The 118,748-nt window shown below is 46.0% G+C and overlaps 1 protein-coding gene and 1 pseudogene across 2 annotated transcripts; both read right to left on the bottom strand.

Moving 5' to 3' along the window:
- Positions 1 to 27,704: 27,704 nt before the first annotated feature.
- On the bottom strand, positions 27,705 to 91,976 carry LOC136631320 (tumor necrosis factor receptor superfamily member 5-like). Of its 2 annotated transcripts, XM_066605580.1 has the most exons (7): positions 91,855 to 91,976; positions 83,568 to 83,649; positions 66,964 to 67,092; positions 41,037 to 41,183; positions 35,696 to 35,786; positions 33,071 to 33,225; positions 27,705 to 28,113 (listed from the first exon to the last, which is right to left on the bottom strand). In XM_066605580.1, the coding sequence occupies exons 1-7, from the start codon at positions 91,885 to 91,887 to the stop codon at positions 28,022 to 28,024; spliced, it is 729 nt and encodes a 242-aa protein (XP_066461677.1). In that variant the 5' UTR covers positions 91,888 to 91,976; the 3' UTR covers positions 27,705 to 28,021. The 2 variants fall into 2 exon arrangements, with proteins under 2 accessions (XP_066461677.1, XP_066461678.1); XM_066605581.1 differs by lacking the exon at positions 66,964 to 67,092.
- A 5,212-nt stretch (positions 91,977 to 97,188) lies between these two features.
- Positions 97,189 to 98,536, bottom strand: LOC136633584 (kinesin-like protein KIF2A pseudogene; annotated as a pseudogene).
- Between the last annotated feature and the right edge of the window lie 20,212 nt (positions 98,537 to 118,748).

Below are 118,748 nucleotides of genomic sequence, written 5' to 3'. Positions count from 1 at the left end.
GAGATCAGTAAACTCTCCCAGGTCCAGCGTAGAACTTACTTCATTGTAGAAGCTGATCAGATTGGTCTAACATGATCGACCCCTCATGAACCCATGCTGGTGAGGAGTTATTCCGTTGTTCTCCTTGAGGTATTCTACGATGGTGTCTCCTCGAATATTTTTCCAGTTACTGAAGTGAGATTTACTGACCTGTAGTTACCAGGCTCTTTTGGACCCCTTTTTCATATTGGAACCACATTGGCAATGCGCCAACCAGTGGTACCACCCCGGTCTGGATAGTATCCATAAATATTAGAAATAGCGGCCTAGCTATCACATCACTTAGTTCCCTCAGAACCCTTGGGTTTATTCCATCTGGGCCTGGCGATTTATCGATTTTAATCCTCTTTAACTGGTTCCGCACTTCCTCCTGTGTTAGGTATGTAATATTTTGCCAAGAGTTCATTTTATTTCCCTGCATCTCATGTCGCATTTCCTTTTCGCTCATAAATACACTTGAAAAGAAATTATTTAATAGGTTTGCCTTCCCCCCCCCCCCCCATTATTTTTTAAAGGGCCAGTGTCTCAGTACAATTCCTTTTACTGTTAATATAATTGAAGAATAGTTTAGGGTTGCCCCTCTTACCGTCTTATCGAGCCACAATAGTTTACTTTTACTTGAAGTTCTTTTATTTTTATAGGGAATGAGCTGCTCACATGAGGTGATTAGGATCCTTTTAAATTTCTCCCATTTGTCGTCTGTACTGATATTTTTAAGGATGTTGTCCCAATTAATGTTACCGATAGCGGTTCTGAGCTGATCAAATTTTGCTTTACTAAGGTTTATTTTACTTGTCACTCCCTGCTAAGGCTTCTTATTGAATGACAGCTGGAAGTTAATTATTTTGTGGTCACTGTTCCCCAAGTGCCCCTCAACATGAACCGCCATTATTCGGTCCGGGTTGTTAGTTAGTACTAAGTCCAGAATGGCCCTCCCTCTAGTAGGCTCCTGTACCAGTTGGGTAAGGTAGTTATCTTTAATTGTTCTCAAGAACTTATCACCCCTGTAAGATTTGCAGGTCTCGTTATCCCATATTCTATCTGGATAATTAAAATCCCCCATGATAATTACTTTGTTGTGGTTTGACCCCTTTTCTATCTGCCTTAATAGTAAGGTTTCAGTTACTTCTGTTGCTTTTGGTGGCCTATAGGAAACTCCTATCAGGATTTTGTTATTTTTTTCTCCCTGTAGTTTTACCCATAGAGATTCCACCTGTTCTTCTCCTGCCCCTATTTTCTCCCGTAGCCGCGGCATTAAGTAGGCTTTAACGTACAGACATACCCCTCCCCTTTTCTGTTCCCCACGGTCTTTTTTAAAGAGTTGTAACCTTGTAAATTCACCGCCCAATTGCACTTATCATCAAGCCATGTTTCCGTTATTCCAACTATATCATAGTTTTCATCAGTCATTCTCGCTTCAAGCTCACCCACTTTGCCGATCAAACTTCTTGCATTCGTAACCATACAATTTATACAGTTGTTTTTGTTCTTTAACTTCATTTTGCTACTACTGGTACTAATGGCTGTTCTGTCAGTTCTAACTGTACTAACCCCACCCCCTGCTCAACCACCATTCCCATTACTTAGACCCAGGTCGCTAGCTACACTGACTACCCCCTTGTTTCTCTTTTTGCCCTCCCCCCCAGTCCCTAGTTTAAACACTCCTCCAGCTTTCTAGCCATCTTCTCTCCCAGCACAGCTGCACCCTCCCCATTGAGATGCAGCCCGTCCCTACGCTAGAGCCTGTAGCCGACAGCAAAGTCTGCCCAGTTCTCCAGGATCTCAAATCCCTCCTTCTTACACCAACTCCAGAGCCACTTGTTTACTTCCCTAAGATCCTGCTGCCTTTCTAGTGTGGCTTTAGGTGCAGGTAGTAGGAAGGGACCTCCAGGGTCATCTGGTCTAACCCCCTGCTGAGTGCAGGATTCCCTAAATCATACCAGACAGATAGTTGTCCAGCCTTTGTTTGAACACTTCTATTGAAGGAGAACTCACCACCTCCTGTGGTAACCTGTTCCACTCAATGATCACTCTCACTGTCAGAAAGTTTTTTTCTAATATCTAATTTGTGTCTCCTCCCTTCAGGTTTCATCCCATTGCTTCTAGTCTTTCCTTGTACAAATGAGAATAGGGCTGATCCCTCTGCACTGTGACAGCCCTTCAGATATTTGTAGACAGCTATTAAGTCTCTTCTCACCCTTCTTTTTTGCAAGCTAAACATTCCCAGATCCTTTAACCGTTCCTCATAGGACATGAATTGCAGACTGCTTGCCATCTTGGTAACTCTTCTCTGAACTTGCTCCAGTTTGTCTATGGCTTTTTTAAAGTGGGATGCCCAGAACTGGACACAGTATTCCAGATGAGGTCTGACTAAGGAAGAGTAGAGGGGGATAATTACCTCACGTGATCTAGATTCTATGCTTCTCTTAATACATCCCAGAATTGTGTTTGCCTTTTGGGCTGCTGCATCACATTGTTGACTCATGTTCAGTCTATGATCTATTAGTATACCAAAGTCTTTTTCACATGTGCTGCTGCTTAGCCCAATTCCTCCCATTCTGTATGTGCTTTTTTCATTTTGCTTGCCCAGATTTTGCATTTCTGCTTGTTAAATACCATACTGTTAGTCACCACCCTCTGTTCAAGCTTTTCTAGATCTTTTTGGGTGGACTACAATACCCAGAAAGGTTATCAATTTGGGTTGTTGAGCTGAACTGGATGGACATAGGTCTTTTTTCAGCTTAACATCGTATCTTACCAGAATAGAATAATCACTATCCATAGGATTAGTGATAGAACTCTGATCAGTGGAGTTTCGCCACTGAGTCCTCCATCAATCCCAAAAATGGGGTTCCTTTCTCCTCTCCTCCTCACTGTGGGCTCACTGCACCCATGCAGTGAGGAGATTGAATTGAGCGACAGTCGTGTATGTACGGGTCCACTCCATTATTCTCCAATGGCACTTCGAGAGATAGCCAACTGCTCGTACTCTGCTATCTCTGTCAGGCCTATTGAAATTAATGGAGTGGTGGCATGCATGCTTGACCACCTCTCCATTCAAGCTCCTCACTCCAGGGGCTTTAGAGAACCCACAGTGACAAGAAAAAAGGGACACCAGACACCTGTTTTCGGGATCATGATCAGAGAACTATGAAAGTTAATTCTGGGATACCCTTGTAACAGATTAGGCAGAGAATTTGGAGCACTGCATAAGAAACACTGAGCTCCACTCTATTAAAGGGGTTTTCCAGGCAGCAACCACTGTGAGTGTTGGGACACATGGGTCGGAGTGTAATCAGCTACTTCGACCGATGTAGTGGCAGCTGCTTGTAATTGCAGGTGCAGCTCCCATTGTTTTCAATGAGAGCTGCTGTGCCTGCAATTATGAGCACTGGTCACTGCATAGGAGTCGGAACAATGACTTCTGCTCCGAGCTTGATGTATACCGGCACTGACAGCAGGTGCTGCATGGAAAACCCCTTATGAAATAAGGAGAATGTTGGACATTCTCACTTTACAGTGCATGTTGAAGGCTGTAAGTGATCCAATTTTTACACTCTTTTGCCCACTGGAGTTTTGTCTTTCTCTTCAATAGCAATGACACTCAAACTCTTTGTCTGCTGTTTTAGCCCATCCGTGCTAAGGAACGAGTCGCGCATGTGGTTTTGTTAGTTCGAGCACCAGTGTTGTATGTGTCTGCAATTTGCTTTGCTGTTCATCAGAACCATTCTTGACTTTCTTTCATTATTAAGTTGTTTGTGCCGTTTCATTGGATGTTTTTCCTCAGTCACCCTATCCTCGGTATACCTTCCACACCGCTGCATAAGAAAAGGCACAAGGTTGTTAGTGTATGAAGTCCTGGCCCTGGCTAGTCTAGCCCCGATGACCAGGCCTCATAAGAAGTCCCTCAGAATGCTGGATTTTCCTATTTAATGTAGATTCAAACTGAAACTGATCCACAGAAACTTGTCACTTGATTTAATGCTGCACTTGGTGGTTACAGGAATCATTTCGATACAGGGAAGCTCCAATCATAAGGCCGGTGTCTAAAGTGGCCAGTGTATCTATCTGTAAAGTTTAGTATCGGTCATAACTACATTGAATTACTTCGCAAACTGATCAAACATTAAAGCCCATATTGCAACTAGAGCAGTATTCACTTGCATGAGAGCTAAACTCCCCCCAGCAATCCTTGCAGCCTCCCTGTCTGTACAAAGCTTGCTCTGGAGATTTCTATGCTGAAAGTGCACTGTACAGTAATCTGATGTCCCACTGTGTTATAGGGTCTTGGTTAAAGGGTCAGGAATGTGTTTGTAAGTAAACTTGTTGACTGTTACCAATGACAACCAGGTGAAGTATGAAGGGACATGATAAAATGAGGGTGTTGTAGACTTATCTATTTGCGTTGATTTTTGACCCCTCCCTGGTCCGTATATTGTCTAAGATTCAAACAGCTTAAGAACATAGCCTATAATTCTTAATTTTAAGGGATTCTCCAGGTAAAATACTATTGATGACTTGTCTTCAGGATAGTTCATCAATAGCTTGATTGGCCAGGGTCCACTGCTTGATAGCCTAGCCGATCAGGTGCCCGCTGTCAGTGCAGCAAATACACATGGATCACAGTAGAAGCTGTTGCTTTGACAGCTGTGTAGTGGCCGGCGCTTGGAATTGCAGACACAACTCTCATTGAAATCAATTGTTTTTTTTCTAGCTTGTAAAAAAAACGCTGGGAAATTAATGCATTTTTTACAAGTGATGTTTTTTTTTTTTTTTTTTTATAAATTCTTTATTTATTGCATTTACATATACATTTACAGTTGTGTTATTCTTTTCGGTATACAAGTGATGTTTTTGTGGTTTTTTTTTAGGCTCCATTTTTTTTTTCACTTATAGAAAAGTCTACGGGGAATGCCAGAAAAACTGTCATACTTACAGCATGCTGTGATTTTTGATAAACCATCATGGACCCAACCCCTCAACCCCCCCCCCCCACCTCCCTACAAAAACCCACTATTTATACTGCTTTGCATGATTTTCTATTGACCAACTAACGTCTGGACATGGGTTTTTTTGCCGGGGAAAAAAAAAAGAACAGCAAAAACAGTTGGCATTACAGCCAAACAAAAAACAAGGACACAGTATTTTTGATTTAAGAAAAAAAACGAGCTTAAGGGCGCATTCAGACGACCGTATATCGGTCGCCGGCCGATATACAGCATCTCTCTCTGCAGGGGATGGAGGCTGGAAGAGTCGGGAGCAGTGATCTGAGCTCCCGCCCCCTCTCTGCCTCCTCTCCGCCCCTCTGCACTATTTGAAATGAGAGGAGGCGAGACGGGGCGGGGCTAAGTGTCGGGAATTAGCTCTGCCTCTCCTCATACTTTCACCAGGTCACATCATTTTAATTTTGGACTAAATTTAAGACAGAGTCAGCAGGCGTAGCCTTCCGGAACACATTTATAATGTGCGACTTTTGTAAAAAGAGGCAAGAAACGTTGCATCCAGGGGGTGATGCCACGAAACAATGTATCGCTTGTTCACTTTCGCTTGAACCAACGACTGAACGACTAACAATAATCATTCGCTTTTTGCTTGTCATTGATTCCATGCAGGTATAAAAATCATTGTTGGCGCATTCACTTCTCATTCAGTTTAAACAGTGAATGAGGCTGAACAATTTCTTTTTTGAGTGAGCCAATGATGTATCTGCCTGTCTAAACAAGGTGCACAAATGATCGAACTAATGTTGACGTAATTTGCTCGTTCAAGCGATAAATCGGCTTGTCTAAAAGCACCTTTACTGGTGCAGCCCATTTGTTCTACACTGCACACTGCGGCTGGAAGAGGGAATGATTGAGAAAGCTTCAGGGATACATTGCCTCTTCTAAACATCGTTCTGACGTCACACTTGTTCTAAATGTAGTCTCAGGATGTGTTTGCACACGTAGTGGAACTTTTTGATAAAGTTCAGTTTTTTTGTTAAAAAGTTGTATGGAAAAAAAAAACACATAAATGCCTGCCTAGGTTTTTAATTAATAAATAAAACTTGTTGAAAAAAGTTTTCACACACAGGTTAAACTTGGTATTTCATTTGGTAAGTGGGACGCAAAAGTGAACCTATATACTATTTTTGGCCTGTTCTTTCCTCTATAGGCTCTTTCACACAAACGCATAAACGGCGACGGCGTTTTTACATTTTCACGCCTTCTCCGTAGAAGCCTGAATGGGCATTTTTCTGCAATCACGGCCAGTGTTTCCTCGACCATTCACATGACTGCGAGTGTTGTTTTTAGTGAAAAAAATACGTAGCACCCTAGAAAACCCTCGCTCTGCCAAAAACCTCGGGATACCTTCCAATCCCTATATAGAGGCACCTGTAAGCTTTTTGCAGCATTGGATGCTGCAAAAATGCTTCCCCCTCCCTTCTCTTTTCCTGCTCCCATAGGAGTCTATAGGACCCACCGTTGTATATTGGCCAAAAAATAGTTCAAGAACTATCTTTTGGCTGAGCGTATATGCGCCGGCCGCGTATATGTTCTATTTTTCACACTGCCGGTGTATTTACATGCCACATATTCGCCCGTGTGAACGGCTGCATTGGAAACTAATGCTTCATTTGGGTACTGTATATGCGCCCGGGCGTGAAAACACAGCGTATAGGCGCTTGTGGGAATGAAGCCTTGGGCTGCTGTTTGACTTTTTGTGGACTTATTTTACTCTTAATGCAACACTGCCCTCTAGTGATCTCATGAGACAAACACCTTCAAGTTTGTTAATTGAAGGTAGCAAGACCCAAAGGGTACAGTCCCACAAAGTGTTCACCGTGCAGCTAAGATGTGACCATTATGTAAACAACAGCTACAGCTCAATCATGAATTAAAGGCTATGTACACCTTTGCACTCATTTTTTTTAAATCAATGAGTCTTTGGAAATTAAGACATTTTGCAATTGGTCTTCATTAAAAATTTCTTATTGCTGTTTCTTTGCTTGTATTTTTCTTCAAGACATTGCGGATTGGAGGACTGACAGATTTACAAAATCCACCAGTGAGAGTAAAGAGAGGGCTTCTTCTGTGCCCTTCCCTAGCCTGCTCTGCAGAGAGAACCAGTGCTATAGGGGAACATTACACAGCAAGGGATTTGTGAGACACGACCACTCAGGGGGCTATCTGCATTGACAGAAAGAATCAGCACACAGTTATTTGTAAGTGTACTCTCTGGAAAGCTTACGAGTCATTCATTATTATAGTCACTCCAAGTCATAGGTAGAAAAAAAACACAATTGATAAAAAATCCCATGTGATATGTCTGGAGGGACAAGAAGAGTATTGTTTTTCCTTAAGGAGAGCACCTAGAAGATGTGTGAAGAGACTTATAAGGCCACCCATGCTCCTCTAGGAAATTTGCAAATGAAAAGATGGAATAATACCTCTACAGCACCACCTATTAAATGGTAGCATTTCTGCAAGTCAATGTTAGATTTTTTTTTTTAGACAAGACTTTTTAGACGTTAGTTCGGAAGAGCAGGACAAGCTAGTGGCAGTTTGAAGGGGTAGAGGGAAGAGAACCAGGGAGGCTAGTCCTAAACTGGCACACCCCAACAAGTTTGCCAGTTGGCAGATGAGGGGGTTGCCATTGCAGAGCCAGCAGCACTGCAACACGACATGCCCTCTGAACACCAGGGAGGTGACTGCTCCAGTAAGAAAGCGAAGCAGAGCGCAGGGCAGGCTATACAGGTCCTCATAGTGGGAGACTCCGTTATTAGAGGGACAGACAGGGCAATCTGCCACAAAGACCGGGATCGTTGAACGGTGTGTTGCCTTCCTGGCACTCGAGTTTGACACATTGCAGATTGAGTTGACAGATTACTGGGAGGAGCTAGTGAGTATTCATCAGTCATGGTACACAACGGCACCAATGACAAAGTTAGGGGTCAATGCAGGACCCTCAAAAACGATTTCAGAGGCATATGATCTAAGCGTTGGGTGTGGACCTCCAAGGTAGTTTTCTTAGAAATACTATCTGTACCACGAGCCACACCAGAAAGGCAGCGGTAGCTTAGGGAGGTAAACAAGTGGCTCCAAAGTTGGTGTAGGAGGGAGGGCTTCGGGTTCCTGGAGAACTGGGCTGACTTTGCTGTCAGCTACAGGCTGTACAGTAGGGATGGGCTGCATCTCAATGGGGAGGGTTCAGCTGTGCTGGGGGAGAAGATGGCTAGAAGGTTGGAGAAGTGTTTAAACTAGGGACTGGGGGAGGGCAAAAAGAGTAATAGGTGGGAAGATACTGTAGACAGGGACCAAGTATTGGGAATAGGGGTAAAGTGAGGGGGTAGGATTAGTGCAGATGGAACTGAAAGAACAACTAATAAGACCATAAGTAGCATAATGAATATAAAGAACAACAACAACCGTATAAATTGTATGGCAACGAATGCAAGAATTCTGATCAGTAAAGTGGGTGAGCCTTAAGTGAGAATGTGAAGAAAATTACCATATAGTAGGAATAACGGAAACATGGCTTGATAATAAGTGTGATAGGGCGGTGAATTTACAGGGTTACAATCTCTTCAGAGGAGACCATCGGAACCAGAAAGGGAGAAGGGAATGTCTGTATGTTTTACTCTACTTAATGCTGAGGCTACAAGAAGATATAGGTGTAGGTGATGAACAAGTGGAATCTCTGTGGGTAGAAATTCAGGGAGCGAAAAATAACAAAATCCTGATAGGGGTTTTCTATAGACCACCAAAAATAAAAGAAGCTGAAAACTTATTAATAAGGCAAATAGAAGAGGTGTCAAACTGCAATGAAGTAATTATTATGGGAGATTTTAATTATTCGGATATAATATCAGAGGACGAAACCTGTGAATCTCACAAGGGTGATAAGTTCTCGAGAACAATTAAAGATAACTACCTTACCCAACTTGTGTGGGAGCCAACTAGAGGGAGGGCCACTCCGGACTTATTATTAACTAACAAACCAGACAGAATAAAGGGGGTGCAGGTGCAGGGACACTTGGGAAATAGTGACCACAATATATCATTAATTTCCAGCTCTCATTCAATAAGAAGCCTTATCAGAGAGCGACAAAAAAATCTAAACTTTAGTAAAGCAAAATGTGATCAGCTTGGAACTACAATCGACAACATTAACTGGGACAACATCCTCAAAAATATCAGTATAGACCAAAATGGGAAAAGTTTAAAAACATCCTAATTACCTTCTGTGAGCAGTTCATACCCTTTAAAAATAAAAGAACTACAAGTAGAAGGAAACCAATGTGGCTCCACAAGATGGTAAGGGGGGCAATAAATGAAAAAAAAGAAAGCGTTTAACTTATTAAAACAAGAAGGCAGCGAAGAAGCGCTAAAATCATACAGGGAAAAAAACAAATTATCTAATTTGTGCAGCTGACCTTAGGCTAATTTTACACGGGTGAGTCTGATATCGGGCCGTGAAACTGTGCCCCATATCACGCTCGCCAACGTGTGCTGTTCCCATGGATGTGAGGGCTTTTTGTGTTAAAACAAGATCACATCATATCATTATATTTGTGTGCAGGGGGGGAAAAAAAAAACGCTCACGTGTATGATTGCACTCAAAAGAATGGGTTTCATATTCAGGCGCAATTTGTGCGTCTCGCAATGCACAAATCTTGCGTTATTTTCACGGCCTAGTAAAGGCAGCCTAAGACGGTTACCAATAGATTTTTACGTAGACAAGGAAATGAGTCATATTGAGAAAGTTTATGCCAAGGGGCTAGATCATGTATGTAAATTAGCACGGTTTTGGTATAGGTATGGGTACAGATGGAGGGGGGTGCCCAGATGAACTTTTGCACCCAGGCCCCTGAGCCTTTAGGGCAACTAAATTAATAAATGGAATGGGAGCACTGGAATATCCACAGAGGCTATCAAAATTGGGATTATTTGAGTTGCCGGTGTGAGGCTAGCAGCGGGCAGGAAGTGAGAAAGTCCCAGGAGTGTCGGCAGTTTAGAGGACACAGAGTGTGGGAGGACTGGCTGCAGCTGCTCAGGTGCTCAGAGGCACCGCTTCTCCTCACTACTGGAGGCTAGTAAGAGGGAACAGGAGGTTGTCGCCATGGAGCTGGAGGGACGTGGGAGGAAGAGGACACCTGTTTGGGCTGGGAGGCATAGAGAAGCAGAGAGTCTCTGGGAGGCACCATAGGAATCCTCCCCTGCTTCTGGCTGACAGCCCAAAGGGGGTCAATACAATAAGTGGACAGAGGCTGCTGTGGGATAGCAGAAGTCAGCACACAAAACCCCATTAACTGAATGCTTCTAAACAGCCTGCTGGACTGTAAGCAAATTGTCAGTTGACAGAGCTATGCAAAGTCTCCTTGTTCTCTAAGGAGCCTTGCTGCTACCTACTGTCCACTCTAGGTATGGCAAGCCTATGGCTCCACTGTTAATACAATGGACATTATAAAGGCATTTGAGCGGAATAGCATAGATTGGAGAATGTATCCCTAACTTCCGCTCCATCCACATACGAGCACTTTGATATGCGATAAAAGCCAAGTCAACACATACGAGCACCCTTTGGCATATTTTTCTAAAGCAAATATAACAATGGTTAAAAACAAAGGCAAAAGATCTCACAAACCCTATCTATGGCCACCTTGCCCAGAATGTTTGCCTCTCAGTCTCAGTCAGACCCACCCTCTCTGGCGCTTGCCCAGGGCTCACTAGAATCTGAGGCCTTTACATGAAGCTTTCAAAAGAGAAATCTGTTATGCCATCCATGACCAATCCACTATGTTAGACCAGATGAAGGCGATCTTTAAGTCTGAACTCTCAGCTGCGGTAAAGGAATTTATGGAGCAGATGCGAGATCTGTGACAGAGGACAGACGAGATAGAAAGAAGGGCTGATGAGATTATCTACACCAATGGCTAGCGACCCATTTTTCCACACACTTCAGTTCCTCGATACTTCCATCAGCATTATTCTAGATACTTTATGGCCACTGCCGCTAAAAAGCATAGAGGAGTACTTACCATATTACATAACTCATTTCCCTTCCAAGTCAAGCAGACCGAGATGGATCAGGAGGGGAGATTTTGTATCCTTCTAGGTAAACTACATAATCGGCCATTGGCAATAATTAATATTTATGCTCCCTTGGAGAATCACTGGCCCACCATTAGACTGATTGCTAACAGGCTTCTCACATATTCCTACTATTAAATATTATGGCGGGAGATTTTAATTTTTCTTTCTCCTCGACCTTGGATAGCTCAAATAACAACCTGGATAGATTCTCAGCTCGTCAACGGAAGGATTGGGAGAGCAAGCTGGCCTTATTGGCACTAGCTGATAGCTGGAGGGAGGTTCATGTGAATGATAGGGGGTATACCTTATTCTCATCAGCAAGCCAGACTTATTCTAGGTTGGACTATATTCTGTTGTCCACATCTCTCCTGCCGTTTCTTACAACTATAAGGCATTACCCATGTGTGTGGTCAGACCACGACCTAGTCCTCTCAGTAATTCAATGTGATAAGACTCCTACACCCATATTTAAATGGCTGTTGAACGAGGCCCTGGTTCGGGACCCTAATATTTCAGTACAGATATCCAGTCAATTATCAGAGTTATTCGATCATAATTCTAATCAGGAATCACACCCTAATTGGATATGGCTTTCCCATAAAGCTTATATCCGAGGCCAGCTGATTCGTTTGTCCTCTCAAAAAAAAAAAGAGAAGTCGCAAGCCTTTTTGGCCCAGGAGAGAAGGCCATTTTTATTGGAAACCTATAACCAGCGTCTTCCCTCAAGAGCCGCAACCAAGGAAATCAGAGACCTTAAACTGCAGCTTAATACCCTTTTCCCCATGACATCATGACAGCATACGCTGGAGGTTGCTCACCTGCTGACCTGAAGGGACAGGAAGAGGCAGAGTATAAAAAGCACCTCCCCTCCACCAACACCAGTGTTTTTCCTGTCCCTTCAGGACAGCAACGGCAGAGCTCCAGCAACGCTGTCCCATGCCAGAGGAACACGATTAGTGGCGAAACATGTGAGGATCTTCTCAGACAATATGACAACAGTATCACTCATTCGCCACCAGGGTACCACCAGGAATCCTCCACTACAACGACTGGCGGGGCGGATCCTTCAATGGGCGGAAGGCACAACAAAGTCCCTATCGGCCTTTCATATAAGAGGAGCCGAGAACTCAGCCGCGGACTTTTTAAGCAGAAGGAAAGTGGACCCAGGAGAGTGGGAACTCCATCCAGAGGTGTTCAGCCTTCTTGTGGAGAAGTGGGGGGTACCAGAAGTAGACCTCTTTGCGTCAAGCGCAAACACCAAATGCCGGCTTTTCTTTTCCAGAGGCGCAGAGAAACAGGCCTTGGGCACGGACGCTCTCTCACCCCTGGGATTGGGACCTAGCGTATGCCTTTCCCCCTCTACCACTAATCCCGCTTCTGCTAAGGAAATTACTGCAGTCAACCCTAACAGTAATTTTTGTAGCACCATATTGGCCCAAAAGACCGTGGTTCCCCCTCCTGAGATCCCTGTCAGTGGGAGAGCCCTTCCACCTTCCAACAAGACCGGACCTACTGTCGCAGGGCCCTCTTCTTTACCCGGAAGTTCACAAGTTCAGGCTTACGGCCTGGAGCTTGAGCGGGTAAAGTTCCTAGGAAAGGGTCTTTCCCCTAAGGTTATTTCCACCATTAGCGAGAGCCTTAAACCCTCGACACACAAAATCTACTCCAAAGTCTGGAAAAAATTTTCGGAGTGGTTAGGCCAGGACATCCAGCAGCTGGATCAGCCAGACGTCCGGAAAATCTTAGATTTTCTCCAGGCGGGCCTGGATAAAGGTTTGAGTCCGAATACACTCAAAGTCCAAATTGCGGCCTTGGGGGCATTCTTCGATCTCGCGCTGGCGGAGCACAGGTGGATTAGGAGATTTCTTAGAGGGGCGAGCAGATTACATCCATTCACACGGGCCACGGCACCACCCTGGGATCTAACCATAGTCCTTCAGGCCTTATGCGACCCCCCATTTGAACCGATTACGGATCTATCCATCGCCTGGCTGACATACAAGGTAGCCCTGCTTGTGGCAGTTACGTCAGCCAGACGCGTGGGGGAAATCCAGGCCCTCTCACGAAGGGCCCCATATATGACTATCCACCCGGACAAAATAGTTTTTTCTTTAGACCCATCCTTCCAGCCTAAAGTATTGTCAGATTTCCACAGGGGCCAACCAATAGTTATTCCAGCCTTTTGCCAAAATGTCAAAAATGCAAAAGAACAAAAGCTCCATAATATAGACGTCAAAAGAGCGGTACTAGCGTACCTCGAGGCAACAGAAAGTTTCAGGAAGTCTGACAAACTTTTCGTTCAATTTCAGGGGCAGGCCAAAGGAAAGGCCGCTTCTAAAGATGCGATCGCCAGGTGGCTCAGGAGAGCCATCCAGGAGGCTTACAAGGCCAAGGGCATCCCCCCTCCAGAAGGATTGAAGGCCCACTCAACGAGAGCGGTGGCATCCTCTTGGGCGGAGAGAGCGCACGCGTCGATTGAGCAAATCTGTAACGCAGCCACATGGACTTCAGGCCATACTTTCATCAAACATTATAGGCTGGACTTTAAATATAGTCAGGACGCATCCTTCGGTAGGAAGGTGCTCCAAGCCGTAATCCCTCCCTAAAAAGCCCATGCCACTTATTTGGTATTCCTCCAGCGTATGCTGTCATGATGTCATGGGGAAAACGGGAATTTTTTCTTACCGATAATTCCCTTTCTGGAAGACATCATGACAGCATACGGGCTTTTTTCCCCCCCTTACCAACATGGTTACCCTAGTTTGTCCAACACATGAGGTAATGTGTATGCTTTAACTTTGTTTTCTGAGGTGTGTGATGTCAATAAAAACACACCTTCTGGTTAAATAACTGGTCACTGTGGTCATTTGGAACGCACTGGTGTTGGTGGAGGGGAGGTGCTTTTTATACTCTGCCTCTTCCTGTCCCTTCAGGTCAGCAGGTGAGCAACCTCCAGCGTATGCTGTCATGATGTCTTCCAGAAAGGGAATTATCGGTAAGAAAAAATTCCCGTTTTATCAGAAAAGGTAGAGAGGGCATTTCAATGGACAGGGTATAGGTACTATAAATTTGCCAATATACCAAACAAGCTATTGGCATCAACATTGCAAGAGAGACAAAGGATGAATTCGGTCTTCAAACTTTATACCCCTCATAACACAACCACCACTAATCCAGACAAAATCTGATACTTTTGCTCAATATTACGCATCACTATATAAACAACATAAGGGTAATATAGAGAGTCTGGGGCAGGGTTTCATGGAAAACCTTCCACTACCCACTCTTTTTCTCAAGATCAACGAGAGAATTTTAACATGGATATAACCCCTGAGGAAATAGTCGAGGCAATTGATAACTTGAAACTACGAAAGGCTCCGGGCAAGAGATATCTTGACTGGCCTTTGCAGAATTTGTTCCAAACTTTGCTGAAGGGGGACATCCCGCCCCAATAATTCTTAAATTCCAACCTAACAGAGATTCCTAAGGCTAATAAAGACCCCCTCAATCCCAAGAATTATAGGCCCATTTCCTTATTGAATATTGCTTACAAAATTTTTACATCCATATTAGTGACCCGCCTTAATCAGTTTCTGCCGGACCTAATCCATAAGGATTAGGTGGGGTTCATCCCAGCTAGACTGGCCCGGACAACATACGAAAAGGCATCAATGTCCCGGTAACGCTTTTGGCTCTAGATATTGAAAAAACCTTTGACTCCCTGTCATGAGATTACTTGTTTTATATCTTGAAGCAAATGGGGTTTGACAGGGGTCTTCCCACATGCCATTAGGTCTCTTTACTCTACCCCCTGTACTTTGTTAAAACTCCCCACAAATAAGAAATCCCCCATTTCAATTAACCCCTTTAGTGGCACGCCCGGAAAATCTCAGGGGTTTGCTGCACTGACCATGCAGTTAAACCCTGGAAGATTTCTGTGGACAGCTCTAGTGCTGAAATGTGCAGAGCACTGAGCTGTCATCTGAAATCTTCTGGGGTTTCCACTGCATACTCAGCGCAGCAAGCCCCGGAGATTTCCCTGTCATAATACCAACTGTGAAAGTAGTGCAGTGGCACAGTCACTGTGTGTCCTGGCTGCGGGAGAACTGTGTAATAGCTTTATCAGTTGACAGACAGCGCAGTGCTGAAATGTGCGGGGCACTAGTGCTGTCAGTCAATTAATAAAGTTATTATATGTTTTCCTGTTGGCCAGGACACACAGCCACTGTACACCTTTGTCACTTGGAATTACCTCAGGGAAATCTCGGGGGCTTGCTGCGCTGAGTATGAAGTAAAAACCCCAGATGATTTCAGTGGATAGCTCAGTGCTGAAGACTACCGCTGTCTGTTCAACATAATAAAGTTATTACACAGTCTTCCTGACGGCCAGGACACACCATTATTGTGCCACTGTACATGTTTGCCACTTCGAATTACCTTAGGAAAATCTCCAGGGCTTGCTGTGCTGACATGGTAATAATAAACCTGCCACTGAAGGGGTTAAAAAAGGCACTGGCCAAGGTTCTCTTCTTTCACTACATTGGCAATTGAGCCCCTCGCAATAGCAATTAGACAAAAATTGCAACATAACAGGAGTGAATATAGGGGGAGTGGAATACAAACGGAGTTTGTTTGTGGACGATCTATTACTTAAGTTGACCCAGCCGTTAGCATCCCTGCCTAACTTCATGGGGCTACTGGATAAGTGGGCACAGCATACAGGGCTTAGAATAAACCCCGATAAATACAATATTGCCTATTTAAACTCCCTACCGCCCTGATAATCAACTCCATTGATTTGAATTTTGGTTTCCAGTATCCATCCCAGTATATCCTCTATCTAAGCATAAGCCTGACCACTTGTCTGTCCACCCTATATAAATGGAATTATCCCTCTATGATACAGAAACTCTCAGAACTGACTAAATGGGATGATCCACTACTATCATGGGTAGGAATGATTTATGTTGTAAAAATGAACTTATTACCTCACATACTATAACTGTTTCGGACGCTGTCTATCACAATCCCTTACGCAGTATTAGCGAATTTTCAGCGACTTATCTTTAGATTCATTTGGGCTAATATGTGTCCTAGGATTAAGAGTACTATTATACATTATCATAAAAACAGGGTGTCTCTCTATCTATAATGTAAAAAAATATTAGACTGCGGCACAAACAGCCCAATGGATAGAGACCCTAGGAGACACTAAGGCCCAGTTATGGGTGGACATAGAGGCGTCCAGGATAACCCCTATTACATTTCCAAACCTGATGTGGTCGGATAGCCCAATGGTCCCTAATTTATGTGACACTAGCCCGCCTATTTGTAATTCAATGCCAATTTGGAGAAACGTCCGCTTCAGATACAATCTATCTACAAAACCCTCACGGATGCTTCCTAGAAGTTCAAACGTAAAAATCACCACCTTTAGGGAGGTGCTGAAGAGGGTTTCATAAATTGGCCTATTTGAAAGGCTACACACTATACAATCTGACACACTAGAAAGGTTTGGCGTAATATGGAGACCATGGATTGAGCTGGTAGATATTCCAGGACTTAGACAGGACTTCAACCTAGAGTGATTCCATTGTCTATATATTGTTGAATCTATATCTTCAAATTTGCTGCAATTGTGTAGCAAATGAGAAACAAAATGACCTAACGTTAGAAGTTGAATAAGTTTTATGGTTCTAGTTCAAAAGTCTGATGCAAATTAGCAAAATGTATAATTTTTGATAAATTGTGAAAAAATGTATGTCAAGATTTTTACCGTAAGTAGAAAAAATGTTATTTGTTTGCTTTTATCTTTCCTTTGCTTTGTAAGCCCCCTGCGTGAGGAAAATTGCTGCATGAATGGCATCCGCTTCAGTTTTTGCTATCTCAATAAAAAAAATTGAAACTAAAATTGGGATTCTTCACTCTGGAAAAAAGATGGGTAAGGGGCGATCAAATAACTATGTATAAATACATAAGGGGACAATACAAGGATCTCTCCCATGATCTGTTTATACCCAGGACTGTGACAAGAGGGCATCCTCTACATCTTGAAGAAAGTAGGTTTCATCACCAACAGAGAAGGGGGTTCTTTACTGTAAGAGCAGTGAGATTGTGGAACTCTGCCTGAGGACGTGGTGATGGCAAAATCCATAGTGGAGTTTGAGAAGGGACTAGACGTCTTTCTAGAGCGCTACGCAGGATATAGACATTAAATAACCAGCGGGGTTGTTGATCCGGGTGTTGGAGTCAGGTAAGAACCTTCAAACATGGGTCCAGGGATTATTCTGACTGCCATTATAGAGTCAGTAAGAAATTTTTTCCCCCAAATGGTCTAATTAGCTTCTGCCTCATTGGTGATACGTTCATGTGGGCAACTAAGCACCAGGCCCACACGAACGTGACCCAGAAACCGCAACGGGGACACAGGATACAGGCATGTGGACACAGTGTATTGCTACGCAAAAGAAATAAATTGCAGCATGATCTATTTCTCTGAGTACATACGCAGTGTGAGCCCTATACACTTGTATGGGCTACGTATAATACACTGTCCATACGCAATGTATTTTCACATTCACATTATGTATTTTTGTTAGCCATTAAGGGGTGTAATAGCTACAAGATTATTTGGTTTCTCTTGCTGAGAACAAACACATTGTGCATGCAAAGACACAAGGAATTTGCGCTCACAAATTTACGCTTGAGCAAGTGGAATACACCGGTCTAAGTGCATTTTGATCGCACAAACATGTCGTGTAATTGCACTAAAAAATGCTTACAGCCACGTGAACTCGGCCTTCCACAGCACATTTTCCACTCAGAATAAAAGCTGCAAGATACACAACAAAACTGCAACAGTAGCCAATTTTAACTACAGAAATACTGCAGATTTTTCACGCTGGCCTAAGGCCTCATGTCCACGGGCCCGCATAGTTTCCCACTGCAGAATCCCGCAACAGATTCCACCTGGCCCGCAGACATGAGGCCAGAAAATACATTATACTCACCTGCCCGGACGCTGCAGAGCTTTCCTCCGTGGCGGACAGATTTTCTTTCTTCTGCACATCGGATGCGCTCGGGACGCTAGCGCCGCTTCGTCTTTTTTTAAGCTCCTGCTTTCCCGTGGCCCGCACGCAGTGACAGCTACGTCTGTGCTGTGGATCCGGATGGCTTCCACTGGCTTCAAAGGAAGCCGCAGGAGCCACCCGCACGGGAAAACCGCACAAAAATGGAGTATGCTGTGGTTGCTTTCCCACTGTGGTTGCCCAATGATTTCCTATGGGTGCAGATCGCACGCGCAGTAGACCTGCACGGATTTTGTAAATCAATTTATGCAGTGGACATGAGGCCTACAGGTGAGGGCTCCATTTGTCAACCAGTTTGTGGTCCTCAGGTCTGTCACCAGCAAGTCACTTTTGATAAGAAAGGGTTTCATTAAAACAATTTTTATTGGAAAAAAAGTGGTCATATAGAAAAATGTACACCTATTAGGTATTGGTAAATATAAATAAAATAAAGGCATAATAGTTCATATTTCCTATCTTGAAGATGTATTTTGTTTGATTCCAAATTCACAGCCCTCTTGGGCATTGCCGTAATAATAATATAGGAAATATAAAGCAAAGTTAGCTGAAACGAAAAAAAAAACAAAAAAAAAAAAAACACAAAACAAAACTATAAAACTACTCATACCTTAAAAAAAGTCATTGTACAGTTATGTTAACGGAAATAAAAAGTTGGCTGTTGCAGGTAAGGCTTCTGTCAGGGCATTAAACCTGGTACCTCCTGTGCTACAGCCAGTTTCTCTTATAGTGAGCTATCCAGGTTGCTTGACAAGCTCCTCTGCTGATCCTAGCATTGTAATGGCTCCTAATCTAGTTCTTGCCTCTCTGTCCTGTCCCGCCCTGCTGCTAATTAGCACTTCCTATATAAGCCTGGCCCTTCCACCCACTCCTTGCGTGATTATCCTGTTACACAGCATGGAACAGCTCCACTTCTGCCTGCTGCTCTGCCATTTTGACAAGACCTCCTGATACAGACTTCTGGTTTTCCATCTGACTACATTACCCGACTCATTCTTCTGTACTGAATACAGAGGCCACCTGTTGCTGACTCCTGGCTCATTGCTGATTACCTCTCCAGACCTGCACTGCTACTACACCCGTGGCTCCTACACAGTGCCGGTTAAATAGGAAAGGACATCCAACACATTACCCAGGACATAGGATATGAAGATTTATTCAATGTCGACATTAATGAGTCTAGGAGACATAAAGGTTCTCAAATCCAGACTCTCTTGTGACATCACAACAGATTCTTATATACTATGTAGGCAGTCTTATTAGAAGCTAATAGTTATTAGTTCATCTTAACTCTTATACTAGTTACATGTACAGAAAGTAGTGGTAGGCAAAGCTAAGGGGGGCAGCAGGGGGGATCATCGCTGCATCCCATCATCCAGTTTACACTCCGCTCTTCAGCTTTCCATACGTACAAAGTTGTGAATTCCTGTACCTGCTCCTAGTACAGTGTTGCATGGTCTCCCTGACTACCACTTACGTCACACAGCAAAAGTTTACATTCTTAAGAAAAGGAGATTGCATACATATGTTTATGGTTAGGGAACTGTAAGAAAAGGTGGTTAGTATACAGTAGCTATATTTCATTTGTTAGATACTTATAATTATGTTTATACTTATGTGTAACAGAACAATCTATATATTTAATATGCTACAGCCTTCAAGAAAACACTGTGTGAAGAAAACACTGTCTGTGTGAAGAAAACACTGTCTCTGTGAAGAAAACACTGTCTCTATGAAGAAAACACTGTCTCTATGAAGAAAACACTGTCTCTATGAAGAAAACACTGTCTCTATGAAGAAAACACTGTCTCTTGTGCCTCCTGGGCTTCCAGGAGGGGGCAAGGTCCTTGTCTGTTCTAAGGCACTTCTGGAGGTTTTTAAGGTGAGCTTCAGGGGATCTGTCAGGTGTGATAAGCAGGCACGGTCAGTGTAGGCCACATTGACCCTGGTCTGGTGGATTCAAGGTCCCATCTCGGCAACTTTAGCAACAGTTGGGGTAGACGGGATAACTGTGTATGGACCCTTCCACCAAGGTTTTCGAGGCCTCTTGTGCCAGTCTGTCACCCAGACTTTTTTGCCTGGAAGAAAAAAAGAAGTGCACAGCAGTATCCAGACATATAGGTAACTTTTGCACAGCAATATTCAAACAAGTAGGTAACCTTTCTCCTGCTCTTTTGGGGATGGTTACCATGATCTTACCAAGGGCAAGGATCTGTTGGTGATTAGTCTGCTCTCCCACTAGTTTGTTGTCTGCTCTAATCCCCAACACTACTTGGCTAGGCCTCCCCTACATTATCTTAAAGGGAAACAACCAGTTATTTTGGTGGGGGCAGATCTGTTTCTGAGCAGAGCAATGGGTAGGTCTTGTGGCCATTTTAGGTGAGTCTCCTGACAGAGCGTCTCTTAGGCAAGTTTTAAAAAGTCCAGTTCATGCACTCAGTCTTCCCTGAGCTCTGAGGTCTGTAGGCAATGTGCAGTTTCCATCTGATCTTGAAGCAGTTGGCTAACTCTTGTTTGTTCTCCGCAGCAAACGCTGGTCCATTATCTGACCCAATCTGTATCGGTAGGCTATGTCTTTGAATTATGTCTCTCAGTAGTGTTCTGGCCACTTAAATTGATTTTCTCAGTCCTAGTGTGGTAGGCCTCTACCCACTCCGTGTAAGTGCAGACCACGACCAGGAGATACTTCCATCCATCAGCTGCAGGCATTCGATTAAAGTCCACTAGTACATCTTGGAAGAGAGCAGCTCCATAAGATTGTATCCCTGGAGTCTTTAGAGGTCCTTGTCTGGGACCATTTTCAGCGTAAATGACATTTTCTGGTGCTCGCCTGGTAAGTTTTAGGATGTATAGCACATCTTGGATTAGCTCTTCCATAGTGGTGGACCCATAGCGTGTCCTCATGCACTTTCTTTACGATGGCGTGTGTATTTCCCATCTTCTGTCTTCAGCCATTCCTGTTCACTTTGATTGTAGCAGTGGTTCCAGTTGCTGAGGGGAAACAGGAAAAAGGCTTGTAGTTTGACAGAACTTTCGGCGTTTCAGGAGAGTGACAGATTGCTTGGCATCAGCATTTCCCTGTGCAACGAGTGAGTCTCCCTTCTGTTTTCCTTTACAGTGAATGACCCACACCTCTTACAGTTCCGGAATGAGAGGAGCGTGCTTCACTTCTTTACCCACTGAAGGGACCAGACTCTCTTCTCGGGGCCTCATGAACATAGTGTAAGGAAGGCCTACTTTGAGTCAGTGAAGATATTGACTTTCACCCCAGCTGCCAGCTATAGGGTTCTGATAAGTGCAATAAGTTCTGCCTTTTGAGCTGAAGTTCATTTGGGCAGTGGTTCTGCTTTTGTAGTAGTCTGTAGGGTGACCACCGCATATTCAACATAGCATATGCCTTCATCCATAAGGCTGCTACCATCTGTGTACTATTCAACATCAGGAGCTTTGAGGGGTGTTTCCCGTAGATCAGGATAGCTGCTAAAGACTTCATCCATCACCTCACAGCAGTTATAGTCAGGGGTTCCAGTTCTGGTCGGCAACAGAGCTGCTGGATTTATAGTACACACTTCCAACATCACTCTTGGGTTTTCACATAGGAGGCCTTGATACTTGATCATGCGAGCCTTTGTCAGCCAGTCTTTGTCTGGTGACCTTGGCATTCAGAGTTAGGACAGAAGGTGGCACTCATACTGTAAGATCTTGACCCAGGGTTAGCTTGTCAGCTTCTGTAACCAAGGCCACTGTTGCTGTCAGTCTTCTCAAGCAGGGAGGTCATCCCATGGCTGCATTATCAAGTTGCTTGGAGAGATAGGCAACAGGTTGATGCCATGATCCCATCATCTGGGCGAGAACGCCGATCACCAGTCTCTTCTTCTTATGAACATACAGAATAAGTGGTTTCTCCAGATTAGGCAAGGCCAGTGCGGGTGCTTTTAGAAGAGCTCGCCTGATGTTGTCATAGGCCCTTGTATGTTCCTGCTTCCAGCAGTAGGGGGCATCTTCACCTCCCTTTGTGACTTCATAGAGGGGGTTGACTATTTTAGCAAAACTGGGTATCCATATTCTGCAGAATCTGGCAACTCCAAGGAACTCTCTGACTTTTTCTCCTGGTTGTTGGTACAAAGATATTGCAGACAACCTACTTTCTTTCAACCTCCAGTTGTACCTTTCCTTGTGAGATATGAAATCCCAGGTATTTGACAGTTGCTTGACATATCTACAGCTTCTTTTCTTGAGACTTTGTATCCGGCTTCATACAGAAGACGAAGCCCTGTCTAAGTGTTCTGCAGACTTTGTTCAGAAGTAGATCCGATTATGAGGAGGTCATCCATATGCTGTAGCAATACAGTGCCTGGCTGGGAAGGGAGAGAGAGTTTCCTTAGGTCAGTAGCAAGAGCTTCTCTGAAGAGTGCGGGTGAGTTCTTGAGCTCTCGGGGCAAGCGGCACGTTTCTCTAGTTCTTGGGTCTTCCCATTGGAAGGCAAAGATAAGCTGACTGTCCTCTATCAGTCTGATGGTGCAGAAAGCGTCTTTCAAATGCAGCACAGTAAAGTGAGTTGCTCCCCCAAGTATTAGTTCAAGCAAAGTGTATGGGTCGGGTACTGTCTGATGCAAAATAACCACAGCTTATTTACTGCTCTGAGATTCAGGACTGGGCGATACTCTGTTATTGCAGGTTTTTTTTTTTTTTTACAGGCCAGAGGGGTGTTCCAGGGTATTGGCATCTCATCAGGATACTGTACTTCAGAAACTTTTCCAGATGCAGTGTGATGCCATGGCAGGCAGCAGATGGTAGTCGGTGTTGCTTGATGGACACGGGTTGTGCCCCTGGCTCCAGCTGTACTGCGAGTGGAGGTATATTCTTGTTACGTATTAGAGTGTAGAACCACTGTGTTGTCCTTCTGGGCAGGAAAACCACTTGGTGAAACGGACAGCTGACCCAGAGACTGGATACTCACTCCTCAGAGCGTGGCTTGGTACAAGGTGGAAACTAGGACTGAGCTAGCCCTGCATTGGCGAGAAACATGAAATCCCTGCCTAACAGAGAGCAGGGTTATCGTCCTGACAAGAATGGCCCTGAGCTGGAACCTGGGCGCTGACTAACCCTGTCACGACCCTAACACCAGAACGGGTCATACCAAGCAGGAACAGAGGTCGAGAGTAAGACTGGGTAACAGACAACCTGGATGGTACACAAGTTGCAAATAGCTACAGCAGACTGCAAATCAGCAGTAACAGAGATCACTGTAGAAGCAGCAGCCACAAGCTGTCATATAATTCTGAGCTAGTCCTGGTGGATAGTCTTCAGCCCATACTCCTAGCAGTTTCGTTACTAGGTCCAGGGTGGTTCTTGAGTGATCTGGCTCATGAATGACAGCAAACAATCTCCATTCCTCCTCCTGAGGCACTGTGAGTAAGAGGATGTGGGCGGGAGTTGAAACATCTTTCTCAAGTTGTAAAGGCATTTGTCCTTCCGGTTCAAAGGACACTTGGGCCTGTAATTTTCTCATCGTATCCTGTCCCAATTTTTGTATTAGACAGTCCGGTGGATACAGGAATTGATGAGGGAATTCTTTATCTTCCAAGGTGCATTGCTGTGGTACAATAAAGTGATGCTTCCTGCCTTGTCCAGTAGCTCCCACAATCTGGGCTATTCTGTGTTAAAGAGGTCCTAGTTGTTAGGTTATAACTGAATATTCCGCTCTGGTATCAACCATAAAATTCACAAAATGACCCTATACATTTATTCTGACCATAGGTTCCTGGGGGCCCAGCAGGTAGGAACCTGGTCATCCTCATTCAGCATTATCTTCATACAGCAGAACAATAGGAGCTAAACAAGATGGAGGTTGTGGGCAGGCCTAAATGGCTCTGCCATGTGCTCGTCTCTGGTAGTGGCCATTTTCGGCCTTGCCCCTTCCTCTTTCTCTTCTTGTATGAGCAGAGGAAGTGAGAGGGCAGTCTCTACTCCAGTGACCATGCTTCCTGCACCTTCTGCATTAGTCTCCAGCAAGGGGGCGGTGTTGGAACCCACCCTTCTGTACATATGAAGGAGGTGGGTTGTTTCGAGTGTTGTTCGGCGGTGGGGGCTGTCTCGATTGGATTTCTGCAGCCCATCCACCATCTTTTTCATTGTTTAACAGTCCTTTGTCCCCCACCATTGTGTGACTGTAACTTTCTTCTAATGTCACTAGCTGCCTGTGCCACAGACGATGAGTTAACCAGCTTGGGAGGGGTCAAAGGGGATATACATTCTATGCACGTCACACAATCTTTAAAAATAAGTGGAAGAAATTTCATCTGTGCCTTGTGTTACCTCTGCTACTTCAGACAAATTTATAGGTTTCTTCCCAGCTTTTCAAGCAACCTGTTAGTTTTCCTGTGCATATGCAGACCATTTCTTGCACCGTCACTGTTAGCATTCTAGTTCGGGTCGACATCAAGATATATGACAACTGGCTGCATTTGCTATATGATGTGGTATTTTTTTTTTTCTGTCAGAAACTCCACAAAACTTGGGATATAATGGGATACACAGCACACAATGGAATGCATAACATAGTACATTGCTTATTCATACCACATATGTCCGGTCATCTGCCCAGACCTCCAGAATAAATCACTATTTTCTCTACTGGCTAACATGGTACCAAACCTGACTAGATCACATACCAGGATGTCAGGTTACAAGAATCCTTTTGCTAGAGGCACAGATATACCACACTTGTGGCATTCATAGAACTACAAGTCCCAGCCCACAATCTAACCACTCCCCCTTCTTTGTTCTACCTATGGCCATAGAGGCTACCGTAAGAAGGAGACGCCATATGTTGGGTGCTGCTTTTTCACTATTCGTAATCATCTTTATGCAACATTTCTTTGCATATCTTAATACATTTATTCAATGTTGACATTAATGAGTCTAGGAGACATAAATGTTCTCAAATCCAGAGTCACTTGTGACATCACAACAGATTCTTAAATGCTACGTAGGCAGTCTTACTAGAAGCTAATACTTATTGGTTCATCCTATCTCTTATACTAGTTACATGTACAGAAAGTAGTGGTAGGCAGAGCTAAGGAGGGGGGGGGGGGGGGATCATCGCTGCACCCCAACATCCAGTTTACACTCCGCTCTTCAGCTTTCCATACATACAAAGTTGTGAATTCCTGTGCCTGCTCCTAGTACAGCGTTGCATGGTCTCCCTGACTACCACTTCCGTCACACAGCAAAAGTTTACATTCTTAAGAAAAGGAGATTGCATACATATGTTTATAGTTAGGGAACTGTAAGCTGGTGAAGTTAGTATACAGTAGCTATATTTCATTTGTTAGATACTTATAATTACGTTTATACTTATGTGTAACAGAACAATATATATATTTAATATGCTTCAGCCTTTGAGCTGGTAACAGAAAAACAATAGCTTATGTCTTCGCACCACACCGGTAAGATGCTACAGCTTCTTTCACATCACAATTTTACCTCCAATCTTCATCTCAGATTTCTAGCTTCAATGCAGAGAGTTACACATATATGGAAACAAGGATAGAATAGTTGTGTTTAAAGGGGTTTTCCAGGCAGCGCCGCTGTCACAGCCAGGATACGCTGGAGTCAGAGCTGAAGAACCCGCCACTCCGATCCCTGTGTAATGGCTGGCGCTCATAATTGCAGGTGCAGCTCTCAATGAAATCAATGGGAACTGCACTTATAATTGTAGGCTGTGGTCCCACTGACTTTAATGAGAACTGTGCCTGCAGTTACAAGCGCCAGCCACTATAAAGGGGTTGAAACAGCGGCTTCTCCTCCGACCCCAGTGTATCCCAGCTGTGACAGCGGGTGTTGCCTAGAAAATCCCTTTTAGGCCGCCTGCAGACGAGCGGGTCGGATCCGGCAGCGAGAAATCTCGCCGCGCGATCCGACCCCAGAGCCTGCAGGGACGAGCGCGTACTCACCCGCGCCTGGCGGCCCCGGCTCTTTGATGTGCCGGCTGCCGCGCAGCCGGCGCATGCGCAGACCGGAGCCGGCGGCCAGGTGAGTGCGTGCTCCGCACAAAATTAGAACATGCCGCGGTTTGTTTGCCGCGCGAGATTTCGCGCGGCCAAACCGCGGCCGTCTGCATAGGAGTGCGTATTGTAATGCACTCCTATGCAGACTTTCAGCGGCGGAAATCCCGCGGGAAATCCCGCGGCGGGATTTCCGCTCGTCTGCAGGCGGCCTAATGTTTGTCCGTCTGTCTTTGTAAGTGGATAGAAAAGAGCCATCCTTGCACAAAAAAACATGACCAAAGAGGTCTCTGTTTCGCACATTAGATGCTATGGTTTCTGTCCCCATGCAACTTTCTGTATAGACAGAAACACAACAGAATCGGCGCTGGAGGTGAAATTGTGGCATGAAAAAAGCCTCAGTGACCTTTCACACAAAACGGAATAGGCAGCACTGCGAGCCGTGGTAAATTCTGCACCAAAATCTGCCGGCTACCTGTGGATTTTGATGCAGAAATGAAAATGGCTTACAACATGCCTGCAATTCCGCATCAAAATCCGCAGATAGACCTGCGGATTTGGCTGCGGCCTGCAGCGTAATTTCAACATTTGTGAAAGGTCCCTTAAAATGAGAATAGACGAGTCCCGAAAGGCCTCTTTATTGCTTTGGTAGCCTTTAAATAATTAAAATTAAATAATAAATTATTTTTTTTAAAAATGCAGAATTTATTTTTTTTATTACACTGACCACAGAGCCTTATAATAGGCTGACAGTGTCTGTTCTCTAGAGAAAACTTGGCAGCAGTCATCTCACCGAGGGTTCCTTCAGGTTTGCGAGCACAATATTGATGTGAGAAAATCGCGGCAATATTGCATATGTGTTCAGTCCTTGTCTGAGTGTCACAATGCTTTCTCCGTAAGAATAATCTCGCATTGCATCGCTGCCACTTGCGATATTTTTGCACGATAGACGGCAATAGGAGTTTCTAATGTTAAAAACGCATCAAACGAAAATCGCAAGTTCATACTTTGCGATAAATTGGAGGCTCCATAGAGAAACATGGATAAGGGAAAAAATATATATAAATAAAATAGCAAAGCGCAGAAAGATAAGAAATGTAATGATTACCGAATATTGCGACATTGCAGGGCAGGAAACATTGTAAATGGGATTGAAGCCATCGAAAAACATTGGTTTCATAATTCTGTGGTTTTTTCCACTCTTTTTTGCACAGAAAAATCGCACGAGATTTGTGCATTGTGACTCTCACAAATAGCAGCAGCAATGGGAGAACTCTGCTGTCACAGGCACAGCAGGGAACACCCTTCATCACCCTCATCCCCGCAAGGATGTGAGGCTGTTTTCACATAAAAATGCCTTGCATCCTTGAGGCTTGCACATGTTAGCAAGTGCGATATCGGGCCGTGATTCAGCTGTATAATATATAACAACCAATCACAGCACAGCTTTCATGTTACCTCAATCACTTCAGTGGGTTACGTCACCTGTCCCATGACTCGCTGAGAAACAGGTGAAAAGTACCATCTAGCACAATGTTTCTCAACTCCAGTCCCCATGAACCCCAACAGGTTATGTCTTCTGGATTTCCTCAGTATTGCACAGGTAATGTAATTATTGTCAGTGTCCCAGACATTGCCACCAGTGTTCACTCTCTAGAATATCCTAAAAACATCTCCTGTTGGGGGTCCCAGAGAACTGGGGTGCAAAAACACTCTAAAGTGTACGGCCATCTTAAATTGGAATAAATAAATAAAATTAAAAAACGATCACCAAAAAGATGTGTAAACATAAAATCTTGATGCAAACAAAAGGTCACGTTCCCTTCAAGTGTCTTTCAATGCCAGCTTCTCTTATTCCTTGTTCTTCCTCTGAGAAAGAATATTCATCCTCCTTTTGAATTTTCACTAAATAAAAACAGAGAAAGTAGATTTGTAATTCCAGACAAAACACACATCAGATAGTTCACTGGACCATTCATACCCGTCAACATTGGTAAATAAAAGTAACAAGTGTTATATATAAATGTGCAATTAACTTAACCCAAAAGCAGTAAAGTATTGCAGCATTCCCAACAGTGAGCCAATTGCTGGGGGTGAAGGGTGGTACTATATACATTCATTTTAATGATAATTTTGCCTGCAATACCAAGCCTGGCCACCACAGTAGGTACAGAGCTGTCTGCTTTCTGCAGCAATCAGCTCAATGCATCGGCCCAGTGAACAGATCGGTGGGGATCCCAGGCAGTAGACACCTGTGGATCTACTATTAATGACCAATCCTGTCGAACGGCTAGCAGTAGTTTATAACTGGACAATCCCTTCAAAGAGGTCTGTTGAAGATTAGAAAAAAGGTTCTGCTGCGCTTCAGAAACTGCACCACATCTGCCCATGGGCAATTTCTTGTCTTACAGTGCAACTCTAAACCCTTTAAGATTGTCAGAAGAAACGGGTCCATGCAAACAATGTGATAGGATGCATCCAGCTAGTGAGTCTTTCTGACCAGGTATAAAAGGACAAGCAGCGCCATCATAAAATGTGAAAATATTAAGATGATGCCAGACCACACAGTCATCACATGTGCAGTTACAAGGCATCAGATCTGCTCACATTCTGCCGTTGACTGATCTAATAATGACATTAAGAATAATTAAAGGATAAAAGCAGTATTTCGATATTTTGTCTGAAGGGTTCCCTGACAATAAGCAGATTACAGGATAACCTGCTGCTGGGAGCCCAGAGATCAGCTATAAACTGTGGAGTAACCAAGAAATCAAAAGCATAGCTTCCCTGCAGCGCCACCACAGGTGAAATGAAGTATTACACTGTGACCGTTCAAATAATTGGACAATCTTTGTAGCTACTCACAGATTCAGCAATGGGGACCATTCTCTATTAAAAGGCATTTTGACGCTCTAAGAGGCCCCCCTGCCTGGGTGACCCCTCAGTGAGTCAGATCAAAAAGAGCAGTTTATACTCTAGTGATCACGGGGCTCCACATAATACATTTTGTCTGCAACTGAGAGCCAGGGATTTAAGAAGGCAGACCCATAGTAGTCAGTTAACAGCTTCATTCTAAAACCAAGTTTCCCGATCCGGTGACCCTTTTGACTTAGAATGCCCTAATCATTTTATTTTCTAAACCAGGCAAACTGTTTCATATTGTAGGTTCACTCATTAACCCCTTAGTGACCACCCATACGCGTTTTCACCTCCTGGGTGTTCGGGCTTTATTCTACAGGGCCGTAAATACACACCGGCCCTGTAGACTAAAGCCCCAGGGTCTGTGCATTTGACTGATCCCTGCTGTTGGCTACCGTAGGTAGCCAAGAGCTCAGAGCTGTCATAAGGGGCCGCAGTGTGCAGTCCCGCGATCGCAGTTATCCAATTGATAATGGTGATCACATACAAGTAAAAAAAAAAAAGAAAGTTAAACATTTCATATTCCCTCACGAATCCAATCCACGGGATAGATGAAAATACTCACCTTTGGCCTCCACGACGATGTGGTCCTGCAAGGACCTGCCACCGGCTTCTGCGCATGCGCACCACCAGCAAAATGTTGGGTGCGTGGGGAAGGGGAGATGAAATTACTTACCTAAGACCCCCAGAATTTGTTCCCCGATGGGATCTTTATCTGCGGATCTTTCATCGAACTTGCACGGGAAATTTAAAATCTCCCTGCTCCTGAAGGAAGCAGAGAGGCTGGAGCAGTGACCGGAGGACTCGTTGAGCAGTCCCCAGTCATGTGATTGCCGTTATCCAATGGTATAAAAAGGCAGCAATCTACCATTAGGCTGGTCTTACTTGACTGCATAGGAATTCTGGATTCCGCAAGTGTTTAATCTGCGGATCAATGAAATGCATCGGAATACACAACTGCACTCACTTAGCGGGTCGGAATTACTTAATCGCAGTAAACAGGATAGCATGTTCTATTTTACTGCGGATATCCGCAACATAGAGCTTATTGTGCTTTATGATCGCAGACATACCCACAGCTCATACGCAATTACATTACATATAGGAAACAGGTATCCGCGCCGTCGCCGGAAATATAAACAACAACAAAAAGGGGGTGTACTGTGCATGACCGCCTGCCTGAGTACACAATTATGTGGAGTACATTACTCAGCTGTACGCAGAGTCATAGCCGGGCTCACAGCTGGGATCCACTGCTGGCCACGGAATAACATCCGTGTGAGCCCGACGATATTCAGATCGCTACCCTTAATGCTTACATAATTTACAAGAAGCCCCGGGAAAACTCACTTTCCTGTAGTTCCAGGATCAGCTTGTTGAGCGCCTTCTGTTTGAGACACCCCCCTCCCCCCCCAAAAGAAAAAAGTTTGGGGTTTGCAGCAAGCATGGGAGGAGGAGGTATACCCCGTATTATTGCCCCATGTGGCCATCCCAACCAGGCCTCCGTAATTACCCTTATTTTGAGAAATACCACACAGTTTTACACTCTTAATTTTATCTAAGATTTAAGGAATGCCAAAACGGTGTAGGGGGGATTCTTTTTAGGGAGTCAATTTTTTTTCTGCACAAGTGTGCAACGGGGGTGAGATTTTTTCAGTTGTGCCCTGAAAGCCAAAGGGTGTTCCCTTCATTTACAGGCCTACCCATGTGTCCAGTAAGCAGATTACGGCCACAATGGCTATGTTTCTGAACATACGAGAGACAGGGGGATCCATTTTGGGATGCAAATCCTCGTTTTTATGTGCACTATAGAACAAAAACCTGTATTTAAAATGACGTATTCGCAAAAATATGAGTTTTTTTTTTCTCCTCTAAATTGCAATAACTCCTAAAAAAAACAAAATTGTGGTTTACGAATACTCATAACACCCTTCAATGAATACATAAAGGGGCGTAGTTTTTAAAATGGGGTCTTTTGTGGGGGTATCTATCACTCTGACACCTATTAGCCTTTGCAATCTTGACTTGGTGTAGGAAAACAAAGTGTTCCTCAATTTTTATAATTAATGCTACATTTGTATGTCTCCAAAATAGTTTTAAAAAACTAAAGTTTTTCAAATGTGCTTCCAGAATAAAGTAAACATGTGGAAATATATATCTCATCAAAAATGTGTACAGTATGTTTGCACATATTTGACATATTGTAGTTGCAAATGTGAAAAAAAAGATTTTTCTCAAAAAACTTTCCCAATTTTGGTGCTTTTAATAAATATATACTAATTCTTTTATTACCATCGATCGTCTAGTTTTACCATCTAGTACAATATGTGGCAAAAAAACCCGGCAGAATTACTTGAATATGCAAAACCTTTACAGAGTTATTCTATGTAAGGGCGTTTTACCGGCCGGCCGATATATGCTTCCATCCCCCCCTTCCCTCCCTCTCACCGGCTCTCTGCCTCTCTCCTCCCCCCTGAGTGGTTTGCAATTGGAGTGGGTGGGACGGGGGTGGTGCTAAGCTCCCGCCTCCTCCCTTGTTCATAGCCAGCAAAGGGAATGGGCGGGACAGAGCAGAGCTTGGCTCTGTCACCATCCCGCCCCCTCCCATTGCAAATGCTGGAATGGAGGAGAGAGGCAGAGAGACGGTGAGGGGGAAGGAAGGGGGAAACTGCTTAGATGGAAGCATATATCGGACAGCTTGCGTGAATAAGCCCTTAAAATGACACGTCAGATTTCCAAAATTTGTCCTGCTCATTAGGGCGGGGGGAGGCTTGGTCACTAAGGGATTGAAGAAGCAGTCCGGGAAATGTCCTAGTGGCTGTATGCCTGGCAGGGCTGTCGAGTTGGAGCCTTATTTTGGTGGAATCAGAAGAATCCGGCTTATAAAAATAAATTTAAAAAAAGCCTATATATACATTCATACAGCAAACCTCTGGTCTAGGGGCAACAATACTTCACCAATGAATGATTCTCCTAACCCTGCAGGAGAAGGATCCCATGAGGACAGAAGAAAATAAAAACCTTCCTGACCTCCAGAGACTGGGGAGCACAGCATCTGCCAGAGGGCAGGAGGATTCCAGGCTTACCTGGTGTCTCCCTATGGAGACTTAAACCAGGCAAGTAACTTCTCATAGAGTCTAGGAGCAAAGCCATGCAGTCTGCCATCTTTAGAGATCTGGAGGAATGCTTGGAAGAGCCGAGATAGCCAAACTGTTCCACAGACAGGAACTGAAGAGATGAAGGGTGCTCCCACCTTTAAGGAAATCTGGGAGTATCCTGTCTGGAGGCAGGCAGGCAGGCAGGCTCTCTCATGAGTGCGGTCAAGGGTGTAAGGGAAAAAAATCAGCAGCTAATCTACAGGGGTTAGATGCACAACTAAATGGTGCATATTTTGCTGTAGGTCTCAACCTCTGCATTTCAGAGGTTGAAATCCAAGATGAAATGCATCCAATTTACAATCCACAGTGTATTTTTTAAAAAATACACTGTATTCTGTGTGGAGTTTTTTTCAATGCATGCGGATGACATTTTTTAGATCTCATCCACTTAAATAGTGTAAATACTGTGCATTTTCCACAACAAATTCTGCTGCAAAAATTCTGCAGCATTTACATATCATGTAAAGGCATTCAATCTGCCCAAATTAGCATATTAGCATAATTGCCACAGATTTCACCTCCCACAGAGAAGCTAAAATCTGTGATGATAGAATATTTTGGTTATTTTTTTTTCAATTTTAAGGTCTCTATCTCTCTCTATATATATCTGGATTTTCGTACAGCTGCAAACATCTGCTGCATTCTAAACCCCATTCAAATGCATTGTAATGTGTTTTGTTGCCGATTTGTGGTGTACCGTAAACCCATGTCAAATCATACTAGTGTGAACCTGGCCTTAATTTGTGATTGAAATTGAGATTGTGTTGTTTTTTTTTCATACTTACCCGGCTTGTAAAGACCATTGAGAAATACAATTATTGCAACAAATCCAGGAGATAATAATGCCAAGAAAGCCCATAAATGACCCCTTTCCGCTTTACATAATGCATCAGTGATGGAGTTTCCTTCTTTAAACTCAACAAAACCAAATTCAGAACACCTACAGGAAACAGACAAGATGTACATGCTTGCATCACAGTGTACTAGGCTTACATATCTACAACATATATGGCTTAAAGCCGGATACCAAAACATGCAAGTAATAAGACTAGAAGAAAGAAGGACAATGCTCAGCAGCACATATGGGGGCGAACCCCAGAGTACACAGTTAGGAAAGTTCTCATATGGGAATGAGAGAAGAAAGCCAAAAGGTAATAAGGAAGAACCCGGTAAAAACAAGATGGTGTATAAGGGGCCTTTTACACTTAGCAATTATCGTTCAGATCCTAGCTGAAATGCAGGAACCTGAACAATAATTGTTTAGTATAAATTACAGCATGATCTGAACAGTGAATGATAGTTGGATTTTGCAGACATGAAAAGAAAAAAACGAAAACTACGATCTGCCCGTGTAAACAGACAGTCGCTTTACTATGAAGACAAGTGCTGGATCTTCCAATCATCTGTAACTTCAGGGCTCAGTCACACGGGCGCCGATGCGCCGGTATTACTGCACGATAAGATGGCCGCACCGGGTGCGGACATCTCTCTGCATGACCAGCTCCATTGCTGGCCATGTGTTCTATCAGTGCTGCGGTCTTATCCTGCAGAAACACGGGCGCATTGGCACCCGTGTGACTGAGCCTTCAGACTGTGACAAATGCAGAATTACTTGTTCTCTGCAATTTCTTGGATGTGCAAGCATGACCTGATCAAGAGTGGTGAGCTGAAAAAACACTTGTAATTCATGATATATGACAGACAAAAAGTCTAAACAGAGAAACACCTTAAGGGCTTATTCACAGGAGCGTATATCAGCCGTTTTCACAGCCAGCAATATACGCTACCATCTGAGCCTTCTTTCCCCTTCCCTCCTCAACTCTCTGCCTCTCTCCTCCCCTCCGGCTGTTTGCAATGAGTGGGCGGAGCTAAGCTCCCGCCCCTTGTCCACAGCCAGCAATGGGAGTGGGCGTTGCTTAGCTTTGCCCATACCGTTGCAAACAGCCGGAGGAGAGGAGAGAGGCAGAGAGTCAGGGAGCGAAGGCGAAAGACAGCTCAGATGGTAGTGTATATTGGCCGACTGTGAAAACATTGAATAGCAGCACTGAAAAATGCAACTCGTCCTGCAAAAAACAAGCCCTCATACAGCTACATTGATGGATAAATACGATTTTTTAAAAGGGGGGAGGAAAAAACAAACACAGGAAAAAAAAGGGAAGCGTTATTGAGGGGTTAAACATTGATCCAAAACTATGAGACCGATCAGGCCTCATGTCCATGGGCGGGTCAGATTCCGCATGCGGGAGTCCGCGGCACAATCTAACACTGCCTATGGCTTGCGACCCTGCGTGATGTGTGCAGAAGTGCTGGCCGGAGTTCTCCTGATCTTTGTTTTGGAACAACTACCACCTGATCCTAACAGCTAATCAGAGGCCGCAGTGGTGCAGCTCAGATACTTGGAGCCTCGATGCCAGGAGAACAGTACCACGGCGGCATCTGATTAGCTGCAGTGATCAGGTGGTAGTTATTCCAAAACAAAGACCGGGAGAACTGCGGAGCTGCAGCTCTGAATCGCCGGAGCTGAGGACGGATAATTGCTGTTACTCCTGTTGGTCCCAAAGATTTAGATCTCTGTTTCAATTTTTAATTTTAGCACCCAGACCCCTCCCCTTTAAAAGGGAACCTGTCCTGTCCCCACAGTGCCATAAACTAAGGTATGGTGGGGTTAGGGAATGCGACAGAGAGGCGGGTGAGTGTCTCCCTCTGAAGATCACGCTGGCACTGCAAATCAGACTTTTCACAATACCATTCGTGTGCCCTCCTGTACAAGTCTGCACGAGAGCGCATGCACAGTATTACGAAAAGAGTCTGATCTGCAGTGGCAACGGGATCTTCAGAGACAGATGGCCAAGTGTAAAAAATACCTCACCCGGCTCCCTGTCACTTTCCCTAACAGCACAATAATGTTGTGGGGACACGACAGGGTGCCTTTAAATCCTAATGAAGATAACAATCACAGTAAAAAAAAAATAGTGGCGTAAGAGGAGTACATAGTTGAAACACACAGCGCACATTGCTGATGCCCACACATTATGAAGCAGTCTGCATTTTAAAGGAAACACTAAACTTCGAAATGAAGAATAAAAGCGAGCAAGAGAGAATTCCTTCCCCTTCCACCGCACAAAGAGTGCGTTACATGAACATATAGTAAATCCTGCAGTGTGAGTGTGTTGAAGAAATTCTGCAGTTAACACAGGGTTAATCTGCGGGTGATTTACAGAGGGGGTGTGGCTTAACAATCTTTGTCCCACTGCAGAGGGGAGAGGCTCCTGCTGCAACCAGTTGTCTTAGGGCTAATTAAGACAGGCGTATACCGGACGGGTTTTCACGCCCAGCCGATATACGCTGCCCCTCTCTGCAAGTGTTGGCATTTCTTTTTTTGCCATTAAGGAACATAAGAAACAACATACTTAGACCACGGAAAACAAACATTTGAGTTTGTTTCATTGCTGAAATGACCCGGTGGACAATTCTCACACACTGTGTCCGTTCGCCCAGTTCCTGTTGGGGAAACAAAGGAAAGTTTGCATCATTAAGTAGCTCAGCTTGTGATCTCACCAAGAGATTTTCGCCGAGACGCACTGCTTTGTATTTACGGCACTGTACAAAAGGTACACAAAATCCAATATGGCTCTGTAGTTTGAGCGCTGAGGTCTGATTGGCTGCAGCAGCCTCTGACATCCCGCACACAGATAGCTGCTGGAGGTCAACACAATGTCATAGTGGCGGAGGCCGCTCTGCAGCTGAGAGTATGGGATTGCTTATTTATATACATGGGGAGAGAGAGATGTAAGAAATATTTTAAATCTGAGAAGCAATTAATATAGTCTTGGCTTATAAGGTGGGCAGTAATGTTTTTCAGTCTTAAAGGGGAAATAAATACAGACATTACGTTTTTCTTTCAATTTGAGAAAACCTAAAAATGTCCTACTATTATCACATGTATCATATGGGGCAGAGCATTTGTAAACTCAATTTATCTTCTACAGACAAGTCCACAATTGTAAAGCAAAAAGGTAGCAAAGATGTACATATACAGTAGGTTTGGGAAAAGCAACACCGTATTGGAGTGCGTTTACATGTGGCACATTTTGTTTCCGACCTGCAGCATATTTCACCCTTTCAATAAGGGGATCAAATCTGCTGTGGATTAGCATAAAACCCCCACCAATAATGCAGCTTTTAACCCCTTCCCTTCCCATGACGTAAGGGTACATCATGGGAGCGGGGTATTTGCCGCAAAATGACGTACCCTCACGTCATAGGAATAGCGCGAAATCATGACTGTCAGTGATAGCCGGCTTAACGCTGCAGCAGCGCGGGAACATTGGAGATGCGCCCCCCCCCCCCCCCCCGCTGTTAACCCCTTCCCTGCCGCGATCTATATAGATCGCGGCATGGGAAGGGTTCACATAGGGAGCGCACTCCCTCTGTGAAGTTGCCGGGCTCTCACGATGTAATCGCAGAGAGCCCGGCCTGTTGCCATGGCATAAGGACGCCAGATACTGGCGTCCTATGTTGCCAGTGCCTGGGATCGCTGTATAAGCTTTTTCCAATATTAGCATAAAAAAGTTAAAAAAAAAATTAAAATGGCACATATTTGGTATTGATGCGTCCGTAACGACGTGTACAAAAAGTTGAACATGCTTTTTATTTTGTACGGCAAAAAGCCGTAATTTTTAACATTTCGCCTCCCAAAAAATGCAATAAAAGTGATCAAAAAAGCCGTATATTCCCCAAAATGGTACCAATAAAAACTACAGCTCGTCTCGCAAAAGATAAGTCCTCACAAAGCTCTGCACATAGAAAAATAAAAAAAAGTTACAGGACTTTGAATGCAGCGATATAGAACAAAAAAAAAGATTTCCAAAAAAAGGGTTTTTATTGCAAAAAAGTTGAAAAACTTAAAAAATATAGAAGTATTTTGGTATCGTTGTAATCATACCGGCCCGCAGAAAAAATGTATTGTATCATTTATGCTGCATGATTAACGCTGTAAAAAAAAACAAAAAAAACTATGGCACAATTGATGCGTATTCTCTTCCTGTTATAGAAAAAAATAAAAGTTTTACAATATAGTCTAAGTACCCAAAAATGGCACCATCAAAAACTACAGTTCGACACACAAAAAAACAAGCCCTCATACGGCCGTGTCGATGGAAAAATAAAAAAGTTATGGCTTTTGAAAAATGGAGATGAAAATCCGCCAAATCGTTGCATCCTTAAGCCCAAAATAGGCCATGTCCTTAAGGGGTTAATGCAGTTTTGGAGCAGATTTTCCTCTGTGGAAAATCCTCAACAATTCCGCTACATGTGAACATACTTGTAATTCAGACAACCAAAATATAGCTGTATTTTAGCATCTATTCAACCCCAATTCCTGTCCCAACTGTGAGTCTGATGACCTGAATTTACAGTATCATATATGCTGGAATTACCGCCATGCTGGAAACTGTGGTTGTAATACAGATGCCAAGTCATCTATATTAGCCCTTCTATAGGTGGCCCGAATCACCTATTCCGGGCCCCTCCATAATTGTCATACATTTTGTCTTTTGTGTAGATGCACTGTGTAAAACATCTTATCTCCTGTTATATGTATTGCACAGCTGCAGCAAGTGAGAGGTTAATGTCTGCATGTCGCTGGGATATGTCTGCAAAAGTATCAATTTATGTCCTGTCACGTGGTATGCTATACGTATGAGTGATTTGGGTGTGGTAAGTAGTCCATCACAGGGATCATCATCTTCAACGGTAGAGGAGTGGCGTGCCGGGCCACATGGGGGTACCTTCAATCCTCATGTGGTGAAGAATGATGGAAGAGGAAGAGCGGTTTCCTGAGGACCCCAGTTTCAGGAATCATTAGAGAGTGAAAGAGAGCGAGAGGAGTGAAGAAAGTGGAGACCACCGTACAGAGGTACTTCAACAAGTGAGTGTCTGTGGAGAGGTTGCCCCTTCCCGTTCCAGGAGTGGTACCATACAGATAATGAGGACTGTAGGATCGGCATCATTCCGAGTTTCCTCTTTGAGAGAGTGTCCCCTTCCCAGGAGCGGTACCATACAGATAACAAGGACTGTAGAACCAGCATCATCGTGAGTTACCTCCCTAACCTCCCTTCTTCTGTCTTGCCTGCAGCGGCGTGTTTTATCTGTTCAGTGTTAAAGTTTCAAGTAAAGTTTTTCCAGGCCCTGACCGTTCCCAGGGACCGAGGTACTTAAATACTACATCGTGTGTGGACTCTATTTCCCGCCGAGGTTCATTCCAGTGAGTGAGGAACGGTGGCGTCATGTGTCAACCTGAAATTCCACCACATGTATATAGGACATCAATATCCTAGGGGTGTTTGGAAGAGGCCCAGTGATACTCAGGCCAAGGTCACGTGTGTCCCTCTGGGGAGGACTCTGGTAAGCACCACCGTGACAAGCGACAACGCTACCCTCCTTCCAGCTCCTCAGCGTGGGCCAAGTCTCCGTCTCAGTTGCTGCACTTCGGCTGGCTTCAGATGGGTGTAAAATGGCCACCTCAGCTAAAGCTTCCACAATTTTACTGATAGTTCTTGGATCACAAGAGGGTTCTAGGATAAACCCAGTTCAGGTCTTGTGAAAGTAATACGGACACTAAGATGTGGCCACGTTACAGTGAGATGAAGCAAACCTTACAATTACAAAATGATAACCCAGAGACTGGAATCAGGAGGCAGTGCAGTGCAGTGCAGGATAAAGAGGGTTGATCTCCTCCCCAAGATCACTTAGAAAATGTCCCCTGATGCTCATCTCATTATTTTCTAAAATGCATTGTATTTGTAAAAATGCCCCCATGATCAGAGATCACCCCAGAAACTTCCATCTTCTCCTCCTCTTTGCCTGGGTTGGTTTTGGGGTATTCCACCAGCAGTGCCTGTAATTGGCAGATGTGCTTGCAGCAAACTCTCCCCAGTCCTCATCCTCTGCAGGAGCAGCATGCCAGCAAGCAAAGGTCAATCAGCTCTGTCCTGCTATATAGTGAAGCCAGGCTACAAATAACACTTATTACACAGGTCATATTACACAGCAGGAAGCTCAAGTGCAAGAAGGAAATATGTTTTGCGGAATGAGTCCACTTTTGTGGAAAATATACAATAGCTTAACCCCTTATTGACGCGGCTCTTTCTTTTTTTCCTATTTTCATTCCCCCCCCCCCCCCTTAAAAAAAATCCTTTATTTAACCATCACCGTAGCTGTATGAGGACTTTTTTTGGCAGGACGAGTTATATTTTTTAATGGTGCTGTTTAAATGTACCATATAATGTACGGCAAAACTTTTTAAAAATTCTAAGTGGAGTAAAATGAAGGGAAAAAAAACGACATTCTGCCATGTTTCGGTGTGTCGTTTCTACAGCGCACAGACTGCAACAAAAATGACATAACTTTATTCTATGGGTCAGTTACTACTATACCAATTTAATATCGTTTTTTTTTTTTTTTGCTTTACTACTTTTAATTTTTTTTTTGAAGATTTAATTTTTTATAATTATTTTCTTTCGCCATAAAATTATTTTCTGAGCCATCTTCTGCGCGCAATAACTTTTATTTTTCCGTCGACATAGTTGTGCGAAGGCCCTTTTTTTTTTGCGGGACGTCCTGTAGTTCGTGTTATTTTTGAATACATATAACTTATTGATCACTTTTTATTGCATTTTTTCTGGGAGTGCAAAAAAGTGCATTTCTGGCATTCTTTATTTTATTTTTTTCGGACGACGTTCACAGTGCGGGGTAAATAATGCGCTACTTTGATAGATCAGACTTTTACAGACACAGCGATTCCAAATATGTATTTTTTATTTTATTATTTAGATTCTTTCATTGTAAATATGGCAAAAAGGTTTTTTTTTTGGCGAAACTTTTATTTTGTTTTATTTTTTAGTCCCCACGGGGCACAACTAGTGATGATTTGATCACTCCTGCAGTATAATGTAATGCCATAGCATTATAACGTACTGCGATTGGGCAGGCAGTCTATCAAGCCACCCCACGGGGACAGCCCTGGTGCCTTTCAAAAGGCCCTCTGCTGCCATGACACCTGCACGGCCCCTGCAATCTCATTGCAGGAGTGACCGTATGGGACCCCCGAACATCGTTTGGGGCATTTAAAGAGTTAATAGTGGCGATCAGCTGCGTGGCTGATTGCAGCAGTTGCAGACGGGTGTTAGCTGTAATAAACAGCCGGGGCCCATGCTGTATGAAGAGAGGTCACCCTGCGATCTCTCTTCATACATACACCGGCGTAGCTGTACATCCTGTAAAGGGTTAAAGTGCAGCTGTCGGGAGGACGGGACACTGCAAATTAGTGCATCTCTATGGGGACCGATAGTGCATGCTGCCAGTTACTGAACCCTCATAGCAAAAATGAAATTAGTTGGGGAAGGACAAGAAGAAATGTTAGAAAATATAATTTTACTGAAAGAGTAGTAGATGCCTGGAACAAACTTCCATCAGACATGATTGGAAAATATTTGTGGCATTCAAACTGCCTGGGATAAGTATACATCTATCCTAAGAGAGAAATAATATAAGGGTGGACTCTTTCTGCTATCAACTTTCTATGTATCAATGAATATAGCCATATGGGATCATGTGTGTTTCTCTGTCGTACAACTAGATGTGTCTGCAGACTATCACAGTTGCACAATTCATTCTATGCAGAATTAGGACAAGAAAAGTGCATTATTTCTTTATAAAAGCTGTGACGCTCACATATACACACGTTCTTACCAGGTTTCTTTACATATTGGCCCGGTTTACACTGTGTGTGCTCCTGACAAAGATCGCACTCTTGGTTCAGACAAAAACGACCCACTTGGCATTCACAGACTGTATTTGAAGTAGTTGTGCACCTTTCTTTGACAATCAGGCCGGCCCCTGAGGAATAATACCACAGATAAAGCTTTCTACAACTAAGTTATACAGAACAGACAATTATATGGTTGTGTATATCAGGAATTGCATTATTGCTGGCCATTACATGACTTGTATATGGCATTTTTATCCCTATGCAGGCTCTATATTAAATTCTCAGCTTTCCTTAAGCTGGAGGGTATGGGCCAGCTGTTATGTGTGCAGTGTATGGGAAATTACAAAAGATCATCTATTATTTACAGAAAAGCAGCAGCAGCATGAAGGACACTTATACAGCACTGCTGAGCAGTGTAGATGTGATTCCAGCAGCTGTGAAAAAATAAAACACTATTAGCTGCAGCACCTATTTTGTATGAATCTCTCTGCTATTCTCTGATGCAGCTCCTCCCTTCCTCATTGATTTATATGGGCAGCCATGTAATCATTGTCTTCCAAGATGGGTTCTAGCAGTTTTTCATAGTGAGGGACCATTTAGGGGAAGGGGCCGGTAGTAGAGCATTTTAGTGCTACGTTTGCCCAGGCGTACACCCCCTGAGAAAAACATGTCTGTAGAGGAGTCCCTGGTACATTTCAAAGGGAGGTTTCAATTCTACCAGTATCTGCCCAGTTAGAGGGAATGGTAAGGTATGAAGAGAGTACAGCAGGGTACACACACAAGTCCTACATTTATGAAGGAAAGTACACCAAAACTGAGACCCCAGAATGCCACTCCTTTCTGGGAATTACAGGAAAAGTTGTATGGGAATTGTTGCACCCACTACTGGACCAGGTTACCACCTGTACCTGGATAATATTTACGCCAGTGTTCCCCTATTCCACAGCCCTGCTGTCACGTCTCTGTCAGTACATGGTTAATTATCTGCCAGCACACCTAGTTTCTGTAGGTTCTATCCAGACTTGCCAGGGTTAACAGCTCCTGTGCTTTCTAGTCTAGGTTAATTTCCTGCTAGTGTTTGAGAGGTGTGGCTGGTGATTGACATGCCTGTCAGCCAATCAGCTTCTCCCACCTCCCTATAAGATCCAGCTCTTGGTGCCTGGGAGTTGCCGATTATTTTCCAGTGATCCCTGAGCAGCCCTCCTGCTCAGACCTACTGTGTGTCTGGCTCCGGTATTTTGATCTGTTCCTATTTGTGCGTATTGTTTGTCTGTTCTTGTTCTGTTTATTTTCGTGCACTGTACCCCGCTAGTCAGGGCTCCCTGGTAGGGATTGGTAGTGGCCTAGGCACGAGTTGTGGGTCCGCACCTGTCAAGAGTGATCGGCCCGCCAAGTAGGCAGGGCTCCCTCCTAGAGTAGGGGTTTGCAGGAAAATGTTTTCCCTTAGTTTATTTTGCATTTTCGGTGCACGGTCGAGATATAGACACCTTCATCTTCCTGCAGAGGGCCCTCCTGCCCATGCTGCATCTAGCCACCTGTACCTGCGCTTTCAAACGTCCGTGTTGGATGCCCCAGTATCCTGTTCGTGTTGGCAGTCCAGAACGAACGTGACACCTGGTTCTAGAACAACTGTGGCATGTAGTAATGTAAGAAGAAAAAATAATAATCTGAAGAGCCTCCTTAAATTGCTGTTTGGGCAAATTCTCAGAAGGGGTGAGAGCAGGCACTATTCAACCACAAAGTATTCTGTGTCAAGTATAAGGACCAGAGGGATGTCCTTGTATTGAGTGGTGGGAGTGCAACAAGAGAAGTAGGGGGGATGACAGCATAGACAGAGTTCTGGGTTTGTTGTTGTTGTTAGCGGTTTAGTCATTCACGACCCTAAAGGCTCCCTCTCTCCATGTTTTTCAGTTTTGCGAGGCTTCTTTCAATTGTCTGATATCTATGCCAGTAGCAGCTTTGACAATACCGGCCACCGTGCCCTTTGGCGGCCAGGTCTTCTTTTGCCACCGATCTGTCCAAGCATTATAGATTTTTTTAGCATCTCTGCTCGCATTAAATGGCCAAAATCCGTGAGCCTGAGTCCGGTCATCTTGCCCTTCAGTGATATGTCGGGTCTTATACGATTCAGAACGTCTCTGTGCCATTTTTCACGTTGTCCAGGGCATATGCAGCAGCTTTCAGTTGCACCACAGCTCAAACGCATTAATCCTCCTATCAGCTATTTTCGCAGTTCAGCTTTAACATCCATACATGGCTATGGGGAATACTATGGTTTGCTCTGTCCTGCGTTTAGTTGCAATGCCGATAACCCTACTTTTCCATATTTTGTCCATGTTTAGCCTCGTACTTCGCCCCAATGCTATCCAACGTTTTATCTCTGGCATAGATTCTCCAGCCTGGTCAATTTTTGAGCCAAGGAAGATGAAGTCTCGCAGAACTTTATAACCTCATTGTTGAAATTTATTTGAATTTGGCCATTTTTTGCAGTTATCATAATTTTAGTCTTTTTTAAATTCAGTTAGAGGCTCGTTTTTTCCCTTTCAGCTTTTTTTTAACAATTTTTATAACATTTTCAAATATGCATACAAAGGCATAGCAATATGAAGAATTTTCTAGACATGGTGCAATAAGGTAGTTGTAGACCTTGTATCTTCTGGATAAAAGGCATCAAATAAAATAATAGCAAACAATTACTATCGTGTCTTGCAGCTTTCTCTGTTGTTTTTGAGAAAAAACAAAAAAACATTTCATGAATTGTAAACAGCCTGGCCAGGGCCAAATCACATTTCAAAAAGGAAGGGGTGGGAGCAGGATAGGATATAAGGGAGGCGTGGAATTCTCTCTCTCCTGGGACTGCCGCCCCGAGGGGCAAAGATACCTCAAGGTTATATGTATTAAAATAAATTTAGGGTAGTGGGCTTAACCCCGTTGTAGGGAAGGCATAATTTATCCATGGTGTCCATATACTAGCAAACCTTTCACTTTTATCTTCAGTTATCGACATTAGTTTTTTATTTATCAGATACCAGTTCAATCAGCATTTTACTTCAGAAAGGTCCAGAGAAGCTTTACGGCAGGATTGGGCAATAGTTTTCTGAGCTGCTAAAAAGAAATTAAAGGGGTTGTCCCGTGCCGAAACGGGTTTTTTTTTTTTTCAATAGCCCCCCCCGTTCGGCGCGAGACAAACCCGATGCAGGGATTAAAAAAAAAAAAAACGGGTAGTACTTACCCGAATCCCCGCGCTCCGGTGACTTCTTACTTACCTTGTGAACATGGCCGCCGGGATCTTCAACCTCGGTGGACCGCAGGTCTTCTGTGCGGTCCATTGCCGATTCCAGCCTCCTGATTGGCTGGATTGGGCACACGTGACGGGGCGGAGCTACGAGGAGCAGCTCTCCAGCACGAGCGCCCCATTCAACACAGAGAAGACCAGACTGCGCAAGCGCGTCTAATCGGGAGATTAGACGCTGAAAATTAGACGGCACCATGGAGACGAGGACGCTAGCAACGGAGCAGGTAAGTGAATAACTTCTGTATGGCTCATATTTAATGCACGATGTATATTACAAAGTGCATTAATATGGCCATACAGAAGTGTATACCCCCACTTGCTTTCGCGGGACAACCCCTTTAATTTTCTGGAGCTTGGGGATATATTTTCGATCCTTTTGTTTAGCAAAGCCTCCCATGGATTTTTGTGCAAATTGTGATATGTTACTGAATATATCAGGGAGTATGTCCTAATCCAAAATCTTTTGACCCAAGGGCAGGACCACCATATGTGGAGTATATCTCCAGAGGAAGAACAACCCCGGAAGCAATCTGTAGAATAGCCCGGGACTGCATGTGCAATGCGGGTGGGGACCAAATAGCAACGTAGTAGGATTTTATGAGGTTTCCTACATTAATATATTATGGGCGCCGCAATTTTTTGATCTCCAAATCTGGGACCCCTCCTCCTCCAGAACCAAGTCTTGCTCCCGCTATATGAGACAATTGTGTGCAGTACGTAGTATGGACTAGGTCTGAATATATTTGTGAAATGAGACCTCTTGCCTGCGGATGTTTAAGGCAGAAGGACTAGAAGGGAGTAAGGGTGTATGAAGATTTTGTATTCTTCAGTAGGGAGGACAACCAGCTCTTTAATTGTAAGTAACAAAATATTTCTGAGGATGGCTTGAAGAGAGTTATACAGGATTCACAACCAAATTAGGAACTCGATGGGGAATTCCCAATGCTCTAACGCTGAAAACAGATATGACCAGTTCAGAGTATCAAAGGCTTTATAGACATCCAAGGAAAGCAACATTGCAGGGATGCCCCTAGTTTGGCAGATGTGTGAGGTGTGTCATACGGCAGATGCTATCTGGGGCTTGGTGGCCTGGGATAACACCAACTTCGTCCTTTCCAATTATAGATGGTAAAGCCGTATTTAGTCGCGAGGCTAGGATTTTAGTGAGGAGTTTTAGGTCTATGTTGATTAGAGAGATAGGCCAGTAATTTTGTTCGTCCAGCTGATCTCTCTCGGGCTTGGGGATCATAGAGATAGCTGCTGTGAGTGATGTCTGTTCTACTTGTTAACCGTTTCATATTGCATTAAAAAAATTTGCAAGATGTATATAAAGAGATGAGAATTTTTTTATAGTATGTGGCGGAGAAGCCATCTGGCCCCGGGCACTTATTCACTTTCAGTGTTTTTATTGCGTCTTTTACTGCATCTGGGGTGATTTTTGTGGCCAGTTGGTCCAAGAATGCCTCTGGAAGTGTGGGGAGTGAAGTGTCTCGGAGGTACGCAGTTAATAGTTCTGATGACGTATTTTGTGTTTGGGAGTATAATTTGGCTAAAAACTTTCTAAATTCAGATAGTACCGTCAATGGGTTTGCCGTGACTGTGCCGAGCTTGGTACGGAGCCTGAAAAAGGGGCTCATTATAGGTTGAGCTCGAAGTCTACGAGCTAGCGGTGTTGTCGGTTTGTTATTTAGTATATAGTATTGTTGGCGAGACCAACGTAGTTTTCTCTCAACCAACTCCGATAAATGTAGATCTAGCTCTGTCCTAGCTTTAGAAAGTATTCTCATATTACCACGAGATGGGCATTTTTTGCTGACTTCTTTTAAGTGTAGAACTTCTGCTCTAATTCTAATTGTCTATGAAAGCATTCTTCTTTCCTTCAAGATGATATTTGAATTAAGATACCACGAAGTATTACTTTGTGGGCTTCCCATATTGAGACGGGAGATAAAATGGAAGGGCTATTAATAGTAAAATATTCCTCAAGTAGAGGTGTTATTAGTGACACTATATCAGGGAGAGCTAATGGAGAGTCATTTATGGACCAGGAGTTATTATTAGGTTTCGACATTAAGGAATCACAGGTTACGGATACCGGACTATGGTCTAACCAAGAGACAGAAAGAATTTTAGAGTGTGTTATTTGTGGCAAAAATGACGCCTGTACTAGTATGTGATCTATTCTTCTATATAGAGAGTGTGGGGCTGAGAAATGTGTGAAGTCTTTGACAGTAGGATAAACTTCTCACCAGAAGTCCACTAGGTGAAAGAGAGGAGTCTTTAAAAGTTATGCAAAATAGAATGTTGTGGTTGCAATTGGGGCACTGGGAGGAGCATTGCATTTCTGTCCAGGCTCTGGTCTAGGATACAATTGGAGTCTCCGCATAAGACTACTCTTATAAGTTTCTACGGCTTCAAGTAGCTTTTTAAGGATGTTAAGTTTGTCTGGAGTTTGGGGCATAATATGCCACGATGGTAACCAGGACATCTTGAATCACACCCATTAGGATTAAGTATCGACCCTCGGGGTCCGATATGATAGATGTATGGGTTTAGGGAACTGAGCGACTGAAACAAATCGTCCCTCCCTTCGTTTAAGATGGTCCCTTGCCGAAAAGAAGATAGGATAATGAGGATAGAGATAACGCGGGGAGGAATGGTCAGAGAAGTGGTTTTCCTGTAAGTATACAATGTCAGCATGGACGCTTTTGCAATAGCGAAACGCTTTGGATCGTTTATTAGGGAAGTTAAAGTCCTGCACATTGTGTGAGACAATTTTTAAATCCATGGGAGGGTATATAAGAAAAATGGAGATTATCCTGAAACTCCAGCCCCGAGAGAGAGAGGGAGACAAGGGAAAACAAGGATAGAAGAGGGATGGATAGAATGGCCAACATAGTGAAATAACCTTGTAAGACAAGTAGCTCGTCTAATAGGAGCTGCTGTGGTAGTCATAGCAGCAACTGCGAACAGAAACGGCACACTGGAGGTGCCAGAGAGGAACTGGAAATTACGATGATGGAAGAAAATTAGAAATGAGGAGACCCCCTCTCTAGGAGGAAGATGTGAGGATAAAGAGGGGAGGGACCAAGGGGGCAGGGAAAGAATATTAAGGATATTATTTCTGTCCCTCGTTTTCACGAATAAATCCGTACAGTCTCCCTGCTCTTTTAATAACCATAACATCCAAAAATTGGATGTTGGTGAGTGAATGATTCACAGTAAATTTTAGGTCTGTGTTAATTATTTCACAAAATGTATGAAGCTGCTCTTCACTGCCCGTCCAAATCAAAAACATATCTTCTATATATCTGTACCATTTTCTGACTAACGGCCAAAATTCTACTGCATGTAGAAGCTCTTCCTCAAAAGCTCTCAATTACGCATTTTTGTATGTGGGCGCGACGTTCGCGCCCATTGCTGTACCCTGTCGCTGCCGGTAGTACACCCCCCCATATAAGTACATTTACCTTCAATCTGAGACCTAATGAATTATCTCCTTAAACGCACATAGATCGCGCTGAGACATGGTGTATACGATATACTACCGTGTTTCCCCGAAAGCAAGACAGTGTCTTACTTTCTTTTTATCCCCAAAAGCCAGACTATGTCTTACTTTCGGGGTATGTCTTATAATAAAAAAAAATCATTACTCACCTCCCCCGGCGTTCTGTCGCGCTCCGGCAGGATGTCGCTCGCTCCTCGTCCCCGGCGCAGCATTGCTTTCTGAATGCGGGGGCTTGAAATCCCCGCCTCCAGAAAGCTAATACACACGCCGTCAGCCAGTTACAGAATGGCTGTGATTGGCTGAAGGCGCACGTGGCTTCAGCCAATCACACTAGTCAATGACATCATTGAATGGCTGTGATTGGCTGAAGCCACGTGCGCCTTCAGCCAATCACAGCCATTCAATGATGTCATTGAATAGTGTGATTGGCTGAAGCCACGTGCGCCTTCAGCCAATCACAGCCATTCTGTAACTGGCTGACGGCGTGTGTATTAGCTTTCTGGAGGCGGGGATTTCAAGCCCCCGCATTCAGAAAGCAATGCTGAGCCGGGGACGAGGAGCGAGCGACATCCTGCCGGAGCGCGACAGAACGCCGGGGGAGGTGAGTAATGATTTTTTTTTTCTACGGTATGTCTTACTTTCGGGGTACGGCTTACATTGGCCGACCCCCCTGACACCCCCGATACGTCTTACAATCGGGGGTGTCTTACTATCGGGGAAACACGGTAGTAAGGGAAATCATTGGAGTACAGGGGATGATACTGCTGAGACCGAAGTATCGTGAGATCTTCGGTTAGTCCCTCGCATGAGCAGTAGTATAGGAGAATCCCAAGACATGGACGTCAGAGGAGGGACTCTCGCGGCGCTCCAGACATCTCGCGCATGCAGATTCATTAAGAGAACGCCGGCTGTCAGTGGAGTTTATGACATACATGGTGGAGCCAGCTGGAGATAACGTGGTCGGTGTTCTAACAGATGGAAATCTACCGGACAAGGAGGTTGAGCCCTAAGGTAATTACTATGACGCACACATGTGGATCTGCGAAGGGGATAGGTGATGGTTGGTCTGTGATTCTGATATATGTTGGTGTCTGTAACTAGATTGTATTATGCTTGACAAATACCCCGAGCGGGTCGAAACGTCGCGGTTTTATGGAGGAATAAATCACTGGTAAACGTAATACGCCTGGAATGCTGCCATTTCTTCGTTTGTATACTGGATTACCTTTTTTGGGGGTTTGAAGGCTCTGACCCCTATATTTTGGCGTGCATGGAATAGACTTTGTAGTCTTTAAAGGGGTTGTCCCGAGCCAAACCCGCAAAATTTTAAATCTGCACATTCCCCCAGTCACCCCCCCGGCATAAAGCAGCCCTTTAAACCGTTTAAAAACCGCTTCCTACTTACTGTTGAGATGAAATAATAACTTATAAAGTTCAGCAGCTAAGATGGCGCCTGTGTTGTCCCGTCCCACGGTGCATCGCGCTTCCAGGAGGCCTTCATGCGGTCCAGGAGGCCTTCATGCGGTCCAGCAGCAGCGGCGTTCTGGCTCCGCCCCCTTGTACGCGTCATCGAGCAGCTCCACCCCGTCACACGTGCCGATTCCAGCCAATCAGGAGGCTGGAATCGGCACATGTGACGGGGGCGGAGCTACGCGATGACGCTTACAAGGGGGCGGAGCCAGAATGCCGACTCGTGCCGGAGCGAAGAGATGGCAGAAGACCCTTCTGCGCAAGCGCGTCTAATCGGGAGATTAGACGGCACCATGGAGACGGGGACGCTAGCAACAGAGCAGGTAAGTGAATAACTTCTGTATGGCACATATTTAATGCACGATGTATATTACAAAGTGCATTAATATGGCCATACAGAAGTGTATAACCCCACTTGCTTTCACGGGACAACCCCTTTAATATTTGATTTAAATATCCTGAGGAGTGCTGTGAGTTACCAGTAGTGGATTGCGGGACTAGCAGTATAACCAGGAGCCGTGAAGTGGCCTGCTAGCTTTCATGTCTTGTACAAAATGTCAACTAATACCTGGTATTTATATTCAGCTTTACTATCTGTTACTAGTGGTTGCATTTTGGCTGCTGTATGCTGTGTATTCTGGCTCTGTGTATCCTGTTCTGTCCCTGTCATGTGGCATGTGAATGCGTCCTGTTCTGGTGTGTGGCTCCTAGGATCAGCTAGGGCCCAGATCCGAAGACCGCTGGGCCGCCCTCTTATTGGGGCGATGTCCCTGCTTAGGTAGGGCCATGCCACCCTCCCGTGTAGCATAGGGTCAGTTGCTGAATCCCGTGTAAATTCCCGTGTGTTCCGCCCCTTTTTGGTCGCGATCATGTGGGCCCCTGTGCTTAGTTTTGCCCGTAACATTATGATTCTTTGTCATTGCCATCAATTCTTCTGGGCGATCTAGGGGTCTGAAGTAGCTGGGGAATTCGACTCCCGGACAGGTTGCTGGAATTGCAGCTCTTCAAAGCAGCGCCCTCAATGGGATCCGTCACGGAAGGTGAATGTTAAATGAAATGGGAACCCCCACCTATATTGTATTCTCTTCTGCTGTAGAATCTCTAAATAGGGATTGAGGGCTCTTCTTTTCGCCAGCATTGAGGGGGCTAGATCAGGGAAGAGTTGGTACTCGTGTCCTTGAAAAGTTAGTTTTAAGGCAGCACGATCTGCTTGTAGTAGTGCTTTTATGCGATGAAAATGCATTTTTAGAACTATGTCCCTTGGGGGACCTCCCGGTTGGCGACCCCGTAGTGCCCCGTGGTGTCCATCTCCAACCTCTCAATAGGGATGTTAGGGCAAAGTTCCTGGAACAGGGCCGTTGTGGTGAACTGGAGGTCCTGGATAGATTCAGGAAGGTCGCGGATTCGTAGATTGTCCTCTACTTTCGGCATCTTCCAATTTGTCATAAAGGATCAAGATTTCTCTGTGCAGCTGTTCTACCTCCTTTTCATGGGACTTGAGGACCGTTGTTGCATTGTCCATTTGATCTTCCAATGCTGCTGTACGGTGACCAAGATCACAAATCTCTTTAGTAAGTTTAGACATAATGTTGTCTGAAATTTGTAAGCTCTTTTTTTTTTTTTTAGTATAATTTTTTTATTTGGGGTAGAAGAGAATCAGACCTAGCCGTAGTGATAGCTTCTGGATTGGTGTGGCCCATAGAAAAGAAGTCCTGGGCAGTTAAGGAACCTTGCAGTGATGAACGGGAGGACTCGTCTGGGGCTGCCGGGGACAATGACAGTTTTGAAGATCGCTTGGTTATTGTCTGGGATTGATTGCTCTTCCCTTGTTTTGTTTAAGTAGGATGCATGGTTTAATTAAACTTCAAAGCAGACAAGCACGCAGGAAAGATGGGGAAGGAGTAGGGATCTCCTCAAGTAGATGTCCTCTACCAGGCACCTAGCACAAGTCTAGCTATACAGAGGCTATGTGGTCACCCAAGCAGCCAAATGACATCTGCAGCAGTTTTCATGGGTAGCAGGACCTAGGCCACTAGCGCGTATGGCAGATGCAAATGTATGGCTAGCATCCTATAGAGGAATGTCAGTTAAATGAGTCCAGGTGGTTTATTGAAAATTTATCCACTTAAGAACAGCAGGCTCTGACTTGCACTTTACAATAAATTGGTAATTTATTACGGTAGGACAATAAACCGCTAATAGTGTAGCATGGAGCACACTTATTATGAAGAGCCGTATTTCGGACAGAGCAGATTGTTAATTGAGCTGTGAAAAGTAGTTAAAGCTTTACTGCTGGGTTGAAACGATGATGTCTTAAGTTACAGACTTAGCCACTAGGTGGAGGCAAAGTCTAGTAGAATAGGAGTACTGAGAGTATGGCTCAAAGGAAGCAGCCTGATTATATGATTAACAAAATGGCGGTTCTGGGTTATGTAGACCCCAAGGAGGTGATTAGGTCTTTCTGAACATGTGAAAAGGAAGGGGCATTGAGCTCCTAATATCTCAAAAGCCAGAAGGCCCCTTGATAATCGGTTGGTATTTGAAAAAATAGGCGCAGGGCGTGGATATTCTTGTCAGGCAGCATGCTGTAGGTTAACAGTGTTGAGATGTCCACAAGGTTTCCGGATCCATGTAATTAGAGGGTGAAATGTAATTTCCCTGAGCTCCAGAGACACCACAGTAAACACAGGAATAGGTTTCCCACTCTCTCCTTCGCGCGGCCAGTGAACTGCCAAATGGCGTCTGCTGCCCTTTCAGATCTCTCTCTGCTCCCCCACTCAGATTCCGTCGGTATAGATGACTGCGGTATGTAGCCCGTCTCTTCACCTGCCCGAATCACTGCTGCAGACCCTTCTACTCACGCAGGATTCCCGGATGATGGAGTCCAGTCGTCAGCGGTGAGGAGTGCCGTAGCAGTCCCACGCGTTATCTCCGGCACGAAGCAGGAGGCGCTGTGTGGTCCTCTGTGTAGGCGGTGACAGCTCAGCAAGTGGGTACCCTCTGTGTGTGTCTCTCGGGTTTGTGCTGTGGGGAGATTTTGCAGGTATTCCCCCAGGAGCTAATCTGCCGTGCGACTTCTTAGATTTGCTGCTAGGCCACGCCCCCCCATCACTTTTAGTTTTAATCTTGCATATAAGCGGCTTCAGACCAACTTCTGTTTCTGCAATCAGAGTTGTTTTCTGCATAACGGCGATTGTTCATGTCTCTGCTACCTATTTTTTACCCCGATTTCCAATTCGTCTAGGTCTATTTTACGCATGATCACTTCAGGTTAAACAAGAAGGGTGAGAGGATGCAGCACTGTCGGATGCCTTTGCCAATCCCAAACCAATCTGTGTCACTATACTGTGTTTTCAGTGTGGCTTTTTGATTGGTATAAAGTGATTTTATTAGCTTGACTAGATGTGCTGATATGCCCAACTCTTGTGGGCGTGCCGTAGCTTGCCATGTTCGACACAGTCAAAGGCCTTGATGTAGTCGATGAAGCACATTCTTTTGGTATTCTCAAGCTTTTTCATGGTCCATCGCAGGTTTGCAATATGATCGCGGGTGCCACGTCTGCAACGGAGTCCTGCATGCGCATCAGGGAGTGCGGCTTTAACTACCGATCTGAGTCTTTCCTGTACAATTTTGAGAAGGATCTTGCTTGCATGCGGAATGAGGGCTATCGTTCGGTAGTTGGAGCAATTCCGGGAGTCGCCTTTCTTTGGCAGCAGGATGAAGACAGATCTTTTCCAGTCCTGTGCCCATTGTGTAGATGGCCATATTGGCTGGCACAACGCAGTGATGGTTTTCACTGGTACTGGCAGTAATAGCTCTGTCGGTATGTTATATATATATATATATTTTTTTTTTGGCTAGTTGTTTCTTTGCCGTAACCACTTCAGACTCCATAATGGGATTAAGGAATGGAAATGAGGATCGGGCGGGGGGGGGGGGGGGGGGTGTTAGTATAGTTACAACTGATATAGCAGCAAACAGGACCATAAGTAGTATAATAAATACAAACAGTAACCACAACCGTATAAATTGTATGGCTACGACTCCAAGAAATCTGGTCAGTAAAGTGGGTCAGCTTGAAGAGAGAATGTCTGAGGAAAACTACAATATAGTAAGAATAAGGGAAACATGGCTTGTTGACAAATGCGATTGGGCGGTAAATTTACAGGGTTACAATCTCTTCAGAAGAGACCGTGGGAACCAGAAAGGGTCACCAAGGAAATAGCCACTAGGAAGACTGTTTTTATTGTCAGCATTCTTATTGGAAGTGATTCGATTGGCTCGAATGGATCTGATGACATATCCCTCAGGACCCAATTTAGGTTTCAGTCGGGAAATATATTTGTTGGCCTGGGTCTTAACCTATCTGTCGCTGTCAAGAATCTGCTAATCCACCTAATCTCTGACAGCTGTGTGTCAAACAGGGCACTAAAGGCCGCCACTTGGGCTCTCAAAGTGCTTGGGAAGAGGCCCATATCCAGGCCCTCCTGCAAGAATTCTAGAATTGTGGGGATGTCAGGGGAGGAAACCTGGGATTCTCTCTCCTGCCCCTATAGGATATACTTTCTCCAGACCATCTCGTAGATTATTTTTGTTGTTCTCTTTCTACTGGACATTAAGGCCTGGATTACTTTTTCGAAGAACACCCTTCCCTTTAGTATGGATTCATCAAAATCTATGCTGTTAGGTGGAGTCTGTCTATGTTTGGGAAATTTAGAGGGCCCTGCATCAGAAGGTCCACCTGGGCAGGGAAGTTAACTGGGTCCTGGATGCTTAAATTCCTTAGAAGCCTGAACCAGCTCCTCTTTAGCCAAAAGGGAGCCACTAGGATCAGTGTGTGTCATGGAATATAAAGTGTTAAGTTTCAGAATGCAATAAGTGTGTGTTTCTTACATTGTAATGGACTATTGACCCTTAAATAGAAGGCTAAAACCTATGCTTTGTAGTGCCGGTAACTAGGATTTTAAGATAAGAAGTCAGACAGACAAATAAATAAGACTAAGCTATGTTAACAGAGAAGACACACAGCTATTGCAGAAATAGTGTCTAAAGCAAAAACAATATCCTGACTGCAGTAATTTCCATGTCTGAGACGAGCCTTAAGGGCTTTGAGACTATTTGGTAGATGTCAATAAGTCTTGTGATCAGTAAGCTTTGTCACCTATGTAACCAAGTAACTTTTGAACACGCCCTCTTCTTTCTGTATAAGAGTTGGTAATGTTGATAATTAAGTAGAATTCATTGAATTCTCATGGAGAAGTGTCTTGACATAAGATGGAGTGATTTCATGCTATTGATAGATAATTGCTAGCATATCTTCTTATCAAAGGCTTCCATATCTACTAATTTGGCACCTGGCAACGAGGTCATCAGATCATTACCGGTGTAGTCCGATAACAAGTGCATCTCTGGGATCTGAAGTATTGTAGCAGCCTTGGGATTAGCGGTATTGGAGGAAAGGCGTAAACAAGCTTTCAGCCCCAGTTCTGATTTAGAGCATTTACTGCTGTTGGCTGGTCCCTTGGTCTGAGGGAGAAGAAGTCCTTCACTTTGGTGTTTTCCTTTGTTGCCAACCGATTTAATTGTGGGGATCCCCACCTGCCCATCAGGAACTTGAAAGCCTCTTGGGATAGGGACCACTCTCACAGGTCTATGCGCCTTCTGCTGAGGAAGTCCGCCCTCTGATTCAGTGTTCCTTTTAAATGTGTTGCCAAGGCAGACAGGATCCTTTGCGATATGTCCTGTAGGGCTGGAGACCTTGTTCCCTCTTGGCGTCGAATGTGGGCTACCACCGTGGTATTGTCTGACAAAGTCCTGAGTCCCCTAGCTGTTGGAGAGCCTCCCAAACTGCTCGGAGTTCCCTGTAGTTTGATGACTGGTTTCTTATTCTCGGAGGCTAGGGACCTTGTAGAAGCTGATCTCCTACGTGCGCCCCCCAAACCCCAGGCACTGAGGGGAGTGGCTAGCCTATGGAGGAGTAAGACGCTCAGCAGCTCTGCTCCCGCTGCCGACCCGAAAAACCCAAGCTGTGGATGACCCAGACCCGGCTAATCACCATCATGGCAAGGGGAAAGAGGAGAGGCACCCCGCGGACCACCCTGGAGGGCGACAGGAGGATCATTACCACCTTTATGAGGAGACCGACGGGAGCGGCAATCCACGTGGCCGAATCCAAGACGGCGCCCGCAAAGTCCCCGGCGGCACAGACAAGCGCCGGCACTGAAGGAGCCGCTGCATAATGAGGAGGCCAGGAGTGAAGCCGATGACAGCAGCGACCGCTCCACAGACTCCAGCCCCGACGGCGGAAGACACAGCAGGGAGAGAAAGTAGGCTCCGAGAGTAAGCAAAACGCCGGAGACGAGCGGCAACACCACCAGAGGAGGGGGAGAGAGCGGAGAGCCAATCCCAGCGCACAGACCGCAGATCAGCTGGAGCGGTGAGTGCAAGCAGCAAGGCAGAGCCGGCTGAAGGGGCTGACATGGACTCACCAGGGACTGTGACACCGGACACCTGGGAGTCTCCCCCACACTGCCCCCACCAAACGCCCCCGGGAGCTCATGAGCCGGGGAGTTCAGCACACAGCAGGGGAAGCTTATTGCAGTCTCCCCTGACAGAGGAGCTGCCACTGCATAACAGAGGGGTGCCCACAGACCCTGTTAAACACAAGCCACCCAGAGATCACCACACAAGCCCTACATACCTGCATCCACAATGGCAGAAGGGAGAACTCCCCCAAAGTGAGGCCCTTCGGGCTACCCCCCGCTCCCCTCCCCCACCAGAACCGCAGGTTCCGCATCAGAAGGAAAGGGACACTGCCCGGGGCTCAGCAACCAGCCAAACAGACCCAGTGCCTCAGCTCCCCAGCGCCCCCTCCATTCCCCCCTTCCACAGAGAAGCAGTAGCCAGAGAAGGTCTGGCACAAGCCGACACCCAGAACTCTGTAACCTCCATAGAGCCCAACTCCTCCGCCAGAGAATCGAACCAGCAGACAGACAAACATGAGCAACCCAAAAGTAAAGAGACAGCCGCCGCCTACTATATAAAAGTTCCAAAATCTACCCCCCAGTCCTTCTAGTACGCCAGACAGAGATGAAGAATGGGACTGGAAGAAGCACTTAAAGGCCATGCCGACACAGCCATATCGACTTTCTATTCCAGCAGCTCGAAACCGCACGCAAAAAAGACGTAGCGTCCCTCCAACATGAGATCCGACAAGTAGGCCAGAGAGTGGAGGCGGTTGAGGAGGCCCAGGAAAAGACAGCCGAAATCCTTGAGACACACAGTCAAGAGCTGCATTTACATTCCCAACAGATTATGGAACTGTTCACTCACATAGATGACCTGGAAAATCGACACCGCAGGAATAACCTGCGAATCAGAGGCCTTACAGAAAACGTAGAACCAGCACAACTAGAACCATGGGCCCAGTCCTTCTTCAATGACTTATTAAAAAGACCCAAGACCGCTAAGCTAGAAAATCGACAGAATACACAGATCGCTAGGCCCAAAGTCACCTGACCCCAGCAGACCCAGGGACGTGGTTTGCAGAATACACTTCTATAGAGAGAAGGACTTAATCCTGCAGAAAATCCGCCCTCTCAAAGACCTGTCGTTCAAAGGGACTCCGATCTAGATACTCCCAGACCTCTCGCGCAGAACCCTACAACTACGCAGGGCCTTGAGACCCCTACTGGCACTTCTCCAGGAAAGGGAGATTCCCTATCGTTGGGGCTTCCCTTTTCAACTACACGCCTCCTGGAACGGCAAGTCAGCCACGTTTAGGGGCCTGGGAGACCTGCCAAACTTCCTGGGTTCCCTTGAATTACCAGCGGTCCAACTCCCGGACTGGCCGAGACCATGCTCCCTCCCACCCTCCCAGTGATACCACCCCGGAACGCTTGGCAGACGCCAACAAGAAGACTCAGACGACGACGTAATGATCCCAATCAAGAAGAGAGAGGCTACACTAGAAATGAAACGGGAGAATAAAGCTGCCGAACCTACAGCCCTCTCTAGATATACCATGCTCTTAATTTGCTCTCCTTTTTTCCCTACCTATCCCTCCTTTTCTACTCCTCTCCTTACTGCTAGGAAGTAGAGACCTCTAGCCTGCATTATCGGAGGGGATTTTAGGCTTGGCCGGGTCTGGGTGTGCTCACAGACACATTCAACAGTCCAACGATGGGAGTCACGTGGGTTAATAATCGACAGGGGGTCGAGTAGCGGGGAGAGGAGCACACCTCTCTCTGGCCCCCACTCTCCCACCTAGGGCAAGCAGCAATTTAAAGCTGTCTTACATCGCCAACCTTAGGCGAAACCTTAGTTAACGGGGTTCCCAAGAGACCCCTTTTTGTTAGTTTGCGTTTTTGCCCCATGTTTTCCCTACTCATTCCTTCCTCATGTGTCTTCCCATCCCCCTCCCTCCCCTCCTTTACACCAGCCCATCCCGGGAGAAATGAGAGGCATTTGAACACCCACACATTAAAGCATAGAGGGCGAACTTAACTTTCTGCACATTTAATACCAAAGGCCTAAACAACCCGCAAAAAAGACGATAACTCCTGTATCACCTGCACAAAAAAAAAGGTGATGGTGGCCCCATTATAGGAGACCAATTTTAAGGTCGGGTGTGTGCCCACCTGTTCCTCCTCGTACTATCCAACATGGATACATGGCCCAACCCCGTGAGAAAAGCGCGCGCGGGGGGGGGGGGGCTCTATTGCCCTGCATAAGTCCCTCCAGAACCAACAAATAGACTCCCTAATCGACCCGGGAGGCAGATTTATCTTTCTCAAGCTAGAAATAACTAAGGCATTGCTATTACCTTTGCTAACCTCTATCTCCCCAACCAGAACCAAGTCCTGTCTGCAACAAGAGCGCTGAACGCCCTTGCCGATTTCGCAGGAGGTTCGCGGATTGTCCTGAGGGAGACCTCAATCTGGCCTTGGACCCCGACGTAGATACCACCTCAGGCAAGTCCTCTGTCTCACGAGCAGCAACACGAACTCTCAAGAAAAAGCTAGCTACCCTACACCTGGTAGACCTCTGGAGAATTCTACACCCAGAGACGCGAGACTACACTTTCCATTCAGCGGCTCACAACTCTTACAGTAGGATCGATTACCTCCTGGTTTCACATAGCCTCCTTGATAATGACCCGACCTGTTCACATGGGGACCTAATATGGTCTGATCACTCCCCCGTATATGGTGGCCTTGCGGGATGGGGAGCTACCCTAAGGTGCCACTCATGGAGACTCAACGATAATCTCCTTAGAGACACCATATGCGTGGCAGCTATAAGGAAGTCAATAGAACACTTCAAAGAAGCACACCAGACAGACCTAACATCCACCCCGATAAAGTGGGAGGCACTCAAATGCACATTGAGAAGAGTGCTAATATCCCAAGGTTCCAGAATCAAAAAGGAGAGATCGGGCATGCTGTTGGGCTTACTAACCACTCTGAGAGCCAAAGAGGTAGCCGACAAACGCCGACAAAACGACATCTTGAGATCAGAGATCTCCTCCATCCGGCAGCAGATACTTGAGATCCTTGATCAACGCTCATTGGCTCTTAGAGATAAACTCAAGAGAGGGTCCTTTGAGTATGGAGACAAATGTGGGAGTCACCTTGCCAAAACCCTGCATCCCAGGACCCCCCCTTACGTACATTCCCAAAATCCAATCTAACAGAGGACACATGGTCCACAGCACCATGGACATCCTAGAAGAATTCAAATCCTACTATAATAAACTATACAACATAGACACCGATCCCCAAACCTCAGCAATGTCCCATAGAAAAGAGGTCGAAAGCATATCTAACCAAATACGCCCCTAAGAATTTGAGACAAACGGAAGCAGAAGACCTAGAATCAGATTTCTCATCCCAAGAATTCAAAACTTGAAGGTAAATAAAAGCCCAGGGCCAGATGGCTACACAGCTAGATTTTATAAACTTTTCGCGGAAGACCTAACACCAATAGCACTAGATGCATTCAACTCAATTAACAGAGGCCAACCATTCCCACAACAAGCATTACAGGCCCATATAACAATAATCCTCAAACCGGGTAAGGACCCCTCGGCCTGCGGAAGCTACAGGCCAATCTCATTAATAAACGTAGACATCAAAATGTTTGCCAAATTGATTGCCAACAGACTCCACAATATGATCCCACGATTAATACATCTCGAACAGGTCGGTTTCGTCCAGGCAGAGAGGCAAGGGACAACATTATCAAAATGATGTCCCTAATAGCTAGGGCTAAGTCCATGAAAACCCCTCTCTGCCTTCTGGCAATTGATGCCGAAAAGGCGTTTGATAGGGTGAGTTGGACCTTCCTCTGCTACACTAGAAAGAATAGGACTGGGCCCACGCATGCTCCAGAGCATCATGGCATTATATCAAGATCCCACGGCAAGAATCAGGGTAAACGGAGCTCTATCCGAACCATTAAAAATAAACAATAGGACCAGACAGGGGTGCCCACTCTCCCCATTTCTCTACATGCTGACAATGGAAGCCGTAGCAAACCCATTCGACGGAACGAATCGATCAAAAGGTCGCACGATTGGGTCTAGGGAACATAAAATGGCCTTATTTGCGGACGACCTACTGCTATACTTGTCTAACCCCCGAGTCAGCATGCCCGTGCTATTAAAGGAATTCGAAAAATTCGGGAGGGTCAATAATTACAAAATAACGCGCAGAAATCAGAGGCTCTAAACATTTCACTCCCGCAGGCCGAGGCCTCTCAACTGGGGTCAGCCCTCTCATTTCGCTGGGTCAATTCACATTTAAAATACATGGGTGCTATGATCCCGACAGAGCCCTTACAAGCTTATAAACTAAACTTCATTAGTTTTATTCAGAAACTGGAGAGAGATTTAAAGGGGTTGTCCCGCGGCAGCAAGTGGGTCTATACACTTCTGTATGGCCATAATAATGCACTTTGTAATGTACATTGTGCATTAATTATGAGCCATACAGAAGTTATAAAAAGTTTTTCACTTACCTGCTCCGCTGCTGGCGTCCTCGTCTCCATGGTTGCCGTCTAATTTTCGCCGTCTAAAAATGGCCTAATGGCCAAATTAGACGCGCTTGCGCAGTCCAGGTCTTCTTCTGTTCTCAATGGGGCTCCGTGTAGCTCCGCCCCGTCACGTGCCGATTCCAGCCAATCAGGAGGCTGGAATCGGCAATGGACCGCACAGAAGAGCTGCGGTCCACGGAGGTAGAGGATCCCGGCGGCCATCTTCAACCGGTAAGTATTGAAGTCACCGGAGAGCGGGGATTCAGGTAAGCGCTGTGCTGTTCTTTTTTCCAGTCCTGCATCGGGGTTGTCTCGCGCCGAACGGGGGGGGGGGGGGGGGGGGGGTTGAAAAAAAAAAAAACCCGTCTCGGCGCGGACAACCCCTTTAAGTAAATGGGGACCCCTGTACCTCTCCTGGAATGGCCGAGTCAATGCAATAAAAATGGACGTGTTGCCCAGATTTTTATACCTTTGCCAAACAATCCCGATCGGGCTCCCGAGAACATTTTTCAAGACAGTTAAGTTCTTAATCACCGCTTTCGTGTGGAGGGTCCGCAAGCCGCGACTACGCTTCTCTATACTAGCAAGGGAAAAAGAGAGAGGAGGCCTGGGCCTCCCAGACTTTTCCCTCTACCACAAGGCCAGCATCGCGAATTGCGCCCTCAACATCCTCAAAAATAGGAGCTCAAGACTCTGGGTAGAAATAGAGCATGCAGGGGATATTGACGGACTAGACGGGGCCCTATGGATCCCCCCTAAACAGATAAAACTCATACCAAACATCTCCCCTTTCGGCATCCAACTAATTAAGACATGGGCATGTTTCGCACCCAATCTCGGATTGGTCACAGTACCGGGCCCTCTAACCCCGCTCACAACCAACGCCCAATTTAAAACCACCCTGCGCCATCAGAGATTATTGTCTCTACCTACTGAACCACCCCCTAGACTGAGAGATGTCCTGACCCAGGAAGGTCTAAAACCCAAGGCAGAAATTCTGGGGCAAAATCCCTCACAGCCAGGTTCCTGGCTTCAATACCTGCAACTGAGGAGTTACGTGAGCTCGCTGATACCAAAAGACAACCTAACAGCACCACTTACGGCGTTTGAACAGCTCTGTCTATCAAACACAAACCAGAGGCATATGATTTCTAAACTTTACAAGATGTTGCTGGCTCGTGGGACAGAGGATGAGACCCTGAAATACAAAGAGGCCTGGGAGCTAGAACTAGGCTCTAGCCTCTCAGAGGAAGAGTGGTCGAAAGTGTGGGCCCTTACACAAACTATCCACAGCAGGCAGGATCCAAGACCTCAACTACAAAATAGTCTCAAGATGGTATAGGACACCTGACCAGCTTCAGACGATCTTCCCCCAGACCTCACCCTTGTGCTGGAGGTGTGGCGGGAGTAGAGGTACAATGACCCATATCTGGTGGGACTGCCAACCAGTGGCCACCCTCTGGAATGAGGCGACAACCCTCTTCAATCACATTAACCACACAAGGGTGTCTATGACCCCAAAACTGGCTCTACTTTCAGTATTCCCAGGGTCAGTGAAAGACGCCAAAACAGGTCTATTGAGACATTTCATAATAGCAGTGAGAAGACTAATCCCGAAGTTCTGGCGCTCTCCAACCACCCCCACTAGAGGCATGTGGGTTCAGGAACTCCACACCCTCATGAGATGTGATGAGTTAGGAGCTGACGACCCCAAAGCCTGGGAAATCACCCCACAAGACCTGGCAGTCTTGGGTAACATTCAGAGACTCAGACACCCTCAAAAGCTGGGTAGACCTAGGTTTACTCGATTAGGCAACAGGGCAACTGATAAGCAGAAGAGACTCAGCACCTAGAAACCACGCTGAAGAGTTCCCAGTGGATATACCCAGCAGTCCCTCTCGTTTCTGCCCCCCCCTAACATTCCTTCCTCATTCCTCCCCCCCCCCCCCCCCCCCCCAGTACATTAAGTTGTTTAAAGTTCACACATTTGAAGGGAGAATTCCCATCATCACTCCGGCAGGGACGTTAATAAACCCCTGCAACAAGAACCCTAAGGGTAGAACGGAGTTGAAGGAAAGCGAGAGAAGGAGCCCACACTAGAGCTGAAAGTCCCATCAAGCGTCTCCAGATCCACACGCTCCTCCTGCAACCCCCTTCCCCCTGCCTCCCCCCCCTTCTATCCATTCAGATGTACACGAAGTTATTTACTTTGTTTCTTTTTTTTTTTCTTTTTCCTATTTGATGTTTACATGACTAATGCAGATACTATATAATGTCTAATTTGAATACTTAATAAAATTTATTTGAACCCAAACCCCAGGCACTTGCGTCTGTCGTGAGGTATGTAACCGGATTTTGAGTCCACTGGACTCCCCTTTAGCAGGTTCACCGATGAATTCACCAGCGCAGGGATATTTTTACAGAATTTTCTATGCGCATCCTTGTTCCCAGGGAGGACTGTCTTCTGTCCCAGGCTGAGAGAACTGCGTTCTGTAGGGGTCTGGTATGTGCTTGCGCCAATGCTACTCCTGGGATGCAAGATGTCAGGCTACCCAAGAGGGACATTGCCTCCCGAACTGTACATGACCGTCTCCCTAGAAACTTCTCGACTTGTTGAATTTTCTGTACCTTTGACTCAGAGAGAAAGGAGCATTGGGTCTCTGAATTGAGCATTATACCCAGAAATTCTTTCTCTTTGCTGGGATTTAGGCTGGATTTCTCCCAGTTTACTATCCACCCCAGGAATTGGAGCAGGTTGAGGACCGTCGTCGGGTGTTCCACTAAAAGCTCTCTGGATTCAGCTATGATCAGAATGTCGTCTAGATCAGGTACTTTCGAGATTGTCCTTTGTCTTAGGTAGGCCACTACCTTCGCCATGATTTTCGTAAAGATTCGGTGCACTGAGGAAATCCCGAAAGGAAGACATCTGAACTGAAGTTGTTCTTCTGCCCATGTTTAGAGAGAATCTCCGGAACTTCTGGGAATCCCTGTGGATCGGCATGTGAAAGTAGCATCCTTTAGGTCTATGGACGCCATATATGCCACCTTTGGTATCAGCTTTACCGTTGAGGAAATTGACTCCATCTTGAACCTTCGATACCTGATATAGGTGTTCAGGGGTTTCAGATTGATGATCATGCGTGACTGCCCGCAGGGTTTCCTTATAAGGAAGAGTCTGTAGTAGTTCGAAGGTACGAAAGATACTGCCTTTAAATGTAGTAAGTCACGAAAACCTTGTTGGAGTAGGTGCAATTGTTGTACTGGGCCCCCTGTGGTTACAAATTTTCTTCTGGGGAGGGACACCGGCTCTATTTGGTATCCCTGCTGCAGAACCTCTATGATCCATGAGCCCTCGCAGATTGAGGCCCATCGATCCGCAAAGTTCCCCAGCCTTGCCCTGACTGGGATGGTGTCATGGTTTTTGCTTGGCAGGGTCCCCCTGATGGGGTTTAAAGAGGAAATTCCTCCCCTTACACCCCTTAGGGTAACTCCATCTGCTCATCTTGCCCTTGCCCCTATACGACTCGGAATGTTGTGCTGGGGCCCGAAAAGGGGTCTTCCCTTTTTGCTGTTTTTCTTCCGGAAAACCCCTCTTCCTGTCAGCTGCCTTCCCTAGGATCTTGTCGAGGTCTGGGCCAAAAAGGAATTGACTGTAGAAGGGGAAGGAGCACAACTTATTTTTTGAGGCTAGATCGCCCGACCAGGATTTTAGCCACAAAACCCTTCTGATGGAATTGGATAGAGCTGTCGCTCGTGCCGAGAGCGTCACTGTTTCCGCTGATGCATTTGCCAGGAAATTGGTGGCCATCTTAAGAATCAGGAAAGAATTAAGAAATTGCTCTCTTAGAGTTTTGCTGGATATATGGAGCTCAAGTTGCTCCAACTATACTCCTAGGGTCCTGGCCACACAAGTGGCTGCTACCCCTGGCTTGAGGGTAGTACCTGCTGCTTCCCTAGACCTCCTCAGGAGACCCTCGACCTTCCAGTCCATCGGATCTCGCAACTGTGTGGCATCCTCAAAGGGCAGTGTTGCTCTTTTCGCCACCTTAGCCACTGGGACGTTGACTCTTAACCCCCTTGGTGGAGAAGAATCCCACCATGGGTTTTTTCCATTCTTTTTGGATTAGTTTAGAAATATTGCTGTGAACTGAAAAGGTATGTCTGCGCCTTTTACCTCATCCACTGAAGATCTCATCTTGGATTGTGCGCCACTCCATGGGCTCCTCCATTTGAGGGTGGCCCTTACTGATTTTATGAGCTCCGCTAAATCTTCTTGGTGAAACAGGCATTTGTTGTAATCCTCCTTGTCCGAGGATTCCTCCGGAGCTGGCTCTTCCAGTTCTGACCAGACTGAACTTTTTTCGGAGGCCGAATATCTTTCCGGACTGTATGACCTCTTGTGGAGCCTGGACCTGGATGCCCCTGTCGGTAGCACTCTCTGTGATGTCAGAGCTGACCGTACCTCCTCCTTAACCCCCCCCCCCCCCCCCGATTCCTCCTTAACTAGCCTGGCTACGCATGCCTAGCATAAAGGGCCTGTCATACGTGTCCGGCAGCCTTCTTCCACACTCTGCACATTTTTTCAGTTTTGTTCTGGGAGGGGCGTCTTTTTTTATCCTCTGGCATGCAATATTCCAGGTAAAAATACAATGGACTTTTTGCATTATTTTTTGCCCCACAGGCTACTTACAACCCCCGCTGTGGCTGATGACTCAACGATGTCCAGTGCTGGAGCACTCATTAATAATAGGTACTGTAGTCACCCTGGAACAATTTTAAGCCAGCTTATAGCAATTGCTTACCTTGTGTAAATCTTCTCTCAGGTTCCGTCTTTTGAATTTGGCGCTCTCCACGCCAAGCCCCGCCCCCTCCTCGCGTCCAGAAAAGCCGACGCGATGACGTCACCGCACCGGTCAAGTGACGCCCTGCGCCCCATCCCCCGCCTAAGGGAGCCAGAGAGAGTTGCGCCCGGCCCTATGCCGCAGCAGGTAAAGGGAGCCTGCATCCCTGGATGGAGGAGGCAAACAGAGGCCCCTACTTTGAAACCCCCATGGGCCGCCATGGGAGGAACCACACCATGCGGCGTCCCAGGAGACTATCCTCAGGAAGGGAGGACAGGCTGCACCACTGCCCTCCGATCCACTGGTAAGTCTTCTTTCTTCCTACTGGTGTCTCCACCAGCACCTCTCGGTGATCCTGCGCCCTGGCAGTACAGGAAAAACAAGGAAGGTGGGATAGGGGGTAGCTTTTAACCTCTCAGTGTGTTCCTATCTAACCAGGAGGAGGCTATCTCAGGTGGTGCTGTCATGGAGACGACTGGGAAAGTTTTAATTGCATTATAGCGTTGAACCACCATCATATGATTTACCCTGATGTACTCTCCACAGTTTATACATAAAGCCACATGCTGGTCATTCCCTTCTGAGCCCTGCCCTAACAGCAGTTTAAATCCACATAGGGGGGATATCCATGTTAGGTACAAATTGGGTAACACATTGTGGGATGCCTTTTCTCCTTTTACCCTTTGCAAAAATTAAAAATCTGGGCCTAAACCTACATATTACTGGAAAAATTGAATTTTTTTGTTTTCAAAACCAATTGTTAAAAGAACTCACAAAACACCCGTAGGGTCACAATTCTCACTATACCCCTTGAATTCCCTGAGGGATGTAGTTTTCAAAATGGGGTCAGTTCTTGGGGGGGGGGGGGGGGGGTTCAAAAGCACTGGTACCTCAGGGGCAGAGGTGTAACTTAAAGCTTCTGGGCCCAAATGCAAAATCTGTGACAAGGCCCCCAATCATATTGCTTTACTCATAGTACTGGGCTCCCTATATGGAGAAGAGAGGCCAAAACATGAATCAAAAACGCCTCACATCAGTGTGAAAAACACATATTGGCAAGTAAATTTTTATTTATTTTTTTCATTATAATGAGAAAGACACAATTTATTGATGAAATTTTACCACTGACATAAAGTACTATAGATCAAGAAAACACAAACAAACAATCTCAGGATCGAGTTGATAAGTAAAAGCATTCGAAAGTTATCACAAAGTGATAGATGTTAGATTTGAAAAATAAGGTTTGGTGCTTAAGGCCAAAATAGGCCATGTCCTTAAGGGGTTAAAAATCGTTCACCTTAAAAAAGTACACATTAGGTACTGCTGCAATCATAATGCTCAGTAAAATGAAGAGAATTGTTTGTATCACATGAGGCACTGTGTGTTAAAAAAAAATTTGGCTTTTCTTCACCCTCCTTTACCCCCTAAACAGGCGACAAACATTCATGAGAAGCCATTTAAAGAAACCCAGTGTGATTTAAATACAAATCACAAAGGGCAGAGAGAGGAGTTAACTAAAGAATAGAGATGAGTGAACGTACTCGGTTCGGGTGTTTTTGGACCCGAGCACCGCTTTTTCCGAGTAACTGACTACTCGGACGAAAAGATTCGGGGGGGCGGCGCTCTCTCTCTCTCTTTTCATCCGAGTAGTCAGTTACTCGGAAAAAGCGGTGCTCGGGTCCAAAAACACCCGAACAGAGTACGTTCGCTCATCTTTACTAAAGAACTAAAAGCTGATCATTGCATTGCTTTGCACTTACGAAAATGACAATGTTTACATCTGGTACAGTTAGTATAGCAGTTTGGTTGGTCCGTGTAAGTCTTATCCGGACAAATTACACAACGACTGTCGCTAGACTTTGAAGTGCAATGGGCTTTAACAAAGGAACCTAAAAAGAAAGAGAAAACACACAGAATGAAAACAATGATGATCTATGAAGTATGTACAGTATGTATATCAGAGGTTACTGTCAACCCGATTAAGACCAAGTGCTGTAAAAAAAACTACGCTTGGTTCTGTTTTTTAATTCTGCGCCATAATAAAAATACAGCATGGGATTAAAGCTCCAGAAGTCTAGCAGGCTGGTCCTTGGCGATCAGTGTCAATGAGTGTTATGCAGAGAACAGAGGAAGCAAAAGTGCAGTTTCTGCTATTTAACCCAGTGATCATCAGATTGCTAAGTGCCCTCTGGCATGGCAGAGGTGTGGGATCTTAGCAGGCCCAGATGAATTCTGCCATTGACTACTGTCACACTAGGGGGGGTTGATTTTTCCTGCAACTTCTATAGATGCCCCAATTACAGTGGAAGGGTGGATTCACATGAGCGTGTGCGTACATACGTGCGCACAAAAGCGCGCGTTCACGCAAGTGCAAAAAAAAACCGCGTGAATGAAGCTCCGTGCTTTTTATATTCGTGCGTGTAAGAATATGTATTTGGTTTATAAAGATCTGCGCAGCACGGACCTTACAACCGTGCATGTCCTTTTTCTTGTGGTGTGCGCGTTTGCACACCGCAAAAACACGGACATGTGAACATATCACAAGCAAACAATGGTTCTAATAGCGTGCGTTTCTGTGCGTGTGTAAGTGCGCACATAAACACGCTCGTGTGAAGCCACCCGAAGAGTGTAAAATAATTTTTTTTTAAAAAGTGTGAATACTTATACGTCTTATATGACGTCATGGGCGACATAGATGTTAAACAGATAATTGAAAATATATTTTTATAATAACACCCCACCGCCAGCGTTGCCAACCTGAACTTTTCATTTTTTTCAGGACAACGTCTCCAAAAATTGTGGACAGACAACTTTATGGACACACTGAAAAATCATAAATGATAAATATTTTAAGTTACACAGGTCTATAGGTCAGATACTGATATGAACCTATCGCCAGCATTTATTGTGAGGTGTATAATTACAGTCTTAGGGCTTAGTCACAAGGGCGCATCCGGTCGCCGATGCGCCCGTGTTCCTGCAGGATAAGACGGCCGCACTGCAGGTGCAGACAACTCTCCGCACCGCCAGAAGAAAGAACACATGACCGGCAACAGAGCCGGTCATGTGTTCTTTCTTCCGGCGGTGCGAAGAGTCGCCCGCACCTGCAGTGCAGCAGTCTTATCCTGCAGGAACACGGGCGCATCGGCGACCGGATGCGCCCATGTGACTGAGCCCTTAATAACCTGCTTAAGTACCACCAGTCTCAAAAAAACCAATGATGAATTTAATATTTTTAATGGACATCAGAAAAAAAATTTCCTATATTTACAGGCTTTCCATGAATTTTTGGTCACTTGGCTATCCTGCTTATCGTCCCGCCAGCGTAAACTGATGCCATATACCCCCTGTAATCCAAGACTATAAAATTAATATCATGTATAAAAAATGTCCTAAACAAAATGAGTAACTAATTCCCCTACTTTATTTCAGTATAATTATATGAATTTTGAAAATAAAAATTGATATTTTTTTAAGCTTTTTGTACACATTACCTGCAATAAAAAAAACCTGGAAAGATTCATTGAAAAAAAAAAGGTATGTAAAAATAGCCCCATAAGTCCCCCCGTCCCCCCTCACCCCCCCAAAAAAATGCAGCAAAAGTAATTTTGGCGGCCTAAGAAAAAAAAAAAAAGGTGCCATAAAAACACTACATGAATAAAATTGCAAAAAGGTGACTGGTCCTTTAGAACTGAAACATCCTGGCCTTTACCCCCTTAGTGACCACCCTATAGTGTTTTTACGTCCTGCAGCTGCAGGACGTGTACGGAGGGGGGTAGCGCCGCTATCTTCCTCCATACAGCGCGGGCGTCAGCTGTTTATTACAGCTGACACCCGCGGGCAATAGCCGCGCTCGGCCGTTCGCGGCTGTTTCCCCTTTAAATGCCGCTGTCAATTCTGACAGCGGCATTTAAATCCCCCTAACGCTGTTTGGGGGTCCCGCACGGCCCCCCCCCGCGGTAAGATCGGGGGAGCCGTGCAGGTGTCATGGCAGCCGGGGGCCTAATGAATGGCCCCAGGGCTGCCTTAGCAGACTGCCTATCAAGCCATCCACACAGGGTAGCTTGATAGACTGCCTGTCAAACAACAGTATGACGTAATGCTATAGCATTACGTCATACTGCAGGAGTGATCAAAGCATCGCATGTTAAAGTCCCCCAGGGGGACTTCAAAGTAAAGTTAAAAAAAAAAAAATCAATAAAGTTTTTTAAATTGTAAAAAAAAAAAAAAGTTCTAAAAGTTTAAATCACCCCCCCTTTGCCATATCAATTACTAAAAAATTTAAGTCATAAAATAAAAATATGTATTTGGTATCGCCGCGTCCGTAAAAGTCCGATCTATCAAAGTAGTGCATTATTTTTCCTGCACGGTGAACGTCGTCCGAAAAAAAAAATTAAGAATGCCAGAAATACACTTTAGTCACCGTGTCTTCCAGAAAAAATGCAATAAAAAGCGATCAAAAAGTTGTATGTATTCCAAATTGATACTATCGGAAACTACAGGACATCCTGCAAAAATTGAGCCCTTGCACAACTACGTCGACAGAAAAATAAAAAAGCTATTGCGCGCACAAAATGACCGCAGAAAATTATTGAAAAAAAATTAATATCTTAAAAAAAAAATACAAGTACTACAGCAAAAAAAAATACAAGTACTACAGCAAAAACAATACTATATAAGTTTGGTATCGTAGTAATCGTACTAACCCATAGAATAAAAATTACAGGTCGTTTTTGTTGCAGTTTGTGCGCCGTAGAAACAGGACGCACCGAAAGATGGTGGAATATCGTTTTTTTTTCCATTTCTCTCCGCTAAGAATTTTTAAAATTTTTCAGTACATTATATGGTACAATAAATAGGGACATTGAAAAATACAACTCGTCCCGCAAAAAACAAGCCCTCATACAGCGACTTCGATGGATAAATAAAGGAGCTACGATTTTTTAAAAGGGAGTAGGTAAAAAAAAAAATGGAAAAAGCAAAAAAGTCTGGTCACTAAGCGGTTAAAGGGAACTTGTCATCACCTATAAGCACTGTAAACTAAGTTAGGCTGCTCATAGAACAGGCCCCAAGGTATCCTGGGATGTGCTTTGTGGGTTTACCCGGTTCCCCAATTCTACCTATGGAGGTTGGCGTACGGAGAGATGAAGAGTGCAGCGAATTTACCCCTTCAGGCCCAATGTCCACACGCGTATTTTAATTATAAAATCTGCGCGTGTCTCCCGCAGCTGCAGAAGCCCATAGGGATGCACTAGCATCCGCTGGGCAAATAAATGCATGCGGATGTGATTTTCCCCCCCCCCCCTCTTTTTCCCGATGTACAGAATTGAACGCACAGGAAGAAATCGCAGCATGCCCTATTTTCCTGCGGATCTCCAGCACGGACAGCTCCTGTAGCTTCCATTGAAGTCAATGGAACCCCGTCAGGACCCGCCGCACACCTGCAGCTGATTTTGTGTTGTGCCGCGGATCCGCGGGAAAGCAGATTAAAAAAACAGTGTGCATGGCGCATGCGCGTGGCACGCTGCCAGTGTGCCGAGCACATCTGCTGTGCTGAAGAAAGAAGACCCGTCCACGACGGAGGGGAGACTCGCAGCGTCCGGACAGGTGAGTATGCTGTCATTTTTGGCCTCATGGCTGTGGGAATCAGTGGAAACAGCTGCAGGATTCCACCGTGCGTGCCCGTGGACAAGAGACCTTATGCTGTTCCCGCACACAGTGCTCTCTATCTCCATCACAGCACACAGAGATAAGTCTGCTGCACTTGCTGCCTGCTGCGGGTAACATTGTGAGAATGGGGAGCCAGGTAAATATGCAAATGAGAAAAACTATGACATTGGGGAAAAAATGGATACTTGGTTGGATGAAAGCTGTGACTTGGCGGTGAACTTACAGGGTTAGGGTTTGTTCGTAGAACTCAGAAAGGGAGAGTAGCTTTTTCATGTAAAAACCTCTTTAAAGCCCACATTACGGGAAAATATATGGGAGGGAGATGAACATGTGGAGTCTATTGGTAGAGGTACATGGAGGGAAAACAAATCTAATTCGCATAGGGGTTTTCTATAGGCCATCAAATATAACTGAAGCCACAGAAAATCTATTACTGAGGGCTCTTTCACACAAGCGCAGATAGAACGCATTTTTACGCCCAGGCGTATATACGCGCCTATGAGAGGCATTGATTTTCAATGCATCTGTTCACACGGGCGAATATCTGGCACGCAAGTACACCGGCACCGAAAGTTAGAACATATACGCGGCCGACGCATATACGCTCAGCCAAAAGATAGTTCCAGAACTATCTTTTGGCCAATATACGCCGGCGGGTCCCAAAAACTCCTATGGGAGCAGGGAAAGAGAAGGGAGGGGGAGGCATTTATGCAGCATCCAAAGCTGCGACAAGCTTACAGGTGCCTCTATATAGGCATTGGAAGCCATCCCAAGGATTTTGGCAGAGCGAGGGATTTCCAGGGTGCGGCGTATTTTTTCGCTAAAAACTACGCTCACGGTCATGTGAATGGACGCCCATTCAGGCACTTATGCAGAGCGGGCGTAAAAACGCCGTCGCCGTATATGCGCTCGTGTGAAAGAGCCCTGAGGCAAATAGATGAAGCAGCAAATCATAACGACATAATTATTATAGGGGACTTCAACTATCTGGATATAAACTGGGAAACTGAAACCTGCGGATCTCATAAAGGAAACAAGTTTCTGTCAATTAAAGATAATTACCTTACCAAACTTGTACAGGACCCAACTAGAGGGATAGCCATTTTAGACTTATTAACCAAAAGTCCCAACAGAGTAACAAAAGGTACAGGTCAGGGGGCACCTGGGAAATGGTCAATAATCTAATAAATTTCCACTTGTTTTTTAAATAGGGAGTTTTATCAGGCAGGTACAAAAATACTAAACTTTAGGAAGGCAAAGTTCAAACAGCTTAGAGACGCCATTAAAGGGGTTCTGTCATTAGAAAAAAAATTCAATGCTTACCTATCCCTCCCCAGGCAGTCTTGTTACAGCATTTCCCCCTCGCAGATCCTATCCTAGCTCCTGTGGTCCCCTGGGTCGTGTCACCTCCAGCTGTCTGGATCCTCTTCTTCCTGTTTTAGAGCATCCTTTCTCTGCATTCTTCGTCCTGCAGGTCAGTGTACCCACTCACTAGTGATGTAGCGTTCACTGCCTAGCAGGGAGTACCGAGCTATTACTGTGCATACGTACTGTCCCACCGAGTGTGTTCATATACTATTGCAGTGAGACAGCACGCATGCGCAGACCTGGCAATAGCTCAGCATTCCCTGCTAGGCAGCAATCGCTACATCACTTGTGATATAACCTACACTGACCTGAAGGAAGGAGAATGCCGGCAATGTACATAACATCACAGGAAGAAGAGGTTCCGGTTGGCTGGAGGTGATGTAGCGCGAGCGACTGCAGGAGCCAGGAGAAGATTGGTGGGGAGACTGACTGAGGAGCAATAGGTAAGCATTGATTTTTTTTTTTTTTTCTGATGACAAAACCCCTTTAACCTTATTGACTAGGACAAGGTCCTCAGAAAAGAGTGCTGACGATAAATGGGAAGTTTTTAAAAGCATCTTTAACCCCTTCATGACATGGCCTATTTTGGCGTTGAGGACCAAGCGATTTTTTTGGTATTTTTCCATCTCCATTTTTCAAAAGCCATAACTTTTTTATTTTTCCGTGGACGCGGCCGTATAAGGGCTTGTTTTTTGCGTGGCGAACTGTAGTTTTTATCGATGCCAATTTTGGGTACGTAGACTATATTGTAAAATTTTTTTTTTAATGATAGCAGAGAGAGAAAACGCATCAATTCTGCCATAGATTTTTTTATTTTTTTTTTACACCGTTAATCATGCAGCATAAATGAGACTTTCCATTTTTTCTGCAGACCGGTACGGTTACAACGATACCAAAATTCTAACATTTTTTTAGGTTTTCCCACTTTTCTGCAATAAAAACCCTTTTTTTTGGAAATCTTTTTTCTATTCTAAATTGCTGCATTCAAAGTCACGTAACTTTTTTATTTTTTGATGTACAGAGCTCTATGAGGGCTTATTTTTTGCGAGACGAGCTGTAGATTTTATTGGTACCATTTTGGCGTACATACGACTTTTTTGATCACTTTTATTGCGTTTTTAGTGAGGCAAAATGCTAAAAATGAGCATTTTCCCTCAGTTTTTTAGCTTTTTTTTTAGCGTTTTTTTCGGTGCACAGTCAAAAGCATGTGCAACTTATTGTACGCATCGTTACGGACGCGACAATACCAAATATGTGGGGTTTTATTTTTTTTTTACCTTTTTTTATGCTAATCTGAGAAAAAGCATAAAAAATGGTTTTTTTACTTTTTTTTTAACATTTTTTTTAATTCATTTTTTAAATCTTTCTTTTTTTTACACTGTTTGTGTCCCTCTGAGGGACTTTAATCACTGCCCTGATGATCGCTGTCATAAGGCATGGCAGAGCTACTGCTCTCCCATGCCTTATCGCTCATACAGCGATCTCAGGCATAGGCAATACAGGACGCCAGTGTCTGGCGTCCTGTTGCCATGGTGACAGGCCGGGCTCTCGCGATGACATCGCGAGTTCCGGCCGGAGACACAGAGGGAGCCGCGCTCCCGCTGTGAACTCTTTCCCTGCCGCGATCTACTTAGATCGCGGCAGGGAAGGGGTTAACAGCGGGGGGGCGCATCTCCGATGTCCCCCCGCTGCTGCAGCGAGACGCCGGCTGTGACTGACAGCCGGCTCCCGCTGCGGGATAGCGCTGGATCATATGTGATCCCGCGCTATCTCCAGGACGTAAGTTTACGCCCTGTTGCGGGAAGTACCCCGCTCCCAGGACGTAAACTTACGCCCTGCAGCGGGAATGGGTTAATACTCTCTGAGCAGGTCATACCTTACAGGAATAAAAGGGTTAGGAGTGGGAGAAAACCAATGTGGCTCAATAAAGGTGTAAAGGGGGCAATAAACAACAAAAAGAAAGCATTTAAATCACTAAAACAAGAAGGCAGTGAAAAATCACTAAAAACCTATAAAGAAAAAAAATTATTATTATGTAAAAAGCAGATAAAAAGCAGAAGAGGTGGAGACAGACTCATTGCCAGAGAGTAAAACTAACCCTAAATTATTCTTCAACCTTATAATTAGTATTAAATATTAATTATGGATTATTACAGAAAGTGTTAGCCCTTTAAAAAAAGTTGTACAAATTGTAGAGAGTGTGATGAGGAAAAAGCAGATCTATTAAATATTTTTTTCACCAGAGTACTCACTCAGAAAAATGAAATGTTATGACATTCAATGGAGAGTTTACTTTATAACTCTGCATTCCACCTAAGTCTAATGGCCCTTTTACACAAGACGATTCTCAAATGAGAGTTGTTCAGATTGCCGTGGGAATCCAGACGATATTCGTCCCATATAAACGCATGCACCGACTCAACGTTCAGTTTCTTTTGAACGACTGTCTGCTTACTGTGAATGGAAGCGGCAGGGGGAAAATGTTTCCCGGCCTGCTCCGCCTCCATTCTGGCAGCACTGTGAGCCATGCCAATGATACTCTCTCCTATGTAACAGCACAGGAGCGAGCACCACTGCGACGAGCTGTCAGGCATCATTTGCCTGACAGTTCATCCCATGCAAAACAACAATAACCCAGAAAGAAGTACAGATCGTCTTGGGTTTGCCCTGGTTGCAGTTGCACAATCCCGTGGTAGATTGGGAGAAGGGAGACATTGTTAAGTGGAGTCCCTACTGTAAGGATTGTTGTACTTTGAGTGACCTGATGATTGCTCTGTCTCTGCTGAGGTGTTTTCATGAGAAGGGGCATTCCAATCCATTCAGGCGTTGAAGGGATGTTTGGCGGCGGCTCCGGTTTTGGTACAACCAGACTCGTTCAGACCGTATGTAGTGGAGGTAGATGCCTCAGAGGTGGGGGTAGGTGTGGCGCTATCCCAGGGTACTAATACACTTGTGCTTTTTTTTCACACAAGTTTTCGCCGGCCAAGCGCAACCATGACATTAGAGAACTGTTGGTGATTAAGTGGGCATTGAAGGAGTGGCGACACTGGTTGGAAGGAGTTCAGCATAAGGTGATGGTTTTTATGGATCACAAAAACTTAATCTACCTGGAGTCAGCCAAGAGACTTAGCCTAAGACGGGCGCGGTGGTCATTGTTTCTTTCGCGTTTTGACTTTTTTGTTATGTGTCGACCAGGCAGTAAAAACGTTAAGGCTGATACTGTTTTAGGGAGTTTCGTTCCCGTAATTTCTGATGGACCTCCCACACCCATTCTTTCAGAGGGGTTGGAGGAGCAGGTCTGTAATGCACAGGACTTGTGACGGGCAGGAAAGCCGTTTGTTCCTGTCCATTGGAGGCTGCAGGTACTGTCTGAAGTGCACAATCCTGGGTTGGCTGGACACCTGGGAATCAATAATACCCGGAAGCTACTCACAAGAAGGTTTTGGTGGCCATCTTTGCGAATGAATATTTTCAGTTTTGTCGCATCCTGTGAGGTTTGTGCCAAGACTGAGTCACCTCGGAATTTGCGCTAAACAATAGATCTCTGGATTTTACCGGGATCTCGGCTAAAAATTTTAAGCTGGTGACTGACAAACGCCAGAGAGGTCTAATTTCTTGGTGTGGGACTTGGTTTGGTTGTCTACTAGGAAACTAAAAATCAAACAGCGGTCATTCAGGTTGGGTCTACGATTCGTCGGTCCATTCAAAATTCCAAAGAATTGGTTTGGTGTCTTTTCGTTTATAGATTCCTAGTTCTATGAGAATCCATAATGTGTTTCATAAATCTCTGCTGAAAAAAAATTTGTGGACTCTGGCAATGGTTCATCTCAGTCGGCCCCAGTTGTGGGGGATGGAGATGTACATTTTGAGGTAGGTCGCATAGTGGACTCCCGCATAGTTGAGAGTTCTCTTCAGTATTTGGTGCATTGGCGTGGCTATGGTCCTGAGGGGAGGACGTGGATACCTGCAGCAGACGTCCATGCGGACCAATTAGTTAGACATTTTTACAGGCTGAATCCTAAGCGACCTGGTCCTGTTCTTCAGAACCCCTTTGCTGATCTCCCATGTTCCCCTTTGGTCACTGCTGTGGTCCCTTTTCCCCATGGTCACTGCTGTGGTCCCTTTTCCCCATGGTCCCCTTTGGTCACTGCTGTGGTCCCTTTTCTACTTCCCCAAACAGTAAGCAAGTTATTCATATATACCCAAATGTGTCTCCTATAAAAATTTGTTATAGAAGGCTAGTGCTAAAAGGAGGCATCACATGCTGCATAGCAGCTTTTTTTTAGCGGGTAAAGTCATGCTTTCTAATAGAACCATTTTGGGTTAAATATAAATTATTACAGTATATACTCGAGTATAAGCCTAGTTTTTCAGCACATTTTTTCATGCTGAAAAAGCCCCCCTCGGCTTATACTTGAGTGAGGTATAAAAGAAAGGTAGGATTATACCTACCCGATAATCAGGTTTCCAGGAGTCTCCACGACAGCACCACCTGAGATCGCCTCCTCCTGATAGGACAGGAACACACCGAGAGGTTAAAGTTCCCCCCCCCCCCGTCCTCCCCTCCTCAGTGTATTATAACGAAACTGCCGGGGTAGGAGCTAACTTAAATTTTTTCCCTATCTGGTATATTTTTTATTTAATTATTTTTTATTTATTTAATTATTTTTATATACATTATTCTTTCTTTGGGAGGGAATGTACGGGTGCTGTCGTGGAGACTCCTGGAAACCTGATTATCGGGTAGGTATAATCCTACCTTTCCCAGGGAGTCTCCACGACAGCACCACCTGAGACGTATCAACTAAAGTAATTCTAGTGTGGGATAGCCGCTGAGAGGACCTTACGACCGAAGGACATGTCCTCATCTAGCTGCACCTTTACCTTGTAGTGTTTGACGAAAGTATGGGGCTTTTTCCATACTGCTGCCTTACATATTTGCTCTACTGATGCCGAGCCATGCTCGGCCCATGAGGTCGCTACTGCCCTTGTGGAATGGGCTTTAAGAGCCGAGGGGGCCTCCTTCTCCAAAGCCTTATATGACTCGCTAATGGCCAGGCGAATCCACCTGGCTATAGAGCTTTTGGCTGCTTTCTTTCCCTTATTAGGGCCTGAATATTGGACGAACAGGTTGTCGTCCTGCCTCCATGGGCCTGTGGCCTCGATGTACGTCAAGACTGCCCTTCTGACGTCCAAACAGCTTAGGGTTCGCTCGCTCTCGTCTTTTGGGTGATTATAGAACAAGGGTATTATTATGTCATGGGCCCTATGGAATGGGGATACCACCTTAGGCAAAAAGGTCGGGTCTGTTTTAAAGACTAACTTGGTATCTGTAATCTTGAGGAGCGGGTGGCGTATGGATAGGGCCTGTAGCTCGCTGACCCGCCTGGCTGAGGAAATTGCCACTAGGAAGATAGTTTTTACTGTGAGCATTTTTAATGAGAGCCCCTCCATTGGTTCAAAGGGTTCCCCTGTCATGGCCCTCAAGACTAAATTAAGTTTCCAGTCTGGGCATATATTGGTGGACCTGGGTCGTAGCCTATCTGCCGCTGCCAGGAATCTATTGATCCACCTGTCCCCGGATAACTTAGTGTCAAATAGGGCGCTAAGGGCTGCCGTTTGGACTCTTAGGGTGCTTGGGGCGAGGCCCATATCCAGGCCGTCCTGTAGAAAGTCCAGGATCAGAGGGACGTCCGCACTGCTGCTTGAGGAGCCTCTCTCTTGTCTCCAAGAGGTAAACCTCCTCCAGATTCTCTGGTATATGCGGTTGGTAGTCTCTTTCCTGCTTGCCATTAGCGTTCTGACTACCTTGCTTGAGAATCCCCTGCCCCTCAGTATGGATTCTTCAGTAACCAAGCTGTTAGATGAAGTCTGCTTACGTCGGGGTAGTTCAGGGGTCCCTGCGTTAGGAGATTCTCTTGAGCCGGAAGGGTAACTGGCTCCTGGATGCTCAGGTTTCTTAGGAGGCTGAACCAGCTCCTTCTTGGCCAAAAGGGAGCCACCAGGATCAGGGTGCACGGTTGTGACCTGAAGTGCTGTAGTACCCTTGGGATTAGTGGGATCGGGGGAAATGCGTACGCTAGTTCTCCTCCCCAGTCCTGGCTCAGGGCGTCCACCGCTGTCGGTCGGTCTTCCCGTCTGAGGGAGAAGAAGTTCTTCACCTTGGCGTTTTGTTTTGACGCGAATAGGTCTAGTTGCGGGAGACCCCATTTGTCCGTCACTATCCGGAATGCCTCCTGGGATAAGGACCATTCCCCTGGGTCTAAGCGCCCCCGGCTGAGGAAGTCTGCTCTTTGATTCAGAGATCCCTTTAAGTGTACCGCTGACAGTGAGATGATGCGGCCCTCCGCCCAGCGAAATATCCTTTGCGCGATACTTTGCAGAGCTGGTGACCTCGTGCCCCCCTGGTGTCGGATATGGGCCACTGCCGTGGTGTTGTCCGACAGTACTCGTATATGTTGGTTTCTTACCGTCTCCCCCAGGTGCTGCAGGGCCTTCCAGATTGCTTGTAGCTCCCTGTAGTTTGAGGATTGATGCTTCGTCTGTGGTGGCCATGGGCCCTGTAGGAGCTGGTCTCCGACGTGCGCCCCCCACCCCCAGGAGCTTGCATCTGTCGTGATCTGTACTGCCGGGTGCAATATCCAGTGGACTCCTTTTCTTAGATTTCTTGGGGACGTCCACCAGCGTAAGGATACCTTTACCGAGTTCCTGACCTGTATTCTGTTTTCTAACGAAGCCTGCCTGCCGTCCCATGCTGCGAGGACTGCTGCTTGCAGGGGTCTGGTATCTGCCTGTGCCCATGCTACCCCCGGGATGCATGATGTTAGACTTCCCAGGAGGGACATAGCCTCCCGGATTGTGCATGACCGTCTCTGCATAAAGGATTCTACCATGTGCCGAATTTTCTGCCCCTTTGCCTCGGGGAGGAAGGAGCATTGGGCCTCTGAGTCGAGTGTTATGCCCAAAAACACCTTCTCCGTGCTGGGGTTTAGGCTGGACTTCTCCCAATTTATGATCCAACCTAGGAGCTGTAACAGGTTGAGCACTGTTGCCAAGTTCTCTACTAGGCGTTCCCTGGACTCGGCTATGATTAGTATGTCGTCCAGGTATGGGATTATTAGGATCGACCTCTGCCTTAGGTAGGCTGCAACCTCCGCCATGATCTTCGTGAAGATGCGGGGTGCTGAGGAGATTCCAAAGGGCAGGCATCTGAATTGAAGATGTCTTGTCTTCCTGCCCATTTCCAACGCGAACCTTAGGTACTTCCTTGAGTCCCTGTGGATCGGTACATGCAGATAGGCGTCTTTCAGGTCGATCGAGGCCATGTAGGCCCCCCTGGGGATCAACTTTACCGCTGATGTGATGGACTCCATCCTGAATTTTCGATATTTTATGAAAACGTTCAGGGGTTTTAGATTTATTATCAGGCGTGAACCTCCCCCGGGTTTTTTTTACTAGAAAGAGTCTGGAGTAATGCCCCCAGGTCTCCTCTTCCTGTGGCACGAGGGACACTGCCTTTAGAGGTCTTAGGTCCTGTACCGCCTGCTGAAGCGGGTACAGTTGTTGTACTGGACCTCGCGTGATAATATATCTTCTCCTGGGGGGGGATACTAACTCGATTCTGTATCCCTGCTGCAGGATCTCCGGGATCCACGGGCTCCTGCAAATCGAGGCCCACCGATCCGCAAAGCCCTGCAGCCTCGCCCCCACTGGGATGGCGTCAGGGCTTCTGCTTGGCTGGGTCCCCCTGGTGCGGGTTGAAGAGGAAGTTTCTCCCTCTGCCTCCCTTGGGGTAACTCCATCGGCCCATCTTGCCTTTGCCCTTATAGGGTTCTGATTGTTGTGCTGGGGTTCGGAAGAAGGTCCTCCCCTTACGTTGTTTTTCTTCCGGGAATCCCTTCTTATCCGACACTTTCTCTAGTATTTTATCTAGATCCGGACCAAAGAGGAATTGGCCGTGAAAGGGTAGCGAGCACAGTTTATTCTTGGATGTTAGGTCGCCCGACCATGACTTCAGCCAGAGGACCCTCCTGGCCGAGTTGGTTAGGGCCGTTGCTTTTGCCGAAAGCTTCACTGACTCCGCTGCTGCGTCTGCCAGGAAGTTAGTGGCCATCTTTAACATAGGGAGGGAATCTATGATCTGCTCCCTTGGTGTTTTGCTCGAGATGTGCAGCTCCAGTTGTTCGAGCCACACACCCAGGGTTCTGGCGACGCACGTGGCTGCCACACCTGGCCTGAGTGTACTGGCCGCTGCCTCCCAGGATCTTCTCAGTAGGCCCTCCGCCTTGCGATCCATTGGGTCTCTAAGCTGTGTGGCGTCTTCGAAGGGCAATGTTGTCCTCCTAGCCACCCTAGCCACTGGGACGTCTACCTTGGGTATTTCCTCCCAATTCGCACATACCCCCTCCTCAAACGGGTAGCGCCTCTTCACCCCCTTAGACGAGAAGGATCCCGTGTCAGGCTTCTCCCACTCCTTAAGTATTAATTTTGTTACGTTGCTATGGACCGGGAAGGTATGTTTCTTCCTCTCTCCTAAACCCCCAAAGACCTCGTCCTGCATTGAACGGGGTTCCTTGGGTTCCTCCATTTTCAGTGTAGCTCTAACGGATTTAATCAGCTCCGTTAAATCTTCTCTATGGAAGAGGTACTTTTGGTATTCCTCTTCCTCTGAGGACTCCTCAAGCATCAGCTCTTCCGGTTCAGATCCCGAACTCTCCCCAGAGTCTGAGAGCTCCTGCGGGGTATGCGCCTTTCTTCGGCGCTTTGTCCCCGATGCCCCTCTGGGTGGAGTTTTTGGGGTCGACAGCGCTGACCGCACTTCCTCTTGGATGAGTTTTCTGACGTCCTCAAGGAATCCCCCCGATTCCTCCTTGACCAACTTGGCTATGCATGCTTTGCATAATGGCCTGGCATGCGAAGCCGATAGTCTTGCGCCGCATTCTGCGCACTTTTTAGCTTTGGCTCTGGGAGGGGCAACTCTTCTATCCCCCTGGCAGACAACAAAATTTGCGTGTAAGGATGCAACATTCATTAACAACATATACGAATATGCATGCCCTGTTTGCCCCACTGGCTACTTACGGTTGCCGCCGCGGTGGAGCATTCCGCGACCTCTGGTGCTGGAGCACTCATTGCTTTATTACTGGTGCTGCAGACACTCTTGGGGCGTTTAAGCCAATACTCACTGAGTGGCTTCCTTGCTCGGCGCCATCTTCTCTCAGGTTCCTTTTGAATCCTCTTTTTTTTTTTGAATTTTGGCGCCTTTAAATTTTAGCCCCGCCCCCTCTGAGCGCCGGCCCTGCTGCGCGATGTCGTCATCACGCTCGCCGCGGCGCCCCGCCCCCTCCCCTGCTCGTTAAGGGGAAGCCGGAGGCGCCGCGCACGTTCCTAAGCCGGCGCGTGGGAGAGCTGGAGCCCCGCATTGCAACCCCCATGGGCCGCCGCGGGAGGAACCTGGCCCGGGGGGACCACCCCATGTGGCGTCCCGTCCCGGAAGTCGCTCTGCAAGAAGGGAGGACAGGCTGGACCACTGCCCTCCGATCTACCGGTATGCTTCTTCTTTCCGGGCTGGTGTCTCCACCAGCCCCTCTCGGTGACCCAAACACTGAGGAGGGGAGGACGGGGGGGGGGGGGGGGACTTTAACCTCTCGGTGTGTTCCTGTCCTATCAGGAGGAGGCCATCTCAGGTGGTGCTGTCGTGGAGACTCCCTGGGAAAACGCAATATTCACCTCCCAGCTGGCGTCTGTGTCCCCGGCGGTGCGGCAAGCTGCTTAAGAATTCTCCCCGCTCGGCTTTGAATTTTCCCGACGTCAGCGCTGTGTAAGTAAGTGCACAGCCGGCACTCAATCATTCATAGCCATTCACTGAACGACATCACTGAATGGCTGTGATTGGTTTATTGAGTTCCGGCTAGGATTGCTCGATCCAATCACAGCGCTTCCTTACATAGCACTGACGCTGGGGATATTCAAAGCCGAGCGGGGTGTTTTTAAAAAAAAAAAAAAAAGCAATTCTACCGTTTTTTTTTTAAACGGACACCACGACAGAAGTCTCATGAATCCCATACATATAATGGGGTTCATTGGGTGCTGCTGGTGCCCATTGTGTGACATATCTTTAATTGCCATCATGGTTTTTGGAAGATTCAGCCAATCAACAAGGGTATTTACTGGCAAAACTCCTGTATTACTGCAGTGAACACACTAATTGGCTGTCTAGTAGCGCCTCTCTGCAGTACAGTGTGATATTACATGTACTGCTCTCTACCTGCACCAGATTGAGTTGTCCGTTGGACACCAGGTGAGGACAGCTCCATGCTATTTTTATGGTCACAGTGTGTTCTGTACAGGACCATGGAGCAGCTCCTATCCTTTACACACGGTAGAACGGGATTTACAGCTTCTAGCAACTCTTTCTGAATTCTATATGTAAAAACTAGTTTAGTTTTGTCTGTATAAAGGCCCTTTTACACGAGCCATTGATCGCTCAAACGATAGTTTGAGTGACAGCTTTGAACAATCATTTTGGATAAACTATCAAGTAGCAGCTCAGCCACCTAAGAGCAATTAAGTGTGCAAATGAAGCCTTGGCTGAAAGCAGTTAATAGCCCGAGGGCTCTTATCTGCATTCAGCTCCTTTGTTCTCTAGCAGGAAACAATGCTATCAGCACTTCCCGTGGAGAACTGCTGATAAGGCTGAACAACGATTTTTAGGTTGGACTGAATTTAATAATCAGCTAGCAGTGCCCGAAAAGCGCACGATGGGTGCACATTTAGATGCAACGATTATCGCTAAAACGATCGCCTTTTAGCGTTTTTTTTTTTTTTAAGCGATCATCGGTTGGTGTAAATGGGCCTTTAGATATCTGCCTTATTTATTTAAACTTTGTTTGCTCTTATTTTGGGGACTTTGAAACAACTGCAGGGTTTCCATGGAGATTTTGTATTAAGTTACAATATGTTCAACTTACAGTGGTCATCCTAAAACAAAATATTGCAACTTGCAGTACCACTGGATTTTAAAGCAGGTTTTTCTAAACCAGACAAGCACTTTAATACCGGGCAAGCTATGCACCAGCAGCATGTCCAGGTAATTCTCCAGAGCCCCTCCAGGCAGACCCAAGAATAAGATTAGAGAGATATTTTACGTCCTTATGGGAATGTTTGAGGAGGGAGAAGGGCTGCTGGTCAGGTCTCTTCAATACGCTCTCTCATGCAGTAAAATACAAAAGGTTAATCTGTGAAATTTTTAAATACTATAAACTGAAGATGAAATACAAATATAGATACAGATCACAACAACTGCAGAACAGCTACTTTCACCCACCTCTTTCACACATCGGACAGCAGATGCCATCGTGCTTATATTCTCTGGGAAGACATTTTAGCTCCAAATTCTCTGAGATAAACTAAAACATAAAAACAAGAGAAAATGTAAATTACTTCATTATTAGATAAAGTATTATACAAACTATTGCTGTAATGCTAAGGCCCCCTGTTCACGGCCGAGGCGGAACATCACTAGCGATATTCCACCGCGGGGGAGGATGGGGGAGCACTGACATGTCGCTGAGATGAGCCTATCTAATAGATAGGCTCACCGCGGCAATCGCAGCATGCTGCGATTTAAATCCCACGAGCGGAGAATCGCTATGATTCTCTGCTCGTGGACACCGGCGCTGCGCTTTGCATAGCAACCCTATGTAAAGCTTTACAGGGCGTGATAAAATCGCCCGCGGATCATCGCGCGTGGACAGGCAGCCTTAGGGTGAATGCCCACGGACGGATTTCTACCGCATTTCCCGCGGTGGAAATCCACGTGTGGATTCCGCATCTATTAGGTTCTATTGAACCTAATAGCTTTCTGTCTGCCAGTGCTCACTTGCGGAATTCTTTTGCGGATTTCCACAGCGGGAAATAAATAGCAGCATGTTCTATTTGCCACGGATTTACGCTGCGGGAGGTCTCCATTAATAAAGCATTAATGGAGACCGTGGAATTCTGCGATCACTGGCAGGCAGTTTTTAGTTTTGTATCGTGGTAGTCTGGCGGCATAAATCCACGGGCGTATCCTGCGACGCTCGTGTCCTTGAGCCCTAAAAAAAGAATCTTGAAAAGACACACCAGTTGTATGACAGCACCTTCAACGACTGGTATGATTTGTAGGTGCTTACATTAATTGTTGTAACACGGTTCCCTTTCCCTTCTGCAAGTCGCTCCATCAGCACACAGGAAAATGATAGTCAACGCATAAGACCAACTAAATACAATGTTGTGCTAAATACAATAGCATGCTAAAAGTCATGGAACAGGAACTAATATCAAGTAGAACCCACTCTAGCCGATGAAGTAAAGCAACTCAATGAGGCATCAATTCCATAATTGGATAGAAGATGCCTGGATGGATGTTGAGTCATGCCATCTGGATAGCCACCCACAGCCCCATGGCATTTGTAGCTATTTTCTGGTGCGAGTGGACCTCTCCACCACATCCTATTAATGCTCGATTAGGTTCATGTTGGGTGAATATGTCTTAAAGGGGTTGTCCCGCGGCAGCAAGTGGGGTTATACACTTCTGTATGGCCATATTAATGCACTTTGTAATCTACATCGTGCATTAAATATGAGCCATACAGAAGTTATTCACTTACCTGCTCCGTTGCTGGCGTCCCCGTCTCCATGGCTCTGTCTAATTCTGATGTTTTCTGGCGTTTTTAGACGCGCTTGCGCAGTCAGTGCTTCTGGCTGGTGAATGGGGCCGCTCGTGCCGGAGAGCTGGTCACCGCAGCTCCGCCCCGTCACGTGTGCCGATTCCAACCAATCAGGAGGCTGGAATCGGCAATGGAACACACAGAGCCCATGGTGCACCCTGGGAGAAGACCCACGGTGCACCATGGGAGAAAACCGCAGTGCATCCCTGGGAAAGGAGCAGCGGCCATCTTAGGGAGAATATTTTTATAACTCCATATTTCGTCGGATCAGTGCGTAGCGAGCGGTTTAAAAAACGCTTTAAATTGCTATTTTATGCCAGGGGGGGGGGTGACAGGGGGAATGGGCTAATGTTAAATTTTGATGTTTGCCGCGAGACAATCCCTTTAAGCTCTTTTAGTGAATTCACCACGACAACTTGCTCTGGCAGAGGTTTCCATGTGCTCACTGCTCCCCTCCTATGTTGGTGTAGGGAACTTCTTTTTTTTTTTAGAGGCTGCTCATTTGTTACAATTAGTCTTCAGTTTAGCAGAACATAACAAGATAAAACAGACTAATATGCAGGTCGTCCTGTTCCTCCTCATGATCTGCATTTAACTTAGGGCCGTCCTGCTGCTCTTTCCACTTGCTACCACTGTCCTGCTGTTGATTCGTACATTGACTCTTAGCTTCTTAACGGGCTACCATGCACCAATAAACTCTTTCCAGCCAATATCCAATCATTAGAGGCTTCTTAAGAACCCCCCCCCCCCCCCCATCACCTTATTGTATGAGCAGTATGGTCCAATGGTCCCAGCACTCTGCAAGGCGGCATCGTGTCCTATTTCATTTGGCACTAACCTACTTTACCAGGCTCATGCTTATGAAAGAACTCTGCCTACCCTGCCCTGTGCCCTTCTGACCTCCTCTTTCTCCCTTGGTGTCATTAACTGGTGTCCACAGTCCCCGAAACAGCTGCCTGCATATGGTTTTCGGGCTTTTCAATTCTGAATCATTGTTTTGAAGACTTGTTTAAAGAGTATATTGATTTGAAGGAATGCTGCCATCCAATAGGTGGCGCTGCAGAGGTATTGCTTCATCTTCCTTATTTGCATATATTACCCAGAGGAGCATGCATGGCCTTATGAGTCTCCTCACACCTTCTTGGTGCTCTCCTTAAGGAAGGACGATAACCCTCCCAACCCATGTCATAGGCCTCTCATTAGCCAAGTCAGGAATCTACTGCACACGGATGAGGGGCAAAACCCCCAAAACAGCTGTCTGTTAATGTTTTTCTTGCTTGGTTTTCAACTCCCAATCATTGTTTAACCCCTTCCCTCCCCATGAGGATACGTCATGGGAGCGGGGTACTTCCCGCAAAATGACGTACCCTTTCGTCGTAGGGATAGCGCAAGATCATAGCAGATCTCGCGCTATCCCGCAGTGGGAGCCGGATGTCACTAGTAGCCGGCCTCCTGCTGCGACAGCGGGGGGCATCGGAGATGCGCCCACCCGCTGTTAACCCCTTCCCTGCCGCGATCTAAGTAGATTACGGCAGGGAAAGGGTTCACAAAGGGAGCGCGCTCCCTCTGTGACTTCAGCCAGCTCTCGCGATAATATCGCGAGAGCCTGGCTGGTTGCTATGGCTACAGGACACCATGCCTTATAGTAGCGATCTTCAGTTCTGCAGTGTAAGCCCCTCAGTGATATACAGATGGTGTAAAAAGAAGAGCAAAATAAAGTACAAAAAATAAAAATGTAAAAAAAAAAGTTAACCCTTTTTTAATGCTTTTTCTCATATTAACAAAAAAAACCCCACATATTTGGTATCGACGCGTACAATAAATTCAACACACTTTTTATCCTGCACGGAAAAAAGCGTTCAAAAAAACTAATTTTTAGCATTTTGCCTGCCAAAAAACGCAATAAAAGTGATTAAACAATGTACCCCAAAATGGTACCAATAAAAACTACAGCTCATCTTGCAAAAAATAAGCCCTCATAGAGCTCCGTCCATGGAAAAATAAAAAAAGTTATAGGACTTTGAATGAAGTTATTTTAGAAAAAATAATTTCCAAAAAAAGGGTTTTTATTGTGGAAAAACCTAAAAAAAAATATAAGAATTTTGGTATCGTAACTGTACCAACCCGCAGAAAAAAAATGTAGCGTATCATTTATGCTGCATATTAACGCTTTAAAAAAAAAACAATGGCAGAATTGATGCGTTTTCTCTCCCTACGATCATTAAAAAAAATAATACAAGTTTTACAATATAGTCCATGTACCCAACAATGGTACCAATAGTCCTTTGGACTCCGCTCTTTGGTTTAGCACTGTGAAAAATCAGTTGGCTACTCAACTACACAGACAGCTCTGTACTGTACATACCGTAATTTGTCAAGTCCCCACAAAAGCTCTGTCTAGCCGCCAGTTATGTGCATCCCCTTTATTTTTATTTATTTCTCTAGAGAAATACTGTACGCTACATTGTGTTTTCTGAAAGAAAAAAAAAAAAAAGATGGAAACAGCATGTTGTTCCAGACCGAGGACTATGTTAAAGGGGTTGTCCCGCGCCGAAACAGTTTTTTGTTTTTTTTTCAATAGCCCCCCCCGTTCGGCGCGAGACAAACCCGATGCAGGGGTAAAAAAAGAAAACCGGATAGTGCTTACCTGAATCCCCGTGCTCCGGTGACTTCTTACTTACCTGGTGAAGATGGCCACCGGGATCTTCACCCTCGGTGGACCGCAGGGCTTCTGTGCGGTCTATTGCCGATTCCAGTCTCCTGATTGGCTGGAATCGGCATGTGACGGGGCGGAGCTACGAGGAGCCGCTCTCTGGCACGAGCGGCCCCATTCAGAAAAGAAGAAGACCGGACTGCGCAAGCGCGTCTAATCCGGCAATTAGACGCTGAAAATTAGACGGCACCATGGAGACGAGGACGCTAGCAACGGAACAGGTAAGTGAATAACTTCTGTATGGCTCATAATTAATGCACGATGTATATTACAAAGTGCATTAATATGGCCATACAGAAGTGTATAACCCCACTTGCTTTCGCGGGACAACCCCTTTAATAAGTGGGCGAGCCTTCAAACAATGTCAAAACGGTGCAAACCTCCTAATTAGGCCGGTCCCACGGATGGCTCGGATTCTGCACTTGGGAGCCCGCAGCGGAATCCACCCCTGTCCCCGGCTAGCTTCCGCACGTACCTGTTTAAACCTGCATTGTGGATGGCTGCGGCGAGCCGCTGTAAGACATGTGCAATACAGATTTCAAGTGCCTGTTTTTTCAGCCCCGTCGCTAGGCGATCACGCAGGTACCCACGACATTGTGGACAGGCTGCAGGTCAGACGACTTCCATCGACTTCAATAGAAGCCGTCTGTGCGGAATCCGCAAGATAGAACATGCTGTGAATTTCCGCAAGTGGAAATCGCAATCACTGTCCGCTCATGTGAGCGGACATGCAAATGTTCTATTTTTTAAATGAATGCTAAATACTGCAGATTGTCAGTGCGGGTAACGATCGCGGTTTCTGCAATTCAAACCCGTTCGTGTGTGACCAACCTGAAGATATATTATTGAGTTGCAGTAAACCCTTTTAATGAGTCAGCAGACCCCCTTCATCCCCGTGGACCAGGTGATTCTCTGTTAGGTGACATCATGTGACCACTTACCTCTAGATTTATGTTGTCCCACATTCACCAACCTTGTGGGTCCCGGTGAAGCAATGAGAAAAGTGATTTCTGGCAATCCCAAAATATAATCCAACTCTTAAACCAAATCTTTATGTACAGGGTATTAGTGTTTCTTGACGCCACCAGAAGTCCTGGTGGAGACAAGAATGAGAGGGTGGTGACGCCCCCTCATGCTGATTGGATGCATAGAAGGCTCACCTGCAGGTCCTGGCAGCCCACTGTAATTGTGATGTGCAGCCTTCCGTCGCGGCTCCTCGAAGTTCATCGCTTCAGCAGGGCCGGCATTATGGCTGAAGGGCCAGATTGAACATGATTGTTGCTGCTGCTGTGAGTCTCCAGGCCTCCCCCGGGCCCTCTTGGAGCCTAACCTCGCTCCCCACTGCAGCACGCTCTTTCCCCGCCGGCTAGTCGTCCCCTCTTCCAGTCTACCCACGCTCCGCAGTACTGCTGTGTCTTATTCCTCAGCGGCTACTGGCCACCTCTTGCTGTCTACCCGCGTGTTCCCCACTGTAGCACGTTAGTCCACGGCGGTTGTAAAACCAAGCAATCTTGTAGATAGGATACCTTTTAACGGCTAACAAAAATACATGATGTTATAGAGAACTTTCGAAATTACTAAAGCCGGCTACACATGAGTGGATCTGCATTGTGGAACCCGGAGCGCGTGTCCGCCTCCAGATTCGGCAGCAACTACTGCCCATAACATGCTATGGCAAAACGAGTTTTCCTCTACACGAGCGAAAAGCAATTGTGATTTTCCGCTCACGGAGGAAAAAAATAAATAAAAATCACAGCATGCTCTATACTGATGTCAATGGAAACCGTCCGACCCACGGTTCTTCTGCATTATGACATTGCGGAAAGGTCACGGGTACCCATGTCATCACCTAGCGACAACGCGGGACTATCTGCAGTACAGTTGACGAAAGAAGAAAGCAGGTACACGTGGATGCAGGCTGGGCACAGGGTCAGATTCTGCTTGGGTTCCCACGTGCGGAATCCGACCTGGTCGTATCTAGCCGGCCTAACGGTCCTTCCTCAGGCATAATGGAATACGCCTGAGGAAGGACCTCAGGCATGATACAGATATACACATGAAAAGGCACATACAGAAATTGGTAAAAATAATAAATCCTAAAAAAAAAAATTTAAATCACAGAGGTAAGAGAAAAACAACAGACATTCACTGAAATTCACTTTTTAGTGCCAAAAAATGCAATACCTGATAGGCACAATCGCCACAGGGCAGGTGCCATCGCCATAAACCCTCAGAATGCAGTCTGCCAGTCTATGATAAGGAGGAGCTACTTGTTCATTGCAGACCATTATGCAGTCACCCACTCAACCCAGCCCAGATTGGGGAGGAGCGACTGCAAACTACCATAGCTTGCACATGTGAACGGTACCAAAGAAGCCAGCCAAAGATGGGATAGCAACTTGCCCTGACATTGCAATGGGTTGCCCCGTATGTCCTAAGTGGGACACACTGGCTGACATCTTGGGCTCCCCGAAATCACTAGCAAACTGCATACAAAGAATACTGATATATACTCTGTTTCCCAGAAAATAAGACATAGCATGATTTTCTAGAATTTGAGGATGCAAAATGATTTTTCAGGCTTTTTAAGGATGCTTGAAATATAAGCCCTACTCCAAATTTAAGCCCTGCTGACAGTTAATTAAAAAAGTCAATTTAAATAGTGTCCAGGCAGCTATACATGTAAAAAAGTTAAAGCTTTTTGAACAAAAATTAATATAAGACACTGTCTTATTTTTGGGGAAACACGGTACTAATAAATGTGGGTGTTATAGATCATGTCATTATTGAAAAAAACTTTGCCAAAATCCAGAAACCATCCATCCAAGAAAAAAAGTTAGGGTTCTTTCACGCAGCCGTGATTTTACTGTGTATTACGCACGGCCATGTGTTACGCGGTGAACAGTCAGTGAAAGTACATGGCTTTTCATTGATCCGTTCATGCCGGTATTAGCATGTAAAACATTGTGTGCAAAATTGCTGCGATTTTTCATCCACGAGCGCAAACCGCAATTAGTTTCCGCTCGCGTGCATGAAGAATCATTTTTCCATAGCATGTTATGGAAAGTGATTGCTGCGGAACCCGGCGGTCGACGCTCGCTCTGGATTCCGCCTGTGTGCATGAGGCCAAGGAAAAAGAAAAGCAGGTACTTGTGGATGCCGCTGCTGCCAAGGCTGCATTCCGCATGCAGAATCCGACCCACCCATGTGCAGGGGGCCTTTGCCCCATAGATCTGCCCCCTCTACCTGTGTGGCATAGATGATGTAGGAGGCGGCATCCACAGGGTGATTGAAACCTCGCATTAATGCTGGGAGATCGCGGAATCAGCGTGTGTGTAGATCATCTGGCCTTTTTGTGGATTTAGCGCACTCCTCTGCCCACGCACCACTCCGCCATCCCCCGCCACATGCCCTCTGGGTGACTTTTTGTACGTCATCCATGATGCACAGGGCAGAGAGGGACCAGTTTATGGGACAAACTGAACAGCAGAGAAGGTCCGGCCGCCACCGGTCCGGTCAGCCGCCATTAGGATATGGAAATTTTAAAACGCTTTCTCAAAGTATGCTTTCTTCAGGATCATAAATGAAATACATTTTGGGAACAGCTGTACCGCAGCCATCTGGCGCTGTGGGCGGTTTTAGGGCAACTACCCACTAGCGTTTTTTTTCACTGCGAATTACGCAGCGTTTTTTTTTTCTGCAGGGGTCAATGGGACTTGTAATGTTAAAATTGCGATCGCGCAAAATAAATTTTAGCTTTACATGTCCCATAGCCCAAAGACCCCTGCAGAAAAAAAAAAAAAAACGCTGTGAATTTCGCAGTAAAAAAAACGCTAGTGGGTAGTCACCCTTATACATAAGGAAGGGCTTACAGATTCCCTTTAAGAACTGTTCAACTGCACAACTTTCTGCACTCTCTTGCACTGGGTGACGGTTTTCTGATAATGAAATTAGTAAGAATAGAAATAAACCAAAATGTAAAACAAAGTTCTAACCGTCGTCACAATACAATACTGTACTGATAGAACTGCTGCCTCCTATACTGGGGTGTCCGCAGACAACACTGCCTCATCTGTGCCCAGGGCTGCGGTCTGCATGTAAGCTGATGAGGCATCTCTAAGAACTAGTCGGAAGACAACACTTCTATACCCAGCGGCACCTAACGCCCGCAGCCCGAAATCACAACTCACCAGGTACAATGCCAACATGAGCCGGGCGCCCATGTCACATGTCGTGGCGCCCCAGCTGTGTGCCGGGGGTCCGCATGCCAGTCCGCTCTGCACACCGCTGGTCTATATGCTCTTCTCAACCACGACAAACAGGCAACATAGCAAAACACGTGACCTTGATATCTAACTTCCTATTGGTGGGGAGAGGGCGGGAAGCGATGCGCACATATAGAGATGGTTGTAGAGATGGTTACAGAGAGAGTAGAGGGGGCAAAGATTTCGCGGGCTTTTTTTTGGCGGGAGTATGTTACTGATGCATTTGCTCGGTGTTTTGTGGAGTTAATATTAATCTCTGCATCTATTCACAGGGGGGGATTTTTCACTCCCATTTTTTAACAACGCAGCATGCCCTAATTTTTGCGCATTTTCCCCCCATATTTCTCGGAGGAGGAGTAGAGCTTCCAGGACGTGGATTGGGTGAGTACGTGGGTCTCGGGGGGCACTGTCGCTGCTGGGGGGTCTGCTGTCGCTGCTGCTGGGGGGGGGGCGCTGCCATGGTTGCAGTTTGGGGCCGCTGTGGGGGCACAGTCACTGCTGGAGGCCGCTGTGGGGGGCGCTGTCGCTGCTGGGGGCCGCTGTGGGGACTCTGTCGCTGCTGGGGGGCGCTGTCGCTGCTGGGGGCTGCTGTGGGGGGCCGCGGTCGCTGCTGGGGGGCGCTGTCGCTGCTGGGGGCCGCTGTGGGGGGCACTGTCGCTGCTGGGGGCCGCTGTGGCGGACACTGTCACTGCTGTGGGGGGCACTGTCAATGCTGGAGGCCGCTGCTGGGGGGCGCTGTGGGGGGCGCTGTCGCTGCTGGGGGCCGCTGTCGCTGCTGCGGGGGGCTCTGCCGCGGTCGCTGTTTGGGGCCGCTGTGGGGTCACTGCTGGAGGCCGCTGTGGGGGGCCGCTATCGCTGCTGTCGGGGTCGCTGTCGCTGTGGGGGGCACGGTCGCTGCTGGGGGCCGCTGTGGGAGGCACGGTCGCTGCTGGGGGCCGCTGTGGGGGGCACGGTCGCTGCTGCGGGGGGCTCTTCCGCGGTCGCTGTTTGGGGCCGCTGTGGGGGCACTGTCACTGCTGGAGGCCGCTGTGGGGGGCTGCTGTCGGGGTCGCTGTCGCTGCTGGGGGCCGCTGTGGGGGGCACGGTCGCTGCTGGGGGCCGCTGTGGGGGGCACGGTCGCTGCTGGGGGCCGCTGTGGGGGGCACGGTCGCTGCTGGGGGGCGCTGTCACTGCTGCGGGGGGCTCGGCCGCGGTCGCTGTTTGGGGCCGCTGTCGCTGCTGTCGGTGGCGCTGTCGCTGCTGGGGGCCGCTGTGGGGGGCACTGTCGCTGCTGGGGGCCGCTGTGTGGGGCACTGTCGCTGCTGGGGGCCGCACTGTCGCTGCTTGGGGCCGCTGTCGCTGCTGCGGGGGGCTCTGCCGCGGTCGCTGTTGGGGCCGCTGTGGGGGCACTGTCACTGCTGGAGGCTGCTGTCGGGGTCGCTGTCGCTGCTGGGGGCCGCTGTGGGGGGCACTGTCGCTGTGGGGGGCACTGTCGCTGTGGGGGGCACGGTCGCTGCTGGGGGCCGCTGTGGGGGGCACGGTCGCTGCTGGAGGCTGCTGTGGGGGGCCGCTGTCGCTGCTGTCGGTGGCGCTGTCGCTGCTGGGGGCCGCTGTGGGAAGTACTGTCGCTGCTGGGGGCCGCTGTGGGGGGTACTGTCGCTGTTGGGGGCACTGTCGCTGCTGGGGGCCGCTGTGGGGGGCACTGTCGCTGCTGGGGGCCGCTGTTGGGGGCACTGTCGCTGCTGGGGGCCGCTGTGGGGGGCACTGTCGCTGCTGGGGGCCGCTGTGGGGGGCACTGTCGCTGCTGGGGGCCGCTGTGGGGGGCACTGTCGCTGCTGGGGGCCGCTGTGGGGGGCACTGTCGCTGCTATGGGGGGCGCTGTCGCTGCTGGGGGCCGCTGTGGGGGGCGCTGTCGCTGCTGGGGGCTGCTGTGGGGGGCCGCTGCTGCGGGGGGCTCTGCCGCGGTCGCTGTTTGGGGCCGCTGTGGGGGCACTGTCACTGCTGGAGGCCGCTGTGGGGGGCCGCTGCTGGGGGGCGCTGTCGCTGTGGGGGGCGCTGTCGCTGCTGGGGGGCGCTGTCGCTGCTGGGGGCTGCTGTGGGGGGCACTGTCGCTGCTGGGGGCCGCTGTCGCTGCTGCGGGGGGCTCTGCCGCGGTCGCTGTTTGGGGCCGCTGTGGGGGCACTATCACTGCTGGAGGCCGCTGTGGGGGGCCGCTGTCGCTGCTGTCGGGGTCGCTGCCGCTGTGGGGGGCACGGTCGCTCCTGGGGGCCGCTGTGGGGGGCACGGTCGCTGCTGGGGGCCGCTGTGGGGGGCACGGTCGCTGCTATGGGGGGCTCTGCCGCGGTCGCTGTTTGGGGCTGCTGTGGGGGCACTGTCACTGCTGGAGGCTGCTGTGGGGGGCTGCTGTCGGGGTCGCTGTTGCTGCTGGGGGCCGCTGCTGGGGGGCACGGTCGCTGCTGGGGGGCACGGTCGCTGCTGGGGGCCGCTGTGGGGGGCACGGTCGCTGCTGTGGGGGGCTCTGCCGCGGTCGCTGTTTGGGGCCGCTGAGGGGGCACTGTCACTGCTGGAGGCCGCTGTGGGGGGCTGCTGTCGGGGTCGCTGTCGGGGGCCGCTGTGGGGGGCACTGTCGCTGCTGGGGGCCGCTGTGGGGGGCGGGGCCGCTGTGGGGGGCACGGTCGCTGCTGGGGGCCGCTGTGGGGGGCACGGTCGCTGCTGCGGGGGGCTCTGCCGCGGTCGCTGTTTGGGGCCGCTGTGGGGGGCACTGTCGCTGCTGGGGGCCGCTGTGGGGGGCACTGTCGCTGCTGGGGGCCGCTGTGGGGGGCACTGTCGCTGCTGGGGGCCGCTGTGGGGGCCGCTGTCGCTGCTGTGGGGGCCGCTGTCGCTGCTGGGGGCCGCTGCTGTGGGGGCGCTGTCGCTCCTGGGGGTCGCTGTTGGGGCACTGTCTGGGGTCTGCTATCGGGGGCACTATCACCACTGGGGGCTCATCATTACTGAGATAAGTGAGCGGGAGGCAGCGAGAGACGAGGGCTTGTGCTATGGGTGTTTTAGGTTTACTAAATACAGTTATATATTACAATTATACTTTTTTGTTATTTAAACTATAAATATCGCGAATTTATGGATTTTTTTCTCTTGAGGTGACACCAGCCGAGTTATGCTCGTTTTCTTGGCGAATTGTGGCGCACAGACCTCAAAAGGTTGCCCATCACTGTATACAGTGACTGTATAGCAGCGTCCTGGTCAACACTAGGTCAGTAAGGGCTCATTCACACGGGTGATAAAATCACATAAATCTTGTGCCATGCAAGAAACACAATACATGCGAATATACATCTCATTCAAATTTTTGCTCCTAAAAATGCTGCAAGTTTTAACCCCTAAGTGACCAAGCTTTATTTTATTTTATTTTTTACATTTTAGTTTTTTCCTCCCCGCGGCAGGGGGAGGCACTGTCATACCGTGGCGGAGACACAGTGCTGCAGCACATCAGGGATGCCACTGCAGCGAAAGTTGTTGGCTTCTCCTGCACGGCAGTAGCAGAGAGCATCATGTGACTTAGGAGGGCACGCCGCCGTGGAAAAGCCACTGTGTGAACTGTCCACTGTGCATTAGCAGAGCAGTGATGGGAGTGCAATGCGGGACCGCAGCACAATCCTAAGCGGTGGCTCCGACACATGGGCAGTAGATGTGCGCGGAGGAGCCGCCTTAAGGGAGCACACAGGCCCCAGAATGTCAATCTGCCGTCATCCTCCCTGCGCCTGGGAGGCATCGCAGACAACCAGTGTTGCACAGTGTACATTAATTTTTGCAAGTCCTGCTAGGACCTTCCTCTCTTGACCCTATCGGGAGCTGGGGGTCTGACAGAGGGGTTCCTCCTGTCAAGCCCGTAGCTTCTGGTGGCGTCAAGATACACTAATACCCATATAATATACTGAAAAACATTTAAAATTTTCTAAGTGGAGAGAAATGGTAAATAATGAAATTATAAAGTGATAAAAATAGTAGCAGGGCACTAACAAAGTCCACAACTCTCCTTTGCTGGGAGACAGCGACCTAGGACACACATTCACTAACTTACAGACATACAGGACAAGACACACACAAAAAAAAAACACACCCAGAATGAAGTCACTAACATCTGAGGAATAAACCTCTTAGGACGAGTAGCCTCTCTGGTGGAATCTGCAAGATATCGTAGTGATCGGGATATATTTTAGGATCTACTACTTCTAGATGTTTCATGACATGTAGAGTGTCCAGGTGGACATCTACAGCTCAATATGTTTATACTTATCAGGGTTTGATTTGACGCGTTTCCCTACAAATTCCTGTAGTTCGTCAGGAACCCCCTTGAGTGTAATGAACAAGAGAGGTGCAACTGAGCCCCCATAACACTTCGAATCTTGCATATAGGGCGTAACAGTCCGGATGTCTGGTCGTTATTAGATAATAAATCAGTAGAATTGAGAAGGGAGAGTATACATATGGGATGATTCCCAATTTCAGATGCCCATTTGGCGTTGGTGTTGTGAGCTATTAACACCTTAGTGACGAAGCCTGTTTGCGCCTTAGTGGCGGAGCCATATTTTGGAAATCTGACATGCGTCGTTCAACATAGCATAACTCCGTAAAGGTTTTGCATATCCAAGTGATTCTGACATTGTTTTTTCGCCACATGTTGTACTTCATTTTGGTTGTAAAAATACACCGATAGCATTTGTGTATATTTATTAAAAGTACCAATATTGGAAAAATTTTGAAAAAAATTGTCATTTTTTTAACATTTTCAACTGTAATATCTCATATGTCCAAACATACTGTACAAATTTTTGATAGGATATATATTTCCATCTGTTTACTTTATTCTGGATGCACATTTGAAAAACTTGTGTTTTTTTTAACCATTTAGATGACGTACATTTTTTTTTTCAGTTTTAAAGTTATTTATTTAAGGGAAAAAAATGAACGCAAAAAAACAAAAAGAGGAGGACAAACATTTGAAAAATAAGACATTGAATGGCGTTTTTGGACAAAGTGCCTCATAGTCCCTACCGATGAGTTTGGGCCATTCGGATCTGAAGCTTGTCTAGGCGTCAGTGTAGTGGTTAGCCCAAAACGGATATCCATTCAAGTGAAAGAGGAAATTTCCACTCAGATTTATAAAAATTTGACTTTACGGTTCAAGTAATGGGGTTTTTACGGCCACAGTTTAATAATAATAATGCTATGTTACAGGAGAAAGTTCTTTTTAAAGGTCATCCTTCATATTAAAGCCTTCTCTTAAAGGGCTCGTGTTCTCTTGGGGTTTATTTGCTTGCTGGCTTGTTCCTCCTCTTGTAAAGCAGCTCGGAACGAATATACTTTGTCCCGTAATTCAGTTAGGATGTCAATCTTCTGATCTAAGATTGCTTCAAGTTGTGTAGCGTAAGAATCCACGTCATAATCCACCTCCTCGGTCATTTCTAACAGAGCCTTCTCATCTTCAAGCCATCGTATAGATTCCTGGAACACAGCTCTGTGTTCTACTACCTGTTCCTCCATTTCCACCATTTGAGACACTGCTTCGTGGAGGGTGAACAGTTGTGGGGAAACCTCTTCATTTTGTTCACATAAGAGCTTGAGGTCATCTCTCTGAGGAGAGCTCCCCACAGAGACTCCAAGTCATCCAGCTGATTCTGGGCATGATGTAACATGGGGTGGAGGTCTCCCGCAGTGTTGGGATCCACACTCAGTTCTTTCACTCTGTTTGCATATCTTAAGGTGTTTAAGGTATTTTCACAAGATGCCATTCCAGGAGAAATTGTAGCAATCATGCAGGTACGCGAGTTTTCACCAATAAGAGTCCCGCAGAACCTGTGTAGTTTACTGGCCCTGAACGGTGTATGAGGCTTATTTCGACCAAGAGCACGAATGTATTCCTTTAGCGCTAATAAACTCTTGTTTATCTCAGCTGCTTCGAGTTGTGTTTGTCTGTTTGCGCTCGAGGTGTCAGCGCCTCTTTCATTTCCAGCCAAGTTGATCAGAGAAAATTTACCATGGAACTTCCCTTTCCGTCGTAAGATTATCTGGAACACAGCGTGACTTCTAGAAGAATGTGCGTTCGCAGAGGTTTGACCTTATGTCCTGCAGCTATTGCCAATCTCTATCAGTTTAAGAACATCTACACATTTCACTTCCCTTTCCTGTAGGCCGACCACCTGCACCTGCTGCTTGCCATCTTCCAGGACTCTTAATTTGGTTTTCCGGTTCAATAAGTCAAACACATTACCACTGTAGATTTTAAAAAAATGTAGCATATACTTGAAGTTCTAGTTTCTTGTAATTTGGTTTCTTTAGCATCTGAAATACATCTCTTGCTGCAAGAGCATATATTCCTTTTGAACAGTCTTGATTCTTTCCAGAAAAATCACCACCCATGGTATGGGTCTTCCCACTTCCAGTTTGTCCATATGCAAAGCAAGTGGCCATTCCTCTTTCAAAGATGGTTTCTACAAGAGGCCGTGCAGTGAACCTGTAAACCATTTCATTTGGCGCGGTTTCATCAAAGGCATAGTCAAAGCGAAAGGTTTGGTTTTTTTAAGAATCTGGTGACCACATCTTTACTAGGAATTGTAATGACGTCTGCCATGCCGCCGCCGCCTCCTCCCCCTCCCTCCTCCGCGCCCCGGTGCCCTCTTCTGCGGCTGCCAGTTGCCCGCTCTCTCCTGCGCACAGGGGGCACACACTGTTATTGTTTGAAAAAGGAGGACCGCTGACACCAAGCGATGCCGGGGAGACGGGAGCTTGACAAAGACCAGCAGAGAAAGGTCTAAACGTCGCTATTCCTGTGTGATGCAGAAGCGTCTACTCTGTAACCCCTGTGGATACATAAATTTACCTGCACTGAAAACCTGCTGCCTGACATTTGTTTATTCATTGACGTACAAATTTAACATTACTTTTCAGCATTTTGAGGAACACTTTGTTTTCCTGCACCAACGCAAGTTTGCAAAGTCTCATGAGTGACAGAATAATATACCCCAAAGGACCCCATTTTTAAAAACTACACCCCTTAATGTATCCACTGAGGGGTGTCATGAGTATTTTGACCCCACCGTTTTTTTTATGAATTAATTCAATTTAGAGGAGAAAAAATAAAATTTTATATTTTTGCAAATATGTCATTTTAAAGACATATTTTTTTCCTATAGTGCCCATGAAAATGAGGATTGACACCCCAAAATGGATACCCGTGTTTGTCCTGTGTTCAGAGACATACCCATTGTGGCCCTAATCTTATGTCTGGATGCACAACAGGGCCCAAAACGAAAGGAGTAGTCAGTGTCTTTCAGAACATACATTTTGCTTGAAGGTGTTTTAGGCCCCATAGCACTTTTGTAGAGCTCTTGAGCGGTCAAAACCAAAAAGAACCCTCACAAATGACCCCATTTTGAAAAAATAGACCCCTTATCGAATTTATCTAGGGGTGTACTGTCCATTTTGACCCCACAGTTTTTGAATGAATTCAAGCAAAGCAAAAGGGGAAAAAATGTGATTTTCGTTTTTTTGGCAATTCTGTCATTTTAAAAACTGCTTTTTTTGTACAGCACACACATGAAGACTTGCTTCCCAAAATGGATACCCCTGTTTCTCCCATGTTCAGAGACATACCTATTGTGGCCCTAATCTTTTCTCTGGATGCACAACGGAGCCCAAAATAAAAGGAGTAGTCGGTGGCTTTCAGAACAGAAATTTAGCATGAAGGTGATTTAGGCCCCATTGCCCACTTGTAGAGCCCTTGAGTGGCCAGAACGACAGAGAACCCCAACAAATTATCCCATTTTGAAAACTAGACCCCTTAACGACTTAATATAGGGGTGTACTGTGTATTTTTACCCTACAATTTTTGTATAAATCTAAGCAAAGCAGTAGGAAAAAATTACAATTTTCATTTTTTGGCAGTTGTATCAATTTAAAAACAGGTTTTTTTTTTGTACAGCACACAAATGAATAAAGACTTTCACCCCAAAATGGATACTCCTGTTTGTCCTGTGTTCAGAACCATACTTCTTGTGGCCCTAATCTACTTATGGTTCAAAATGTATTAATTCTTTTATCTCATTCACAATAGACAATTTTGTCAAAATAAATCACAATTATTAAAGTTATTACAATGAAACTGCAGTTGAGTTCTGGTTCTTGGTTCTTATTTAAATATCTATGTTTCTTAGGCAAACTTCGCCTGTGTGTACTGAATATATGATATCATCAACAGATTTGTGCTTGGGTCCTTCAGGCTTATCAGTAAAGTAACAGCTATCTAAAATGTAACTGGATAACTAGATACTAAATTGCATCACTCCAACCGAAAGTCAACTCAGAAATAGAAAAGTATAGAGGAAGATTTAGTGTAGAAAGGATTGGGAAAGAGATTGAGAAAGGATAGAGGGTAAAGGGTGAACTGTGAGACTGGGGGAGGGGAGGGGGGGAGGAGGGGATCCGACCTATTCCACTTCAAATGGTTGAATTGTGGCTCAGACGCCAAGAGGGGCTACAGCCGATGGGTGTGGGTTCTGCCGAAGGGGCGGAGTAGTTCCAATCGCCACCCAAGTGGACAACTCTCTCGTGTCTCGTAACTGATTCCATGTGAACCATATTGTCACATGTTCATTGTATCTCATTTCGTCTCTAGCGTATAGTTCCTCTAGGCGTCTTATGTTGTCTAATGCTTCTAGCCACATCATCCGAGAGGGTGGGGATGTGGATTTCCATTTTCTGGGTATCACCTGCCGTACAGCCAGAATGAAAAAACGCAGTAATGGGGCGTGGCTAACGCAGGCACCGAGACGGACGCTTCTCCTTAGGCTCCGCTCGGCAAGGGCACAAATATCAACATAAAAGCGTTTAGCAGAAGGAGGGAAACCTACCCGATCCACCTGAGAACACATCGGGGACCGGAGATGTCTAGAAGGAGGACCGCAAAAGCGATCCCGACCAGGCTGGAGTCCTTCTCCGTGCGCGGGGCTGCAGGGGAGACAGCGGCAGGAGCGGCAACCCCCCCCCCCGGCACTCAGGAGGATCGGAGCGGAGGCTCTGTACAACCACAGGGGAAAGAAAGTGCCCCGGAGGCCACCAAGAAGCATCCTGCAGCGGAGGTATCGGTCCCAGGCCAGCGGGAACAATCCAGTGAAGAGAGGTTAGTGCAGGAGGAAGAGTTGGGAACGGAGCCCTCACCCCCCAAGATGGCGCCGACCACGCTACTGACCAGCAGCACTGCATCTTCTCCATCAGGCAGCCCAGAGAAGCAAAGGCAAAAAATGTCCCCCTCTAAAGATTTAACAGCACACACTGAGCCTCCCTGCAACACAAATGTAGAGAAAAACATCAATAGCCTCTCTGCTTCAGACAAACCCGCAACAGAGCTCTACATTAAGGAGCTAGTCATGATCCTAAGAGATACTATTCACTTTGACATCAAAAGCATGACGTCGGACATGAATGCGTCCGTCCTTGAAGTCAAAAACAGAGTCGAACAAACAGAGAACAAAATGGAAGAAATCGTCAATTCTCACAATTCTCTTATAGATGCGCACCGTGAACTCGAAGATAAAGTCTCTAAACTTCAAAACAAGTTAATAGATCTTGAAGATAGGAACAGACGTAACAACGTCAGAATCAGAGGCGTTTCCGAAAGAGTTTCCAACGCTGAAATTTATAACTACGTCACGCGCTTCATGAAAAAGCTTCTTCCTGACTTCCCTGATCAAGATCTGAAAATCGACAGAGCTCACCGCCTGCCGCGTCCGAAATTTCTAAAAGAAGACAGTCCCCGGGACATTATAGTACGTATCCATTTTTTTCGCACCAAAGAAGCCTTGATGAATGTGGCTAGGAAATCGCCGACTCTCCCAAGCCCCTACGACAAAATCCGCCTCTTCATAGACCTCTCCCAGGCCACTATGGAGACAAGAAGAGGCTTCGCCGCCGCAACAGCCGCTATGAGAGATGCCGGCATCATATACAGATGGGGATTCCCCACAAAAGTAATAGCTACTAAAGATAATGCAACGCATATTTTTCTCAATCCTATGGAAGCCACGAATGCGTTGAATTCCTGGGGAGTTCCAATTCCTGACCGCTTTCAGCCACAAGCTCCGCCTAACACCAAAAGAAATCACCCTCCTGGATCCAAAGGAGCGACCAGCTTAAAATGAGTACTGGCTTTGTTTTCCCTCCCTGCTGATTTATGTCTCACATCATTGGAGTGCCCTACCGCATATGCCGGACTTTACTCCCCCAGATGATTCAACAAGTGTTGTCTCGTTTTGTTTTCTTAATGGTGTACAACGCTTGTTTTCCCCCAAAGCTACTTTTCCTTAGAGATCTATTCTCATTTGGGGAAAACCTCTTTGTTAACTGTTTCATTTATTTTTTTTGTTGTTACTCTATTCTAGGTATCTTGGTCTTCCACGTTCTCCCAGGTCTCCAGCTTCTTCTTCCGCCGTCTTCACCATGACACTGAAAATCCTCTCCATAAACGCCAACGGCCTAAACTCTCCATACAAGAGACATGCAGTCTGGAAGGAATCTCTCTCCCATGATGCGGACATCGTATGTATACAGGAGACACACATGTTAGAATCAGACACAGGTCGCATGACACATAAAAACACTCTGTATTTGCTTGCACACATAAAAAACACGCAGGGGTCATGATCACCTTTAAAGACAACGTAACATTCAAACTAGACGATACATTATCCTGGTGGGCTCCCTGAACAACGTTGCACTCACGCTAGTCAATGTATATGCCCCGAACACAAAGCAAATCAGCTTCCTTAATAAGCTAATGAAGAAAATCAACCGTGTAGCTAAAGGCTCGGTGATTGTCTGCGGTGACTTCAACCTAGTCCCAGACAACACAATTGACACTACTAACCAGAGACTAAAAAAGGGGCTCACCCTGGGTAACTGGCTACACAATGCGGCCCTCTATGATACCTTCCGTTGTATAAATGCCTCAGCAAAAGAATACACCCATTTCTCTCCCAGACACGGTACTTTCTCTCGTATTGACCTATGCCTAGTAGACAAAAATCTCCTCACAAAAATATCAAAGTCGGAAATAGGCATTGCCTCATGGTCCGACCATGCCCTGGTTGTGACATCCTTGGAGCTTGGGGGAAACAGTCAAACAAACGGGTTATGGAGGAACAATACATATCTGTTAAATCTACCTAAACAAAAAACAGAAATTCAAAAGGCTCTTGAGGAGTTCTTCACAATTAATAACACCCCAGACGTGGACCCTATGGTTTTGTGGAATGCACACAAAGCATATATGCGTGGCATTCTAATAAAACTGGGTGCCAAATTCAAAAGGGACAAAACTAACAAAACGGCCGCACTGCTGTCCCAGATAGCCACAAAAGAAAAGGAAATTCAACAACACCCCTCTCCCATGGGGCTAAAAGATTTACGCAACCTGAGACTAGACCTGCGCAAAATACTATTGGGAGACTTTGATAGAGAGGTCAACGCCAACAGAGCCAACATATATTCATCCATAAACAAACCTTCCAAATGGATGGCCAACCTAACAAAATGAAAAATCATAAAAGCCAATATTCCATATATATGGAACTCCAAAAAAAAGGAATATAAACTAACCAGCCCCAAACACATTACAGAAGCCTTTCGCACATACTATAATAATTTATATAACTTGAAGGATAACCCGCAGATCACTCAACCCAATAGTGTCACAATCGACAATTTTTTGAGTGGAGTCAATCTACCGTCCGTAGACGCGAACCAGGCATCTATCTTAGACCAACAATTTAACTCCACTGAATTGCTCTCAACAGTTTCCTCACTAAAAAAGCACAAAGCACCAGGCCCAGATGGCTACTCCTCAGAATACTATCAACTTTACTGGAACACACTATCTCCATATATTCAAAACACATTCAACACAGCAATGCAAAGGGGCAGTTTCCCTAAAGAAATGCTTCAGGCTACGATTATAGTCCTTCCCAAGCCGGGTAAAGAGCCAAATGACCCCGCCAATTTTCGTCCCATATCACTCCTTAATACGGACGTCAAAATTTACGCAAAAACATTAGCTAACAGATTACTAAATTTGCTCCCGTCCCTGATCCACTCCGACCAACTGGGCTTTGTCAAGGGTAGACAGGCCTCAGATGGCACCAGGAGAACCCTAAACCTCATACATGCAATAGAATCCTCTCGCATGCCGTCAATCCTATTAACCTTAGATGCCGAAAAGGCTTTTGATAGGGTACACTGGGGTTTTGCCTTTGGGTCCCTAAAAAAAATACGGCATGGGAGAGGATATAGTAAGAGCGATACGTGCACTGTACTCGTTCCCTTCTGCTAGAGTAATGGTAGATGGGACTCTATCAGAACCATTGCTCATATCAAACGGGACTAGACAGGGTTGCCCATTATCACCTATCTTATATGTCCTAGCAATTGAACCACTAGCGGAAACAATTCGTCTGTCCCCTGAAATTAGCGGTATCCCAATAAATTCAAGACAACACAAAATCGGTCTGTTCGCAGATGATGTCATTCTAACTATGTCTCGACCTCTGGAGTCCCTGAGAGCAGCTCAAAACATTTTAAACAATTTCAGTGAAGCTTCCCTATATAGCATAAATGCAGATAAATCTCTTATCCTTGGTATTCATATATCGCAAGCCCTTAAAGTAGCCATTCAATCTGAATTCCCCTTTGGTTGGAGGGAAAATTCCATTCCCTACTTGGGGGTGGAGCTGACTTCTCCTCTTGGAGAGTTGGAAACTACAAATTTCCCGACGCTACTCGACTCTATACAGAAAGAACTTGAACATCTGACAAAGCTAAACTTAACCTGGTATGGCAGGATTATGTCATACAAAATGAAGATCCTGCCAAAAATGTTATACTACTTAAGAGTCCTCCCGATCCCACTCTCAAATACATCCTTAATCAACTTACAGAACCAATTAAATAAATTCATATGGGGGGGTAAAAAACCACGCCTTGCTCTATCGATTCTCGCTCTACACCGTAGGAGTGGGGGAGCCGACATTCCCAATCTAAAAATGTACCACCGTGCAATTGTGTTAAATCAAATCAAGGGATGGCTGTCCGACGAGTGCCCCAGGGGTTGGCCTGGCATAGAGAGGGCCCTCTCAAGAAATATCCCAGGCAAATCCCTTTTGTTGGCTACTTCTCTATCAGGGGTTTCGGGTTCTTTAAACTTGAAACTAATAACTACTGGGATATCTCCTCCCATGCAGGCTTCACTTGAGGCATGGCATGAACTCACACAGAAACTAGCCGCATGGGACACCCTTAGTAGGCCCTCACTGCCACTCGGTGTTTTGCACCTCTTCTTGCCCAACCTTAATCTGAGGGAGTGGACAACTGGGGGCATACGAACAATTGAGGATCTTAGATCTGCAAACAACATCAAAACATTCGAGGAGCTTGGCTCTTTATATCACCTACCACAAAAAGAATTCTTTTCTTATTGCAGAATCAGATCCTTCCTACAAACAACTCCCATATATAATATATATCTCCCAACTACAATTGCCCAAAAACTATCCTCAGGTGGAACACAAGGAAGCAAACCAGACACCAAATTTTTCTATGACATCCTAACAGATAACTCCTTTCTAAAAAAGAAGTCCCACATGTTAAACTGGGAAAAAGAACTAGGCGAAACAATATCTACCGTCTCATGGGAAAGGGCCTACAAAACTTCAATGAAATCTTCTAAAGGGATGGGAATTCTGGAGTCTCAAACAAAAATATACCTAAGATGGTATTTCTCCCCTTCGCTACTAGAAAACAGATTTAAACTAGGTTCGGGCATGTGTTGGAGGGGGTGTGGCAGAAAAGGCTCCCTATCCCACATATTTTGGTCCTGTCCCTCACTCATTCAATTCTGGAGTGAAGTTCTGGGAGTGATATCTAAAATAATTAAATGCTATATTCCAAAAAAGGCCAAGCTAATCCTTCTCCTGGTGGGGCTGGAGGAGTTCCCCCCCTAACACCAGATACCTTCTCGCCCACTCTTTGATGACAGCAAAAACAATAATAGCTAGACACTGGAGCAAATCCCCCCCCCCCCCCGGTTTTGGAAGAGTTTGTGGAACGGATGGCGGAACAACATATGTTTGAAAGATGGTTAGCTCGAAGAAACAATACCATGAGACACTTCGAAGTGACCTGGGAGAGGTGGAAACTACCTTAATAAAACAATGTTAGAACATAGCCATATGATGCCTTGTTAAAGTTAAAGTTAAACCCTCCCCCCCCCCCCCTTCCCCGTATTTTTTTTCTTTCCTCCTTCATCCCCCCCTTCTCCTCACCCCCCTCTCATAAGAGAATTAAAACTGTATACAGGTTTGATGAATAAGCAAATTCAAAGGTTCATGTCGGAGATTTATTGCCCACTTTATGTTTAATGTTACTAAGTAAGATTGACTTTATAGGTATATACTTCCACAAGAATCCTTAATATGTCATTCTTGATCATCAGTGTTTTGTACTTTGAAACTTTCAATAAAAACTTAATATGGTAAAAAAAAAACAAAACAAAAAAAACGCAGTAATGAGCTCTTGGCCTGTGTTAATGATCCGGGAAACATGGATAACAGAGTGAGTTCCGGGGTCAGGCGTATCTGAGTCCCGCTAACCCATGTATAGAGAGCGCCGACTTCCTGCCAGAGAGGGCCTATCAAAGCACCATATGAGTAAACGTACCTTTTTCAGACAAGCATCTCCAGCAGACATCCGGGTGTTGAGGGTAAAATCTGGCCAATCTTTTCTGAGTCCCATACCACCTCGTGAGGATTTTATAATTTAGTTCTTGTAATTTGCTTGAAATGTTTATTTTATGTGTCAAGATGTACGCTTTCCTCCATGACTCCTCTGTAAATGCCTCGCCCAGTTCTCGCTCCCACTCTCTCTCTATGCCCATCCCCTTATTGTGAGTTTCCTCATCCACCAGGAATCTGTATAAGTCCGAAAATTTACTATTTGCCTGATTACAAATAAAATGGTTTTTAAACGGTGTCGGGGGGGGGGGGGGGGGGGGGGGAGTTTATTTTCTCAAATTTTCCCAGGGACCTTATATAGTGGCTTAATTGGAAGTATTGATACCATTCTCCGGCTGGGGGCCCCTGGCCCCCTAGCACCTTGTTCAGAGGCTTAAGTCCCGTCGTCCCCAACATATCTTTAACCCTTGGTATCTCATCTGGGCGTGCAGCTGTCAATATGTTTGTAATAGGTGAACCCTTGAAGAAGAGAGGAATATCCGTATTGCCTACCAATGGTGTCAACGGGCCAGGTCTCGCTATTACTTTTGCTTTAGTAGCTGGTCCCACCCACGCTGTCAGGATGTTTTCAATGAAAGGTGACAATCCGAGATTTCGGTAACCCGAGTGGCCTGGTAGCCACAGTAGGCCTTGTCCCTTGTATGGTGCTGCGTCCTGCTCCATCGTCACCTATCGTTTTGGGGGGCATCTGTGTATAAGATCTAGAATGCGTCGTGACAAGGTGGCTGTTGCGTCCAACCGTACATGCAATATCCAAAGCAGACGAAAAGGCACAACTGTGCAAAGGAAACATAACTACGGCAAATCCTCTCCCTATAAACCCCTAACCCGGGAGGGGGCCCTGCCTACTCGGCAGGCCGATCGCTCCGACAGGTGCGGACCCGCACGCGTGCCTGGGCCACTGACAAGTCCCTATCAGGGAGCCCTAGAACAAAAGAAAAGGAAACGCAAAACCAAACAAAGCAGAAATAGGAACTTAGCTAGCACGGAGGAGCTTCAGCCAGGATGTGTTCCTCAGCAGCTGTCCAGCGGCAACTGAAGCATTGACCAGCACAGGGGTCAATACTAGCACTGCTTAAATAGGAGCAGAGCTACTCAGCACAAGGTGAGGACTGACATTACTCTTGCAACTACCACACCCCTCAGCTCCAGGAGAGGTAGGAATACTGCTAAACCCTGGTCTGGCCTGACAGCAAAGTGGGAACCTCCGAACGGCTGCAACAGTGGCCTTGTAGTACAGAGTTATATTTGGTATGCCCATCCCGTCACTTTCTCGTGGGCCAGCAAGCGCCTTCCAGTTGCATTTGGGTCGTCTGCCACCCCATACGAACTGCATCATCGTCCTCCTAATCTGGTTCAGGAAGGCTCCTGGTAGGCGTATCGGAACAGTTTGAAGGGTATATAATAGTCTAGGAAGAATGTTCATTTTGACGGTGCTAATTCTGCCAAACCAGGAGAGGGGGAATTGTGTGCCACCTGCCCAAGTCTTCTTGCCCTAAGCTACTTAAAGGACACATGGCTAGGCCTATAATGGAAGGAGCACCCGTTGGATTTCAGGGTACAACGGAATAAATTCCAGGCCCCATTGCCCACTTGTAGAGCCATTGAGCGGCCAAAAAGATAAGGAACCCCCTCAAATGACCCCATTTTAAAAACTAGACCCCTTAACAAATTTATCTAGGGGTGTATTGCATATTTTGACCCCACAGTATTTGAATTACTCTAAGCAAAGCAGAAGGAAAAAATTACGATTTTCATTATTTTGTCAATTTAAAAACAGTTTTTTTGTACAGTGTACATAGGAATGAAGACGTACACCCCAAAATGGATCCCCCCGTTTGTCCCGTGTTCAAAAACATACCCCTTGTGGCCCTAACCTACTTAAAGGACACATGGCAAGGCCTGTAATGGAGGGAACACCCGTTGGATTGCAGGGCACAACTGAATACATTCCAGGCCCCATTGCCCACTTGTACAGAATAAAAATTGACACCTTAAACCCCTCCGCGCCCTTTTCTGCGTTCCCCAAATCTTAGATAAAAGTAATGGTGTGAACTGTGTAGTATTTCCAAAGACGGGTAATTACGGAGGCTGGTTGGGATGGGTACATGGGGCAATAAAACCGTGTATCTCCCCCTCCTCTCATGCTTTTTGGGGGGTATTTCGTGACCTCAGTAGCGGGTATGGGGTGTAAAAAGTGGCGCTCTGTGAGTCTCCGTAAGCTTGATGAGGTGCAGCGGTCTCACACAGAAGACGCTCAACAAGCTGCTCCTGGAACTGCATGAAGGCGAGCGTTCCCGAGGCTTCTTGTAAATTACATATTACAGGTAGCGATCTGAATAAGGCCAGGCTCACGCTGCCGTAGGTGGAATCCGCTTGCAGAGGCCCGCAGCGGATCCCAGCTGTGAGCCCGGCTGTGACCCTGCGTACGGCCACGTAATGCACTGCGCATAACTGCCTACTCACACAGGCAGTCATGCGCAGTACAATTTTTTTTTTGGTTTGTATTTCCCACACCATCGCTTAGCGATGACGCGGGTACCCGCAGCCCGTACACAATGTAGTTGCGTATGGGCAGCGGGTATATCCATGACCATGGAGCACAATGGGCTCTATGTTGCGGATATCCGCAGTAAAATAGAACCTGCTGCTTTCTCTTTTCTGCGAGCGCATGTGTCCGGTGTTTTGCCGCCGGTCGCATGTGCAGAATTCGGGAAAGTTCACGGAGGAAGATCACTTCGGGGTTCAAATATGGAGGCCTCAGGTAAAAAGTTTAATCTCCTCTCACCGATCGCATCAGTGAGAGGAGATGAAGCTTCACCTTTTTTTTAACTTTTACGTGATCGCCATTATCCATTGGATAACGGCGAACACGTGATCCACTCATCGCAGTTCCCCGTGAAATCTCCAGGCTCTCGGCTAAGTTTTGTAGCCAGAAGCAGGGAGATTTTTAAATTACCCTGGCAATCCACAGCTTTTGCGCATGCGTCTGCCAATTTGGCGACGGGCGCGTGCGCAGAAGCTGGGGTAAGGTCCGTAGATAAATCCGGTGGCTTTAGGTGCGTCATTTCATCCTCCCTCACGGATATGATCCATGGGGGGAGATGAAACATAAGCTTTTTTTTAACTTTTTTTACTTTTTAAGACTTTTTTTTTTTTACCTTTTACACTCTTTTTTTACTTTAAATGATCACTGTTATCCACAGGATAACAGTGATCATGTCTCCAGTGACATCCCTCTGCTCCTGGCTACACTTGGCAGCCAGGAGCAGAGGGATTTTGAATTTCCCGGGGCTTGAGCCCCTCTGTGCACACGCCCGATGATTGACATCAGGCGCGCATGCGCAGAAGGGGACCTCGAGTCCCGGGAGACCAGCACATCGCGGAGGACCCGAGGTGAGTATTTTCACCTCCCCTCATGGATCCGATCCATGAGGGGAGGTGAAGCAAAGACTTTTTTAAACTTTTTAAAAAACTTTCGCGATCGCCGCTATCCACTGGATAGCACCGATCACAACGCCGGGGGGGACTGCCCGCAGCCCGGGATGACAGCTCCATGCTGTCGGTCACCTGCGGGCACCGACAGCATGGAGCTGTCACGTCCTCACTTAAGAGGGCATTCTACGTCCTCTAGGATTAAAGCCCGCTTAGTGAGGACGTAGAATCCCGATGGGGCTGTCACTAAAGGGTTAATGATTAGTAAAACTTGATTGATTTTATTTTTACTTTTTTTACTTTCTTTTTTTATACCCCAGAAGGGACAACAACTTTGATGCTTTGATCCCTCCTGCAGAATGATGTAATGCCATAGCATTACATCATAACACGATCTAACAGGCAGTCTATCAAGCCACAGGCATGGCTAGATAGGCACTCTGCCATGACAGCCCTGGGGCCCTCGGAGCTGCCATGACTTCTGCAAGGCTCTCTGCAATCTCATCGGGGGGGGCCGTACGGGACCCCCGAACGCCACTGTCAGAATTGACAACCGCATTTAAAGGGTTAACAGCTCCGATGAGCCACGCGGCTTATCGGAGCTGTTGCTGCTGGGTGTCAGCTATAAGAAGAAGCTGCGATGCATGAAGGGAGATCGCCGATTGTCTCACATTCAGAATCGTAAGTCTGCATGAGCAATATCAATCCGCGTTTCTTGGACCGATACGGCGCTCGCCTCTGTGAATGTAAATGAATCTTATCTATAAAACACTAAATCTGTTTGTTTGTGTCGTATACAAATCCGCAGTTCTGGTCTGATTTGAGTGAAATTTTGCATGAGTGTTCTTCATCACCAGGCGATGAATACTGGCGGAATTGAGAATCGAAAATTCATGACTTCCCCTGTAGCAACCAATCACAGCTCAGCTTTAGTTTCTTATGCTGCTGAGGTAAAATGAAAGCTGCACTGTGATTGGTTGCTATGGGCACAGATTTTCTTTTGGATAGTTTTCATAACAGTGCGGTACTGGGCTCATTTTTGTGGCGCACTTTGTATATTCCCACACTGCTAGTCATAAATCACCGTGAAATGCAGGATCTATGACCTAATACATATTATTCTGCTACCAAAAATAACACATAGGGACGGCTTAATGGAAATGTGTTATGTTCACACGACAGGATTCACTGCACAATTTTTACGCAGCAAATTCTGCCTCAGAAACTGCATTATCAAACCCGCTAGTGACAGTTTTTGTTGCTGGAACGCAATTTTGCACATTTGAATTCCACATGTGGATTTTGCCCACTAAGGGCTCCTACCCACTTGCGTTTTTTTTGCGCGTTTTTTTCACGCTATATCGCTGCGTTTTTTTCACGCTATTGTCAATGGGACTTTCTAATGTTAAAAACGCATCACAAGTTTGTGCTTTGCAATTTTTGTGCGATGCGTTTTTAACATTAGAAAGTCCCATTGATAATCGCGTTAAAAAGCGCAGCGATATCGCGTGAAAAAACGAGCAACAAAAATGCAAGTGTGCAGGAGGCCTAACAGGGCAAATTCCATATGTGGTTCTGCAGCAAAAAGGTTTAGATTTGGACATGGTTTTTGAGGAGGAATTCACCGCAGAAAATACCATGGCGAATTCTACCGTGTGACCATACCTTACGTCTTACTAAACATGGGTGAGTGAAATATTGGGCCGTGAGACCTGACCAATATCGTGCTTCCCAGAGTGCTTCTTACAACGGGGAATGGGAGACATTTTGCTGTCAAAACTGCCTTCTATCCCTTCAGTAAAGTTACTGTCCTCCAGGAGATGGGAAACCTCACGTTGCACACAGTGCTATATGTTCTCCAGCCCCGCTGAAAATAAAGAGAGATGTATTCAGAGGGAACGCCCAAAGATGGGACATGGCGCGATTTTTTTTTCTGGATCGTGATATGATGCGGGGAAAAATTGCTCATTTACATGACCCCATTCGAAAGAATGAGATTCAATCTCGTGTGAGATTCGTGCTTCTTGTAGTGTAAAAATTTTGTGCGATTTTAACGGCCATGTAAAAGCGGCCTATGGGGAAGTTCACACAATGCAAAGTTACTACAAACGGTCAGCTGCAATTCCACTCCAAAATTCCTCAGCAATGTACAGTACAACGTAAGTGAACAGGGTTTTATCAAACTCTGGAATTGACTGCGTCGGTCACTTACTCTATAGCATCTGATCACGCTACTAGAGAGAGTAGGAAGCGGAGCGGAGTGGTGGGGGAGCAAGAGGTGAGGATCTTGTCTTTTTATTTTACAGTATTAAAAGCTATTAGTACTGGGTGGAGGAAGAAAACGCTGCCAGCATAATTGTGTGGGTGTACTGGTATAGGCGTACATTCAGGGGTCGCAATGGCAACTGGGCCCTGGCGCTGAGGGGGCCCAGAGGCTGCCCTCTGCCATATACAAATGCACATTCAGTGCATTACTGGCTGGTCGCACTGCCAGCCGCGTGATTGGTGCGGTGCGTCCGACAGTGCATGCCGGAGAGGAAGCCAAAGAAGAAGGGAGGAGGAGGGAGACAGATGCACAGAACTGCATTAGTGGAGTGGAAGAGGATGATGATGTCATCATCCTGCTGACATAGTGTACAATGGCCATGTCTGCATGCCCTGCTGCTCTCGTCACACAAAGAAGTGGTCCAGGGTCACGACTGCCATTAATTTCATCTATCTACTATTTATTTATCATCTACATATCTATCATCTATCCATCTCTGGTATAAGTTATACATCTCCCCGTATATACTGTATATAATTGTAAATTTTACACACAATTAAAAAATGTATCAAAAACACATGCGATTTTTAATAGTGCATGCAGTTTCTTAAAAACATATGTGGTCTTTGAATTCTGCATGCAGTTTTTTTTCATGTGTTTTTCTTAATTGTGGTTCAAAAGTACAACAAAAAACATGAACATGCCCTAAACGCATCGTGGCATATTCACTGCAATTTTCAAGCGGCGTTTTTTAACGCATGGTACAATATTTGACAGTGCTTTTTAATGCACACCATCATTGTGAGATGCGTTAAAAAATGCGAAAACACAAAAATAGGCTGCTCTATAAAATCGCAGCGTTCGAGCTCAGGCCTGAGTAACCCCATTAAAATCAATGGGAGCGTTGTAGCACGGTTAGCACAGTGCAAGAGCTGACCTACTCTTGGAATATCATGCTGCCTGTGACTCAGTCCTACTCTGTGCTTGTGCTGCAGGCTACAACAAGCTGAAAAAACTATGCCACATCTCTTTTAGATTTTTCCTGCCATCTGCAGCACTATTGCTGTGGCAGCTTCCTGCTCGACCCCCATAAGCCGCAGAACTGCGATCTATTGTGGCTGCATGCCTGCTGCCATGGGGAAATGCTCTACTCAAGCTGCTTAACAGTTTGTCCTGATAGTGCTGCATTTTGAGGTCCCTCTACACGGTTATAACAAGATTTGTCATTTTACGGTGTTGAGTAATGGTGGACTGGCCAGACAGTTGGGAGATTAGTATCCCTGCCTCCTTCTGTGACAACAACACGTCATTGTCCCTGAGGTCCTATAGCATCTTTTCCAGCAGGCAGACAACAGAGATGGTCATACTAATCAGTGCATCATCACAACTATTTTGGGTGCTTCCTCAAAACAGGCTAAACTGGCACTCATGTCTTTGATATGCAACCTCTCCACAGGCATCAAGTGACCAACCTCCATACAATGTCTGCTAATGGCATGCACCATCTGCTACTCCATGATCGCTCTCTACTGCTGGCTCAGCCTCTGCAACATATGCAGCGTCGAATTCCACTGTGTAGGCATGTCACAGATGAGATGGTTGGGTGGTAGCCTGAGCTGTAACTGCACCTCCGCCAAACGAGAGAAAGCTGGGTGTAAATGTTGAAAGAGTGAGAGAGTTTCCTGGTCTTTTCAGCACTGGATAAAATTTACATGAATTCAAGTCTCCAGGTCCAGATTAATTACATCCTAGGATACTGAAGGAAGCAGTCGAGGTAATTGCCAAACCATTTGCTGTAATCTAAAATTCCTAGAGAACAGGAGAAGTCCCAGAAAAATGGCGAAGGGCAAATATTGTCCCTATCTTCAAAAAAGGGAGGAAGATGGACCCATTGTCAGGGTAAATTATTCTAAGTACAGCACCAATCAGGCCCACCCCACTTGCCCCGCTGCCGGCGGTAAGAAGAAAACACCACACAGAGGTCTGGTATCATTCCTCACACGGGACATGGCTGCGCTTTGCCGTCGTGCCGTGCTTTATTACAGATTACATGAGATCTTATACCCTTTGTCCCATCATCAGCAAGGGGTGATGGGCTCATAACCATACATGGGAAGTCCGGATTTCCGGCCTGAGACAGTGAAAATTATGTACATAGTTGAACATCTTGATATCTTGCTACGGCGCCTCTGGAAAAACAGCCAAGTACACGCGGCCTTGTGTCTGGTTCCGTATCTTCTCTGAATTTCTAGAAACATCTTGTCTTCGCCTTGCAAAGCCTTAGGAATATCTGATTTAAGGCGACATATAAGTTTTTTTCTCTCATTTGGAATTGAATAGAGCTTGCATATAGGTATAAAGCATAAAAAAACATATGGCAATATATATATATATATATATCCTCACAAACCCCCCTAAAAAACTTAATATGGAGATCAAGTACCAGGCCTTGCACTCTTCCTCGGTCGTCTCTCCCTTGCGTCAGGGTTTCTCCACTGCCCGTAAGTCCCTACTCCTAAAAGGGAGGGATCCCTACCTCACCTCAGAAGGAGGCCATGGATTCCCTGGGCTTATTTCCGGGCATCCATACCCTCTATCTGTACGAGTTAACACCCCGCAGGGTGTGCCCTCGCCGGAACCTAAGGTCTTCTGCACTTTCCCTAGGCAAATGGGAAGTCCACTGACAATCCATCTTATGAGACCGGGGCAGGCGCAGCACTAGTCCATTTCTCCATTCTTCTGGTAACGTACGTGGTTGGCATTATCGGAACTGGCTCTTCATCTTTTTCAAACAAGGGAAACGGTGGTGTCACATTATCCAGTCCCTTACTCATACTCTTTTTTTATCAAAGGGATAATACACATACAGGAAATTACTTACCCCACCTCTTTCTGCTAAAATCATATCCAGGGCCACTCTATTTTGGAACTCCATGGATGCAGTGGGCCCTAACTGGTCAGCTAAAAAAGCATCTCTGGTGTAGTTTACAAACCTCTGCTGATTGTAATAGATATAATTCATCCAATCTACATTATTATTAACAGTGACAATAGCAAATAAGGACTCAAAACCAGCTTTAAACTGATCTCTAGAATTAAATTAATTTGGCACCCCCCTTGGCACTCCTATTACATCTATGTATACATGTGGATCAAAGTTACCACCTGGAGCGTCAACTTCTCTCTTAGTAGGATGCGGTGTTAGATTCTCACCCTCAGTGTACTCTTCATATTGCGCATTTGATTGTATTAATTTGTTCTGAAACAGGGGGCTAGTGTACAGTAGTCAAAGGTGTGTGTTAGAGGAATTGTACCACATTATAGCATGTAAAGGATATATAGGATCATTAGTTTTTGCAGTGCGAAGTGTGGATCCAAGTGGGCTTTCCTTCGAGCTTGACTGCAGTTGGGGTGGTGAACAACATCTGGTAAGGACCTTCAAACCGGGTTTCTCTCTCAAACTTTTTCACATAGACCCTGTCACCTGGTTTCAGATTGTGACACTCATCTGTAGGACCTGGGAGAAAAGCAGAGACTGCAGAATGCATTATTGACAATTCCTTAGAGAGGCCTATGACAACATTAACAAGAAAATCATTCCCCAAACTCAGCTACTGTGGCATGTATCCTCCTAAGAAAAAGAAAAACTAATGAAAGACACTCAATTCAAAATTTGCCCATTTTTTTCATTGCTTTTTGTATCTACTTTCCCCCTACTCCGCGGATGGTAGGGTGTGTGAAAAACCTGGAATATACCCAAAGCAGACATGATGTGTTGCATTATTTCACCTGTGAAGTGTGTACCTTTGTTTGACTCAATCACTTCCGGTACCCGTATCTGCGGATTACCTCATTCATGAACTTCTGTGCGGTTACCTGCTTATTTACTTTGGTAACAGAGTAGGTCTCCAACCTGAAAAACATCAACAACAACAACAAGCACATATTCATGCTTCCCAACAAGTAGGAGCTGAGTGTAGCCAATTTGCAATCCCTGAAATGGGTAGAGTGGCCTAGGCAAGCGTTATGTGGCAAATTTACTTCTGCCCTGTTGCTTACGGCAAAGATCATGCAAAATTGGACAAATGATGCAGCAGCTACAGAAAACCCAGGAGCCACCCGTCCTTGTTCAAGCATCGACATCATTACTGCTTTGAGAGGTGCGTCTTTCCGTGTGTCAGCTGGGCCATCATGGGGCACAGGGACTATGGTAAGCAAGTGCTGTTGACTGTTCACCATACGCCGTCCCTTTTTAGTCCATTTTTCCTTGCTTGCTTGTAACTGTAAAGTCTTTAGCATATCAAAGTCCAAGTTTTTATCAAAGTCCAAATTTTTATCAAAGTCCAAGTTTTTATCAAAGTCCAAGTTTTTATCAAAGTCCAAGTTTTTATCAAAGTCCAAAGTTTTGTCAAATTCTTCTTTTCTTCCACGGCTTAAGGGCCGCTGCTTTTGCTGTTTGGTCTGTGATGACGTTGCCTCTCGCTTCTCCGGTGTAGGAATTGGTGTGAGCTTTCCACTTTGTCAGGTAGAAGTAGGGTCTCCATGAGACTGCACCGCTGCATCATTCTTAATTGGCTGTCCTGCTGAGGTAAAAAAAACTGTCTGGCCTTCCATGTTGGGCCGTAATCATGAGCTATGCCAAATGCATACCGGGAGTCAGTGTAAATGTTTGCCGTCTTACCTTCTACCACTCCACACGCCTCAGTGAGGGCATTCCATTCCGCTTCTTGTACTGCGACATGCGGAGGCAGAGGTTCTGCTTTTAGGACATCTTGTTGTGTAACCATTGCATATCCAGTGTGGAGTCGTCAATCACCCTGGTACCATCTATAAAAAACAACTCAAAATATGCATTATTAACAAGGGCTTTCAGTAACTTTTAAAACGTAAATTGTCTTGTTGCATCAATGCTAGACAATCAGGCTGATATTCTATTTGAAAAAGATCAGAATCTTGTTGCAAAAAATTTAAAAATTTAAAAATGGCTTGCAAAAAATTTAAAAATGGCTGATTTGCAATACTTGGATTACCTATGCCTTCTCCTCCCCCCCTTTGAAACAGGGTACTAAATTGGAAGAATAGTAGCCGGTTTCAAGGTAGTATAACATTGTAAAAAGATTTGATGGATGCAGATAAGGCCTGTAAAATGTTAGCACCAATAACAGAAACATGAGTTACACCGTGGAAGAATAATCTACAAAACATCTACTAATATTGGAAATGTGAGATCCCTTTAAGTGAATTCATTATTAGTCTGTTCCTGCATGCAATGTCTTATCAAATTTAAGACAGGAGAAAAAAAAAAAAAAAAAAAAACTTTTACTAGCTGCTCAAGCTCCTCACCCCCTCCCTTGGACGAGAAGGATGAAACATTACTACGTACTATTACATCATCTAGCTCCACCCCTTCGATATTGGCACATTGCGTCTTTCTTCTCAGCTTAATTTCAGCTTAACAGTCTACACGTCCACATCTCAACCAAGCAAAGTCCCATGCATGGGGGGGACTTTTATCCCCAGTCATTACCTGCATCACACATTCCACACAGCCCGAACACGGGTCACTAACTCTCATCCATCCATTCTCTCAAGTCTGCTCCGTCACCCCCTATTGAAGGTGTACCAGTCCATGCAGATGCACAGACAAAAAAAGTTTGACAAACATACATACATCAGCTGAAAAACACCGAGGTGAGTGCTATAATGTTTATAAAGTACATGATTCTATTGAGATGAGATTGTGAATGAGCGCTATCTTTGACAAATTATGTGAAAAAAGTTTGCCGAGTGACTGAGACATTCTATCTTTTTTATCTACTTAAGCTATTATATGCTGTATTAAACGCTAAAGTATTTTAGAATCTGTGGGTATTTTTCAGCCCCCCTGCCTTTCTTTCTCTGTATTTCTCTGTATTTGACCCTGAACAAAAAGTGAAGTCTGAAAGCCCCCACCTTTTCAAAATAAATCTCTGAATATGCATTCACTGACTGAACAGCCCTGCATTTGAACTCATAAATACAGCACAACATGTTCTTCATTTTCAACCCCTGTATAAGTAAGAATATACCTTAGAATGCTAGATTATCCTGCCTACTAAGACAGTATAATTAATTAAATTCATTTCAATTCATTTTAAGCAAGCAGAGACATTCTCCAGGGTCAGCACTTCATTCTCTCTCGCTGTTATCTTCCGACCTTGGAAAGCTTACACAGACTCGCAGCTACATGTCAACAAAACTCTTCTCCCCTAAAAGCAAGCTCAGTTAACTATTTGCACATACAGTATATACATATATACACACAT

This window comes from Eleutherodactylus coqui, chromosome 6 (genome assembly GCF_035609145.1).
Source record: "Eleutherodactylus coqui strain aEleCoq1 chromosome 6, aEleCoq1.hap1, whole genome shotgun sequence".
In the NCBI taxonomy this organism is placed as follows: domain Eukaryota; kingdom Metazoa; phylum Chordata; class Amphibia; order Anura; family Eleutherodactylidae; genus Eleutherodactylus; species Eleutherodactylus coqui.
The sequence above is the reverse complement of the archived record's forward strand: the minus strand, read 5'-3'. Positions and strand labels throughout refer to the sequence as shown.

Coding starts and splice junctions, on each gene's coding strand:
- LOC136631320 (XM_066605580.1), bottom strand. CDS start 91,887: ATGGGCGCCCGGCTCATGTTGGCATTGTACCTG. Junction 83,650..91,854: donor TCATGTTGGCATTGTACCTG/GTGAGTTGTGAT, acceptor TTTATGTTTTAG/TTTATCTCAGAGAATTTGGA. Junction 41,184..66,963: donor ATGTAAACATTGTCATTTTC/GTAAGTGCAAAG, acceptor ATTATTCCTCAG/GGGCCGGCCTGATTGTCAAA.